The 105,113-nt window shown below is 44.1% G+C and overlaps 3 protein-coding genes and 1 long non-coding RNA gene across 5 annotated transcripts; 2 read left to right on the top strand and 2 right to left on the bottom strand.

The window, feature by feature from the left end:
- The first annotated feature begins 17,072 nt into the window (after nt 1-17,072).
- On the top strand, nt 17,073-17,357 carry SMIM36 (small integral membrane protein 36). The gene has a single exon (XM_054516880.1). It carries the CDS (start codon nt 17,073-17,075, stop codon nt 17,355-17,357), a length of 285 nt encoding a protein of 94 aa, XP_054372855.1.
- Nucleotides 17,353-58,958, top strand: MMD (monocyte to macrophage differentiation associated). Of its 2 annotated transcripts, none has more exons than XM_054516879.1 (7): nt 17,353-17,436; nt 47,341-47,422; nt 53,715-53,875; nt 54,990-55,064; nt 55,462-55,563; nt 55,952-56,021; nt 56,767-58,958. In XM_054516879.1, exons 1-7 carry the CDS (start codon nt 17,396-17,398, stop codon nt 56,965-56,967), a joined length of 732 nt encoding a protein of 243 aa, XP_054372854.1. In that variant the 5' UTR covers nt 17,353-17,395; the 3' UTR covers nt 56,968-58,958. The 2 variants fall into 2 exon arrangements, with proteins under 2 accessions (XP_054372854.1, XP_036250232.1); XM_036394339.2 differs by lacking the exon at nt 17,353-17,436 and adding an exon at nt 41,154-41,309.
- LOC129046883 (uncharacterized) lies at nt 29,208-41,038 on the bottom strand. Its single transcript, XR_008508727.1, has 2 exons — nt 41,008-41,038; nt 29,208-39,545 (listed from the first exon to the last, which is right to left on the bottom strand). It is a non-coding gene; the product is annotated as an uncharacterized LOC129046883 (long non-coding RNA).
- A 9,253-nt stretch (nt 58,959-68,211) lies between the features above and the next one.
- HLF (HLF transcription factor, PAR bZIP family member) lies at nt 68,212-103,815 on the bottom strand. The gene is made up of 4 exons (XM_036394502.2): nt 103,497-103,815; nt 101,947-102,282; nt 74,939-75,159; nt 68,212-72,022 (listed from the first exon to the last, which is right to left on the bottom strand). Exons 1-4 carry the CDS (start codon nt 103,600-103,602, stop codon nt 71,807-71,809), a joined length of 879 nt encoding a protein of 292 aa, XP_036250395.1. The 5' UTR covers nt 103,603-103,815; the 3' UTR covers nt 68,212-71,806.
- Between the last annotated feature and the right edge of the window lie 1,298 nt (nt 103,816-105,113).

Below are 105,113 nucleotides of genomic sequence, written 5' to 3'. Positions count from 1 at the left end.
CATGACAAATCCATACACAGCCAGCACTGACAACACACATCAGTCCTTCCACCCTCCCTGGGTGGAAAAGACATGTGTAGGAAGGCAGGATGTGTGAAAGCTTGGACAGTTCAGGGTCCAGGTGTTTTCTAAGCATGGCTGTGACCCTCAGGGCTGGCCTGGACTGTGGGGCTGAAAGTGAGGTTCAAGAAGTGTCTCTAAAGTAGCTGCTTGCCCACCCTGACACTTTGGTGTGTGATCCCAAGAGCCCAGACAATCTTTTGCCACTCCTGTTGCAACAAATGAGCAAACAAAAAACCCCACAACATAAAGTGTTTGGTGAGTAAGAGAAGTGGAACAATTCATTGCCAGTAAGTAGAAAAACAACCCTCTCCATGCTTCTTCCAGAGAGACACATTGTAGGACACTGTGGCATGTGAGTCCTGCCAGAGCTGGTGTGGGTTGTGTGGCTGTCTCCTGGCTGGCTGGAAAAGTCACTTGCAATATGTCTGTCTGTGAGGACGTGTAAATTTTGGCAGAGAAGACAGCCTGGTCTCATTCTCATCCCTGATTCAAATGAAAATGATGTTATTTCCTACTCTGCTGGAATCCCTCTCATTGCCATGGGTAAAATACTCTTAACTGTTGGTGCTCAGGCTGTATTTTCTGTGTGAATCTGGGAACTCAGAGGAGCCCCTCCACCCACCTTGGGGCTGAGAGAGGCCCTACCTGCTGTTTTTATCAGGTTGCAATTACATAAACATCTTGATGGCTGGATTTAGGATGTCCTGCTAATAAAAGTGTGGTGATGTTAATGGATTCATGATCAGGAGATGGGATCTCATTTACTGTATATTTCCCACTTCTTTCTGCATGTCCTGGAACCAGAACCCCAGGCTGGTGGTGCTGTGGGACAGTCCCTGCTGACATGGGCAGTGCTGCAGGGACATCACATTTTGTCCTGTGCTCCTTGACAGGGCAGGGCTTGTCCTTCATGAGCCTCTCTTCATCCTCTGGCTATACTAGGCAGGAGGAGGATTTGCTTTGCAATAAGATGGGCTGAGAAGCAGATGTGACTTTCAAGAACATAATCAACACTTTAGACTCAACCTACATGTGGATATTGTTTGGGGTTACAGTGAGGGGTGTGCTTGAGGCAGGGCAGCTGCACTGGATTCTATCCTGGGCTCAGGAGAACCCCAGACCCACTTTGGTGAAATCCACTGAACGTTGTTGCAGGATCAATGCCAAAGAGAAACACCAGCAGGTCTGAGGCTGCCATGCTAACAGCCACTGTCGTCTGCTCAGGAACAAATGTTTGGCCACAGAATACATAATTTTTATGTGTGTGCATGGAATTACCAAAAACAAAACCATCATTTTTTTCCTTTTTTGACATTTCCAAATGTTTTTGCTGCCTAATTTGCTGCAAAGTGCTGGTGCTGCAAGTTCAGTCTCTCTGGGGTTAAAAGGAATGAGTGCCTTGCACAGGCTTTTGTACTCTCAGTTTGTGGTTGTTGAGTTCAGCATTTTTGGTGTATGTGTTTGAAAGAGTGATTCACTCATTTTTGCTCAGGGCAAGCTCAGTTTCAGCCAGGAGCAGGCCAAGGAGGATATGGGTTTGGTTTTGCAAAACCTCATCTGTGACTTTCAATTTGCTAATCCAAACCCAGAACTAAAGGGTGGCTGGGGTCCAGCTTGCAATTTATCTAAAAAAATGATTGAAAACCAAAGCTGAGGTTTGGGAATGTGAATCTTCTTTTAACCCTCTCTCACTCCATCATTTTTTCTTCTCTTTGTAATAAGAATAAGCAGGAGACATTCTAAATGACCATCAAACACTAGAAAACTTTTGATGGCATCTTTTTTGATGACATGCCTTTTCCTGATGATTTGCTTCCAGCTGGCTTCAGTCTTGCAGAGCTCAGGGAGGTATAACTTCTGAGGGTCTCAGCCTGGAGCAGATTTGCATCCAGAGCAACACAGGGGTGCTGGGTCTGTGGTGCTGGTACTGTTTTCTTCTTGGCTCTCTCAAGGAAGAGCCTGGGCTGTCCCAGGGGACAGGAGGGAGCACTCCTAATCCAAGCCCTGCAGCCTCTCCCCAGCCCTGCCCCTGATAATAAACACAGGATGTAATTGGGCAAAGGGACATTGTCCTGCTTTATGCCTGGGAAAACAAGGCTGAGAGGCAGGAACAGAGTGCCCAAGGGGACGTGGCAGAGCCAAATCCCCAGTTCAGGCTTTCTGGCTCTTTCTTTTGGTCTCAGGGCCACAGTTTGGAGGGGCTGGAAGGGAAGGCTGTGATTTCATCCCTGTGCAGTGGCAGGGGAGCAGCAGTGTATCCTTTACCCTCCCACACAGGCAGGCAAAGCACAGTGTGATCCTTCTGGCTGTGCTCTCCTCCTCTCCTGGGCACACTCCTGCTGAGCAGAGCCCTCTGTGCAGCCATCCCCGTGGCAGGGAGCAGCTCAAACAAAAGGGTTCGTGTCAGAGGATTTTATTTCAGCTTTCCAAGAGCCTCCCAAACACAGAGCTGCAGTGTCTGCGAGGGAGCAGGAATTGAACATCTGGTAAAGGTTAGGGTCAAACATATAAATGGGGGAAGCACAGCACATTTCATTAAAATACCCAATCTGTGACGTCAATTAAACTGATCAAGCCCTTCTGCCTTGCAGTTAGGGAACCATTAACTTTATCCAGTGAAGAGTGTTTATATGGAAAATATGAAGCCAGGAAGTCTCTCCTGATTGTGATATTGAGGCTATCAAAGGAGCTTGCTCTCCCTTTTTTATTTTTAATCTCTACATGTTGCTTTTCCACCCTGTTACAGTAAGAGCAGCCTCTTGCCTGGCCCCTGTGGGGTGACATTCACCATCCCCTCGCCAGCCAAGCTGTTGCTCCCTTCTGCCTCTCCTGGGCTCAGATGCCACAGGAGCCTGTGGAGCCACTCTCCCTGGTCCCTTTTGCACAGAGCTGTGCCAGGCAGCTTCCTACCACACGTGCACAGCTTGGCCACTGTCCAAAGTACACTTGGAAGTATTAAGACTAGGTTTAGTAGTGTAATAAAAAAAATAGCTTCCATGGGAACAAAATTTCTGTTCTTGCAGTTGTTTAAAATGCAGGATACTCTGTCTGCATGGACATAAAATGTCAGTGATTGATGTATGACACCCCAATGTGCTCATGGACAATTGGAGTTATGGGGTTCATATATAAAATGAAGGAGTTAATGTTTTTCTCTAGTAATTTTGGTTCATTCAAAGCCTGTTCAGTTACTGCCAGGCAAGTAGAAATCTTGATCTCTGTGCCCCAGGAACAAAAAGAAGCTGCCATTGAATTACTTGATGACAGGGTCTGGCTCTTAGAAACCTGACCAAGGGTAAAACTGGCAGTATTTGTTATGTGCCCAGGGAAACCTGCCCCTCTCAGATGCTCAATATTGCCCTGCAGCCCTGCTGTGCTGTGCTTGGGCTGTCCTGGTACCCTGCAGTCAGGCTGGGATTTCACCCTCACAGGGGCTGTGTTCAAATCCAGTCCATGGCTGTGCTGGGAGCTGAGCTTCTCTGTTCTACATCCATCCATCCATGGCTGTGCTGGGAGCTGAGCTTCTCTGCTCTGCATCCATCCATCCATGGCTGTGCTGGGAGCTGAGCTTCTCTGTCCTGAATCCATCCAACCATGGCTGTGCTGGGAGCTGAGCTTCTCTGCTCTGCATCCATCCATCCATGGCTGTGCTGGGAGCTGAGCTTCTCTGTCCTGAATCCATCCATCCATGGCTGTGCTGCGGGCTGAGCTTCTCTGTTCTGCACCCATCCATCCATGGCTGTGCTGGGAGCTGAGCTTCTCTGTTCTGCATCCATGCATCCATGGCTGTGCTGGGAGCTGAGCTTCTCTGTCCTGAATCCATCCATCCATGGCTGTGCTGCGGGCTGAGCTTCTCTGTTCTGCATCCATCCATCCATGGCTGTGCTGCGGGCTGAGCTTCTCTGTTCTACATCCATCCATCCATGGCTGTGCTGGGAGCTGAGCTTCTCTGTTCTACATCCATCCATCCATGGCTGTGCTGGGAGCTGAGCTTCTCTGCTCTGCATCCATCCATCCATGGCTGTGCTGGGAGCTGAGCTTCTCTGCTCTGCATCCATCCATCCAGGGCTGTGCTGGGAGCTGAGCTTCTCTGTTCTACATCCATCCATCCATGGCTGTGCTGGGAGCTGAGCTTCTCTGTTCTGCATCCATCCATCCATGGCTGTGCTGCGGGCTGAGCTTCTCTGTTCTACATCCATCCATCCATGGCTGTGCTGGGAGCTGAGCTTCTCTGCTCTGCATCCATCCATCCAGGGCTGTGCTGGGAGCTGAGCTTCTCTGTTCTACATCCATCCATCCATGGCTGTGCTGGGAGCTGAGCTTCTCTGCTCTGCACCCATCCATCCATGGCTGGGGGCTGAGCTTCTCTGTTCTACATCCATCCATCCATGGCTGGGGACTGAGCTTCTCTGCTCTTCATCCATCTCCATCTGAGGTTTTGATCTTCTACCCTTCTATCCTCCTTGGTTTTTCTGATGGCTGCCTATCAGGAAGGAGATTTTATCACTTGTCTTAAATCCTGGATATGTATTTCTGTTGCTGAAGTCTTTTCACAGAATCTCAGAATTAACTAGGTTGGAAAAGACCTTTAAGACCATCTAGTCCAACCTATGACCTAAAATATTCTGATTTCCTGAAATTCCCTTTCTTTACAGAGATAACCAAATCTCACCCACCTTACACACCTTGGCAGTGCTAGGCATGGGTCAATTTAGCTTTGGTTTTCTTGCAGAAAAGCCTCCAAATCAAACTCCCTCATTGGAGAAGGGGTCTCCCTGCAAGTGGGCTTTTTTTCCTTCTTTCTTCTTAAATTTGAAAGAGCTTTTGTTTAAATTCTGACCAAGCCCTTTGCTTTCTGTGACCTGATCTCAGGCAAACCAGCTGGGAAAACAAAAGAGCTGTAAAAGCTGCAAAACACATAAAGTATGGACAAAACCATGAGGAAAAAATGGGTTTCTTGTCATGCAGCTGGGTGGTCCACATGGAACCCGGGGATTGCACTGAGTCTTGTGAAACTTAACACACCTCTGAGCACAAATATCTTCTGTACAGGATCAGGCACCTCATTCACCTCCTGTTACACCTCCAGATTTTTCTAAAGGCATGTGGTGCTGCTTTAAAACTCTGCCCTTTGTGAAGATGAAGGACAAGTACAGGAGGACAGGTACCAATGTCCACCTGAGCTGTGAGAATTGGTGTCTTCTTAGGAAATTTCAGCATTGGATCTGAAAAACACACTTAGGTGTGAATCCAGCCCAAAAGAATGGCTTTGTTCTGTCAATCCCTGAAGGCAGCACCTGGGAATATTGCCATGGAAGACTCAGAGATGTAACACCCTTTAAATCCTTGCACTGCCAGACACACTCACACAGGTGAGCTGTTCCCTTCCTTCCTGAGGAGCTGTCTGTGTCTGCTGGGGGTTTCTTGCACCTTTGTGGTCCAGGGCCAGGGAGTCAGGACTGGTGTTAGGCCTGGGATAACACACGTGGGTCACTCTAGACCTTGAAACATCTCCCTTGAAACATCACCAAGGGCAGATGGGCAGCTCCCCTCCCCTCACTGCAGCTTGAACATCCATTTAACAGGACAAGGCACAAACCTCATTTTCAAAAACAAGTATGTGAAGTTCTTGAGGTCGTGATCCAGGATGGGTCAGCCAATGTGCTGTGTTTAAAAAGCATTATGGTATTCAAAATGAAATAATTTTTCTCCTTTGAATCATAGCAGTTAAATGAAGTGCTTCCAGACCAGAGCCAACTGTTTGTAATTGGATATTAAATTTGTTTTGTGTAGTTTAGCACTGAGTCTCCATGTTGTCTGAGCAAGAAAAACCAAAATAAATTTTAAAATCTTTCAAAGTCAAAAGGATTTGCCAAGCCTGAGAATATTATTTTGTACTCTAATTAGCTGATTTGTCAGAATAAGAATGGAAACAACTCTTGGCTACACTGAGTTTATTGAGATGTCGCCCAAACCAGGGCAGTGCTGATAGGGGGTTCCCACTGGTGACTATCAGGAGGCTCAGCCTGCCCTGCCCAGATGTGGCCCTGCTGTGAACTGAAGTGTGGGCAGTGAAGGGGAGGTTGGCATGGCCCAGTCTCATATGACACAAAGCTTTCTTTTTTGTGTTGGCTGCAGCTGCTGGGCTCTGGAAAATGTCATTGACTCATGGCCAGAGATGGCACATTGCTGACAGTCTGACCAGAACACCTCTGTTCCAAGGGATTATTGATCATTTGAGCATAGCTGTGACAAGAACTGTTGAACATTAGCCAAAAGACAGGTTTGTTATATTACACTGAGATAGATGTCCCTGTACAGTGAGGCACTCAGCCCAAGAGCATAAATTGTTGTATCACCCTCCCTTTTCACAGGGTGACACAAATGGTGGTTTAAAGCTTAAACTTTTAACATTTCCTCTTTGTCCACTTTTGCTGCATGAGCTTCTAAAAGTGTTGGAACTGTTCTCATAATATCATGAATTTATGTCAATTTTGCTTCTTATTTGTCCCCAGTGAATGACCAAGGTATAGTTAAATGCTTACCAGACAGGTAGCTACTTACCTGGGAGCATGAAGTAATTTTATTCCCACGTGCATCCATCTCCATTTGTGTGGAGATTGGCAAACCAGGTCCTCAGTAGTCACATGGAGACAGGAAACTCGTGATTCTCCAGCAAATCGTGTAAAACTCTAAGCAGTGCCTGCTTTCAGAACAGAACTGTATTTTGGCAGAGTTCACACAGGTCTGTAGAGCATCTCAGGGGTTTTGGCCAGCTGGGCTCAGCTCAGTTCACCTTGTGCTTGTGAACATTTTCATGGGCACCTTCACAGCATCCTGCCTTCCCCTTCAGCTTGGGCCTTTTTGGATACCCTGGACTTGAGTTCAATTTGGATACTCTGGACCAAGATTTCACTCAGAGAGGCTGAAATACATGGAATGCATTGACAAGAGCAGAGAGAAACCAGAATGCTGAGACAAATAATAACAAGATGTCCAATGAATGACATCAAAACTTGACTGAAGCTAAGCCTACAGATACACACAGAGCCAGCAGACAGATGGGAACCACAGAGGAAGCCAGGAGGGAACAGTGAAGAGATGATAAGACAGTGGCCAGGAAAGAACAATGCAAAAATTATTTGGATTAAATTTGCAGCAGAAAACCAAGTCTGGTGCCAGGAAAGAAACCTGAGGAACATGGCAGGACTGACTGCAGTGCAGCTGCTGGGTCTGGACGAGAGGGAGAGCCCGAGTGTCAGAAGGAGGAGATCAGAGGCCTAAATGTCTCCACAGCAGGGGGACATAGCTCCTTCCTGGTCAGAGGGAAAATCTCCCAGGAAAGGCCCTTGCTGCAGCCTGGAGTCCTGCTGCTGTCCAAAGGAACACAAAGTAACCGGTGGGTGTGGAGGGAGCCGAGACAAAACAAAAAATCTGGTGGTAAACAGAGTGGAAGTGGGTGAGGCAGGGGACAGGATTCAGTTTGGAGTGACATCAGTTATTTATGACTGTTTGTATTCCCATATCTTTTATCTCCCAAGGAAGGCAGAGGCTTTGTCCTCAGGGGCCAGCTGTCCCCACCCGAGAGCAGCAGGGCTCCTGTGACAGGGACCACATCCCTGGGATGGAGCTGGACCACAATGACCCTGTGCAGAGATGGGAATGGCAGCTTGGGGTGTTGGAATGGGGACAGTCTGCTGTCACATCCAGCCTTTCCCTGCGGGCAAATGAACCAACTCACAGAAATGTGTGTTGCTGTGAAGGAGGAAAAACAGAGGTGACAGTGAGAATGAGGTTTGAGCACAGTGGGGATGGAGCAGTTCAAGGAGTCCATCTCTACTCAACAAAACACTTTGGGATGTGCCCACTTTGGCATCAAACAAGTCCTGCTGCCTTGACTGAGGTTTAGGTAGAAGCTTTTTCTGTTTTTCTGAATCAAGTCAATGCTGTAAAAACTTTGCGAACTTGAAATCAGGGAGAGCAAAGTCAGTCTTGCTCTATTTTTTATATTTGTTCCCAGAGGCTTGTTGACAAAATCATGATCTGTACTGTTACAAAAGAACTCTGGGGCAGAATTATTTGAATAGAGAGCTATAAGTGATAAAAATCTGTTTATACCACAACATCTCCAGCCAAATGATTGACGTATACATTTCTGTCCTTCCATTGATGTAACTTTTCAATTTCCTGTTGGTGTCCAAGCTTGATTTATTTTTCCATTTATTTGGGTTTTACAAAGAGCATTAAAGAGCTTGGCACTTGGGGCTCTTTTTTTTTCAGTTCAACCCTCTTAGTCCTCGATCACTTCATTGTTTCTGCAAACAATGAAAAAGAGAGATGGAAAGAACAGCTGAGAACAGCTGGGTTGCTCACCAGGTGTCTGACTGGTATTCAAGTATCCTCTTTTGAGGGAGGCCTGTATTCCCTGAAAAAAAACCAAAACACAACAAAACCAAAATTAATTCAGAGTTCACTTTATTTGCTGCCGTCACACATGATGTGATACAGATTTGCAGATCTGAAAGAAGCCTGAAAAAGCAAAACAAACAAGAAAGGCTGCTCCAGGAAAGCTCAGGGTTTTTTCTCTCCAGTTGCACCCCAGCTGAATTGAGCAAAGAGCTCTGCAGGGTCTCTTGAGGCAGATCCTGCCAAGTTACTTTGAGAGACTCCTTTCTCATCATCTAACTCCCCTCTGCCTCCCTCACCCAACATCTTACTCAAAGCAGCAGTCAGGAGCCAGGCCTGGAGACCTCTGGTTTTGAGGAAATGACTCCTATGATTTATTCTGCCAGCAAACCTGCTCACTAGGGCAAAGACCCTCTACCCATCCCCAGCTCACAGAAGTCCCCTGGCCTATAAAAGCAGCTGCATGTTGCCACTCATCCCAAGGGTGCAGGGTCTTGAATGCAAATCAAGAAAAAGCAGACTGAATTCAGGAGCAAAACTGATTTATTACCCACAGATTGGTAACACAGTCACAGCAGCACTCCAGTATGCCCAGGAATAGAGATGTACTCCTGACATCCTGCCCCATGGAGGTTTATTCAAGACAAATAGAGAGAGGCAAACACACCTCTGTCACCCTGAGGGAGGCACACAGATTTAGTGGCAAACAGAACCAGGAACTGTTCAGCAGCTCTGTCTGCAATGGCAAAAATTGGTCAGCAGCACTGCCCAAAGCTGGAGCCTTCAGTTCCCCCCATGCCCCTGTAGCCCCTGACTTTTCTGGGAGGGTGCCAGCACCAATTTTTCCTCTTCCAGGCCACAGTTGTGTTGGTGGGGAGGTCACCAAACTCAGCACACCCCCAGATCTGGGCACAGCAAGTGCCTCTTGCTACCACTCCACCTGAAAAATCCTCATTTACTAGGAATAAGGAGAGAAAGTATATAATCCTTAATCTTCATAGGCAATAAAACAAGAAGCCATAGCTCTCAGTTTGTGATTTCTCAGATTAAATGCTTTACTACCTACAATAATAATTTGATTTCTGACAGTCACAATTAGTTCATAGTCCCTGTTCAGCTAAACACACACACCTGGGCAGAGCACTGTGCACAAACCATTCCCAGCTCAGCAAGGCATCTCAGCATGGACTTCAGGGCCAGAGAAAGAAGGGAAGTTTATCCTTAAAGTTATTTGTGCAGCTCAAGTCAGAGCAATGGAAAGGAGAGGATAGTTTATATGGAGTAATTTTCAGTTTGATACTCAGAGTTTTTACTCAGATGGGGTAAGCAAAAGGAGTTTCATTGAATTTGGTGCAAGCATGTCTACATCATTAATTTTATATCTGTGTTCTCTTGATGAGCTCCTGAGTTATGGGACAGAAGACAAATCAAGCAAACAGCCCAGCTACAGAAAAATTGAAACCCAGTTTGAGTCAGCTTTATCCATTCCAGGACACCTGCATTCAATATCAAGCATTTCGTGTTTTTTCCTCCTGTTTTTAAGTGATTTCACCATTAATAATGAGACGGAATTCACATTTGCACGGACATGGAAAAGCAGACTGACTAAATATCTCAGAGCACATCAAAATAGATTTGCCACAATTTGGGGTAATTGAGCTTTCATTGGAAAGTTATTAGAGATGAAAAATGAGGATATTTCCTTCCTCCAGGTATTAATCTTCTATTACTTTTCAGCCTACAGAATAGCACTGACTAAAGTGCACCCATGATCTGTTGATATCAGCCCAGTTATGTTGATAAAGTTGTAAGGATTTATCTGACATGAAGATTCAGATCACTGTTCTAAAATCAAGTAATGAATTTTCTCTTTCACATCAAATCTGTCTTTCTGGTTAAAAAAAAAAAAAAAGTCAATTAAATGTTAAGCTCTTTTATATGAAAATTCAGCATTATTTTAGTTACATCCTGCTGGAGATTATGGAAGGGATTCCAGTCTGACTGCCATGCCTTGTGACCCAACTGGTCTCGGTCAAACCTCTAACCCATTTATCCCTTTCTCATGCAGCATCCTGGGCTTGTGCACACCTTCTAAATTAAAATTGATTTTTTTTTTTTTGCCTGCAAAATCCCTATCCAAAGCAAAAATGTCACAGCACAAAGTCAGCCCCTTGAGGGTTTTGCTCCTTGTAGCATCAAATAGAGCCAGTTCTGGTGCCAAGAGAGCCCTCCAGAAGGAAGCTGGGATAGAAGCAAACACCAGCACCCCATTTTTGCTTGAACAATCTCAGCTGGGCAGGGGTTTGAGGGCCACATCTCACCTGGAGTCTGAGACAAAGAAAAAGCAATAGGGAAAGAGCTGATCAGCATCTGCTACCTCACAAGCAACTGCTTTAATTTTCTTGAGGACCAGATCCTCTCCAGCTGAGACTTTTCTAGTAAGCTGACTTGCAATAAAGGAAAATGGATATAGGTTAGTATGTTTGCCTGCTGGGTACCAGGGGCTGTAAGTGGGAAGTGTTTTCATGGATGTGGTAGCAGTGGTGTCTGAGTTTATGGGGAGAGGAGTAGAGATCTGTAGGTAAGGTTTGTAAGCTTACTCTGATAAGACCTTAGTCTTTGTTCTGAACTTCTTTTATTCAGCATGATGCAGGATATGCTTAACCTGAGGTGCCAGCTGCCTCTCACAGTCTCAGTCAGACATTATTTAACCCAATAACTGATCCCAAAGAGCCTGCAATGTGGACTTTTCCACCCAGTTACAAAATGCCACCCAAACCCATGAAGAAGAAGCATGAAGAAGAAACCCAGGACGACACCCTGTGCCCTCCATCTTGCTTCCATCCACAACATACTAAAAATCCTAAAATCTGTATTTCTCACCAAGTGATACACCTACACTACTCTCTATAATCCATTTCACACTTTTGTGGATTCCAATCTATTTTGAAGTCAAGGAAACTTTCTCCATTGATGAGGGTCAAAGTCAGTGCTCCCCTGGGGGTCGGGACACCCCAGAGCAGACACAGAAATATTCCCAGTGCCCTGGGTTTCCAGATTTTCACTGCTGTTTTCTGCTGCTGCAGAGATGGAACACAGAGCAGATGCCGCTGTAAAGCAGGAAGGAGTTTAACCAACACTTCCCGGAGCGAGCATGGAGCGAGCGGGCACGGCGGGGCCTGCGCTCCCCCTGCAGGCGCCGGCACAGGCCTGGCACCAGGGAGCAGAGGAGGTGAAAAGCAGAGCGGAATGGTAAAAGCAGAAGATCTTAAAGAGCAGAAGAGGTTAAAAGCAGAGGTTTCTTTCTGGCAGGCGCTGCTGGTTCTCTCCGAGGCGTTCGGCGGCAGTGGACGGGTCCACTGTTGGTGCCCCGGTGCCACCTGCCGGGCCCGGCCGGCTCCGGGAGGCTCCCTCAGGAGAGCAACAGCTCCAACGTGTGGCCGGCCGGGATCAGGGCTGGGGAGCTCTGTGAGCTTAAAAACCCGAGCTGGAAGAGGCCTGCAGGGAAAAGCAGCAAACCCAGCCCTAAAGTCGCGTTGTCACCTTGTTCATTTTGGGTTCTTGTTCAGATCTCTGGTGCTGCTAGCTGCTGTCTCACCTTCTGTATTTTTTGTGCTGCTGGCGAATTCCAGCTTCCTTTCCCCAAAGTTCTCAAATCTATTGCATTATTCTTGCACTAGGGAAATACATAGGCCATAGGAGACATGGGAGAGTAGGATAAGGAGTCAGGTGCTTCTCGACCCTGGCAGGGTTTGTGCATGACCTCAGAATTCCTGGGCTACACACAAGCCCGCATGTATGGCCCCTCTCAAACACCCTGCCCTGCTCAATCTGGCATTTGGGCACCCCAGAGGGGCTCAGTGGCTGTGGCTCTGCCCTTGGTGGCTGCACATGAGTGGGTAACAAATCTGCTTTCCCTGGATTTGCTCTGGGCACTCGGTTTGGACTGTAGGTACTGGAGTAACTGTGGCTCCTGATCACATCAGGTTTCTCCCTGTGGTCCTGGAATCTCTGCAATTTCCCTCTTAAATTATGACTTGTATGAAGAAGGCAATGGGCTGGCACAGCTGCCTGTAACATCTAAGTGTCCACCTTTCCTGTCCTGAGCAGCAGGGACTTGGCAGGACAAGGTGTTATGCTGGTGTTGTCCTTTCTGATGCCCCATCTCAGCCCATTCACTCTTCTGTCAGCATATGCTGCTATTGCTGCCATGCCTATTCCCCTCTTTCTCACTGCAGCTGGATTGAAATGATTTCTTTTTGAAGGGCTGTTTTTAGTGATGACACCATGGTTAAGTCAATCAGGGCAGGCAGTGGTGACTCTCCCCTGGCTGAAATGGGCTCAGCTGTGCCAGTGCTTCCCACAGCGCACGAGGCTCTACTGCCACCTCAGCCTTCAGCTGGGGAGCACAAGGAGGGGAAATGATCTTGGCTTCCATGTGTCTGAGTCCAGCAGAGCCTGAATATTCTGCTCTGGGCATCCTTCTGATGCCTCGTGTGCTGGTCACCCTCCTGAGCTGCTGGCTTCAGTCCTCCAGCCAAAAGTGCCTGTGGAGCAGCCCTGAGCTGCTCTGCAGAGATGGCACAGCAGGGACTTAGTGCTGAACTCCCCTGTGGGGTCCGACAATGGAGTTTCCTGCAGACTGATTTATCTCTTCAGCCATTGCCTGCAATTCCTCTGCAACTTGTGCTGTTGTTGCTCTCCAAACAGAGTTTTTATAGCTCCCTCCTAACAGAACCTTTTTTAAAATCTTTATTTCTTTCTGATTGTAGGGAGGTTCTTTGCTGTTTTACTAACATCTGAACTTTTATACTGTGAAATTCACTGTGCAATGGCTTCAAACAAAAATTACAGAAAGTACCTAGTTCTCTGTTACATGCATCTTTTTCCTTTATCTCTCATCCCAGCTGAGCTGGGTGTGCAGAAGAAAAGATGCTTTCTGTGCAGAAGTGTCTATAAACTGAGATGGACAAAATAAGAGGAAAAAAACTAAAGGAAGGCCTGAGTGTGGAGTTGCACCAATGGCAGCTGCTGGCCTTTGGTCTCCAACCAGGAGTTCTGACTCTTGGGAAGGCTTTTTGTCAAACATGAAATAACAGAATACTGGCATGAATGAATAAATAAGCTCCAGCTAAGCCACTTTGAGAGGTTATAGCAGAGGTTTTGTGCAACCCACCATCCCTGCAGCCCGCACAACTGGTGACTGAGTTGGTGTGGCTTTTGAAGCAACTGTAGCACAGATGATTTTTGGAGATCCAAGGAAAATGTGTTCTCCAGGTGCTGTCTCACAGTCACTGCTCAAGGCAGCACTTTGCCCTGACCATCTCCTGGCTCTGCTTGCCTGGGGGGAGCATACACAATATCCTGAGCTTTGTCCGAGCCCTACAAAGCTCCCAACACTCTGTGTCTTGGGAAATGTGTTCCTGCTCACTGCAGAGCTGGGGCAGCTCTCAGTACTCCATCAGTGCATGTGCAATTTGAGTGACTTTTCTATAGAAAAGGGCGCAGGCATAAACAGCCTGAGGAGGGTGAGATGCCAAAGGCTGGTGGGGGCTGGTCAGTGATGGAGTTGAGGCCCCAGGATGGGTACAAGGGAGCAGTGTCAGGCAGGGGAGGACTCCAGGACACTGATCCTGGGAGCAAGGCCAGCTTGTTGGGGTGAGGCTCCTCTATAAAAAGCTCCAGTGTGCCTGTGGATGAGGTTCCTGAGGTACTGTGGTGCTCCTCTTGCAACACGGCTGCTGGCAGATGGTGTTAGACCCTGGCAATCCTTGGGCACAGGAATAGTGAACAGGAACAGTCAACATCTGGTTTGCCTTGGACATGGGCTGGGAGAAGGAAGCAAATGGTATTGAAGCAAAGTCCCCTCCTAGGCTTCGGTTTTCAGCAAACTGACTTGGACGAAGGCTGCTGGGAGCTGCTCAGGCTGAACAACAGGAATCCTGGGAATACAACAAAAGCATAAATATGAGATTTTGCTGCAAACCAGGCCCTGGGAGGAGGTGTCTTGAAATTATCATCTATTTTCACCCTTAAGAGAATGTTTTGACATGCTGTGGAGATGTAGAAACAAGGAGGCTTTTTTGTCTCCAGGAGACCATTGTCTGCAGCAACATGGGAGGTGCTGTGGCAATGTAGTACCAGATTTTACATTTTGAAAAGTCCCTCTAAAAGCTGGCATGATGCCTAAACTAAACTAAACACTTCAGGCATGTATCTTCCTGCTGCAATGTTAGACAGTAATCTGGAACAAAGCTATTGATGTGAAGGACTTTGGAGGAGACAATTCAGGTTTGGAAATCCCAAAAAATTTTTGTTTGGTTTTTGTTTGTTTGTTTGTTTGTTTGGGGTTTTTTGTTTGGTTTTGTTGTTGTTGTTGTTGTTGTTGTTGTTGTTGTTGTTGTTGTTGTTTGGGTTTTTTGGTTGGTTTTTTTTTTTTTTTGTTAGCAATGTGCTAAATTCCGAACCCAGGCTGCCATTTGAGGAACAGTTTAAAGGACTTAATGTAAAATCCTATCTGTGTCTCAGCATGGAGACTATATAGTATTTATCACTCTGGTACTGATCTTTTGTAGCACAACATGATTGAAATTTAAGGCTGTGAAACCCATTGCCTTCAAATGTGCTGGTGCTTCTGAGAATTTTGGAGGGATTTCCAAAAGAATTTCAGTTTCCCAGTAATCACTGACACCAAATCCCAGCTCCTATCACCATTGCTTTTGGACGGGAAGTGCATAATTAAGAGCCTGTCTTGAAAAAAATCTCAGCCTCATCTAAACCACATCTTGTCGCAGACATCTTTTATGAAATATCCTTTCTTTAGGATTTTTCCTCCTGAGAAGCTGAAAAGCATCAGGAACAAAATGTAAACATTGATTATCTGCTGCTGTGGAATGCAACAAGCAGATCTTTGATTGACCCATGTTAGATGTTTCTAATTAATGGCCAATCACAGCCCAGCTGGCTCGGACAGAGAGTCTGAGACAGAGCCTTTGTTATGATTTCTTTCCTATTCTATTCTTAGCTAGCCTTCTGAGGAAATCCTTTCTTCTATTCTTTTAGTACAGTTTTAATGTAATATATATCATAAAATAATAAATCAAGCCTTCTGAAACATAGAGTCAGATCCTCATCTCTTCCCTCATCCTAAGACCCCTGTGAACACCATCACGACATCTGACAGCCAAATGCTGAGCTTCAGACACAGCATGTGGTGTGTGACAGGCACAGAAGATCAGGGACACACAAATGTGCATCCCAGGTGCCGTGGGGTTCCCTCCCTCTGCCAAAGGTGCCACTGGCAGTGCCAGCCTTGGGATTACTCTGATACAAACTTCTCCTCAGCTAAAGAGCTGTGAGGGCAGATGGTGGGTGGGGGATGCAGCTCTGTTGACCTTAAGGCGAGTGCCATGTGTGAGGCCCAGGCAGCAGATGGCCCCATGACATATTTCTTACAGCTTAGACACGCCAGATCGGATCCTGCTGACACGTAAAGCCCTTTTCCACAGCTCTGGCAGTGCTGAGAGCTGGGACAGCCTAATCTCTTCCTAAAGGCCTCCTGTGCTGTAACCAAAACCTTGGGGTTTTGCACGGAGAGGTGAACGTGCTGATGCAGAGTCTGTGGTGCTCCTTGGCACCATCCCTTTGTGTCTGCCTCCCTGGTGTCCAGGACATCTCTGGCTTCCGGGGTGGTCTCTCTCCAAGCACTGTGTGGGTGACAAGTGGCAGCTCTCTATGTCCCTGCTCCCTTGTCAGCTTCAGAGACATAAATCTGGAAGGTGCAAAAGGCACTTGAAGGGTTTGTGGTCAGGAACCTGGTGCTGCTGCCAGGCACTCACAAACTTCACCCTCTTCTCAGCCGAGGATCCACACAGGAAAAAGAAATTGACAGTCCCCTGGCTGCAGAAATACTGCAGTTTTGTTGGACCTTCTCACATGTGGGAGACTCAAATGAGACAGAGCAACCTGTGGGAAGCAGGATCCTACAGAGGGATTTGTGCAAGGACTGGCTGGGCAGTGTGTGACAGCAGTGTGACGTGTCCTTGTAATACTGACAGTGACCTGGGTAATAAACATCTTTAATTCACTTTAAAACACTGCTGTAGCACAAGCCCAGGGCAGAAAGAATTTAGTCAAAATCAGGATCAGGCGTGTGAGATTTTGAGAAAAGTTACCTTGCAATTAACTTCCTAATTATTTCTGTATTCATTTACTAATTACACAGCTCAGGTTTTTTCAGCCCATGAGTCCAAACCCACCTGAGGAAGGGAGGCTCTGCAAAATGCCCGTAGAGAAAACCCAGTTTGGTACCTGCCCACCAAGGAAAAAGGTGGTCCCTGGGCAAGGGGCATGTTTTCCTATCAATATAGCAATCAAATTTAGCTTCTGCCCTGTAGGCAACGTGGCATTAAAAGAAGGAGCTTAAGTTATTAAACTGAGCTGCTTTAATCGTCCCGTTCGGGGAAATCCATTGCTACAGGAGACCTGAGGATTAGTGTATTTTTACCACAAAGCCAATACATCTATTCTGATCAGTTAGCACTTGCTCATTCGTGCATATGAAACTTCATTCTCCAGGTTTGCCCTCTCTAGTATGGGTCCAAATGGAGTTTTATTTGGAGATTGACCCCGTTACCTTGAATCTCATCATTCTGGTATCTAGCTATGTCATTTTGCTTCTGGTTTTCCTGATCTCCTGCGTGCTCTATGACTGCAGAGGGAAGGATCCCAGCAAGGAATATGCTCCTGAGGTCCCTGCAGACAGCCAGCCCCCGATCCGGCTGGTGGTGATGCAGCAGGGCTCCCCTGGCACTCGCTGGGCAAAGGGGCTCGTCTCTGCCTACGAGAACCCTGCTGATCTGCCTGGGAAAAGGACTACAGTGGTGTGAGGGACCCTGCCTGGAGCTCCAGTCCCTGCCTCTCTGCTATGTTTACTCCCCGTGTGCAGAAGGATCGCGCAATCCCCAGGTATGTTCAGATTTATTTGATGTGGTGCCATTGCTCCGGGGATCATTTGGTGTTGAGCTGTGCTCTGCATCGATATGAGCTCACAGTTCTGCCTGCCAGCCATAAAGAGACTAATTTCCATTTTTGCTGCTGCCTTGCAGCCCACTGGCAGCCAGCAGCAGTGACGCTTGTTATCCTCTCAGGCTCTGATGAGGGGCCTTGGTTTAATCTTGAGTTGTGCCCAGTGCAATTATTTTGGCAGGGACACAGTGTTGTTCAGAGCATCCCACCCTAATGGGCTGAGCTCTGCTGCCCCACAGGCTCGGCACACCTTCCTCAGTCGTGCAAATGACCTTGGAAGGCTGTTCCCACCTCCCCAGGGAGAGCAGAAGCACCGAGGATTTTCAAAGGATAGAGATAGTGCCTTTCCTGTGGAAGCCAGCTGCTGCTCCCATCAGAATTCAATACTTTCCATATTGGCTGTGAGCTCTCCTGAGGGCAGTACCAAGCCTGTCTTGGCACTTATTTTCTGTAGGTAGAACACAAGCTCTGCTCTTAAGGAGCAGAGCACCCCTTGCCCTGCACAGATCCCCTGGCAGGATACAGTGTGCTTCCTGGAAAAGCTGGGTACAATGCCTCCTGCCCAAGGGGAAGTGGGAACTGAGGTGAATTCACCAGTAATGTGAAACGTGTGTCACCACTGTCCACTGGAACAGGAATTTCTGACCCCACATTTCTGATTTTAGTGTCCATCTCCACGTGTCTGACCCTGCTTCCTGCCCTGAGCCTTCCTTCAGCTGTATCAGATTCCTGCTGGGCCACATCAAGGCTGCTATTGTATCTCCAGCAAATTTAATGCTATCTGCATCAGGTCCTGCTATTCCCATAATTTCAGAGCTATAAGCTAAAGGCCCTTTTGGTTAACAAATTTCTTCTGCATCTTGCTGGTTTTCTCCCTCTCAGTGCCCTATGGGATGTTTAACACAAGGTTATTGTGTCCCTCTAAATAGTGCTCAAGTTCCTATATGTGATATTATTTAAGTGGTGGATTTTAGTTGGGTATTAAGGGAAAATTAGCACTGGACTCAGACTGTTGCAGGTGCCTGTCCCAGAGGCTATTTTACATCATGTTAATGTGAAGTTACCACAGAGTCCTACAGAAAGCTTTAGTAAACATAGTGAGATTTATTACCTGTGTCAGGTGTCATGGATGACTCACTGGATGCAGTGGTCCCAATGTCTTCAGGACAGGCATTTTAAATACTTCCAGAAATAAACTGTAGTGAATTTGAACCACAATTGAACAAAGTTGTTGGCTAGATTGCATGGTTTGTACTCCAGCTGGGTAGGAACAGTCTGCCTGTGCTACATCCCCAGACATGCTGGTTTCTGAGTCAGCCACAGAGCATCCTGGCTCTGGCAAGGAAATCTCAAGAGTACCTTTTATTTAACTGGATTTTTAGAAAAGGAGCCAGAATGGTTAGTGGTTTTTCTTTTGGTTTCTATATTCTTGTGTGTGAACCCAGGCTTTGTTTTCAAGCTGTCCTTTGCACCCTGGGAGTCATGGATATGCCTGGTTTGGGAGGGAAGCCTGAATTGGAAGGAAGGTTTCTGATGGGTGGGTTTAAACTGGAGTAAAACCCTTGATGATGAAACTGCTAAATCAGAAGTTGGTGCTAAATCAGTTCTTCCATGTATCATGCTGAAAAAACTATGTTGAATGTCTTCTTTTGGTTATTTAGCACTGAAAAGGTGCAATTTGTTGCAGCTGCTTTGGCAAAATGTGGCAGTGACTGAGCTGCTCATATGCCATGGCTGCTGTCACCCATGCAGGGTGGGTTATCTCTCCCTGGGCTCTCCCATCTGCCTTCCCTTCAGCCTGTAAGTTCTTTAAAGCTTTTTGTGTGTCCATGTATCACTTAACATTCTAGGAGCCTTCTTGGTGATAAGGGATCCCTGGCATTCGAGAACAATTATTTGTTAATAAGACCTTGGGGGATGGACTAAAAAGAGCTCAAAAATATCACAAAGAACATGGCACAGCTCGTGTGACACCAAATGCCACAGTGCCACCAAGAAGCTGTGGTTCTTTGCTGAAGGTCATGCAGATAATGTAATGACACCGTGTCTCCATTTCATTGCCACTGTGTTTGTTTCTGTAGGTAAAACAGACTTGCAAGGCTGTGTTAATAAATACTTTCAGATAGCTGAAATTCTCCAGATATGGAGTTTTGTGTGCTTTAACCACAGATCCCTGGCTCCTGGAAGCTTGATGGCAAAACTGCTGATTTTGGCAGGGTAATTTTTCTGGCTTAAGCTTTAGGAAGTTGTGCCTGGGGAGGCTGCAGGCACAGGAGCAGTTTCCATTGTTCTCCCATGAGGACATTTGCCAGTTGTGATAGTTGGTGGACTCTGATCCAAAACGTGGAGGTAAAAGCAGCAAATGATACTCTCCTTCTGATAGCAGAAAGGTAAACATAGGGCAAATCCCTTTCTGGAAAATGAAAAACTAAAGTGCATCAGGACTTTGTCTTCCCAACAGGAATAAAATGGCTTTCTTATATACTAAACGAATATAGGAGTAATTTGTCTTAGTAGGCCAATATTGGAATATTGTTTTTTACTAGACCAGGATTAGAGTATTATTAGTATGAGAGAGTCCTTGAGTATGTAATGAGAATTCCGAGTAATCAAGTCCCTGTGAGTGAAATTACTGCTTTGGGGAGGTCTCTGCTACCATGCTTTACTTAATGACTGTGTCAAGATTAATGCATGCAAATGGGCTTTTATCAGGCCAAGCTTGCCAGAATCAGCCTTGAAGCTGTGTTCCTTGGAGTGCTTGCAGTCCTCTGCCATGCCATTGGCATCATTGTGAGAAAACAGGGATGAGTACTCCCACAGCAGGGCTGCTGTTTGCATAAGCTGTGTGTAAAATGTGAATCCCTTGCTGGGATTCACAGAGTACAAAACATCCTGAACCAGGCTTTGTTGCTTTCTATCCCAAACTGAGCCTTGCAGAGGAGCTCTGCAGAGACTGAGCTATCCCTTTGGGATACCTGCAGCATCTTCCCAGCCCTGTCCCACATGGGGAAGCACCAGGATGTGGCTGTGGGGATCCATAGAATCAGAGAAAGAGCCCCTGAATCTGACTCTTCCATCCCTGCTCAGTTGAGGATGGGTTTGTGCCTTGCTTAATCCTGCCCGTGCCTATGGAGACGTGCTTTGCCCAGAGGATTAGACAGGATTTTAAGGCCAGGATATCCAGCACAGAAATCCTGTCCTGCAGCAGGTGCCCTTTGCAAATGAGTGAGATGTGGGTAAAATTGTATTAACATTTATTCATCAGCAATATGAGTGACAAGGATTTAGGAAATATGCTCTATTCCCAGTTCTGCCCTTGAATTATGGGGCATCCCTGGGCAGCTCTTGTCCCCTCTGTGCTTTGCTCCATGTGTCTCTGGTTAGTTTTCTCTGCTCTTCTGCCCTCTGCACCTAGATTTCTTTCTTCTTAGTCATTTATGCTGTTCATAAGGGGGTTATCACTACAAAACTGGCACACAGGGGCTGCGCTTGAATTTCAGCCCATGGACCAGGAGAACAAAATAAAACATTCTCCCACAACAATGCAGGTGGATCAGAGAAGTTGCTGAACAAGCCACATGAAATCTGGGCAAACCCTGGGCACAGCCTTACAACACCTGCTTTGGGTGAGCTGTGGTCACCTTGGCACTCTGATTTCTGTAGCTCTGTGATTTGAAGTGAACTCAGGGGTGCTGGGAGGATTTATTGCTGTTCTGCAGGAAGCAGGAATTCAGTCTGCACTGGCTCACTTACAGTTGGCTTAATGTGCTTTTAGAGTCACAAATTACTGCTTCTGTAAAGCCTTTATTAAAGGGTTTTACAGAAACAACAGGAAAAAAGATTTCCAGAGTTCTCCAATATTAATTCAAGTCAAACATGTCATTAAATTCACTGAAAATTCATCTTTCATGTGAGGCTGTTCCACTGTAAACATACTGTCTAAGCCTTTAGATTTCTTTTTAAAATCCCTAATAAGCCACTACATATGAGTAGAGGATTAGTGCAGACAGACTAACCCATATTTGCCAGGGAGAATTCCTTCCCATGCAGTGATTGTTTTGAATTTGAAAATAGGGTTAATCTTGTCTCATTTTTTTTATCAGCACATTTTTTTCATCCTCTGATAGTGCTGAGTGTAGAAGCACAGTGACATGCCCAAGTCAAACCCCTTGGCTGTAAGAACTTAAGAATAATTTTTACTGCCTAGAACTGCATCACCTTGAGTCATCACTCATTCAGCTTGTGTGACGTTGGTGCTTTGGTGGGAATGCCAGGAGGTAAGATTTGGTATTGGGAGTTTAATTGGAAATACTGTTCTTCCAACCATGAGCCAATGCTGCTTTGGGGAGCCCATTTGTCATCTTTTAGAGGTTTCAAACCCCACAGCCCCAAGTCTCTTGAGCTCCCTGTGTACCTTTGCTATGGCAAAGCACTGCCCTCGTGTCCTGGCCCTGCCCCAGCCCAAATGACTTTGTGGCTCTCCCAAGTGCTTGACTCCCTGTGCAGGATCTGTTCTGCCAGGTGGGCTCTGGGTTGGTGGGCTCAGGTTGAACTGAATCCACGTGTCCTGCTGGGGTCCCTGAGGGGCTCCTGCATGAAATGACAGCTGGAGCCTCAGCAAGGATGGGCATGTGAGCTGCATGGGAGGCATGTACATGTGCTGGAGTCTGCTGGTGGCTGCTGCCCCCAAGGAAAGCAGGTGGACTCCTGGGGCAGCTCTCAGGGCTCTGAGGTGAAGGTCTGGCTCTTCATGCTAGAGCTAAATTAATTGTTTATAAATAAATTGCTCTGACATCCACAGCAAAAAGTTATCTGAATTAACTAGAGAAAATTATAGCAGAATGATAAAAACCAGAAAAATCTGAGCAGATGCCTCCTCAAGCTTCTGTTCTGCTCCTGCTTTAGTTTCCTTACTTCTTCCTCCTCACATATGCTGGTTTCCTTGGTTTCCCTGTCTAACACTGACACCGTTTGACATTCATGTTTCAAAGAGGCATTTCCACCCCTATGTGCCAAATCAGGGGCAGTTTTTGGAGGCAGATCCTTGTCACAAGGCATCTGCATTCAGAATCTGATGGTTCAGCCCTGGCTGGGGATGGGTCGGTCTCATCTCAGATCTGCAGCAGATGCTCTGTGTGGGCAATGAAGCTGTGCCCTAGTTTCTCCATCTGTTAATGTCAGTAATAATTGTTACACAAGTGGGGTGTAGGGTTGACTTAATTAATATTTATGAAGGAACATGAGATCCTTTCACGGGTGGTGCTATGGAGAAATTTTAAATTATGAATGATTATATATTTGTGTCTCTTCCTGAATACCTAGAAGACTTGAACATATTGTTTAAACACTCTCATTTTGCACTCCTTCAGTATTTGAAGCTGATTGGGCCCATGGTATAGCTCTTTATTACTCTAAAAATACACTGAATTTAACTGCTATTGACTTCTTCATGAGCAAGGAGTATAGGCTTAGCATCCACCTTTATTTGTAATAATTATATTGCCTGAGTAATCAATATCCTTTTATCACTTCATTATGTAATATTCTTCACATTCTATTTTTATCTCTGCCACTTCTTTCATGTAAAATAAATATATAAATTCAGGTCAATTATAGGGCTAAACTTTCAAGAAAGAGTAGGGCAGGCAGGGATTGGGCATATCCACCTTTGCCTTCTTCAAATGAAAACCCCCTGAATTCCTGAGAGATTATGGGGAGGACAATACTTGATGGAGGCATATTAATAGTGCTTATTACAGGTGATTTCTTTCCCATTCTCTGCATTCCTCCTGTTTCAGGAGCATTTTAAGCAGAGATTTGATGTTACACACTTGTTTCCTCAAAAAGTGGAAACCCACCCTTTTTCCTTCCAAAAGAAGAGCAAACAGCAGCAGCCTGGGCTTTCTGAAGGACGAACACTCCACCTGTCCTGAGCCTGAAGGACATGTCCCTTAGTGAGACAGAATCTTCCCAAATTTCAGCTGTGCCCCGTGGGGAGCAGTGCAGGGCTGTGGTTTGCTCTCTGCAGGGTTCACAGCAATGCTTCCTTTAAATCATTTCTCATCAGCCACCAGCAGTTCTGCAATTTCCAGCCCTCCAGGCAAAGCAGGCAGGTCACCAGGGCAGGGGAGGTGTTATGAGCCCAGGGACACTGGAGGGAAAGAAAAGCTTTTTTACTGAGATGGGAATGGTATTTTTATCACTTTTCAGGGCTTTAGTTTTAGAGCAGGGTTACACTGGAACCAGGGGGATTTAATAATGGGTGGGTGTTTTTGTTACTAGCAAAAACTCTGATGCTGACATGATTACACCAGCAAAAAGTAATTTGACAATAAGCCTTATTTTCCTTGCTGAAGCAATGTGTACTAACTTGGCAGATAATCTCATTAATTAATTGAAGCTCTATTTACAGTTGATGGAGAGAGACAGCTTGTTAGGGGCACGCCATCCAGTCTTTTCTAGTGCAGACAAGGCTCTGTAAAGCTGCATTTTTATTTATATACACATGCTGAATTGAAAATCGGGGCATCGCTTGTAAAGCCAAGTGTTCTATCCCTGGAGAAATGAATAGAAGGCAAATCTTTGGCATCAGGAGGCTCCCTGTTTGTTTTGGGAAGGAAAACTGGCAAGGATCCCAATGCTAACTCTGAACATCTGAGGAAAAGGCTGCTGGAAAGAATTATGTCATGACGCAGACAGGGGGAAAGCCAGGAAATTTGAAGCCAGGATAGAGACTCCTACCTTAACTCATTCTGGCATGGAAAAAATCATTGTGAAGTATTAACCCCACAGCTTTGGGATGTGTATTTACAAAAGGTGCTGGTGTTTGAGTTCCCTGGGAGGAGGGAGCTTTTCAGCAATTCTTGGTGGTAGACATTAGAGAACTGCTGGGACAGGTGGGAGTGTTAAACCAGTGACTGAAGGAGGAGATAGGGATCATCATTGTCACATCCATGTGTTTTTGTAGCTGCCTTGGCAGGGGTTTTTGGCCTGGGAGGGGACATGCTGCTCCCCCATTATTGCCTCTGGAGAGCTGAAGGGACAAAGGACCCTTTTTGTTTCCCCTCCAGCTAACTCTGTAGGCCATGAGATGCCGAGGCTTCTCTCCTCTTGTGAATTTGTGCTTTCAGTATTACAAAAGTCCATTTGTTTGTTAAACTGCCATTAGGAGAGTGTAAGATATTATCATGGGCTGGTTCATGGGAAACTGTTTTGCAGATGGACTTGCTGCTCTTCCCCTTTTGCAAGCAGAAAATGCTTTGCTTTCTTCAGCTGCTGAAGGTGAACTTGTGCTTTTATTTTGTTGCCTGTTTGCTCTTCATGTACAGTGAAAGAGAGGATGCCCCAACCTGGGATAGAGCTCCCAGAGGAGAGGGCAGTCATGTTTGAGGCAAGAAGGTAAAGAAAGGTCCCACCACCAGCTGGGAGGTGGGTGAATGGTGCTGTTAAAACTTCCCCCAAGGTGGCCAAAGCCTGGCCCACAGGGCAGAGCTTCAAAGCACAGTCATGCTGTAGGGCTGCCTTTTCCTGTTCTGTTTAGCAGCTGCTAGGGAGGAGATGACCATGTTTTTTCTGTGCCCTCTCTGCTGGGAAGGATTCAGGGTAATCTGGAGTCACAGATGTTACAGAGGCTGGATCATTTCCATTTTTTTTTGAGCAGAAGAAGCCAAGGCATACTTACTGGATGAAATGGATGAAGGCAAAAGGCTCAAGCCCAGGCTGTGCTCTCATCATATAAGGGTGAAGCACCTCTCTTTATTTCTAGACACAGCAAAATCTTGCCCTTACCTGGACTGGAGCAGGGCCAGCCTTTTGCTATGAGTTCTTTCCAGGCAGGTGTGCAGCAGCACTCACCTGCCTGCAATGAGCAGGGTACCCTTAGATCTCCAGGTATTTCCTGTCCTGTGCAGATGGCTGGAAGTGGAAGCTGGGTCTCAGCAGCTCTCTGCCCATCCTCAGAGGCCAGTTCCCCCAGGATGAGCACCAGGACCTGGCTGGATGGCAGGAATGCCTGTCCTGAACAAGGCCAGGTGGGATGTGTGCCACCAGTGTGTAACAGTGCTGTGAGCATGGGCAGCTCCTGTCACTGCATCCTGTCAGTGCAGAGCTCAAGAGCATCCTCTTGGGTCAGAAGCATTTTACCGCTCTTGTTTGATTGAAGTGCCAGCCAGTCAGATTAGCTCTGCTCCTACAGGGCACAGCTTTTCTGTCTTAGCAGATAAACCTCTGCTGGCCAGATCACAGCGTCTCAAACCCCCAGCACAACCTGCCAGAAGGCACCGAGGGCTCAGAGCAGCCCTGAGTTCAAAGGGGCACTTTGGGCTAAGAACTCCCAGTGAGCCTGATCATGACTTCAACCTGGGAGATGGGGACAGCAAGTGCCCCAGATGACCAGAGCAGGGCAAGGCTGCAGAGAGATAATTGGGTTTGTAGGTGCAGCCCTGGCTGCTTGCACAGCACAGGCTGCTCCTGTGTGTGGTGCAGTCAGAAAACACTTTAATGTTTGGATTTCAAGAAATGGAACCATCATAATGCATGTCTCCTAATAAAAGATAATGCAATACTGTAGCAACCCTATTGGCTTCTGTGGTTGCTAGGCTCATATTAATGTATAATGCATGCACACAGCTCCACATGCTGAGACCTGTCTTTGTGCAGATAATTACAGGTTCTTGCATAAAGAACCTGTAATTGCTGCAGGTGCTTCTATTTTAATCCTGTACTACAGTGTCTTAAATTCAATACTGAAGTCACCCCAGCTCAATTCTCATTCTTCACCTCCTCTTGGGTCACCCCTTTTCTCCAGAAGCTCCAGAGACAGGGCAGGTTATCTGACATTGACATGCAGCTGCTGTCCTAAGCATCAGGTTTCCAAAAAGCACATTCTGGAATGCAGCTACAGCACATGACGTGCACTTGGTGTCTCCCCACAAACCAGTGGTCTTTTCATGCTCCAGTTTTTGGATTTGCAGATGCCAGATTCTGTTGCTCAGGAGTGGGATGTGACCCTGGACAAGTCTGAAGCCCATGTGCTGTGCTCTGTTCTCCCTGTCCCTGCTGCAGGCAGGAGCTTCCTCAAGGCAATTCAACCGGATTTCAGTGGAAATACCTGGGGGTGACACGAGTGCAACTGCAATGCAGGAGTGGGGTCCAAATCTGCACAGGTACAACCATGATTTCTATTTGGCTGTCACACTAGATGTGCTGGCCCAGCTTTCTGCCATTTCACCCTGCTTTCAGATCCAGCTCCTCTCTTACTGTTGGTTTTCACACTCATTTTGTCACACTTTGTACAATGTGACCAGTAATTGGTGCAGCTAATTAACTGTTAAAAGACAGTGTCTTGGTTTTCAGATCCAACCCATGGATCTGAGCAAAGCTTTCCTGAGGGACAAAGGCAGCTACAGGTCTGACCACCCCAAACTCGTTCATTAGAGCTGCACCTGGGAGATTCAGCTCCTCCCTTTGTTTTCCCTTTGAGGGCCTCAAGCAATGTTTTTTGCTTAGCTGGACATCAGGATGCCTTCTAGTGGACAGTTGGCATTTTTCAAGTGAAGATGGGATGAATAAAATAAAATATTTGTTTCAATTTGAACAAAAGTAATTTGTCTAATCAGACTGTCTTCCTCTGGCATCTATCCATGGAAATACAAACCACAAAGCAACAAACAACAGCTCTGGATTTTACACTGGAGTGCCTCCCTAAGAGACTGAGTGTCCTGTTCAGTACAGAGTTTACTGGGTTCCCAGGGCTCGCTTTCTTTATTTGAGGTTTGGTGCAACAGCAAAAAACTGCTCCTTCGTTTCTTTTGAAGACTGTGGAACATTCTTTGAGTCACTCTGAATCTTCAGAACTGGGGTTCTATGAATGTGTCCCCACAAAACCTGCTGTGCAGAGTGTAACACCACTGCTGAACCAGCAGCTCTGGCTGCTCTGTGCCCAGCCAGGACCAGCTGCTGGTAGCCAGACCCCTGTTTTTGTCAGCCCAAGACCCCATTTCAGACAGACCAGTGTACAAGCTATAAATCATCAGGTCTTTTCTTTCACTTCCTTTTGTATAATGGCAGTCCTACTTTCCTTTGACAGTGCAGTAATTTAGAATTTGATGGTGGTTTAATGAAAATCCTGCTGTTCTTCTCCCTGGAATTTGAGAGTTGACATTACAAAGAAGTCCTTCCTTGACCTTTCCCTGTTGGCCACTCCTGGAAATTAAAGTGTCTTCATTTTAATGAGCTCAGAGTATTGGGGAGTTGCAAGAAAAGAAAAATCAACTTCAAAAATACCTAACCTCCTCTTGTGAATATGTCAGGACATGTTTTTAGATGCAGAGCTCTTACCTGAACAGGCTTGTTCTCTCCTCATTCTGTGGCTTCTCCAGCTGAGTTGTTTCCTGGCTCCAGCCTGTGCTTGATGATGCAAGGCCATGTTGACTTTGCATGAGGTTTGATGCAATGTATAGAGCAGATTTGTAAATCTCCCCAGCCTTTGCTCCCCTCTCTGTCACTTCTGCAGTCCAGTCCAGCTGGCAAACCAGGGCTGACCTGCCTCTGTGTGTGTGTGTGTGTCTATAAATTCATATAAGACTGTATATAATACATAAGAATATATCATGATATAATATGCAATACAAAAACATCTTTGCACAGCTTCAGGAGCTGTGTCCAACCTGGCAGGGCTATCCTAGAAGTGAAGTGGAAGAAAATGAACTAAATAGAAATGACTGAGAATGGAATGAGTTCAGGAAATGGTGGGTTTGGGGCTCTCCTCTACTTGACCCTGTGGGTCCCCTTCTTGGCCATGTTGGTCTGAACTGAGCCCAGGGCAGGTTTGAAATTTGGGAGATGTGGGGACAGAGCCCAGCAGCTGCAGCACTCACCCTGGATAGGACAGGACTTCTGCCTTAGAGCCAGAGATGCTGCTCTGGGAGTGGTTTGGGACTATGTACCCACAGGAGTTTGTAAATGAAAATAAAATATTTGTCAGCAGTTGATGAAACTCAGCTGTAATTTTTTTTTTTTTTAACCAAAAAGCTTCAAAACTGTCCAGGCATCTTGTTGCCTTTCAGGGTACTGAAAAGTTTCTTTATGTTACCCTTTTTGTTGGGTGAGATGATTTCTTCCAGAATCAGTGTTATGGGGTCAATCAGATTTCAAGCCCAAGCTCATGGCTATGGAATTGCTCTTCTTTTACCTACCTGAGTGCCTGATTAAAAATTCAGTTTGCTTTCACAGCCTAAGGAGAGGGTTGGGTACCTCCAGAGGAAATTCACCTCTCAGGTGTATTTTGTTTCCCCTGAGGTAAGAAGACATTTCATTTGGGTTCACTGAAAAAACCAAAGGTTTGGTCTCTACTGTGCATTTTGGGTTTCTGGTCCTGTAGGTGGTGTAAGCACAGCTTTGGAAGATCCTCTGCAGCTCCATGCCTTAAAACAAGTTTGCTGTGTGAAAAATTAGAATTTGTATAGGTTTGAAAGCTGTATAAATAATAGTGGTTTTTTTTAGTACTATACCAGGGCTATCTTACATACATATTTATTTAGTAGTAGGACCAAAAGCTTGGAAGAGAACTGTGTTTGCAAAGGGCTGTGATGGCAAAGGTTTCCTTCCCATGTCCATGTGCAGCACAAAATGGAAGCAGATATATAATGGAAAGTATGTGGGAAAGATAATTTATTCTATCAATGTCAAATACCCACACAAACCAGTCTGGCTTGATATTTATATTTGCAGGGTTTATTAGCATAAAATAAAAAAATAAACCATAATGGACATAAAATAAACCCCACCGGCATATGGGAAGAGTGTCACCAAAGCTGTTCTTGCTGCTGCTTCAGTGCATTTATCCAACACTAGATAAATGTGTTTTTATCACTCCCAGACCAGCACTGAACAGTTTGGCTTTGAGGTGAGTCAAGGAGGAAATGACAGGGATTGTTGGTTGGGAAATCAGGGTAAAATCTGGATCAGCCATATGTAAACATGGACATGGTTATGTGAAGGATGAATGTGCAAATACAAAATACCCTCAGGCCTTAAATCATGAGAGTCTTGCAGTGATGCTGCCCCAGGCCAGCATTGCTCTGCAGGGCAGGACCTGCCATCAGCCAAGGGCTTCTTTGATTGAGGATGGCTTTTTTCTTCACTGGTTTTAGCCCATTTTTTAATTAAAAAAAAGAGATGAGCTTCACTGCCTCACCTGCAGGACAGCAGAAGACAGGGCTCACTCCTTCAATGCTGCCTCAAGTCCCAGTGTAAGGAAAGTGACTGCAATTTCCTTGATCCCATAAGAAAAAGTTTGCTATAGCTGATGGTTTCTCCCTGTGGCCTCTCGAGGGAGCTGGGAGGTGTTTTTTCAAGAGGAATGGTTAGTGGATACCAGCTTTGCCACTATAAATGAGGAAAGCAGCTGTAGTTTTTGCAGTCAGGTAAATACTGAGCCTGAGCACGGTCATGCCCGAGTAGGGACCTGGTGCTGTGCTCACCTGGCTGTGGCACAGTACAAATTAGACATGCCCCATCTCCCCAGGGATTTTACAGCTATGGAGCTGAGGCACATTAATCATCCTGCCATCAAAATAAACCTTCCTCCTGCGCTGAGGACAAAGCTGCTGCTCAGAGCTGGACTCAGAGCTGCAATAGCAGGGGCTGTGTGAGGTCAGGGTGGAGGTGAGCTGGCACAGCTCCCTGGGCAGGCATGCAGAGTGGCTGCCCACATTCCCACAGGCTTAGCTCAGGCTGTGGCCCCTGCTAGCATGTCCATTTTTGACAACAAATACGAGCAGCTTTGCCACCTCCTCTGTGCGACTATCAGCAGAAGGATGGGCATTGTCCCATTCCCCTCCAAGCTGGGAACTGTGCAGAAATTCCCAGCTGGAACAGACACATCTTCATGATGCTGTTCTCCAGCCCTCCTCCAGCAAACCCTTGCTACAGTGGGTAAATTGTGACAATAGCAGAGACTCTGAGCTGCTTGGCTTGGGTTTTCACACTTGAGGATAAAAAGCAGGATTTGGGATGTAAAGCTGTGCAGCTAATCAGCTGGAATAAAGGTCCAGAGAGCAGCCGTGCCTGCACTGGAGTCAGAGCTCCCAAGAGAGGCTGAGGATCTGCCCTCCAAGCCAGTCAGAACAGCTGGGTCACTCCTGCCAGGCCATGTTCAGTCTTGAGGTCAGGACTGCTTTTGGAGGCAGCCACATTCATCACCCACAGCAAAATTTAATGAACAGCCAATCTTTTCTGGCAGCTTTTTATTGCAGGGAGGGCAGAGGGTTTATGTGAACTGGATTTGTGAAGGCAGTTGTACAAATATTTGTTCTCTGCTCCTTAGCAGCAAAGGGATGAGTACAAACAACATACCCATTTAAGGTCCCACTCACTTGTTACAAAAGAATTGATCCAATTTTAGTTGTGTTATGGGCCTCCAGCTTGGTCTGCAGGTTGTGTAAGGTGTAGCTCAGCCCCATTCCATAGCCTGGAACAGAGGCAAAGTCATGACAGAGCAATGCTGCAAGGATGGAAATCTTCCTGCACAGGGAAGAGCTTTGGCCTGGGAAGTGGCTGTAAAAAGAGCACTTTTGGGATCTCCAGTCAGTGGAGACAATACCTTCTATACCTCAGGTAATCTCAAGCATCCATCTGCTCCCTGAAAGGCAGGATCAAGCCATGGTTGTTTACTCAGTGAGGCAGCTCCCTCCTGCAGGCACTGCAGTAGGTGATTTGTTCTTACTGTAGGGACAGAAAATTCTAAAGACAAAAAAAATCAGAGGAAAATTTTAACATGTGGATTCAGTGCCCAGATTAGATATGGGCTGGTCTGTAAATGACTAAGGATCAGATCAGATTATCAAGACTTGTGTAAGACCTCTCCCCCCCAGGTTGGATTAAACCCTATGCCACACATTGGAAAATGAAATACCGCGTAGCTACTCCCAAAGTGAACATAGTCCATTCAGTTGTGTGATTCTTCCCACAGAAAAAATACTGTTTGATTATGGCATTAAATAGTGTGCAATATTAGACAGAGACAGGCTAAAACAGACTTGACTTGAATTTTGGTGCTTCCTAATATTAAGGTCTTTGATTTTGCAACTTCAGTGCTGCTCTTTTATAAGTGGAGAGATTTTGTGCTTAAAAGTGTTTAATTTTAAACCCCTCCTTATGCTGAAGAGAATAGGTCTCTGCTGTGACTATAGAAAAACTGTGAGAAAAAGAGCAGTTTGAACAAACTACCTTGGATTATTCCAAAACCATTTAGCCTTGATTCCCTTTAGTGATCTCATACTGGACTTTTATCATCACTGTAATTTGATATTAATATTTTTAAATTAAAGTGCAGGAACATTTCTGGCAGTTGTTTTTGGTAGGTTCCCATTAATATCTCCTTAACTGGAGACAGAAAGAGTTAAGCACACATTTAATTATGGAGATGTCTGCATGACAGTGTAAAATCTCAAATGAAAAAGAAACACTTTTAATATGAATAATCATCAGACTTAAAAATCTCAGTCATCTTTAAATAGCAATATATTGATGACTAAAAGCAGCACTAATGTGTTGCACACTATACAGCCTGGAGTTGAACAACCATTTATTTTAACCTTCCATGTTGCAGGAGCTGCCAGTGGGGGCACAGCTCATTGCTCAGTTTCTGTGGGATAAATGTCAACATCCAAAAGTTGAGCCTTTGCCCCCCTCAGAACTCAAGAAAAAAAGGAAAGAGATTAACTCCTCTAGAGTATCTCTCCTCTGCTAAGGGGCATTTTCCTCAAAGGAAGCATTCTCCTTTTGGTCTCTAAGGGCACTAAGGAGCTTTCAAACGGTTAATGTTAGTGCAAATGTAACCAGTACAGGTCTACTGCCAAAATCTGGGAATTTGGACTTCCACTGAAAAACTGAAAATTTATAAATTTTGGATAGAGACTTTTGTCATTTTGACTAAACCTCCACAGAGGTTTTTCCAGTGCCAGGTTGCTAATAGCTCTGGGGTTGTTTTCTAGAATTAAGTAAAATGCTATTACAAGACTCCTGTAAAGTTCCAAAGAATTGGAGGCAGTTCAGAAACCACAATTCCTATTTCTATCAGATGTGAGGCTGTTTGAAATGAGCCTTGGGCAGTTGGTAGGAGCAGGACAGGGCACAGATGCCACCATGCTGGTTTGTCTGGGACACAAGCAGCCCTGTGCCCTCCCTAGCCCCACTCTCACACCAGGGCTGTATCTTGCCCTGTAATTTATAAAGCTGATCCTGCTGAAACCATAGAGAAAGGAGGAGAGTGCTGTGACCTCAGCCAGGAGGAACAGCCGGAGCACAGCGCAGGAATTCCTGGGCTTTGATCCCCTGCCAGCACCATGGCCCCAGCGCTGGGGAAGCTACTGAGGAAACAGAGATTGAAGGCATGGCCTTCCTCCAAGGCTCTGGGTTCTAGTCCCAAAAATGTGGCCTTGCAATTTAGCACCCACAAGCAACAGATAAGAGGTTGTAACACCCAGTGCAGCAGAATAAGGTTAGGCCCTGGTGAGGATCCCCACTCCCCTCTGTGGGCAACCAGAAGCAGCTCAGAAGTGACAGCCCCAGGGAAGGAACAGTTTCTGGAAAGACATGATCTGTGCCCACAAAAATCTCTATTTCAGCTCTTCATCAGGGGCATTGTCTGTTTATTTCTTCTTCTTCTATTCTTCTTCTGATTTTGTTCAACCAGCCTCCCCTTACAAATATTGCACTGAGCCTCAAGACCCAGGAATCTGGAGGACAGGAATTTACTGTCTGAGGGATTTTAAAACCAAGTTGAGGGACTCCTGCGCCCCCTCTGGATTGTTGTTTACCCAATCACTTTCCAAATGGCTCCTAAAAACTTCCCAAGTATTAGGGACTTTTTTTCCCTTTAGTTCTTCCAGCAATTATGTGAGGGATCAGAGTCTCATTTGTGTGAGTCCAATCCCTCAGTAATATCACTGGAATGCTGTAGACTTTCATCCACCACAGCAGAAAGAGAAGTCAGGTCAGAGTCTGTCTGAAAACTCATCCCTTCCATCGAAGATAACACAATTTATAACTCTGACTCAAGGACAGACAGAGCTAAGTGGATGGTGGATGTAAGGCCTCACAAAGCTTGCTAGCAGCAGTAACACTTGTTTTGCAACCACTGCTGGGAGCAGAGTAGATAAATTTGCACTGAAATCAAACTTCTTGATGTCTCTGTTTCTTGCAAGTCTTCTGACCTCTCAGCAACTTGGCCTGGCCATCAGCAACTAAATGATATATCCCAAGAGTTTCCTGCTGTTCAGAAGGGACGTGGTGAAACAGAACTCCCTTTACTCTTTGTAACACACCATAACCAAGAAACAGAACATTTTGACTTTTGTCCTTAAATAACAGTCTGCAGAAACACTGCAGAAACAGTCTCTAAACTTATCAGGGGAATTTAAACAATCAGATCCTCTTGTCCCTGCCAGGCACTCTGCTCCCTCTTCCCAAGGCTAACAAGCATAATTCAGACTGGGAGATATAGTAGGGACAATGTGTCTGATGTTTGCTAGGCTATATTAAAGAACATGTTCATTTTGCTTCTGAATGATATTTCTAAACATTTGCAAGCAATAGAGAAAAATGGATTCATATTTTATTAAGTCTGTTTACAAAACCTAGAAGACCTGAGACAACACTATGTGTTGGAGTACAGATGTTTTCTCCCTCTCCAAATGCATTTAGGAAACCTAAAATAAATAACACTGAGAGGCTGTCAGCCAGCTGGCAGGAAGGGCAGGGTGAGTTCACAGGCCCTGTGCAGCCCCTGCCAGCAAGGCTGAGCTCCTGTGCAGATGATGCTTCATGACCTGCACAGGGCAGTCAGGCACCTCTTCAGTTTCACTTACACTCCCCTTGATCTTTCTCTCCTACATTTGGGGTTTTTTTTAAATATTGAGAGAACTAAGTATCATTTTAAACTGAGAGACTATCCAACCAGAGTAAAATTTCAACCATTTAACAACTGACAAGAAATCAATGTTTTCTTTTGCTAAATATGTTTAAAATCTCTAAGCAGTCCAAATGGGATGCAGGAATCATTTCCTCTCAGATGACAAATGACAGGCTAAATTCCACCCACTCTCTTCACTCTGGCCTGACCTAGGGCTGATAGGAAACAATGAGTGTCTTTCCGTTAACTTAAATGGATTTTGTGTCAGCCCCATTAGGTAACAGCTTATTTCCCTTCATTAATTGTGAAGTCAAAGATGAGGAATTAAGAGTGATTGGCACATTAAGAGTGGATGGCAAACATTCACAGAGCAAAATCCCAGTGATGGGGAGAAGAAAGGAGGAGAAAAGATTTTGTGTACGGATGTTATAAACATCAGTTAAAGATGCTCCACTCTGGACCAGGATTCAAACACAGAACTGCTTTATTTTGGCTTTGGTACAAGGGTGAACATTTTTCATTTACTTCTGTAAAGGGAAGAATTTGAGGATATATTAAAATATTGGGTCCAAAGAGAAATAATTTAGTTCTGCACGGGTAACACATGCTAAAAAAATCTTCAAAAGCCTACACTTCTGGGTGCTAAAATCCTACATCTGAGAGAGGGCAAAAATGGTCTTTTTTTTCCCCCAAGGATGGGGTACAGCTGGGGCTTTTCTTTGCAGGCCACAATAATGAGACAACTGGAGGATGGGGTGAGAGACCTCATCTCTTAGGATCTAATGACACAGAGAGGATATACTGTTACAATACAGCTGAGTAATTCTTTATTCTCTCTTGTAGACTTCCTAAAGGCAGGCTACAACACAGATCCTCATGACTCTTATCCCTTTGGTTTAAGAAACTGTGATTTTTCAGGTGTTCTCCAGTCTGAAGCTGAAGGCAATGGCAGCTGCTTAGCTCCTAAGTCAGGTTGTCCTGATTTGGCCTTTCATATAAAATTCTCTTTATGAGTGAATTTTACCTTTAATAACTCGCTCTTTGCCTGTCAGCCAAAATTCCATACTGATTTCTGCTACAGAAACTGATAGATGTTCCAAGGGCTGTGGGCCACCATCTTTTTTATGATACAATTATTAAAAGCCAAACCCTTCTCACATTTTTTATTTCTAAAAAAGCCTTGAAATCTGGCACCTTTATGACTAAAGCCTCCCAAAGGAAGCACTACAGAATCAATATCTGAAAGCAGGATGCTTCTGCATTTTTTGAAGTAAAAGTTCTCTGCAGTCATTAACAGACTTGATTCATCTGATGACTCAGAATTTGTGCAGCTGGTCCAAGGCCATTTCAGAGACTGAAAAGTGCTGCTTTTCTCTCCTTCTCTAAAAAAGTGATCTTTTCTCAGTTACATGAAGAAGCACCTCCTGCCCTCGTGTCAACTTCATTTAAGGAGAAGGTTATATTCAGAACATGCAACAATAAAGAATTTGATTAATAAGATGAATTCATATAAAATTTGACCTTCATCGGTTTTCCCAATAAGCATTTTGAAATCTTTGAAATGTCCTTTTGTTTACTGGAAATGCAATACATTGTAGGATTATTGCAATACACAGGCCAAATAGAAGAACAGACTGTGAAGATAGAACAAATAGAACAGACTGCAAAATAATGTTTCTCAATTATTTAACTGTAATTAAATTTCATTAGTCACATAGATAATCATATTATAATTTCATGTTTGTCTCATGTTTTCAGGAGTTTCATGCTTATTGATTTGAAGTTCCTGAATCAGATACATTCTCTTTACATTTTGGTTCAAGTTTTTTAAACAATCAGAGCTTACATTTTCTGTGATGCATTTAGGTTTTATTTTCATTATAAAATTCCAGTCTCACGCCAGATTTTAAATTTTAATAATTCAGCCATTGCTTTTGAAGGGGTTCTATGGCTCCATTCACTGATGATTTAATAGTCAATTAATAGTCAATTTTCAATCATCACTCTCTTTTGAGAGTTTATAGCTGTGCTATTCCCTTCCCATTAAATGCTGTCACAGTAAAGATTCCTATCGACTGGAAGTACTTCGATTTTATTCCCCATGGTAACTGTTTATTATCCTCACAAAATCTTGTGGGTTTGTGGAACATGAAAAATACACTTCCCTCAGAAATAGTGACAAAACCTTCAGCAGAATTTGACATTTCATTATCCAAACTAATGTAATCTAATACAAGGCCCATCCCTCTAAAGTCCCTTGTTTCACTTGCAAGTCTTTCTACAATGTGTGTAACAATGCTGTAATCCCATTTCAGGTTTAGTGCTGGCAGCAAGAGCTGGGACATCAGGTAAATGTTTACATTTCAACATTTCCTGCTGTAAGTGGCTGTCTATGTCAAGGATCGAGCCCTTCTTCGATACCTGTGTCACCCTGGAAAAGTTGTCCAGGCCAGAACTAATTCCATTAGTGCTTGGAAAGCTATTTATAAGCCTGCCTTCAGTGGGATGACCTTATTAATTAGATTGGGGGAAGGCTGAGGGAGGGAGAGACGCTCATTTCACAAGACCATTGACATGCATTTCCAGAAGCGATGCCTCTCCTTCACACTATGCTCAAAAAGACTGTGAAATAAAGCAGAAATCTGGGTCAGTTTGCAGCAAGGAAAAAAAAAAAGCTCTATCCATGCTGTCTGCAGGACACAAAGCATAAACTTTTCACAGGGTAGTTCTGCTGCCATATGTCCTTGAACATGCTAACAAAGTCCAAAGCCTGTATTCTCTAAATCCAAAAACAGGAAAGAGCTTTACCACTAAAGCTTCTGAATCAAACCTTTCTGAAACCATCACCTTCCTCCATTATCATGCACACCCCTAAGACAAGAAGGCTAAATCCTCATATTCTGTTTGTTATGAAGTCAAAAGAAAGCAGAAGGGTACTTTTCTCCCCCTTATTTACCCCACATGCTTGATTTACTCTCCGGTTTAGACTGGGAGTGGAAGAAGTTTCACCTGCCAAACCCATTTCCTGTGCCTCACTAAGGCTGTGCTGCTCTGCTCCCTCCCCACTGCATTTAATTGGCTCCCTGAGCCGTGGTGTCCTGCTCTCTGCCTCGGAAGCCAGCCCATCACCACTGCCAGCTCCAAAAAGTGAGTAGCTGGGAGCATTATCCATGTCTTGTCACTAATACATCCATTTTGGCAACTGAGGAACTGCTGCTCTGTTATCTGTTTAACAAATCAGGGGACTGGTTATTGTGCAGGCTTGTAATAAGAACTCATCTGTGCAAAACAGCCAAAAGAAACTCAGCTTTTGTGCAGGATGTTTACTTTTATCAATATAACCTCCTGACAGAATCTCATTCACCTTTGGCATGCCAGTGGCAATTACATTTTTCATCTTGGGTGGGGAAAAGGAAGCTTTCAGAGCCTGCCTATTCATTTGATGGATTTGTACAACCCAGGACAATTTTGCAATGCAGGGAAAACTACAGACCCTGTTTCTGTGTCCCTCTTTGCATAATCCTATACAGATATTCAGTGTCTCTTTCAGAATTCAGTATGTCTTTATGTGACAGTTTTATGCTCATCAAACTCCTCCACCTCTAGACAAGTAGACAGTGCTTGTGAAGGGCAGGCAGGAGACTGTACATGGGTACAATTTGACCTAAAAATAATAAGGGCAAACCACACAGCTCATGTACTCCTGAGTGTCAAGAATTGTAATTAGTAACAGATTTGCTATGCAAACACCTATGGTACCAAATGGGTGCCTGCTGGGTATCAGACTGGGATTGCCTGGTTCATTTTGGAAACCCATTTTACAAATACCTTACAGAACTAAAGTCTCTTTGTCCCGTGAAAAAAATAATAGGCTAAATGTCTTATTAATCAACCCTTGCCTGTTCATGTTCAGTATGTTGCTCCTTCCAAGCACACTACATGACTGGGCCCCACAACAGGGATGCATTCAGTAAGAAAAGTTCTTTCATCCTTCTTGTAACCCTGAGTCATTTATTAAAATGCATTTCTGGCTGAGTGCACAATGACATATTTCTAGTCTTAAGAATGTTTTTAATCAAAACTACTTAAGGTATTTGAAGGTTCTGGTTTTTCTTACTTTGTAAATATGAGTAACCAAACTAACATGGTTTTTGCTTCCTTAATCTTGTATGGTGAATGCCAATTTTTAGGACTTAGACTTAATGATTCCTTGGTCCATAATTAGAGCTTTATTTTATTGCCATGTTTTTAAGGCACTCTGATTCATTCTATCATCAAAAACAATTACAGAGATGAGTTCAACAAGAGTCACTGGTACTAAAAATATGTTATTGGTCAGGACTGCTCTAACAATACCTGTGCTGAGTAATTTAGTGCTCTCCTTAATAAACACTGACTTCCAGTAAAAAAATCTTCCAGTTTCATCACCACTGTCATGATGGTTGGGGCATTCTTACCCTGGTTCCACTCAGTCAAGCTTCATGATATGAATGTTCTTATTTTCATTCAAAGTAAACAAGTCTGAACAGTATTTTTTTTTACTGTATCTTGAATTTGTATATCTTTGATGCTCCAGCAACAGGAAGTTACACTGGTTTGAGATCTGTGTCTACAGAACAAAGGTGGAAAAACAGGCTTTGAAAAGTGTAAGGAGAAGAACTCTGACACATTTGTGAGTAGAGTCTAGATCAAATATCCAAGGCAGCAGGGAAGGAAATGAAAATGACAGTGGCTTGGGAGAAGGCAGAAGAAAGAGTCAAAGAGGAGCAGAAGGAATGAGAGGAGATAGAGACAAGATGCAACACCTCTATGTGTACCTTTGAAGGTGTCAGTGCACTTATTTTACAGGAGTCAGCCCAGTTTTTTTGCCAGAACCACAAAGCAGCCAGCCTTCCAGTCATGGCGTACACATCACATGTTCCAGAACATTTCTACAACCTGAAAGTGCAAATTACTGGGGAGTTACAGAGGAATGCAAGGATGGGTGTGTGGTACTGAGCAGAAAGGCAGCTGCATCACCACAAGCCCTACCTCAACATAAAGCCAGGATACTGGGATAGTGCTGGCACTTCAGCTGTTGAAATGCAGTTGTGTGCGGGTCTGGGCTCTTCAGCAGCATCCTCAAACTTTGCTCCTTTTGGATTAACAGATAACATAGGCAATACGAAACTTTATTACCAGTGACACTGCAAAATCAGATGACAGATTATACCAATATATTAACAGTGATACCTCACTGAAATTAATGGGAGTATTTATCAGGGAACTAGCCTGGCTCTGCATTTCAGGAGCTCTCCTTTCCAGCATCAAGCTCTGCCCTCCTTTTTCAGAAAAGCTGAGCAGCTGTCTGTGGAAGTCTTCTGGCCCAGCCTCACCTGTCCTAGCACAACCAAGCCCCTGTTGGAGAACAAAATCTGCAATTTGTATCAGAAGAGCTTATTCTTTACTGGAACTACAGACACTGAGGGGCAAGTCTTGCCATGGCAGTTTACAAAACTGTTACCACCTAATCCTTTGCTCACTGCTGGCACCAGGGAACAGCTGGTAAAGGGGGACAGCCATGAACAGTCAGATTGAGCCTGACATGCAGCCAAGCCATGATGCTCACACTTCCCTGTGCTGGAGGTGGTTACCTGGCAGAGGTGCCACGTTTAGCTTGGGAGATGACTTACAAACCATGGCACAGCTGCCAGCAGATCCTGTCTGCATCAGTCCTACCATGAAAGATGTTGACACTGAGTATGGTTTATTTGTCTAAACTCATGCATTGCCTTGGTGCGCATCTACTAATCGCTTTTGTTGAGGGCTGGAACTGTTCAAAATCCCACTGGAAACAAGATATTAGATTAGAAAAATAGCATAAATAGAGTTCTAGTAATAATAATATTAATAATCTCCTAATTCATGCCCTATTTGTACTGTACAAGGCAACGCCACGTTCACCTTACAGAAATAACCTTGACATGGTCCCTTCACTTAGTGAAATAACCTTTGCTTGACAAAGTTAGGTTTGAGTAGGTAAGATCAGGGCATAGAGACGGGAACCCCGCCAGCCAGTTTCTCTCTGCCAAGCAGTCTGGCCACTGTAACCTCGATTTGGAGCGGAGTTAATGATGCCATGTGCAGGTTAATGTGACAGAAAAGCCACGGCGTTTTTCTGTGCTCTCCTGTGCCACGCCGGGATGGAGCTCACGGACGGGTGAGTGAAGTCACCCGGGTCAGTCCGTGCCGAATCCGCCGCAAAAAGTCTCCCACAGCTCCCAGACTGGGAAGAGGAAGCGTGTTGCCACCGCCAAGCCATCCTCTCTGCTGAACGAGCTGAGACAATGGCGGCTAAACCGCTGTCCCCAGCAGCCCCCGGTGCTGCTCCATCCCTTGCGGGGCCGCGGGACGAGCTGCAGCCGGGCCCTGGGCACCGCCAGCCCCGGCCCTCCCGCGGCCGCTGCCACCCACTGCTGGCCGGAGCCCCGGCCCGGCCGGGCCACCCTCGGGAGCCAGGCCGCGGCTCCCGCTCCCAGCCGGGCACTCCCCCAGACCCATTCCCCGCTCCCACCCCGGCGCTCCCCCGGCCCCGTTCCCCGGCGCCCCGATCCCACCTCGCAGCGGCGATGCCGCGGGTGCCGCGCCCGGCCGGCTCCTCCCGCGCTCGGCGGCGGGGCCGGGCCGCGGTGGGCGGGCCGGGGCGGGGGCTGCGCGGAGCCAGGGCCGGTTAAAGCGGCCGCCGCCCGCCCGGCCCCGCGCTCAGCCCGCCCGGTGCCCGCCGTTCTGCGCGCCGCGGCCGCGCGCTCGCCAATGCGGGCCCGGAGCCTGGCCCGAGCCGCCCCCGGAGCCGCCCGCAGCCCCCCGGCCCGAACCCCCGCCCCGGACCCATGCGGCGGCTCCGGGAGCGGTTCCGGAGGTGAGCTCGCCGCGACCCCCGGCGGGGATGGCCCCTCCTTCCTGCCCGAGGCGCTCCCCGCGGGATGGGACCCCTGGGCGGGCTGAGGGGTGGGTGGGGGAGCCGGGGTTTTCTCGCCGGTGCCGGGCGGGGAGGGCAGCCAGGTCTCGGTGGGCGCGAGTGGGCGGGGGTGAGGAGGGTCTTTTGTTTGTGTGTTTGTTTGTTCACCGCCGCCGTTCAGTGGGTGAAGGTTCGCGCATCCGGCCCTGTGTCACAGCCGCGCATCGCGGCGCTCCCGCGGGGCCCGACCTGTGGCTCCTGGGCCGGGCTGGGTCAGCACCCGCCGGCTCCGTGTGGCCCCGCGGGGCCATGGAGCTCCTTGTTCTGCTGCCTCCGAGGGCGCATTGAGTATCATGGAATCGCAGAATGCTCCGGGTCGGAAGCGCCTTAAAGCTCATCTCGTTCCAGCCCTCTGCCATGGGCAGGGATACCTTGCACTAGACCAGGTTCCTCCAAGCCCTGTCCAGCTTGGGCTTGTGTGCTTCCAGGGATGGGACAGCCGCAGCTTCTCTGTGACAGGGCCTCAGCACCCTCACGGGAAAGAATTACTTCTTAGTATCCAATCTAAATCTATGCTTTTTCAGGTTAAAAATCAACCTTCATTCAGCTTTAAGATGCTGCTCATGTTCACGGGGAGGTTGATCGGGTAACTGCAGTCGTGGTTCTTGGATAAGTATCTGTGGGCTTTGGTTCCTCATTGTCCACATGCCAGGCCAGTAACTGTTGATGGACAGCCCATCTCCTGGGTGAGGCCAGTTTCACAAGGCTTCCCTGACCAGGTACCTGCCATAGGCCTGCCTTGCTCTCCTTTCACCAACTTGCTCAAAAAACTGAAACCTAAGTATTAAAAGGGAAATAAAACTGAAAGAGAAAAATATTAATGCGGTCGGACGTGGTTTTTGTGCTAGCCCACACCTCGGCTGGCTGGACCCTTGCCCCTGAGCTCAGATGTGCTGCAGCACCTGGGGTGACTTGGGATTGCTGCCCACTCTTTGCTTCAATTGCTGCCTTTCATACTTGCCAGAAGGCTGGGGAGGCTTTGCAGAGGTCAGTGGGATGCACAGACACTTTTTTCCATGACACAATCTATATATGATAGCAGAGTTGTTTGTGGGTTCTCAGAGTATTGCAGGTTTCCTTTTATCTTTAGTATCGTGCTGTAAGTACATGAACCTTCGCACAGCGTGGGATTTCACTGATATTTCCAAATAAGGGAACTGCTTCTGCACTGATCTGAATTATTTCTGTGCCTCAGATGTTGAGAGATAGTAAAGATTATGTGAACAGTTACAAACCACAGCTAGATACTGTCAAATCCAGGAAGGAAGGTGCCTACTGTGGAGGAAGATGGATCTACTTTTAACTGAATGAATTTGGTCAAAGCCAAATTTGGTACAAGCAGCTTTTAATAAATCCTTTTGTTTCTCTTCAAAATCTAATCTGAATGGTCATCAGATCTGTTCTGACCTGCTTGTATTTTTTCTTTTTTTTTTTTGTTTTCCTCTTGAAAACAAAGAGCTGAGGTAACATCCTAGGTACTGAAGCATATATTTAGATAATGAAGCAATTTTTAACCCCATTTGATGTATGCTACTGCCGGTTTTGTGGAGTTACGCCCACGTTATTGCAGTTTCTCATATGCTGTTATTTGTGGTTTATTAGGTCTAAATGGCTTCTCCTGCTGCTGGAAAGCACAAGGAAAGAAAAGCACAAAAAGAGGGAATGTGTTTTTAAGCTGGTGAAAGGAAGTATGAGGTCTTTTGAGCTGAATAAAGGAAATGTACTTCCTGAAAAGACTAAAAAATCCAGATCTTTGAGGCCATTATCAGTGCTTGCTGTTTTTAATGACATTTTGCTTTATGGTTACAACAATAATTCATTCAGCAGATGGGAATCATCAATAGGACAAGATTTGATTTCTCTTCTGCAGTTTGGGGTCTAAGCTTGTTGTAATGCCAGACAAATGTCATACAGATATGTGCAATGGATTTGGGGTTTTGTAATCTGTTTTTCTAAGCTGGCTTTGCATGCAAAGACAAAGCATTAAGAGCCCTCGGACTTTCCTTCTGCTTTGTCTCTGAGATACTATCTTCTCTTAATTCTGGAATCTCTGGGAAACATACAGCATCTGTTCCTTGGAAATAAATAGCGGCTTGAGATTAGGGTCTGTCACAAAGGATGGATCAGTCTGTATGTTTAGAATTTAAAATATTTAAAGTATTTCAAGATCAAAGATCAAGTAGCATGAAGGGAGGGGTGCGAGTTTCTTCCCTCTTGTTTTAAATTGCTGTCTCTCTCACTCAGTACCTTTTTTCTGCTTATATTGGGAGTATGTCCATCAGAAGTTGTTTGTTTGCTGTGAAATTCTGAGTCTTGAACTTCCTTCGCCTTGAGCAGGTTCTGAGCATTGAGAATTTAAATTGTGAAAAGGAACTCACAGCTCAGTTCAGTGTGAAAACATTCTGCTCTCCTGGCTGGCTACAAGCAGTTCTCAGTCTCTTAATTTCAGAAATTTCTTATTCTGGTATTGAAGGCATTAATATTTTATCTTGAATATCTTGGATTGTCAATATCTTAAATGGAGAAGTGTTTGTGCATCCTTGTGAGATGTGCTGCATATCCTCTGATTAAATGATTCTGGTTTCACTAGATCTGCTAGTAAAAAATACATTAGAGATTTACTAGAGAATCAAAAAGGCTTCAGTTAAAGACATTTCCTGTAAACTGTATCCCAGTTCAGTGGAACTTTGTCAGAATGTCTTGCATTTGATAATAACCTTAATGGCTGTGTTATAGAGAGCCTTTGTTTAGGGGTGAACAGCATCTGAATGCTCTTTACTGAGCTTCCACTTTTAGGAAGGTGAGATTATAATTCCCACAATTATCATTTCGAGAGGAGGCAAATGTGACCTGTAGATAGGAGGAAGAACAATGTCCCTGTGTTGCTGTATTCACAAGGCAGGAAACAAGCATCCATTGTTGGTGGTGGCATGGGGTTTGTTTGCTTATTTATTTATCTTTAAGAAAGAGCAGAGCTGTTTTGCCTCTAGAATGTGAATAAGCAACCACATTCTTCTGCCTTTGTGTTGCAATATCATATGTGTCTATAACTGCAGGAGTATATGACTGACTTTAACTGTGTGTGTCAGAATAATTTCCTGGTTTTGATGAGCACATCAGTAATATCACAGAGCAGCTATTTTCAAAATCCACATCTGTTTCTTAAGACATTAAGCCTAAACTGTCAAGCTGGAAATGAAATGAACTCGTGAGAAGCACTGGCTGGCATTTTGCCCTTCCAGCCACCTCGTTAATGATCCGTCCTCTGAAGTTGTTCCTGATAACATTTATAAATAGTTAATTATCAAAAGGCAAAGAGGAATAACTCAAAGTTTGCTTTACTAAGACTGCTGCCTGTGAGTAGTGACCTGAGCAAATGTTTTCAGCCTGTTGGAGGCAATCCCTCTCAGAAGGGAGAGGTGCAGGTCTGTCAAATGTGCAGCAAAGTTGGTGCTGGGGCATTGTGAGACCCGTTTCTGCAAGGCAGAGGTAAAACTGAACACTTCCCCTCCTGCCAAAACACTGGAGGTGTTGGTGTTACTGGTATAAACACTGAGGTGAAGGGGATGGGTGAGGTGTTGCTAATGCTGGAGCTCTGGTACAGAATATTTGCATCATTCCTGTGCTGCCACAAACAAAACAGGGAAAAAACCCAGCTCTGTGTGTAGGTAACAGAGCAAGGATAGATTTGTTCCTGTCTTTGTGTTCTGTTCTACAGCTAATAGATGTCTTTAAATTAGTGACAGTAAGAGGTCCTAACTTCTGAAGTGTTAGTGCATAATTCTAAAATCTAACATTACCCCTAGATCCAGTGTGATTGCTTTAGAAAGATGCAGTGTATTTCCTACTGAAAAAAAGGAAAAAATTAAAAGTAGGCTAATGTTGGATAATAGAAGATCCCATTGAGAGGCATCAATTATTGATAGATTTGTATATGATAATAGTATCTAACATAGAAATTTGGAACACCAGAAATTATAAAGCTACTGCAGAGTATAAAATTATTCCTTTTGGTTCTTCAGGTTTCAGTTTGACTTTTTAAATTTTTTTTTACTTCTTGTGAGACTTCCAAAGTACCACCACAGAGAAAAGCAATAATATTCTAGATGTGATAAGTGAAAAGTTTCCCATGACTTTGAATTTACGGAGTTGGACAAGGGCAGTCCAAGCCTGGCCACTCACTGAGCCAACAGATGCTTTTATTTTTAAACATCTTCCTGACTTGGAAGCAGAACTGAGCAAACTGAATGTTCCATCTTTAGAGGATGCAGAGATGGTGTTCAGCAGCTGTTGAAGACATACAAGCAGTGGGAATAAAGTAATTTTCCAAATATTCTGCAAGCCTTTGTGATGACGGTGTCATTGTCTTCTTGGAGAGGAGAACAAGGTGCCATTTCTCCCTGACAAAAGAATTGCCATTTTTAACTATACATTAACTCCTTCAGGGTTATTAATGTGCTAACAACCATTTATGTTCTGTGTCTGTGAATTAAATCCACATTTTTCTTAGCCTTTGTATTAGTACCAATGAAACTGTTTCTTGAAATTGCCATGGTTCGGGGAGGGATCATGACACTGTTATTTTCCCAATGCTGCTACATTTTCATCTATTCAGTTTAGAAAAAATGGTTCACAAGTCACTTAATTAATCAGTCAAGAAAACCAAGTGAAATATTCCAGAAATCTGGAACTGCTTATGCCAACTGTAAAATTTGGGTTGGATTTTTTTTTAGTTGTTTGTTTTCCTCTGTTTTGAGGTTGGCCAGTATTTTATAGATGTCATAAAAATAGGAGTCATTTTGATTTTAACCAGGGGGGACATGGGGAAAGACATGTTTGTCTAACAAGCTTTTTGTATAAATCTAGGTAACAAAGCTGCTCTTGGTTCTGAGTATACAAACATGTTCTGTATTTCTTGTGAAGCTGTTTCCTGGCTACTTGAATACCTGACTAATTGTCAGTGCATAGTTTTAGAAAAACCTGGAGTAAACTGGAATTACTTGTGAAAGATAATCACTTTTTTAGGACACTCATCAGTGCTGGGATAACAGACTGGAGCTGGAGAAGTTCACAGCTTTCATTTGACTGTTGCATGTAGGTGTGTGCTGTCTTTTACAGGTGTTCCTACGCAGATTTAAATTGTTGAGTTTCACAGGAAACAGCTCAAGGGTTTGGGTTTTTTAATACACTTAAACGAAACGTTTGCATTGGCAAATTCTTCCAGAACTTTCTAGGGTTTCATCATATTCTGTTCAGCTTGCATGGACTGCATTTGATGTGCTTGTTTGTTTGTTAGAATGTTTGAAAATTCTCAGATAAAAAGATGGAATATCTATGGCAAACCTCTTGAAATGTTTCCTCTTCAGAACTGACCATTAGAGTCTGCTTGTGTCATGCCCATGTAGGAGATGTTTGGATCTCAGTTACAGACGTAGGATTGAAAAAATGAGCTACCTCATGCTCCAGAGATGCAAATACTGTTTGCTATAGGAGTAAAAATCATTGTTCAGTGCTCCAAACTGGAATATTGATGCAGTTTCAAGAACTTCTTAAAATAAGTTATGATGACAGCTATGATGAACTCCATATTTCAAGAATAATTTGAGTTCTTGCCATGTAATTTAAATAGGAAATGTTTCATTCTTTCTCTGACCAAACTGTCAGAAAAGAGGGAGTCTGACTGCTTTATGTGAACTCCTGATTAAAGATAACCATTCCCTGCACCACGCAGTCACAGGAATTTATTTAACATGTGTGTCTGGTAAGAGACTTTACTTGGGAGAACTTGCAATTTAAATTGCAGTTACTTTGAACATGTCTGTACTTACAATTTTCAATACTACCAAGTTGGAAGTATTCCTTCATCTCCTTCATGACACTCAGAGAGATGTTTTAGTAACTTTCCTGAAAGTACTTCTTAATTATTCCACAGGTTCATGAACCACCCAGCTCCAGCCAACAGCCGCTACAAACCCACTTGCTATGAACATGCTGCTAACTGTTACACACATGCAGTAAGTACACTTCTGGCTTCTTTTTCTATTTTTTCTTTAACCAGATGTTTCAATAAATTTTTGTCTGTTGTAAATACTTACCTTTGCCTCACTGTGTTCATATCTACAGCCTCTCTCTGGTTTTGTGCATATAAGCATTAACTTATATGCACAGAAAATTAACAGTAATTTCTGTAACAGTACAGAAAATTAGATGTTTGGTAATGTTCTGAATCTCCTGGAGCTCCAGACACTTCATAAGATTCATTTTCACCAATGTTAGAGGTCTTTAACTTGATATTTTCCCTCTGTTCAGTAAAAGGATGCCTGCAGTAAAGGGGATATAGGCCACTACTAGTTAGCCTGCAAGGTGGATTTCCCAGGTCTGCCCTGACATAATACTGTGCAAATTGTAAACTGGAAGTAAAAGAAAGATTTATCCATGTGAGAAATGGCAAGGCCTCATCAGACTGTCTGTGGATATGAGCAACAAGAGCTGGAATGTTTTAATTCTGATACCTACTGACTCTTCAAGAAATCTGGCTGTTTTGCAAGAGGCCCTGATAATGCTGACAGCCCTGCTGAAATTTCAAGTCTTTCCTTATTTTCGTAATGTAAGGACTTATTCTAGATTTGAATATGTGGTATTCACATAAAAAAGAACAAAAGCAGTCCCCTTTGATTTTTTTTTCTTTTAGTAATTAGGAAGTTTAATTTGCTGTCTGGCACTTTGAAAAGGACTTAAAAATGTGTCTGTTTGCTTTTTAAGATAGCATTTGCCCTTTTATAAAGGCAGCTTGTGCGTCTCCTCAATCCCTCAACTCTAAACATCTGAAGTATGTTTGACTTTGTCCTCAGTCTCTTATCTCCAGTGTGTCTGAGTGAGCTGCAGATATGAAAGCTCAAAGTTGTGCCCAGGACTCTTCAGTTCTCGAAGGAGCTCTGTTCTTAAGGATCCCTTGTGTGTATTTCGTAAATAAGCAACGTACAGCTCTGTGGTGCTGGTAAAAACAGAATCACCTTGGTTTTGCGTGTAGACATAAAGTTGACTGAAACTTCTGTGTTCTTAAGCCAAAGGTCTCATGTACAGCATTATGTAAATATATGCTTATTTGCCTAGGGAATGAAGCAACATTCTGTTAGTTAGCACAAATGCGTAGTTTATCTCATAATCCTTGTGCAAATCTTGTTCGCTCTGGCCAAAAAGTTAGATTTCAAAATATCTGGCAGATGTTGCTGTGCTCCTAAGCAATTTCAGCTTTCACCTAGTTGAAAAACAGGCATGTTTTACTCCCTCCTTTTAGCAGGACATGACAGCCAAGGTGGATCAGTGTTTTCTGGTAGGCTGCAGTTTGTGGTGGAGCTCTCTGATTACTTTCTAAACAGTCAAACTACCTGCTAAAACCTACAATGAACTGTTAAAATAGATGTGCAATAACTTTTCATCAATATTTAAAGTCTCGAAATGGGAGTCTAAGCTGGGAAAGCACAGAAAAGCTAGGGGGGATGTTTTCATCTCCTTTGTGTTGCAGACTTACTAAATGTTAGATGGTCAAGTGGCTGAGTCTTTGCTGCTAGATTACAGTGTGAGTTTTCAATTAGACATTGATGATTCTATAGAACAGAATTCAACAATGGTTCTCCACTATATTTTTATTCCAAACTTTTATTCATAATTCAGGAAGCAATCAGCTTCTACTAAAGTAGCGTGTGGCTGTACTTCTCAGTAGGTATCCCATCTGGTTTTGAACTTAAAAATACACAGGAATCAGTTTATGGCAGCTGCTTAATAAAAAACAAACAAGCAACAAAAAAAAAATAAGGATAAAGGAGGGTATAGAATCCCAGGCACAACCTTTTGGTACAATACTTAAAAGTTAGTTTTGTGTTCCATAGTAAGGTATGTTCGAATTTCTTACTTGTAAGGCTATTTTAAATGTCTTGCTTTTTTTTTTTTTTAGCTTTAAATGAAGCATTGACTTGCCTTCCGACACTGGGAGAGGAAAGGCAGCAAAGTAGTTGAAAACAGACAGAAAAAGCTGTTCTCTGTGTTCAAAGGAACAGGAAGGAAACAGTGCATGAGAAAAGCAGGGGTTGTGAGAATTGGAGGGGAGAGATGACTCTTTCATAATGAAGCTTTCTGGTCTATGTAAGGTTTATCAAACAAAAGGTAGACCTTGTTGTGTTAAAACCTCAGGATTTAGACATGGCTTGCTTTATACTACTTTAAATGTTTCTTCTAACTGCCTTAAAAGGAGTAACTATTCTTAAAATTAGTTATAATCTGTATTCCAGGTTGGGTTAGTGAAGTGCATGGAAGAACAGAAGTAGTATAAATTTTTTAAAAGTGAGACTTGGAGCATTTAGGTGGCCATTTGAGCAGGGAAGAAGGGGTGATCAAAATTTCAGGACTCTTCTGATGAAAATGTCTCCATTCCCACTGACTGGTATAAGCAGTTTTTCTGCTCTCTGTGTGTTGCACAACCCAAGTTGCTTGTGGGCCTCTCACTCTGTTACTGGTCTCCTAAAATTAGGTGAAAATTGAAAAGTTGGGAGAGATGGTAGCAGGAGTGCACTCGTGGAGCAGGCAGCAGGAGGTGGGCACAGCCCTTCACGGGTCCCTCTAATTGTGACATTTTTGGGGGGCAGGGGTGGCGTCTTTGTTGCTGTTTCTGCTGCCTTCCTTTCTAAAAAAAAGCAAGTGCATGGACCATTTTTGTGCCCTCAGTGTTTCCCTCCCAGTGAGAGGCTCATGAGATTGCAGCAGTAACACCAACCACACTGCTGCAGTGGCTCGTGCATCAAAGGGCATTGTTGCTGCCTGCATGATGTGCAAGGTGAATAACTTCATTTTCCAGGAATGTGATATACAAAACCAAAACTTCCAACAGGTTTTTAAAGCTGTCTGTGGCAGAGATTGTCTGGAGAAATATGGAAAGAATGCAGGTAAAATGCTGACCAGTGGAGCAGTATCCTAAGTAACCCCAGACAGGTGAAAGGTACTGGGTATTTTGCTGTAAGTTGGTAACCAGAGAGTGTCATTTCACTGAAGTGACCCTGATCAGGTTCACAGCTTTTTTGTGTCAGCCTCTTCCCTTGTGCCTTAGGGTTTTTACTTGTTGTAACAGCAGGGCTTGTGGTAGTTGGTTTCCCAAAATGCACCACACAAAGGTTGTGCTGAAAACTATTCTGAAAGATTACCACCTGTAGATGTAAATTAACATATTTTTATCCTTCATCTTCCTCCTTATTGCAAAGAGCTTTTAACTTCATTCTCTTATTTTGTTCTGACATTTCTCTAGAAAGCTTAGGAAACTGTTGCCTTCTCTCTTGTTCTGCAGATCTTCCTTCCAGCCCCACTTCTGATGCAGCCAGGATTAATCACGGTGCTAAAATTAGTTTATTTGCACATCACAGTTCTGGGTTTGCTCACAGTACATTAAGTTACTGGGTTTGATGATATTCACTTGGAAGACTTGCACTCCATGATGAAATAAGCAAAGATTTTGTGACTTGTAGCTGGAATTTTGTTCAAGGAATATTGGCAACTAAGAAATGCTTTGTCATGCTCTAAAATGACACAGCACAATCCCACTCATTCTGTTAGTTCTGATTCTCTGACTGCTTTTTTGATAAACTCCCCTCCTCTTGAAGGACTGGTTAATGGCTGTTCCATTCTGAAAACTGGAGATTAAAATGCAATTCTTGTGCTTGTGATTTTTTTCAAATGAACTTGGGAAAATTTGCCTTTTTTTGTGAGCTGAAGTTTTGTATTTCTTTTGTAAGATGGATAAAGCCCATTGTACCATATGTTACCTGTTATGGCATTGCCATCTGAAGAACTTTAATCGAGTTGGCTGGAACAGCAGGGTATCATTTCTGGAATTTGTATTTAATCTAGCTATTTTTGGCCAAAAAAAAAGAGTAATAAAACATCTCTTGTTTCGTCTGACTGTTCCCACGGTGCCTACCGAGCACGGAGAGGAAAAGGTTGCAAAAAGAGCACTTAGGAAAAACAGTCAGTCCTTTTCATGGAATACAGTGCTCTTGCCTGTGAGAGGTAGATTTGTTCTTTAAAGCAGGACAAGGCAAAAAAGGGATTAAAGTCTTCATTCACGTGCTGCACTCTTGATTCTGAAGGTGCAAATAAAGAGGTGATAATAGAATTCCTTCTTTGTTTTAACTGTATCACTTTATACACAATAATTACTGCAAAGAGTGATTGACACTGAACTTTGTTTTGGCCCATTTGAGCATCCCATGTCACAGCTTAGCTTGTGAAATATTTATTTGAGGAGATTAGTAAAAAACTGGGGTCTCTGTGTAAGAAAGGCAGGTTATTCTGTGTAACATCTAAATCTAAAGCCCAAAGAGGTCTCTTTTCCTGTGAAGTGGTCTCTGTCAGAGTCCCTGAGCAGCTCATGCCTAGGCTGTTATAGGGAATTAGTAGGAATTTGCTGTTTTACCTGGTATTTGTAGGTATTTAATCTCTCTGAAACCTTTTAGTTCTCTGTCAAGTTTAGTCAAAACTGGAATTTGCACTGAAAATTGGGAAGGAAACTGAGGATGCAGTGGGATTATACAGCTTAGAGCCATGGCTACACCACCATTTCTGGGGCTAAGTATCCTCCTGTCCCCTGCAAAAACTAAATGAAACAGTTGTCACATCTCATCAGTTCCTGGCTGTGCCAGGGGCTTCAGCCACACTTCACTCAGACTGTGTGTCATGTGTGGAAAACAGGAGTGGCTGATCTCCTGAGGAGTGACACGTTTCAACCTTCCCTGAATTTGGGGGCTATCCAGGATGTGTGCAGGAAACTTAGGGTTGATGATAAATGATAAGCCAGGCTGGCAGACTATTTCTGGCCTTAAAGTGCACCAAGTCAACTTCCATAGTTCCATTACAAAGCTCAGGAAGTGTTTTCACCTCTAGTCCCAATGCTGTGAATGTATCAATGCCATACTTTTAATTTCCATGGCTCTACAGCTTTTGGCACAAATACACTGAATTTTGCAAAACATAAGGAAATTGAGTAGTAATGAAGCTACAGCTAGTATACTTCAAAGTCAGAAGGAAATTGTTATTCTCAGATCCATTCATGTTATTGTTATTCTCAGATCCATTCAGTTTGCTCTGCATCCTCTGCACTGAGCAGAACCTCGATTTCCTCTGGTCTGTAATTAGATAAAGGACAAATAGCTCAGGCTAGATTAGAACTCTGCAGTCTGAGCTATCAAACCTGTAATGCAAAGTGGCCAGATTTGTTTAAACATTGCTTGTTCCTGGCTTTATTGTTTAACATATGAGACTTGGGTTAAATTGCCAGGAATTTAACCCTAAGAAGCTTATTTGCAATTCAAGGGAACAAATTAGCATTTTAGACTTGCTGTAGGGCCTGGAAGAGAATTTGTGCAGTGTTTGTAACTTAGAAGGCTGACTTGATAGTGGATGGAGATAGGTAGAAATAGCTTTGTCAGTAAGCTCTCTTCTTTAAATACTTGGACGTATGGTGTTTTTTAGGGTTTTTGGGGTTATTTCCTTCTTCTCCTGCTTTTCTTTTTGCCTTTCCTGAAGGAGATAGAGGTACATCAGGTATTTTATTCTGGAAGGGAGTGTGGTTTTAAATGTATGCATTTAAAGCCTGCAGTCACTTCTTGGATGCTTCATGCAAATGTGTAATTTTATCATGATGTTTGAACAGGGCCTGTTTTGGATGAAGTGAATTAGAAATGCTTTGAGAGGGAGGTGGGAAGGAAAACAGAGTTGGATATGCTGCATTAGAAGAACACCTTTGTGCATTAAAAATCTATTCATGAGAGAAGTTTGCAGCTAATTTATTTATGGTAGCTTAAACCCAAGTTCTGCAAAACTGTTGCTTAATTCTTGCAGCTGCACTTTGCTAAATGCTTTGTTTTTTCATTTGGGATTTGAGTTTATTTTGGTCTGTCTTGTGCTCTGTGTCTATGTACAAGAGGTGGCTTAAATTCAAGCCTAGAGTAAGATCAATTTGGTTTTAAAACATGAGGCTGAATGTGAAAATAAAACCACTGCTAATACGTACAAAATTAGACAAAAGAATTTGCTGTCGTGGCTAGAGGAGTTGGTTACCTGCCCTGGTACCATGGGGGGAGAAATTTAGCAAAACCAGATGAGACATCGATGCCTGAGACATCGATGAATTTCTGGTGCTGATGTGTCAACTTAAAACCAAAAGACAAAACTCTCTGGCTGGGGCTGGGCTCTCTGCCTGCTGGTGCTGCTCTGTGGGTGGCACCACGGCAGGGACCCGACAATGGCCTTTTGTTTTGGCAGTTCCTGATTGTCCCTGCCATCGTGGGCAGCGCCCTCCTCCATCGGCTCTCCGACGACCGCTGGGAGAAGATCACAGCATGGATGTACGGGGTGGGGCTCTGCGCCCTCTTCATCGTCTCCACCGTGTTCCACATCGTCTCCTGGAAGAAGAGTCACCTAAGGTAGCAGGGGAAAATGCTGCACTTCCTTGGGATGTTTGCCCATTGTGCTTCTCAGTCAAACCAATTTTACGGGAGGTTGGAGTGGTACTTTCTACTGAATCGTGATAAAAACACCTGTGGGATTCACATTCTCTGAACCTGAGAGAAGCAGAGAAAAGAATGATCAAAACAATTCTCATCTCATTTGCTGCTCCTGTGTCGTGCCAAAGTAGAATGCAAGAATGCAATATGGAGATTGTTTACCCAAAGTGAGGGTGTTTTGTTTCCTTGGCCTATCAGGGACAAGTGTGTGTGTGTGTTGGGACTGTCAGCTGATAGCTACAAAATTCTGGGCAGTTGAGTTGAGCTGGGTGCTTGTGCAGATTCAGTTTAATGCAGTGTAATAGCATATAGAATAATACAGTATAATAAAGTAATTAATTAACCTTCCGATATCACTGGGGTCAGATGCATCATTTCTCCCTGCCATGGGGGTTGCCTTGGTTCCTATAAACACCCTTGATTTTTTTAGAAGAAATAGCCAAGCTCATGTACCAGTGAACTTGAATGTCTGCTGCCTTGTCACAAAGAAAATGTGTTTTGGTAGGCCCTAGTGACTCTTAATCCAGAAGCAGAATGAGAAAAACATAATGTAGGTGGTTGATGGATAATATGCCATTGCAGACATGAAGACACTGTCTGGGACTATGGCATGCTCAGGTGCTTTGAAGAACACAGCTTTTGCCAATGCCCAGCTAACCAGCAGGAAACCTCCTTGGGACCAAGGCAGCAATAGCAAAACTGACATGGGATTTATTATTTTAATTTTATTTTATTTATCCATCCCTTGTAAGACTCCCTAAATAATTTTGGGCCATAAATTGGATATAGCCAGTAGTCACTAAATAATAACAGTGTCTGGATTAGGCAGGGATGCAAGGTGGGGGTGGAGAAGGGGAGGGGACGGGAGAAGTGCTCAGCTCTTACGTGTCTCAGTTCCTCCACATGGTTGTAAGAGGGATGGAGGTGATGGTATTTTCCCCAGAGTAATTCCAAAGCATGTCAGGAAAGTGAGGTGATGCAAAAAACTTCCCAAAATGTGTCATGGTGACCTGTTCTGTCTCTCTGTCCCTAGGACAATGGAGCATTGCTTTCACATGTGTGACAGAATGATGATCTATGTCTTCATTGCAGCATCCTACGCACCATGGTAAGAAATGGGGACCACAGCTGCGGAATCAAAGCTTTTCCAAAGTAAAGAGTTCATTGTTGCAGCTTTCCAAAATCTACAGATGGCTTCTTGGATGCAATTGACCACATTGTGTTGTGACAGACATTGTAATGTCATCTCCTGGGCCTTGCTGAACAGAAAGTGATGCTAGAAAGCATCAGAAAGTAGTTTATTTATACTCCACATACCTCAGTTCATGCTTTCCACCCATCAATGCAAACACCTTCTGCCTCTCTGTGGGTAGAACGTCCCAGTGTTTGTTCCCCCTATCATTCTGTAGTTAAAGCTCTGAGTATTTATTTGTTTTTATTAATCCCCACTGCTATTGTGTTAGTTTACTCATCACTTTTGTCTCTTGGAACCTTTATACCTCCAGGTTAAATCTCCGTGAGCTGGGACCTCTGGCATCTCACATGAGATGGTTTATCTGGCTGATGGCTGCTGGAGGAACCCTTTATGTATTTCTCTACCATGAAAAGTAAGAATTATTCTTTGCATTTAACTTTAAACTGAAAATTATCATCAGGGAACAAGACCAAACTTTTTTTGTTTTGGAGATGACCTGCCAAGGTTCTCATCAAACAAGAAAATTTAAGTTGCCTCAGTGTTTTATATTCTCACTGGTACTTACTGCAAGTGAAAGTGTGTGGGCAATATTTAGAGAAGGTATTGCCTGCAACTCTAAAATGCAGAGATAAACACTAGTTTTAATTTTGTCATAAAACACTATAACCTCTATCTGCATGAAAATTTTTTGTATAATGACCCAATACCAACACATAATTTAAAATATTCATTTTTGCTGTTGAAGGAAATGTTCATCCTTTTGTACACCACCTTAAATTGCTCAAATCATTCCTTTTTAGGTATAAGATCGTTGAACTCTTTTTCTATTTAGCGATGGGATTTTCTCCTGCTCTGGTAGTGACATCCATGGTAAGGAATGTGACTATTAACAGTGCAAACAAACAAAACTTGCCTTTTATAACCAGCTTAAATTCCAGTGCAGCTCTTTCCTCTGCAGAGATGTTCATTTTAGTACACTATACTTGTAAATGCTCTTTGCAGAGCAACCAAATACAGCCTGTCATAGTTTGGATTTATAGTTCACATTTCAGTGAAATGCTGCCTTGTTTTGTTCAATCTGGGCTGCATTGTGTAGATGGAGAGAGCCTGGGTTTCTTGGTGCATCTGAAAAGCATCCTACTCCAAACTTTTTTATAGTTGCACATTTTAAATTATGTTGATTAACCATCTCTGCTGCTAATATAAACGTGACACATTTTCAGGTTAATGCCTTAACTGACTGTATCAAAGTCTTGATGGGAGGAGCTCTGCATTAAACTCACACTTCCACAGAGTACTGTGATTTTCTTTGTCTCCATGATTGTCTGCTCTGCTGATGAAGCAAACCATCAATCTTGTTTTAGTTCTTGAGTTGTCCCAGTATAAGTTTTCTAGTGCTATGGGGACATGGTATATAAGGACATTATTGTGCATTTCACAAAGTGTAATATAAATACACTACATTTCTCACTTGTCCATCTGTCCCACCCAACATTTTCAGAGTTGTCACAGCCAGCTCCCTTTGCCTGGGGGAGAAAAGCACTGTGTATTTTGTCCATAAATACTCTTTTCCCCCTTTACACCCTGCCCCTGACCTGTCCTTGTTCCCTGGCAGAGCAACACCGAGGGACTGCAGGAAGTGGCCTGGGGAGGTTTGATCTATTGCCTGGGCGTGGTGTTCTTCAAGAGTGATGGAGTGATCCCCTTTGCCCACGCCATCTGGCACCTCTTCGTGGCCACAGCAGCTGCTGTCCATTACTACGCCATTTGGAAGTACCTTTACAGAAGTCCTGCAGACATCATTCGTCACTTATGAGATCATACAAAACAATAATCTGCACTTGGCCTCTGTAACAGTATTATTTGACTTAAAGAATTGGGGGGAATTGGAAAAATTGCACAGCAAAACTGCACTGACTTTGGTAGTTCTGTGAACACAATTACTGTGAACTGATGTTTGTGTCCTGCCATTTCCCATCACATGGCAAGTGCTGTAAATAACCAAGATACTGTACTGCAGTAACCAAGAGTCCATTCCATGTTAGCAGAACTGGCTACCTGATGTTTACAAACAAATTTTGTATGCTAGTTTAATTTTACAGTTTTTAACTACGTGAATTTTTCTAAATTAGTGATTCAAATGGTGAAGTCAGTGCAATAGTGAAAATGTAATGCTCTTGACATGAAATTGGTTTCTATCACCTTTCCACGAGTCATTTCTTAAACATTAATCAGAGACAACTAATCTACTTTTACCACCCATTATCTTGGTATAATGTGACTTTTATAGAAATTTTTCTGTGTTTTTTGTAAACTTTAAAAGTACATTTATTGAACTGAAGACACACAACTGTCATCTATGCAGTTATTCATGTTGCAAACTCTTGCAAGAAATGGTTACATTCCACACCCTGTTCTGAGGAGCAAACATTGTACCTCTTCTGAAGTTTGTGTTGCAGCTGTAATTGTAATAACCACTTTTACAAACTAAAACCTAAATGTGATTCTGCTCAGTTCTAACATGGCAGCATTCTGCTCATTTACAGTACCACTGAACCAGACCTTAAGTTGGCTTTATTTGTGATGAAGAGCTGTAAAAGGAATAGCTGAGGTGATTTTCTCCTCCAAGTTCCCAGCTGTACCCATACTGCCCAGCGTGGGGGCTCGTGTGGAATATCCCCCATCCAAGCCAGGGCTTTCCCCATTTCCCAACTCATTTCCCCAGCCCCTGCACACGCACGTGGCACTGAGACTTGGGTTTCCAAAGGGGCTTAAACTGACTGGTCCCACCAGCTTTTGGTGGGGTGGTTGTGCTGGGAAACCCAGGTGGGAGCAAGAGGCGGAGCATTGCTGAGCACCTGGAGCTCAGGGTTCTTCACAAGCACAGCCTGGCAGGGAGCAGAGCTTGGAGGATGTGCTAGGGTGTCACTTGTCATCCTGGGGCTTCACACAGAGTCTGACTGGTCTTTGTTACTGTCTGTCTGTACAGGAAATCCAGCTGTGGTAGCAAGTCATGATTGTAGGCTGTGCTCAAATGACCAATGTAGAAGAGTCATTGTAATCCTGTTTCTCCAATAATTGTATCCTGTCCCACTATGTAATGAATGTCTTATATTAAGATTGACTTTATCCTTTTTCTAATTTACTCAGTTTTACATGTCAGTATTTAAAAACAAAACCAAAATGTGTTGCCTTTTTCAGATTTTGTTCTGGATATTGCCTGTCTGCAAACAATAAATAGCAAGATAGGGATGTTTCAAAGGTCCTGTTTCACTCAGATTTGCCAGAGGGCCGCAAGTTTTAGAATATTTACACTTGTATAGGGAATTTACCAGAGGGTCAAACTTTAAATTCAAGACATTGAAGAATTGCTCTGTGGTGGTAGCAGGTGAGCAGAGAAGTGGCAGCACCACAGCAAACTCAAACTGCCCCAAAAGAGAGCAAAGGGAACAGCTGGGCAGGTAATTCTACTACAACAGTCTTGCAGATCTGGATGCCTCAGATTTTTAACATTGTGTCTATTTTAATATTTTCCACTTTTTGTGAGTTCATATATTTTGTTGAAATGCAGTACTGCTAAAACCACTAAAATACATGTAAAGGTTTTCTGTAGTCAAAAGTTAAACTATTGCTTGAATATGTTTGTTTTAATTTTAAGTTAATTTTTCATGGCATTTGCTTTTTGGAGTGTTTGAAATGGTTTTTAAAAAGTTTCAATTCGCCAAAAATATTTTGAATTACTGTATTCTAGTCAATATGATATTGAATGTACTAGACTAACAATAAACATTTGGTGCAATTTGGAAACTCTTGTTTTCTTGGTGGTTGTTTTTTTCCCTCTCCATCATTTAGGCAGGGCAGTCAGAGACTGACACTGTGGCCACTCCTGACAAAAAGGATCCTGAATTGAACCTTAGGAGCCCCATGTCTGCTCAGCCAATGCTTTAAAAACAGTAAGAAAGACTGTAATCAAAAATATTCAATTTTTACTATGGAAAAAATATATTTCTGTCTAAATTTTGGTCAATAGTTAGAACTTGCTTTTCCCTTTTGCTGTTCTGGGATATAAGAATATATTGGGATTTTTTTCCCCCAATTTCAATGTTCTAAATTTCAATTTAGAACATTGAAATACATAATTTTGCTCTTATCCCTGGAGGAGTATCATTGCATAAAATATAGACAAGCTGAACTAAAAATGTATTTCTGTCTGGAAAGCAAGCATATCAATTAGTCTTTTCTTTTTTCCCTCCATCTAATTGGAACTCTCGAGGCTGATTCCTCTCAGGAGTAAGGATAGTGCTTTTTCCAGTAATGCATGCTGCAGTACAGAGATGGGATTTCTTTGTCTTCCCAAGGCAAATGTTTTTAAAAGCACTTGCTTCTGTATTTTCTATGCCTCTAGGTTTTAGAAGTGCAACAAGTAGGCTGAATCTAAATAAAGCAGAGATAGCAAACATTTCAGATGGACCTTTCCAGAAAATGTCTGGGATGCAGCAGGTACTTTGAATACTGCATATATTTTTAGATCATGTTTTTATAACACAATATCCTCTGCATCAAAAAATAATTCTATTAAATGAAGGGCTACCTTTAAGGATTTATATTAGAGTGCTTGTTTGAATTGTATTGGTTTAAAATACAATTAAAGAGTGAGAAAGACAATATTAATTTTTCTTCCTGTTAACAAAAAGAGGTCTAAAGGTAGGTAGGCTCCTGCTCCAATCCTGTCTGCTCCACATTCCTCTTAAATAGTGATTACGATAAGAATCTCCCAGTTCTGGGTAAGGAAGTCCTTTCCAAGGAGGCTTGAGTGGCCTTGTGGGTCCCTTCCAACTCAGGATATTCTATGAAATGCACATTCTTGGGGCTGGAATGAGCAAGTTAAAGGGAAGATAGTACAATTTTTCTTTTTTTTTTTTTTTTCCTGCTTAAATGCCCCTCCTGCTCAGAACCTCTACAAAATTCTTTACTTGGGTCTGGTGTGCTTAGCCACGAGATGTCCCTGAAGGCCAAGGCTGTCATGGTCACATCATGTGCTTGACTGAATCTTTTCTCCATGCTTTGCTATTTTTAAAGAGCACAGGATGTTGGGCTCTGCTGCTGATTGCTTTCACTCATCAATAGGTGCCATAAGGTTAAAGCTAAGAATAGTTGACAAAAGAGTGATCAGGATGGCACAGCAAAGCTGGCTCCAGGGTGTGGGTGCTCCCTGCCTTCCCTTTCTCAGCCTTGCCATTTGACCACTGTGCTCCAACAGCCAGAGCTGCTCCTCCATCCTGCTGCTTGGGAGTGTTTCAGTCATCGTTTGTCTGAATAAATTCACCAACCACTCTCAGAGGGAAGGGAATGGACATAAGACACCTGAGATGTTCTCATGTAGCTCTTGAAAGCGTTGGGATGCCTTTGCTTTGGCATTCCCAGCACTGCCCAAGTGGCACAAGCAGCAGTGGTTTGGTGACACTGTCCTGGGGCTAAACACCCCCAGACTGCTCAGCCTTGGGGTGGGTGTGAGCTTTCCAGGCTGCCTGGGGAATTCAGCACAGAGCCTGTGCCAGGTGCCAGCTGAACACACAAGAGGAGTTCCACTCACAGGTCAAAGCCCCAGGGAGGGCAGGCTCTCTTGATAAAAGCTTTCAGATTCCTGTTCAGGTAGTGTTTGGTGGGTGGTGTTTTGGTTCTGAGCTGGGTGTCTGTCACTGGGTTGTTTCCAGCCCAGGCATCCTCCTCCTGTCTGTGCTGAGCAGGAAGGGTGGCAGTGCTTGTTTCCCTTGCAGAACCAGGGTGCTGACTCCTAAGGATAAGCTGTGGAACCAAAATCCTGTTGCAAAAGGTTGGCAGAGAGGCCAGTTTCATAACATAAGTCACATATTGGCTAATGAAGCTCATGTGCTCTCAGAGGGATCTGTTCAGCTGTCTATGTTGCTTAGCAGCCCCAGCCCTGCTGGCATGGATTTGAGTGCCAAAATCCTCTAGGTGCCTCTGCAAATCTCCCTTAAATTTTCAGAGCTGCAAAGCTGTTGGTAGAGACTGACTGAATGAGTGGCTTTAGCTCCAACAGGCACCTCCTCACTGTCTGGTGGGTGGTGGTGGCTTCCAGGAGAGGCCCAGAGGTGTGACCAGATGTGGCATGTGGCTCCTGTGACACAGCCAGCCAGCACTGAGCCATTCTCCAGCGGGACATTCAGAGCAGCCCAGAGGATGTTTGGATGGAGAGCAGGAGTTATTCTGGATGTTGAAACACTGAAAGCCAACCCACAACACCTAGTGAACATGGGGAACCTGTGGCACTTTTAGATTCAACAAGCAAGGATTTTGTAGCATCTTAAATGTTGGAGGATAGAACATTGTTGCTGTGGGAACTCAGCTGTCTTCTCTAATCAAAACCCATGAATATGGGAAGCTCAGGGTTGGTGCAGTAGGGGAATATTGATTTAATTTTATTTCTTAATACGTGTCTTAATATATGAATATGTTTGAATGGAAATGGCTTTTGTCTTGAAGCCGATGGTGGTGCTGAGCAGCTTAATCTGCCTTCTGCTCAAACACTGAAAATAAAGATTGAAGGGACTGTGAGATATTTTTAGCCCCTCCTCTGCCTGCAGGCAGGATGGACTCTGCCTGTCAGTCCTGACAGGCTTGTTCTAAATGCCTCTAATAATGGGGATTTCACAATCCTCCCAGGCAGTTTATTTCAATGTTTCACTCGTTGCCCTCTTGATTTTTGGGTTTTTTCTGGCTGCCCGAGCACCGTTTTCTTTGCTGTACTTTAAGCTTGTTACTCCTTGTCCTGTCTGCAGCAGCTCAGAGAAGAGCCCTTCCAGGCAGGTTTTCTGTAGCTGGAGACTCACTTCTTCCCTTGCTTTCCTCTGCCCTAGACTTAAACAAACTCAGACCCTTCAATCTTGCTTCCCTGCCACCTTGTTTGACAGAGCCAGCAGGATGTTCCAGGCTCCAGACACTTTTCCCAGCTGATGTTGTGACACAGGGACATGAGAAATTAGTGACAGTGCAGAAGGAGGGAGAGGTGGAAGCAGGAGCTGTAATTCCATCTTTTGGGAGAGGGTCATCAAGGGAAAAAATTACCCAAAACCAGCACACACAGCATCCCAAGAAAGCAGCTTTTCCTTCTTTGTAGCAATAAGGAACAAAGACACATGGACCTACTTCTTGCTTGCTCCAGGGGAACACTTTATTGCAAAAAACCTAATTTTTATGCTCTAAACTCAAGCAAAACAAGCCAATAAGCAAATTGGCTGCCTGCCTCTATGGTGTTGCTGTTCTTGTGTCCTTTTACCCAACCATCTTTTCTGATCTCTGGGTGTCTCCCCAGCCAACCACTGCCCCCCACATGAGGTGACCACTCACCAGTCACACAATTTGTTCTCTGTTTACATGATCTATTTTTTACCTTGCTGTTAGCTGAACCTTTCCCAGAGGGCTTTCTGGTGAGCAAGAGGAAACAGAAGTGAAGAGTATTCCTTATCTCCCACATCTCCCCTTTGTTTAATCAATAAAATCACACCAAAGACAATTATGCCATATACTACTAAATGTTTAAACCATACCCTGAAGCAGAGGTCATCTACAAGATTAGAAAAACCTGAGCAGATCCTGAAACATTTTCAGATGTAATATGACTGAGCAAGGCAGAAGGGGAGTAACCCAGTAACAACCCTTCTAAAACAGCAACATATGCCTTGACATGAACAATGTGCACATGGTATCAGTAGGGGTCATCATTCATTTGCTCTGTCCATCTTAGGGGGTAAGACATGGGCAGTGCCTTTGCCAGCCAGGACAGCACAAGTGGCTGCACACACCACAAAGGAACTCACTTCATGTTGTGACCTGTGGAGACACGAGCACAACCCCTGCCCCATGCCAATAGATCTAAGGGTCCTTTCCCTTGCCCTGTTAACAGGTCCTTTACCTTTACCATCACCAGAGGCCTGGCATGAGCCTTTGTATTGAAAGAATATTGTCTTTCACATGTTGTTTGGCCAACCTCAGCTCAATTCAGAAAAATGAGAACACACAAGGCTTTTGCTGATCTGTCATGTGGGCACCCTGACTCCCCCTTGTTTTGTTTTTCAAGCATGGTTTTCAATGTCCTGTGGGCACCATCAACAATAGCCTGCCCAGTGGGAGAGTAGGGATAACCTGTGCTGTGAGAGACACCCCACTGCTGTAAGAATTGGCCAGTCTGGTCAGAAGTGTAGGCAGGCCATTGTCTGTTTTAATGGTGGCCAGGAGGCCTGAAGTGGCAAAGCAGGTGAGCCAGTGCCCAGTGACATCACAGGCCTTCTCTCCAGTGGGGGCAGTTGCCATCAAGAAACGAGACTAAGAGTCAACAGATGTGTGTGTCGTATTTCAAATGACCAGATTCTGGAATATGAGTGACATGAGTTGGCCAAATAGAGTTTGGAATGGCTGATCGATGGCCCCTATGAAAAAGATCCTTCAGTGAAGCTGAATCTATCTGCACAGTAGTTCCAAATTGTCCTAAAACATCCCTTCCCCATAATATACATGGTATAGCAGCAATAAATGGTGTAATCCAGGCATTTTGCCCATCAGGGCCAAGAACAAGCCAGAGATGAGTGCTCTGTCTAGGGCACTGCATTCCTTCCATCCCAGTCAGGGTTTAGGTGGGCTTAGTCATGGGACAATCAGTGAGCCATTCACTGCTTTTGATGATGGAGACATCAGCTCTGGTATTGACAAGCCCTTTAAATTTTCTGCCATCTATGCTGCATACCAGGGTTGGCTGAGCTTGTCCAAAAAAGGTGTGGCTGACCTGTGCTGCCAAAGCCACCCATGCAACATTTACCCCTCCCACCAGGGGTTTTGTTGGAAAATGGAACAAGCTGTGCTGAATGCTGACCTGCAGGTATAAAGCAACGTGGCACTGGGATCCAGAGCATAATTTGTATTTCACCCTCATAATCTGAGTCACTAACAGCAGGTAACACAAAAAGCCCCAGCTTAGTGGTGGAAGAGCATCCAATTAACAAGCCATGTTTCCTCCAGGGCCACTGGGACCTCAGAACGGGGCAACCAGTTCATCTGCAAGGTGGGCCCAGGGCTGAGACACAGCTGAGCAAGGCACTGTGTCCTTTCCCAGGGGTGATGTTTCTGTCTGGAGGCTGCAGAGGTGGACAGGAAAGCAGGGAACAAAATACAGGTTAGAGGAATCAGGTTGCTGGGCCAAAGTCCTGGTTACAATAAATTCCCTCTGACTGTTTTCATCCATCCCAGGTGGAAGCTGGCTGTTGGGTGCTGTCTGCAGGTGGGGCTAATTTTCACATTTCAATGAAAATTGGCCTGCGAATGTGCAAAATGATTGAGCACCATCGTGTTAAGGCCGAGTGTGTTCGGCACTTCCAGCCAGCAGCCGGCGCCCCTGGGGCAGAGCTCCCAGCCCCCGATGTGTGCCAGGGGCTCGGGCAGGGCAGCGGCTCTGCTGAGGTGACAGTGACACTGCGTTTGTCCCACCGGCGACTCAGACCTTCCCAGGGTCCCACCTGCAGCGGCCGCACCGAGGCACAAACACCCGAGGGAGGACGAGGGGATGTTGAAGAGGAAAAGCGGGCGGCGCTTTGGAGCGGATCCCAGCGCTCGGGAGCCGCTGGCGGCTCTTGTGTGACCTCTTGTGTTGGCTCGGAGGGGCCCTCAGCGTTCCCACCATGGATCTCTCCCATTTCCCCACCCACATTTGCATCTAGGCAGTGATTACATATTAAAGAAAAAAACCCAATACGCTGCGGAAATGCACCGGTGACAGTCACAGTGACAAATCCTATTTATTCCTCTTAAATGCAATACCAAAGGTTCGTTTTTTGCCGTCCAGACTTGCCATGGGTATGGCTGTGTCTTTATTTGGCTCTGGATTAATTTATTTTAAACAGCTGGGCAAGGGTGATAGCGGATTTAAAGCATCTCAAAGATTCTTAAGTTCTCACAGGTTTCATGAAAACTGGAATTGGTTAAAAGGAGTTAAAAAGAAACAGCAAACCCAGCCCTAAGGGTGGGGCTGTGCCTGGCCAAGGGAACACCTCAGGACTTTTCCCGTTTGTTTTGTTTTGTTTTTTTTTTCTTTTGTTTGTTTTTTGTTGGTTTTTTTTTTTAATCATGGATTTTCTGGGATAGTTATCCATTCTGCATAATAAATCCATGAATGACCCCAGAAATGTTAAATCCGCCAAATTCACCCAGAAGTCAAAGCAGGTGGGTTAAAATGAAAGCGCTAGGACCCCAAAGTGGCAAAAGCTCTGGAAAACTACTCCAAAATAAACCCTTGGCTCCTCATAAAGATGTGTTTGGGATGTGCCTCCTGAGCTTGGGGTGGAGAGGAGATGGTTTATTTTAAATATTTACATATTAAAGTATATTTATGCTACTAACTATGCTGCATTAATAATACCTCTTAAATTTTCTCTGAATATGTAAACGTGTACTTATAAATACCTCATTATATGTGAAAATCCGGTCATATAAAGTAAATAAGAAATAAAACATCTCCAAAAAACATGTTCTATGTATCATCTGTTCTATACTTTATATAAAAATATAATAATAAAAAGGCTACTAAAAGCACACACAGGCAGTCAAGGAAGTCTTGTGTGTTGCTGCATTATAACAACTATATTTTGTACATAATAACATATATAGCAAATATAATCTTTGTAGCAATAAAATGTGGATACAAAAAGCTCTAAATCCATATTAATGAAGAAAATGTTATTGAGTTGGCAGTGTGAAATATAATTATTAAATGTCTCTAGTTGTGTGCATGTAAAGATAAATGTGCACAAACACCTAGACAGGGTGAATGTGTGTATTAGAAGAAACACATGCCATGTCCCATGTAACATTTATTAATCTTCATCATAATAAAATCTACTTCATATATTTTTGAAAAAAATCAAAAATATAAATCTAGCCTTTAAAACAATATGAAAATATGAATTTTAACCTTTAAATCACATCATTTTATACACATGTCTCTGGGTAAAAATAAATCCCTTTTGTTTAAACCTGTGCTGAGTGTGCACATGGAAACCTCTGTGACAGAGACACGTGTGTACAGAGGGGCTGAGCACGAGAGCCACAGGAAGTGTTTCTGGGTTATTAAAACACATCTTGGTGCACAATATATACTATTTATTTATACTCAGATCTTTTCCTGTCAGTGATGACAATTTTTAGATGAATCTTCATGCAAAAAATATTAGAAACCTTATTAATTCTTTTCCATATGCTATACTGAAATAAAATTATTACATTTCTGCCTGACTAGAAAGTGAGAGAAGGGGAGTGCACACGTGTGTGTGTATATATATATATATATATATATATACGTGTGTGTGTGTGTGTGCATAATATAGAATGTGTAGTAAAAACAGGCTTTTACAGTAATAAAATACATAATTCGAAATATAAAAATATTAACCTAGATTATTAAATTCTGCTAAGTATGCTGCATGAAAATATAACAGTTTATATCTGTACAACAGTATATGGACATACTACATATATATATATTTACAGACATATGTAGAGTGTATATATACATACAGATCTATATACATGTATATAAACTCTCTCTTTCTCTCTCTCTATATATCCATACACACAGTTTTTATAGACACCCAGAGATATATGGGCACACTGCTGAGGGTGTACAGATATTAGGACAACTCTTGTGTGTAATTCAGACCTAACAATAAAATATTTTTTGTGTGTATTAAAAAGTTTTATTCAAGTAGTAAATTGTGGTAGCCTAAATGAGATACAGTTACTAAACTTGTAAATATATAAAACATAAAGAGCTACAAGGATGTGTGTGCCCACGCTGTGTGTATTGTAGCAATTACAGTTTGTGCATAACATATATGGCAAAACCATCCTTTTTGACAATAAAATAAATATGTATTTTTAAAAAGTTATAAAGGTTTATTAATAAAATAAGTGCTGTTAAATGTTCTCTATGAAAGTATAATTAGCCAATGTATAGCTCTATGGATGCACGGAGATGAATGTGCTTGTGCAGGTGCATGTATGTGTGTGGCTATTAGATCAAATACACTCTCTGTCTTCATTAAAAACTTTTGTATTAATAAAGCTATTGATATATTTATAAGGGTGTATAAAAGTAGGAAGCTAAAAGGAATTATTATAAACATGGCATATGAAAATGAAATTTTAATTTATATATTTATAAATTTATACACACACATATCTTTAATGCGTGTATTAAAATATATTAATTTATATTACAGCTATGTATTTAAAACTAATAAAAGCATGCACACAGAAGGGAGATTGAGTCAGTGTTTTATTAAAACATACATTTTGTGCATAATAGGTACTGTGTATTTAAAATGCAGACTTTTATAGGTAGTCTGACCTATTTATCATGCTCTATACCCTGCTATAAATATACAGATACATATGTACACATGTTTAATAACCTGTATACAGGAAGGGTTAGTCCTGAATCATAGTTTTTCTCTCTCAGGCTGTATCTTTATATAAACTAGATATCTAAAAGACTGTAGCATGTATTATCTGTCATGTGGACCATATAAAATATTAGCTATAATGGAGAGTAAAATTAATGTTATGTTGCATGCTACAATAAAAAGTACTCCTTGATATCCAGCATTTTTATGAATTTACTGTATGAATTTACAGTGAATTAAAACATGATCACATCTCATAATATATAAAGTGTATAATGTATATATGGAAATGGTGCTTCCACTGTACCACTTCATTACTTTTATATGTATGCGTATATATATATATATATGATATATCTTTCTTAAAAAAGTAAATAGTACTAATTATAGTATAGTTTGAATTATTTCATCTCATGTAAATGCACATTTGCTGTGGTTATACCCAACCCTGGTGGCAGCTGGGAAGGTTGGGGAATATTTGCCGCCCCCAGATTAGCTGGGATCCATCCCCTGGTGGGACAGACCAGAGGATGGGGGAGATAAATTCCCTCCCAAAAGTCCCATGCCCTGATACACCAAAACAAGCACACAGCTGAGAGAAGAAAAATTTAAAAGTTTATTAAACATTAAGAATAACAGACAAAAAAAAAAAGATTTGGGCTGAACAGCATACAGGATGCAAACCATTTCTTGTCATACAGATAATTTGATCTATTTGTTAAACTTGTATTTAATTCTGTCTTGTGGTGTTGCCAGAAATACGATGGTTGATCACATATAAGTTTTAATATAATTTTTTTTTCTTCACATAAAAAAGTCAACAAAATAAAAATAAGCTGCACATCTGTATTGTAAAATTACCTGCAAAAATAATTTTAAAGCAATAATTGGGGGTATTACAAACCCACAGAGGCAAGATATTCAAATGAGAGGGGTCTGAACTGATCCCATCCCTGGTGCTTGCTCCAGCTCCTCCCCTGCATTCTCAATTTCTTGCTTTTGTGGATTCAAGTCAGAACTTATTTCCATGGTGCTTGGCTTAGTGACTTCAGCACCACTCGAAACAGAAGAAATACCCCCCCTCCTCTGCCACGGGCTTTCCACAGAGAGCCCCAAGGTGCTCAGATGCACAAATCCATCTCCAGTCCCACTGATTTCTAGAGGGCATTCTTTTGTAAAAAGAAAAAATCCACTTCTAAGGTTCAGCAAAAAATGAAAGACAAGCATTTTACCAATGCTTATAGTGTAATAGAGGTCAGTGAATTATTTAGATAAGCTATTAATTATTCTGCAAATATATATATTTCTATTTTTATAAAATTACAATTTCTTATACCTAAAAGCTCCTTCATGAGCAACAAAGCCATCAGAGGTGTGATGAGCCCAGCTGAGCTGTCCTTGGGAACTGAAAAATGAGCTGAACTTCCATTTATTTATTTTCATTGTTATTTCAGGGAGACAACCTGGATAGTGAACTTGGGGATTTTCCAAATTTTAAGCCCACACATTCTGCCCTTTTTTTTTTTTTCCCCAGGTGAGCTTTTCAGAGCAGCCAGAGTGCCTAAGTCCCACAGGAACTGGGGAGTGCCCAAGTCCCACAGACCCCTCAGAAGTCCCCAAACCAGAAGAAAGGCTGTGACAGCTGGGACATTCCCAGGGCTGGGATGGGACAATTAGGCACCAAAGTGGCTCTGGGACTGCTGGGCAAGGCCAGAGACCCCAACTGTGCCTGCCAGACCCTCCTGACCCCTGCAGTGCCTTCTGCTGACCTTCAGGGAATAACTCACTGCACTTCAGACCTTCTGTAGCACATGGAAACTCGATTTGCTGCACAAATGGTCCACGGGCAAGCACTGCACCTTACAGGACACCGAGAAGCCAGGTATGGCTGTGAAAAAATACTGGAGAAATGCCATCCATGCAAGGGTGCTTTTAATGCTGACCAAAAGACTGAGTTCTTTGCAGCCATCTCCTGAAGCATGAATAATGATTTAATGGAATGAACAACGTTTTTATTTGAAAATAATGTCAGAACGCTTAGAAAATTGTGAGCAAGATGTAGCACCGTATTTTCCTCACGTTACTAACTGTATGCAGTACACAGAGCTGTGTATAGGATCTGAGCTGTTTATAACAAAAAAATTCAGCTGGAAACAGATTCTAGCAGCAGCAGATTGGAAATTACAATGAGTGGTTTTGTATTATATATTATTTTTCTGCCATTACAAAATGTTGTAATGTCTAATCAATAGTTGACTAAAATCCATGTTGTGCTTTGTCCCTGTTAAACAGTTTCTTTATGTGTTTCTGATGAAAAATAAAAACAGTCTCTCTTTTTCAGTAATATGGAAAATCCTGGAAAGCCATATTACTTCCATAAAAATTTAATTTAAAGCACAGAACATGCCAGTGTGCCAGGCTTAAAATTACGGATTTAAAAAAAAAATAAAACGACAACCAACAAACCCCTAAGCATTTCCTTTCTATACAATAATGGAGAATATATATCTTTGCTATATATTTTAAACATGGAATAGCTTTTTCTTTTTGCTATATATATGTCTTTCAAAATACATTGTCAGTATTTGTACTTGAAAAATACTGTACAAAACGAACATACTATAATTATTCTGTATAAACTTTATACATTTTATAATATCTATCCTTTTGGTCTAGAGTAAACACTTAGATTGATCGGATTAACCACAGTATATGACAACACCATCCCCCTCTGAAATACACCAGTGTCTCTTACATTCATTTTTCAGAAGTCCACTTTATATTAGAACATACATGTTCAAAAGCAGTTTAAAACAATAACGTTCGGAACCATCAGTTCATGTCACACTCAAAATAACAATCACTAAGAAAAAATGGGCTTTGCAAACCAGTGACTTCTTCTAACTGAATAAAAGTGATTTTTTTTAAAACAGCAAGATATAATCCACAGAAAATATATTACAAAACATGGGAAAAAAACAGCTGAATTTAGGTATTTATTCAACTTTTAATCACAAAATGGAGTAACTAACTGAAAACAGAAAAGCCCCTCTGATTTCAACATCAGATCTGATTTGAAGCTATTTAATTTTGTTCTCATTTTCAACTAACAATCCTGCTCCTTACACATGCGCTCCCCCACGGCAGGGACACAGCCAGCATGCTCATGGGAACGTGTCTGGGACTTTTTGGAACTCCTTGTTAAAGACATCGAGACTGCTGTTGGGTAGGGAACCATCCCACGTCCACTGGGAACATCCGGGCAGCATGCACGCAGGATTATTGCTTCAGGTACAGGCAGTGCAAGGAACACACTCTGTGCTCTACCAACAACTCCTACCTACCTACCTGGGGTCCGTGGAGAGAAAAGGAACCTTAGTAGCTATAGAGAAGCCATTATGGGATTTATCATGAGTATAGCTAAACTCAGTCTAACAGCACTTTTTAAATCTGAAGACAATTATTACCAAAACTTAAAAATACAACAAAAGCGATCTATAAATTAATAGTTCTGCAGTGTAGTACTAAATTATTATTTGTGCACTTTATTAGCATGTTAACTTTTCTGATTAGACAGACTTAAAACGATAGCTTGTTACTCTCGAAAAAAACTGAGATCTACCTTTTTTTTCTTTTTTCTTTTTTTTTTTTTCTTTTTTTTTGTAATTTATGCTGGGATCTTTCCAAGTAAATCAGGAGGATGGAACTGATTACGAGAACATAAAACCCCTACTCTGAAGCAGCACTGAAGGAAAAAAAAAAAATATATATATATAATAAAAAGCTTACTATGGCGGTTCTCAACAGTCCAGGTAAAAATGTGGCACCCTTTGAAGAGGGCTGATAAAAATGGGAAGTGCTGAGATGCGCACGCACACGCACAGCCACGCACATGCACACCCACAGACACAGACCTGGGCACACACGTGTGCACACACACACGCAGGGACATGTACACGCAAACAAAAAGAAAAAAAAAAAAACAACAAAAAACCAACGTTAAGTCAGTTTTGTTTCTGCTTCTGGTAAAGTGCTGAAGACAGAAAGGTTGGTTTGGGTGTGGTGCTATCAAACAGGAAACACATTGTCCATCTAGTCAAATACCAACCCACAACAAAGAAAAAAAAAGAAAAAAAGAAAAGAAAAAAGAAAAAAAACCCAAAACACCCCACCTCCCCCACCTGGGATTTACAGGGGGCCGTGCCGAGCTTCGTACTTGGCCAGGACGTTCTTGCACTTGCCCAGCTCTTTCCGCAGGTCGGCCACCTCCTGGCGCAGGGCCGAGTTCTCCTTCTCCAGGAAGGAGGCGCGGATGGCGATCTGGTTCTCCTTCAGCCGCCGCGCATCCCGCGAGCGCTTCGCTGCCATGTTGTTCTTTCTGCGCCTGGCCCAGTATTTGTCGTCCTGCTCGTGAGACACACAGAGAGGCAAACAAAGGTGTTACATTTTGGTAGAAGCAGAGCTGCCCACCAGGAGCCGCTCCCAGCGGTGCCTCTGGACCGCGGGTGGCCGCGGTGTCACCCATGGCACGGCGGGACCGGAGTTACAGCTTTGTGTGGCACAATCTGCCCTGGCAGCACAGATGCCCTCACATGTTTCTGTCAAAATGTTTACACTAACCCCCTCATTCTCCTGACAGGGAATTCCTCCAAGGAAAAGTGAAGCAATGTTCCGGAGGTACAATCCATCTCCCATCTAGGCTGACCTAGTTAGTCATGTGCCATGAGTCACCCTGAACAGTGGCTGCAGCAGCACTCGTTACCTCTGGCCCTGCTCAGCACTGCCAGCCAACACCTGGTTCACTCTCTGTCTTGCTATCACCCATTTTATCTACTGCTCTGCTCTTTTTTAATGTTCAAAGCACTCTACAGAGCCCCAAAATGTTCCTGTCTGCACCACTGTCACTACAAGAGGATTCCTTGGCACAGTGATCATGACTGTTCTGGGACCAACCACAAAGATTAGTGCAATAGGCTTTGGCTGTGGAAAAAAAAAAACATTGGACAGAAATAGGTCCACTACTCCCTGAGGTTTCATAAGCTAACACATTCCCAAAGTGTTATCCCTGAAGACTTGCCTCTAGATCACCTTACTGCACTGGTGTATCAAAGACTCAAAGTAAGGACTGAATTTCACCTGATTTTTCCACTCTTCCATTGAAGTGGCCTTCAGCAAAATGGCAGTTTTCATGTTGCTTCATAACTGAATTAAGTTCCAGAACTTTGGAACAACTCAGGAAATACAAAGCAGGTAGAATCTCTTGTGAAAAGTGAAATTCTGTCCCCTGCAGAGTATGAGTGATGCAGCCACTCAACCCTCAAACTCTGCCTTGCCAAGTCACAGAGTTCAAACTCCCTCTTTCTTCATCCTAACATGCTTCCAATTCCCCGTGCAGCTCCCAAGAACCAGCACAGGGCACGAGATCCAGCTGCTCCTATGCTGCACTGAGCAAACATCCACCACTCCTGGGTTCTTCTGGCCAGCCTAATCCTGCTGCTCTACACCTTCTGCTGCTGCACAAGGCAAAGCAGGAGCAAAACAACTGCTGGCAGGAGGGCTCTTGAACTGCTTTCTATCAGTTTGGCTCAACAAAGAGTGCAGGAATGCTGATCTGGAGCCAGCATTATCTCTAAATGGCTCTTCACCTGTACGTAGATGGGCCCCAGCAAAATCCTCTGAAAAAACAAGCACGCAGCAAAAAGCTGTGACCCAAATCTTGTTTATAATTTCCCATCTCAATTCACTCCATAAAAATCAGCTTTAAGCAATTTATTAGTGTGCCACCTAGGCTTCATCCCTCTTTATTTTAACAAATTGCTATGGCAAATCCCTTAATCCAGGCCTGAAAGAGGTAAGGCTGGCATTTCCAAATCACATGCAGCCCAGAGACGATTGACTGGTCTAATCTGCTTACCCTCCCCCAAAACCCAGAGGCTCCACATGCCAGGGCAGGAGCAGCACTCGGGTCAAGCACTCTGAAAGGAGTCAAGGGCAAGTGATGGGATGATCCCGAGGGAATGAGAGACCCTGAGCTCCTGCTTCACTCCTGTGCTGCACTGCTGGGCTCCACCTCTGGCCAACAGGACCTTTGCCAAAAGCTTGCTTTGATGAATAAGGGTACCTGGGAGACGTGACAAACTCCAGCCATTCCTGCAGCAAATACCTCTCCCTGGGCACTGCAACCCAACAGGGCATCACAGGCAGCAGAACTTGCCCAGGTAAGCAACAAAGTGCAGGCAAACCTTTGTAAAGGAAAGCTGAGTGACAGCAACCTGAACATCACTGCAATTGTGATTTCTGTGCTTTTAACTTGCACCACAGCATGCTTAGGGATAAAAATAGTTTCTTTCCCTAATGCTATCAATCTGGTGCAAACACATGGCATCCCAGGCTCCCTGCACATGCAGCCAGGGATTCCCACTGACTCCAACAGGCTCTCAGGCTGTGTCTCTTGGGGGCAGTAGCAACAACAGAATGAAATTCTGCCCTGACTGCCTCTGATAAAAGAGATTCTCTTGGAAAGCACATACCGGGAAAACAACTTTGCAAATAATATTCAGAGTGTTTGATAACCTGGATCAGTTGATCAATTTTCCTGCTATCTTCATGCATTTTGCTCTTCACATCTCAGAAGCAGTGAGTGGCACAGACTCTTTCTTCTAAAATATTGATGTTGTATTGTATTTTACATATTGTATTAAAACACATCTCTCAGCAGAAAAATTCTGTTTTCTTCTGTTTTCCTATCACTTGTCTAGATTCTTTCACCTGGATTAGTGAATATATATTAGTGAAATAGCTTTAACTATAGTGTTCTCATTCATTATTAAACACAGAACTACAGCAATTTCCGAATAAGACACAATATACTTCAGTATGTCATCAGGGTCCTCCATTCTCCTTGAAGGATTCACAGCCTGTGCTGAATAGTCAGAGGATGAAGATAAAGAAAACATGAACAGAGACAGGACGAAGAAAAAGGAAACATGATCAGACGAAGAAAAAGGAAACATGATCAGGCTGTTTCATAAGTGGGAAATATGGGACAAAGCAAGCTTGTCCAAGGTCAAGCAGGAAGTTTCTGGCATACAAAGGAAATGAATACTGAGCTCATGAATTTCAACTGTTGCATAACTAATAAGGGACATCCTCCCTTCAGTCTCATCCAGAACCCTGAACAGTTTTATTCTACAGCAAAGTCAGATTTACATGGAAAGATTTACCTTACATGACAAAACAGATTCATGCTCCAAATCTGTACCTCAGTGAGCAACTGTCAGAGACCCTGTAGGAATCACCTCGTCACCAGTTCCAAATTACCTTCAGGTCATCTGGGATGAAGACTTTGCGAGCTTTCTTAATCATGGGCTGGGGTTTCAGCTCCTCTTCGGAGAACTTGCGCTTGCGAGGATCGAACATCTCCTGGCCAGGAATGCTGGACAGAGCGAGATCTGCAGGGTCAGGTTCGTAGCCCACAGGAACTTGGATAGTCTCAGGATCAATGGGGCTTGGTGTGTTCCGGTTTGCTGGCAAGATCTGACCTACAGAAATACAGGACAAATACAGCTGGGTTAGAAAAACATGTTAATTGTAGCAAAGGTTTTTAGAAGATCTCTACAGATTTTACAAGCAATAATTCTTTCAGCTTTCCCTTCAGATTTGGTATATATGCTTACTAAATATTAGATTGTCCATTCTGCAAGGTGCATATTCTGACCCAGACATGTTCATGGCCTTTATATTCAGAATCTGTTCCTAACTCTGGTTGCTAATCTTGGATTCCAACGTAACATCGCTGAATCCAACACTGGACTGCAGGCAGAAGATATATTGCTCCAACCTGTACCACTTCATTTGGATCCCATCCTCTGGAACAGATCAGAAGTACTGTCATTTACTTCAGATCTATCAGCATGCTATAACCCCTCACAGTTATACCTCTGAGGGTATGTTTATTTTACAATCAAACAATGTACTGTACATGCCATGAATAGCATCTTATGAAAATGTACTTTCAGCTGTGCTGAAGCACTCCAAGGAGACTGCTATTTATTCTTTATGAAATCCGATCAGGGATATTCTAAAAGACAGTGAAGGAAACCAGTGACATGAAAGGCTACAATGATTCCTTAAAGATGCTCTGCAAAAATTAAAAAGACACTCATCGATGCTGCATTTCTCTTTTATGGTATATAAAATTTAATACAAAGGAGCGTATCCCCAGAAAATGAGCACTATACCTCCCATTTTACTCTTTTTGATTTTAGATAAAGCCTTCAAGATCCTACAACACCAATGTGGGCACCATTCCCACTAAAAATCCAATTTAAAATCTCAACCAAAGGCTCCAAAAATAGGATCCTGAAGTCAGCTGCCTAAACATGGACTATCCCTGGGGGCAGAATTTTCAGAAGTTTTCACATGCCTCAGAAGTAGAAGCCTCACAGACTTCAGAGGGAGGCCTTCTGATTGAAGAAGATATTCTTTTATCATTTTAGCTATTTGCTAATTCACTTTAGCAATATGATGGCTTTCATGATAACTACAAAAACATCCTGTGGCTGTGTAATATTTCCTTACTTGTGCCCATGTCTGCAACATTTAGGGTGTAAAACAGTAAACATTACATGCCATTTCTAATTCCAAGGCCAACATTAACAATGTAGTTTTTATTTTAATAATATGGGAACTGCACGGAAAATGCACCGGGGGAATTGCACTGCGCAGGGCTTGCTAAGGGAGAGCTTTTGTAACTCCTATTTTAGAGCTGATAAAATCAGCTTCCAGGAAAGGCTGGTGAGGGCCGGGGAGAGGAGAAAAGGAGGATCAAAGTTATTAAAATATAGATGCGGCTACAGGAGAGGGAGCGCGAGGAAAGGATGCTGCTGCACGCATGGTGCCACTGCGGAGCGCTGCCGCCCCGGCTCGGATGGGGACGCGCTGCTGGGAACGTGGCGCTGCGCTGTCCCTGGTTAGTGCAGCCGGGAACTGGCGGTGCCAGGGCTGCTCCCCGCTCTCGAGGCTAGGAACGCGGCGTTTCCGGCTGGCACCCCGTTAGTACAGCCGGGAACTGGCGGTGCCAGGGCTGCTCCCCGCTCTCGGGGCTAGGAACGCGGCGTTTCCAGCTGGCACCCCGTTAGTACAGCCGGGAACTGGCGGTGCCAGGGCTGCTCCCCGCTCTCGGGGCTAGGAACGCGGCGTTTCCAGCTGGCACCCCGTTAGTACAGCCGGGAACTGGCGCTGCCAGGGCTGCTCCCCGCTCTCGGGGCTAGGAACGCGGCGTTTCTGGCTGGCACCCCGTTAGTACAGCCGGGAAGCGGCGGCGGCCTTTCCCCGGCGGGTGCCGGGCGCGTTCCCGGCGCAGCGCTCCGGGATAACCGGGACAGCCGCGGGGAGGCTCGGCCCGCACGGCTGGGGCCCCGAGCGGCTTCCCACAAGCTTCATCCCTCCTGGAGACGGAGGAGCGCGGGCTTGAGTCACCTCCCCGCCCGGTGTCACCTCCCGTCAAGGGACGCGCACCCGGACGTGGGGGCCGACCCATCGCTGATGGATGGATGGGCTGCCAGGGGCTCCTTTGAAGGAGCCAATTTACAAATTGCCAGTGGCTTTGAAGGACGAAACACAGGAAAAGCTCCTTGGGTGAGTGCCTCTTCCGCAGCAGCCAGGTATTCCTTACTGCAGACAAATACATAGATGAATGCACCTACAAATGGTGCACTTTCTGTAATACTGATAAAAATGAAGTAAGACACGAGCTCTGAGCACTTTTATAATATTTCTGGTGAGCCTGCAGGGTGTTTCTAAAAGTAAAATGGATTGTGAAATCTGGCCCAGCTTTCTAATTGTCCCACGTGAGAGCCTGTATTTAAGTATTGCTGAAGTTCTTGATATACAGGATCAGTTTGCATATTATCATTTATCCACAATGCGCCATATTACACAATTACATGAGCTCTGTAGTCACTGGCCTCAAGAAATTTTACAGTATCACCTTAAAAACAGGGCAAAAATGCTCCTTTTAGACATGGGAAATTGAGGCAATGCATCTTAGCAACACAAGAGCAAAACAAAGAGCGATGCACCTCCACAGCAGTCTGGGAGAAGACACGGCAGTCAAGGTCCTGCCTTGCACCCTCCACACACAGGTTTCCTCTCCCCTGCTTTAGGAAACTCTCACAACTACAGACCTGGCCCTTCAGCAAACACAAGATGTTCCAGTGCCAGTGAGAAGCTCGTTCAAGGGGAATGCTGTTCACCAAAGCCTGAACAAACCATGTGTCTGAACACCGTCATGAGGAGACCCAAGAGTGCTGCCCTGTGAGATATTCTACACCCACATGGCACACACACCTCTGCCAGTCTCTGTTCTGTCATGCTCCTGCAAACGATCAGCAATTCCATCAAGAACAGACTTAACAAGAGTATCTCAAGCCCCAGGCAGAAAAACCAGAAATGCTTTGTCCAGCATTTTACGTTGGGCAACTCCTGGCACCCGGGACCTTTTTATTTATTCTATCAAGTTTTGCCAATACTGCAAGCCAGGAACCTGTCTTCGTTAGTTTGCTGGCCAGTGGCCATGACATCTCTGCGGTGCTGGAACTTGTCATAATCCAAGGGGACAGCGTGGGCTGTGCTGGCCTTGGCTCTGCTGTCGCTGCAGGAGTGCGGAGCGCGGCCTCGCCTTACATCGCTCCCCGGGCTCCTCTCCCCGGGTGTGCTCGGCACTTTCGCTCTGCATCCTCCTGCCAAATTTGTTCGGGGTGTTATTTTTATGCACTGAATTCCTCGCAATCAGAGGTAGGTCAAATAAGCACAGCAATCTGAATGTCATGTGCCCAGCAGCCGACTAATCCTTGCATCAGCAAGTTTCCCAGCTGTCACAACAGCCACAAAAGGGCTGCTCAGAGGCTCTGATGCACAAGGAATCGGCCAAGGAGGAAACCCACTCTGCAAGGTAAGGCCCCTCAGTGCCCAGCACGGGAGCCAGATGCCTCTGCCAGGCTCTGCATTATTTAAACACTCTGTGCTCACAACAGCGGCCAAATTTTCACAACAGTGAAGTGGCTGGACTGTTTAATGTGCTTAAGCTTTGTTCTCAATGGCGGATGATGACTGCCAAGTGTTTTGGAAAGAACTTAGCCCTCTATTTAAGTTGCTGAGATGAGAACTCTTGAGCATTAAGCTCTTTTGGAAATCCAGCTGCAGAGCTCCACGGTGGTGGTGGTGGTGGAAGCAAGCCGGGAACAATTGTTAATGGAAACTTCCCCTCATACCGCCCTAGTGATGTGTCTCAACCATGGCCTGGAGAGACCACAACTGTGTCAACACTGGCCTTTTGTCTGGAGCCTTTCCCACTTATAGAACTCCACTCAGTCAAGAAGGGGTATGCCAGGACAGACACAGCTCCAGGTGTCTCCTGGCAAAGGGACCAGCAGGTTTTGACAACCCCAGCAATTCTGCTGCCCTAACATCTTGCCCTTGCTAACGCTTTTGGTGTTTCTCTGGCAGATATTAGCATAGTGGAAAATTTTCCATAAAAAAGGACTTAAAAGAAAGTTTGCTGTTCTAATCCTTTCAATCAACGTCCTCCTCCTCCCAGCAGAGACTGCCAGTGAGAAGTCCAATGTAATGGCAATATTTTCAGTCTGATTGCTTTTTCAGAGAGAAGTGGACTGAGGCCATTCGCTTGTGTCATCGAGGTGACCAAACTGCTGGTAAAAAAAAATAGAAGCTTTAAATTCCTTGCAATAATTAAAATTCCCCATTCAAAAGTATAGCAGCATTTTTGTACACGTACAAAACCTCAAATGCTGATCTGGTATCATAGGGAGTTCAATCACCACATCCTGACTCTTAATTTCCCCTTTTTGAAACATCCCACCTACCAGCTGTGCCCAGGAGAGTGAAGACAGAAATAACCTCTTCAGCTGCACTACTGCTTGGCAGACTTCTTATCTGTACTGCGAGAGATCCCTGGTAAATAATGTGGAACACAATTCTGAATCATTCAACTCCCATAGAAATGTGTCTGATTTTCAGAAAATCTCCCTTCTCACAGCCCTTCTACACTCCTCATCAGCTCAACAGCTGGCTGGAGAACAGCACCGAGATGAAGAAAAGGGAGTGAAAATGTTCTAATCAAAATATTTTTCCCTATTTTTTACACACATTGGAGGGAAATAAAAGAGGAGTTTCCTACTCAATTTATTAGCAGCCCAGAGATAAAACATGTGTTTGCTAATCATTTTTCTTTATATAAACGGAAGGCACTTTGTGTGTGTCAGTCAGGCTCTGCAGCACAGTGGTTAAACTGCCAGATAATCCTCACCCAGAGCTACTCCAGAGCTGTCCCTGTATGTTTTCCAAGCCATCTATCTCCTTGGCAGCTGGCCAGCTATTTGGGATAGCTCCCTTACTCCAAATCACAGCCTGTCCTGGACTAATCTGTCATCCAACTCTGCATTAACTCCTTCAGCGTCCTGAAGTTCTCTCACTGCAGAACCCACAGCAAGAGTGCGGGAATCAAGACAGGCAAAAATCCCCACAGGAAGCAAAGTAAAAGGGGTATTCTGGAGGTCAGGATTTATCTAAGGGCAGCAGCATGTCATGCAATCATTCCTCACCTACAATATTATAAGCAACCTTTTATCTATCCTATCTTACTCTATGTAATTTCCCTGCTATTAGGATTGTAGTTGTTTTCCAGAAACCAAATCATTTAGGTGGATAGGACTAAAGCCACACACTGGAATCCTCCTGCCCTCAACTGGAAGGACAAACCAAACCACTCTCTGCCTTGGGATGAAGAAAACACTTCACCTCTGGGTGTGTTTATGCAAGCAATTATAGGAGCTTTATTTTCTTTCCAAGCAACAGGAAATCTGTGTATTTTGACCAGGGCTCCAAGCTGGCATGGACATTCCCCTATTCCTTATCTTACACAAACTCGATTCTGCTGAACATGGGGTGACTGCAAACACTTCCTGCAGAAAGAAGGATCTCAACCCAGTGCAACCACAACATAATTCGCTGCTTTTAACACACACTATAGGACTGGTACACAAAAGGGTTTTTAAAATGTGTACTTTTTGAAGATATCAGCATTGTTTACAAACCTTGTGCATTTAATTATGAAAGAATTGTCATCTCCCCTCTCAGCATTGTGTGCCTCCAGCTCCAGGCCTCTACAGTATTATCCCAGGCAGGACTGGTAGTTTTATCAAGACTGTCTAACGCTTCCCATTAGAGGATGCTGTCTTCAGTTCCTTCAGCCTTTGCCAGATTTCAACCATTCTGTTTGGATTTCTTGTGCACCAACTGCTTCTGCCAAAATGGTTCTGCAGTTTCCCGAAGAAGGTTCCACGAAAAATACTTTGTTTTGAACCTGTTAAAAATTTCTGGCAGACTTCTCACTGCAGTGTGCTAGTGGCCTGTGCACTGGAAGAGAGAGGGCAGCTCCTGGGTCAGTGTTACTTCAGAGAGCCACAGAACAGTTTAGATTGGAAAAGCTCTCCAAGATCATCAAGTCCAACCATAAACCCAGCACTGCCAACTCCACCACGAAACTATGACTTCAGTGCCACATCTCTGTGTTTTTTAAAAACCTCCAGAGCTGTGATGCAACCACTTCTCTGGGCAACACGTTCCAGCTGTGGGCATGCTCAGGCTGGAGGAGAAGGGGAGGATTTCATTGAGTGATTAGGACTCAAAGCTGAGAAGGGGGTAAGGAGGTGAGGAAGGTGAGGATGGCAGACTGGCAGCCAAAGATGAGAGGGAGAGAGCCTGGAAGGGGAAGGTTGTTCCAGCAAAGGCTGTGATGAATGCACTCAGTAGAAGAGCACTGTTGAAGGGAACAGGGCAGGATGAGCCTGTGCTGATGGTACAAACACAGCCCCAGATTCCCAAGTGCCACAGATTCTCTTCAACAAACGAAACACTGGCAAACCTCCCTGTCTTCCTTCAGCTCCTTACAGCAAGGGTCAGTTGTCATCCTCTACTCAGTCCCACCAGCAGGACACTGTGGGGTGCTGTCAGATCCATTTCTACTCATTTCCAATGTGCCTGTTGTAAGAGTGGGACATGAGAAAGTCTAGGTTTTCCTTTCAATTTGTTTTTAAAATTAAGTGCAAGAGCTGTGTCAAAAGTACAGTCATGGTTGCAACAATCTTCCAAGTTTCACATACTACCTTTACCTGGATTCTCTCCTCCTTAAGGAGACACTTGTTTCACTCATTTTAATTTACCCAAATAAATCCATATAATATTTGCCATAAATTATTCCAACCTCCTGTAGAGAAACAATTTCAGGAGTTCCCTCCAGCACTGACAACCACTGCATCTGTGTACTTCAGAAACAGCTTCTTCCCCACAAGACTCCCATGAAAGAAGGGGCAATACTTACCCTTGCAGATGAAGCAGTACAGATATTTTAACTCAAATCATCATTCTCTCAGGTTAGCAAATATTGTAGGCATTGGCTGCATTTCAAATAGGACTCTCATGGGCTTCTGCAGCTGTGGGGCACAGGTGAGAGCCACCCAAAGTGTCACACTGGGCTCCTCACAGAAAGGGAAGCAAACACATGGTGTGACACATCCACAAAATCAAATTAATTGCTCATAATTCTGCTGAAACTTCAGCAAAGTCCAGTCTCTCCAGACAAAATCCTTTGGTCCTTCCTGCCAGATTTTCCCTTCTTCTCTTGCTGTTCCCTGCATCCTCTCACATCTGCAGTAAATGAGGTCAAGATCCAAGATCCTACAGACAACCACTTCCTTCCTGAAATGGCCCAGATTCAGACCAGAGCTGCTCTGAGCTCTGCAGGCAAAATGGGAAAAGGGGGAAGAAGAGGATATAATATAATTAAAGCCTGCATTTCCAAGGGACAGAGTTTGCTATCCAAGGCTGCACACGTGGCCTTCAGTTGTGTGCTTGCAGATCTTCGAGGGACTCACTGGCAAGCCCTGCCTGTGGTTACCATGGAGTGCCTGCAATACACTTTGCCTGCTGGCCCAGCAATGTTCTGCCCTTCAAAACAATAAACAAACAAATAGAAGGCACCAGCAGGTAAAATATTCCACTAACATCTCCTGGAGTTCAGACTCATCTCTTCTGTAAGACCCATACTCTGAAAGCCTCCTTGGATTTAGCCGGCGTGAAGGCAGCACTTATGAGCTCAACGAGGCCCCATCTCTGAAAACAACCAGGAAATCCAATTTTTATTCCCTTCCAATCTACCCCTGCAAGATGCCTGACAGGAGTTGCTCCTGCTCTGAACAATTCCCTTGCAGAATGGCTACGTGGAGGAACAGAGGGTTTGATTCTGCTCCAAGGACACCGAACAGGGATTTTAAAATTCTTGAAATCATGAATTGATAAAATCTTGAAAGTGTGAAATCCACAGTGCTCCTAAATGCCTTTCTGATTTTTCTGTAGGATGCAGCCTTCCTTACAAAGATCAGCCAAGATGGAATTCAGTGGGGACAGGGCCTGAAGAAGAGCTGCAGGGAAGAATGTTCACACCGGTATTTAATTTTAATTTACACTGGGCTTAGAAGCATGTCTCAGCTCAAGATGCTTATGTTCTCTGGTATCTTGGAGCTTCTTGACATCCTTTGGCATATTTTTGTTACCTGGTAATTCACATATAGCAAGATTCCTCAAGAACTACAGTAATTCTTTTCTTAAAGGGAAGATTCCAGAGAAGCAGCAGAATTGTCAGCCTCCTCTGAAGGAGACAAAAACATCCATTTTCCTTTCCTTGGACAATTATGTACCCAACTTTAATAAACCAGTAGATTTAGACAGAGCCCCTGGTTTAGGTAACAGCCTCATATAGCACAGAGTCACAGAATCACAGAGGTTGGAAAAGATCTCCAAGATCATCGAGTCAAACCTGTGCCAAATCCCCACCTTGTCAGCAGTGCAGAGCACTGAGTGCCATGTCCAGGCCTTCCTTGGACACTTCCAGGGTCTTGGACTCCAAGCGTCCCTGGGCAGCCCCTTCCAATGCTAAACCACCCTTTCAAAGGAGAAATTCTTCTGGAATCCAGCAAGAACCTCCCCTGGTGCAGCTTGAGGCTGTTTGCTCTTGCCTTGTCCCTTGTTCCCTGGGAGACCCTCACCTTGCCACAACCTCACCATCCACAAATGTGCCCTCATGAGGAATTCTGCTCAAAACAAAGACAACACTTGTCCCCAGGATGTGTCTGTGCCACTGCCAATGTGCTTTTAGACGCTCCAGACCAAGTCAGTCCCTCTCCCATTGTTCTGTTTATTTGTCTATCTAGGACAGCACTCTCTCAGTAAACAGGTCTTGCAAAGAGCCCTCCTGTAGTTCTGACAGCACATGCCACCCATGACTCATGGACCTATTACCCAGTTCTGGTATCCAAGCCCTGCTTGCCTGGGTGTGTTATCAAAACACAGCCAAGGGAGATTTCAGCTGGCATGGAAAAGCCACGTGAAACAGGTACATTTCCTCTGCCTCCCAATCAGCAGCTAATGGGGAGCCCGAGAGACAGACAACAGATGCTATCAGCAGCACTGGAATACATCCCTGAGGAAAAGAGGTCACTGGGCAGAGTTACAGAACTTGAAAATCTCCTCTTCTCTTTTGATCTGCTCCGTGCACACAAATCTGAACTATGTGTTGCAGTCACTTCTTACTTTTTTTACATTTTACATTTCACTAAAACAAAGCACACTTTTTATGTGACAATTTATTGAGGGTGATTTGTATAAAATAATCACGTTTTAAGAATTGGAGCTGCCAGAATGGGAACACACTGTTCCCATAATCTAAGGAAGGCAGAGTACATTTTATTTTCTCTCTGCCTTAAATTAGGATCCCCTAATATGTTTTGGGAGAAAAAAATTCCAAACAAACAGCAAAACCCAAAAAATTATACTTGGGTTGTTACAGCCCAGTAACTGCAGAGGTCTAACTTGCTTTTATAAACTAGCTTTATTGCCAAGGAGCACACATAATGTCTGTGTGGTTGTAGATTTTTCTCTATTGATGCATTTATCTCCATTTATAAACCATACAGATGCATCAGGCCTGGGTAGCCTGAAAAAGGGGAGCAGAGGAAGGAAGGCAACATGTAGCCACTTAGGGAAAATTCCAGGAAAACAGGCTGTTGAATACTGACACTACCCCTGTGTCTGCAACTACTTTACTGCAGCTGCATAAAACAGGTTTTGGTGCACTTCAGACACAGGAAAATCAGGTAACTTCAAAAAGCAAGCCTAATTAAAAGATATTACAGCACTGAACACCAGGCACTGATAAATTCACTTCTAAATGTGAGGGAGTCACTGAGCACCAGAAAATGGCAAGAAATGCTTTGCTGAGGAGCCTCCAATCCCAAACTAATGCCTGCAGAGACTTCTGTGCCCCATAACAGCTCTCACATGGACGAGTCAGAGCAACATGCACCAAAACCTTCCCAGAGGCAGTGAAAAAGGCTGGTGATGGAATATCTCTTGAAGAAATCCTGGAATTCTAATACTTACATTCCTTCTTGTTTGCAGACCTCCTCTGCAAACTGCCCACAGCCCTGAACTAAGCCTCTGAACACACTACTATGCATGTTCTCAATGCAACAGGCATGTTGAACCTATGAAGATGGTGATCGATGTCAAAAATTAAATTAAAATGCCCCAAGACACAAAAATCAAAGCTCCCTTCATTTATTGTGCAGTGCATTTACTCTGATGCCTTCAGGAGGCATGTCAGCAAACGGGATCCATATGAGATTGCCATTTTTTCTAAACACTCTTCCCCCAGTCCACAAGTAATACAGATTTTACTCCTGCTATCACACACAGCATAGCTCTCCACTGCCAATTAATGACAAAAAAAAACCCCATTAATATGTTAAGTGAATATATTTTTAAAATTTCAATATATTAAAAATAATACATTTTAATGTAACCTTAAGGCCAGTATGCACTGGCAAATCATTGATCAACTCTCTGCATACAGGAGCTTTAAAACATGGGAGTTGGCATGTTAGAAACACAGAGGTATGGAGAACCACTATTTTAAGCTTATTTGGGAAAGGGAAGTGTCCTTATTCCTGAGACTTTCTATGTCTAAAACACTTAAAAATTCACATTAAACACACCAGTGCTTTACAAGCTGAGGTGCACAGAAGAAAATTGACTGCTTGGCTTCCTTTTTACACTGGGGGTTGTCCCATTCTCTGCAGAGACAGCACAGGCCTTACAGTATTCTGTTATCTGGGGCTTTTGGGAGGATTTGGGGGGAGGACAAAATCCTTCATGGTCTTTCCCTCCTATTTCCAGGTCACCTGCAGAATTCCCACAGTGTGCCCCTGTTCAACACAGGATGGGGTCTGCAGGAGTTGGCCATGTGGAAAAGGTGATTATTCTGTGTCAACATGGAAGGAGAAGCACTGGACAGCTGGAAAGCACTGCAGGCTGAGGGCAGCAGCAATTCATAGGCTTGGAAAATTATGTGGGCTTTACCTTTTACACTCCTGTTAACTCTGATTTTCATGAAGTAGGTGGTGTTGCTACAGCAACTGTCGTATCACATCATTTCTGCTGTCTCTGTCACAAGGATCATCTTATTTTATCTTAAACTCAGATATGCAGCTTTTCTTCAGCTATTCTAAAGCCCTATGTATTTTGGATATGAAAAAATTATACAAAATAGAGCTGTGTCATATAAATGTGGTTTTTTGGTTTATTTAATGTAGCAAAGGTTATGGAACATTTTTATTTGTTCTCCTTTTACAAATGCATAAGGAATAAAGAAAATGGCATTGTCAGATTTATGGTGCTTCAGATTTTCAGAAATAAATTAAAAGAAGATCTCACAATGAAGATGTTTCATGCCACCTTTAATGTTCTCTCTACAGAAGCTAACCCTGTGCTCCTGTGCACCTCAGCAGAAGTAACTCATCTATTCACAGGTGAAAACATTTTGCTTCCTCATGCCCAGGCTATTTATGCACCTGCATTCCACAGAACTCACACCCAGCTCAGATGCTGCTGCCCACCCACAACACAACCCCAGCCCTCACCTGCTTGACCTGGAAGAAGCACCTCCTGAAGCAAAAGTCCCAACCCACCCTTACCTGGTTCAGAGGGTTTGTGCAAGCTGCTGGGACGAGGTGGTCACCCAGCTTTGCCTTGCTCAAAAACCCCAGAATGTGGCTCTACCTCTTTGGCCTCCATTTTCCTGCCTGGAAAATGTCTTTTGAGGTTCAATGCACAAGCAAAGCGTCTTTTCCATTTTTGTTATTAACATGCATTCCAATGTGTGCAGTCACAGATCTTATTTTTAAAAATATAAAAAGCAATGTGGAACAGTAGTAAATATTCAGTTACACTCTTGGAATACTCGGGAAACAAAAGAAAAGCCCTACCTATAGTCAAAGGTTATTTCACAGACCTCTCAGCCAGTACAGCTCAGACATCCAGATCAATCTCTGCCACAGCCTAAGACAAGGAGTATTTAGATCTGCTTCCTCCTGAGCATTTCCAGCCACCTCCAAAACCATCAGTGCAGCCACCAAATTACACTCCAGTGCTCCAGACAGGTCCTGGGCAGACAGAAATCTGCCAGTGTGGATCCTACCTGTGGGCAAGGACTGTATCTAGTGCACCTGGTTAATGGCCACGTACAGAATGAAGATATCAAACAGCCTTCAGTTCCTTCAATTGCTTTGCAAACTTCATTTCAGTGCCCCTGGTACTTGACAACTGTTCTTGAGCTGATTTCAGAGAAATGAGTTTGCTGCAGTCCTGCTGTGCACGTCTGTCCAGCCCCCTCCCAAAAGCTTGGGAAACTGTTGGCAATTTCCAGCAAATTTGGCAGCAAGGCATCCATCCCCAAGTGCTACCAACAATCTTTGTGAAAACAATGTCAATGAAAGAAGCTCTTCCCTCCCTGGCTGCAGGAGCCTCATTACACATCAGAGGACCCACGGAGGTTGTGCTGCTCATGGAGCCAATTCCTTGGGCAGCAGGTAGGAAGGAAAAAAAACGAAAAATATTCACCAAGTCACTGTTTGTTAATGGCAGTCATGAAAGCCATTTCAACCTCTTGTTCTCTACTGGAATTGAGAATATCTCTTCACTTTATCCTAGGCACTCATTTACTATTTTCAGTAATTAAGAGCAAAATTATTTGTTTCACAACTGCACTGTCACTTGACAATCCCTCTGAATTCCAAGTAGACACATCTGGTATTGATAGCCAGCAAGCAGCCATGCACATGGTCTGTCTTAAAAATCAATGCAGAAGACAGTCAGATGTGGACAGCCCAGCTGTCTGCTATCATCTGAGCATTTATTTATTCTTATAATATGTACTGAAAACCAGAACTCTACTAGAAAGAGCTTTTTTATATTATCCCCAGCACTTATTATGCAAGCAGTTTAAGCCTTCCAACCAAGACACAGTAGGAGTGTTTGGGAATCAACAAATTTGCTCTGGCAGCAATGTAACATTCATTACTGGCTTTGAAGTAAGGAGGGGTTTGGTTGGAGAGGGGAGTTTCTTGTATTTTCCTAAGAGTATGTTAAAATGTGGACAAAACGCTGATTGAGGGAGGCTGGGTAGGACACAGCTAAGAATCAGAATGCTGTAGATTTATGCTGGAAGCTGCCTGTCTGTCCCAGCTGAGGGATGCAATCCTGGTGTGTTTTTAGTCTGTAAGAGAACCCCTCTGCCCCTCTCCCCTGGACTCTCCCTGCTGCTATTGCCACGTTACACACCCACAACTACTCAGGTCTGGGGAAGAACAGGTTAAACTTAGTGAAGAAAAATACCACAAACAAGAGAAACACCTTTCCTCTTTCTGCTTAACTGGATAATTGGTGAGCAGGAACCTGCTTGATGAGTTTCAGCAGCTCCTCCAGATCAGCCAGGGCTGTTTCTGAGAGGGGCTCAAGCTGCCAACTGGATAAACACCAACAGGGCACCCCTTGCTAAGGCTTCTGATAAATAAAAATTTCCAGAAGGCAATGAAGCAGTTTGTATTCCAAAGATCCATCCAAACCCAGTAAGAGCAGGGAGTTGAAAAGGCAGAGTATTTTATAGATGTTATATACATCAAGCTGTCTTACAGTCAGAATAAATAGATGAGTTTAAAAGCAAAAAGAGGGGATTAAATAATTTTTACTGCAGTGGAGAGAGCGCAGCAGTAAAATTCAAATTACTAAATTAACAGGTTCTGTCCTAAGAATTTAAGGGGCCAAGAAAATTCTAGTCCTGCTCTGTACAATCCTCTGGGCTTATTATTTGATACCATTTATCTATGATGCAAAGATTTTATTTAAGTACTTAGTGATTTTTGAGTCCAGCTGGCTGAAATAAAAGCATGCAAGGATTGATTTTCACATAAGGATTATCTTGTCCTACCTGTATCAGATGTGTGTGCAAGCACGTGAGTTAAGAAAACTAAAAACAAACAGAACCAAACCCTGGTAAAATCTTGCTGTAATTTCAAACCAGTCCCAGCTGTACAATCACCAAAGCAGCCCCTATGGCAATCACTGTCCATATTATCATCTTCATTTCTATTTATTCACATCAGTGTTTCAATTAACTCAACACTACAACTGGCAAATAAGCATTTAGACATGCTGGGTTTTAAGATCAAGACTCAAAGCTCTCCCTTGCTGAGGCTCTGCCAGTTGACTCCAGATGAGAGCCTCATCACTGGGCTTTCTCCCAGGTTCTCTCCTCTCTGAGGATGCAGAAGAGACTAAGAGGAAGCAAAAATATATTTATATTCTAAACAACAACATACAGATTTGGTGAAAAGTATTTCAGCTTTGCCAGTGTTGATCTGTTCAGACACAGCTCAAAGTTTCTGATAAAGTAACCAAAACCCCACAATTCAAGAAGGCTCAATACCACCCATCTAAACCAAACCAACCAAACCCCTCCACAAACACTGGAGGAGAGGTGTCCCTTTGGAAGATGACAGGAACTGCCCTTCAAACACTGCCCCTTGCCCTCATGTTTTTATCCCTTTCCCAAGCATTATGTCTTTTTGTACTGCTTTTTCATACAAGGGTGCCCTTGGAGATGTTGGGGTTTCAAACCCAGAGCCAACTTTCCAAAACACACTGCATTTTGAAAAGCCCATTTTTGTTTCACAGAGAAATAAAGGAGCTTGCATCATAGGGCCTTTATCCCCCCACCAAACTCAAAGCTTCCCATACAGTTAAAAATCAAATCCAGCTTTATTTTCCTACATGAGTCAGGCTGCATGCAAACAGCTTCTGAGGAAGGCAGCTTGGGGGGGAGAACCGAAGGAAGAAATCCAGAGAAAAGAAATTCTTCTAACAGCACACTCCTATTTTCCCAGGACATTTGCGAATATTTTCATTTTAAAGCTAGAGGAAAGCCACCCCCTTCCACCCCAAAAGAAGTTTTAAATATTATAAAGACACACAAGGACACACTTTATTATTTTAACAATTACTGCTATTTTCAGGGCTCCAGCACAGTTACTTCCTTCCATAATTGGACTTCAATCAAACCCCAGTGAAGCTTTTGATCTTGGAAAGAGTAACAACACAGCTCTGTTATCAGCACAGAGGGGGAAAAGAGTAGGACATCCAGCATTTTTCAATAAAAGAAAGTTAATTGCTTTGACTTATATTTATCAAAGGTCACAGCTACAAGTTCTGAGTGCACACATAACAGTGCACACTGACAAATCTCATACAGACTGGGCAAAGTGTTGGGATTATACTATCTGTGTGCATTAAAAAAAAAAAAAAAAAAAAGAAAATAAAAGAAAGAAGAAAAAAGCAGCAAAACAATGCTAGATTACTATCCAAATATACCCCAGTGGATGTCCTGCCAAAGAGCAAATATGTGGCTGTAAGCTCCAAACTGAAATAAAAGCTTGGCCAGCAGCCCAGAGCTTCACTGTATTTTGCTCAGCCAGCCATAATCTGGCAGAACAGAGTGAACACATTTGCAGCCACGTGATGGAGAAGCCCGTCGGGCCAAGCTGATTTCCTTGTGTTGGTTAAATGTGATCTTCAGACTGTACACACCAGCAGCTTGGGGAAACGTGAGAAAGTGGAAAACAACCAGCCACGGGCTGCAAACTGAAGGGCAGCAGAAAAAATTACTTGAGTTTGCTTAAAGGTTTGGGCTGCCAGTGGTGGATTTTAATGAGGTGCTAACTGGGCTCCCAGGGCTGAGCACCCGGTTCAGCTGGATCTCCACTGGAGTTACACACCACCAGCTCCTGCAAGGATGATAGAACCCGGTTTGGAAAAGGCACTGGAAATTCATTGTTGGGACAGGACTGAGAGCTACGCATCAGTGTTTCAAAAATGCAAAATGCTGGGTGGCTTTGAGGTTCACACTGAGGAGACTCAAAGGTGCTCAGGCCAGGATGTGGCCCAGGATGGTCGGATGGTGCACATCCCCCAGAGCTCAGACTGTGCAGACACCCCTTGATCAGCCACTCCTGAACACAGAGAAACAGCCATGAAGTGAGACACAACCTGGCCAAAGGATTCAACCTGAAAAACATATGGGATAACAGCTGCCCCCATGATCAGGTACTGTATTTTGATACTAGTGATAATAATGTTTTTAAATAAAGGAGTTAGGGAGAGAAAAACAGCATCCCTGGCCAGTGTCAGAGCTGCACGTGACCCCTGAGAGCAGATTACATGTGGATGCAGAAAGAAAAGCCCCCAGATACAAGACCTCAGAAGTACATCCCTGCTGCAGATAAGAGCAACTTGGCTGAAGCAGCCACCAGAGTACGTAAGAAAAGTGAGATTTGTTTACTTTCTAACAGAAATAAATTGATAAACCAGACACGTGCAGCACCTGGTGAAATCAGAGACGCACACGAGTTGACAATTACACTTCCAGCTCTTTCCTTCTCCTTGGCTAATGACTCCTTTTCACGTGTTCAGATCTGCTTCCAGACAGAGACTACCACAGTTTTCAACAATGACATCAACCGTATCGCACTGAGAAAATTGAGCAGATAAGAGACTCTGGAAAAGTGCTTCTTAAACCTGGTGATGAGCATGGTCCAACTGAAAAATCAGCCTTTCTGAGAGCAGCCACGTGATTATGGATGGATCAACATCAGGCCTTGCAGCCTGGACAATCCATGCCCTGATTTTTTAAGTGCCAAGGCACCCACAGGCAAGGTGTTTCAAGCAGATACCCAAACCACAGCTGTCCCACATGTGTTTACTGAAGGCTTGTGGTTTAACCTCCTCAGAAGGCAGATATGCAGGTTAACTTTAAATATGCTGCACTCTTCCCTAAGTAGAGAGTTGAGTGACGCAGGTGTTCACAAGGTCAGCTTCCTGCTCCCTTTTACTCAGTCGGTGTTGCTCTCAAAAAATGCTCTATCACTCCAGAAACAATTCAAAGAATGTTCTACCACTCCAGAAACACCTTCACCTGATGAGCAAGGCCCTGTGGCTTTTTTGCCTTTGTGAGTTAGTAGAGTAACACACATTAACAACACATGGCTGAGGAGCATGACACAATCTAGATATGTGATATATTAACCTGATCTGTTATTTACGCTCTTCTCTTCCCAGAGAATCAATCTTCACTATGGGCAGAGACATAACTCCTCTTGATACAGAGGGCAGGCCCCTACTGGTGACAAAGGCCATGCTATGGTCAGTCCCTCATGACTGACCTGCTTGGGTGGCTCAAGTTCCAGGAAAAGTCTGGAAAACCAGAGTAGGAATTAAACAACAGTGCCCCAAGGCATGCTGTATGTGTAGTTTCACTTCCCAAAGTCTTCACATTCTTTATTAATCAGAGCAGTGATCACCCAGTTGGAAAGGGTTGTGATTCTGTCCACCCTTTTTTAGTACTCCACCCTCACCCAGCAATAAGCAGAGAGAATTGGGCCGTCTCACAGGGCAAGCCCAGTGTATAAAAAAAGATACACCAGATCAAATTACCTCAGGATGAATGCAGCACCAAAAATTAAACAAAAACAAAAAACCAAAACCATTGAGCAAACATATACTAGTGTGAAAATTTTACTTTGACATTGATGTGCTGCTGTGGTATACTTCAACAACAGTGAGCTCATCACCTGCAGTTATTTCAGATCTGTATCTGCTTTTTCACTCTTCAAAAAAAAAGGCAGACAAAAAATTTGCAGCATTTCCCAATAAACTTTCTCCAACTTAATCCTGAGGAAGCAGGAAGAAACCCTTTAGTGTATTTTTAAACAGTTTTTTTTCTTTTTTAGAGACATTTAATATTGCATGTGCCACAGCCAGACCAAACAGATTCTTAGAACTCAGGTAAATGTTACCTTACCAGAAATGGTACTAAAATGTCTTCATGCTGTGCTGGAAACAGAACGCAGGGACACAGAGAGGTTCTCTCAGGTTTGTAAATGCCCTGCCAAGGATGTATTGGGGCAGAAAGAGCAGGGAAGTCCAGCCAGCAGTGCTGCATTACACCGAGAGCAGCTTGTGTCACTACAGCTCCATCCTGACACACCCATATTTTACAGCACAAAATGTACTGTACAATTCACAATACCAAGAAACTCAACATATCTAATCTGGCAAAAAAACAAAGTCATATCAGGTTAATCCAATTCTTAAATTGCACAACTTTGAAAAGCCAATAGCAAAACAAATCTTCCTCCTCACTTGTGCTCCCCCAGCCCTCCTCCCAGTGCACATACCCTGCCACGACCTACTTTTCCTCTTTGATCCCTCAACATTTTTAGCCCACTCTCACTCTCCTCTGTTCCTCTCTGACTCCTGACCTCGCTGCAGCCCAGACCCCGGTGGCAGGGTGGAAAATTTCCCAGATCAGAGCCAGCTGCCTGTGCCACAGCTCCGTGTGCAGTGCGGGATGAGCGGCGGGATGCGCGCACAAGGTCACTTGGACGCCCACCCGCATGTGACACTGTAATAATTGTGATAAGAGCCATCAAATCTGAACTTGGATCACTGCAAGGGAGTTTCAAACGAGGCAGCAGAGCTGGGGTGACTCTGCTGCACAAGAGGAAAAGGATACAGCAAGGATGCATAGAGCTGAGAAATTTTTTCAGTAAAATAACTGTGCTTGGCTTTGGAGAGGATCAAGACCATTTCATTGCATGGGATCAGAATTTTCAAGATCTTGCTTACAAACCTTACAGCTCGTTTTCTAAATTTTCTTTATAAATGAAATAATAGAGTCTCATCTGATCACAAAACCTGAGAAGCTGAGGAGTTCCAAGGAAGAAGAATGGCAGAAAAAGTTTGACTCCCCTCCCTCCAACACACACTAAACCAATTAAATTTGGTTTCTTGCAGATTCTTTTCTCAAAGTGAATTGACATTTCATGGTGTCTAAAAGGGTGTCAGCTTTTCTAAAAGCATTTCACACAGATCAGGCATTTTAAAGGTCCTATTTACCTTTTCTGATGTCGAAAATGCACATTTGCATTACTCTTCATACTCAGCAACACATTCCCATCCTATATGCCATCATACATCCACTCATTTATTTTCATAAAATTTTAGGACTGTAATCAATTCTTCAAAATCCCAACTTTCTTAATACATTTGGTTAAAATCTGACAATATAATAAAAAATCAGCAAGCAGGAACAGGCAAGAGGCCATACACTCCCAGCATGACCAGTTTTGGTTTGTTTTCATAGAAAAATGATAACAAAAAAATACCCCAATGCTCATCTCTCACAGCAAGCAAATGCTGCAGGAGTTATGTGCCTAGAAGGGCCAGTGCCCCACCAAAGGGCCACAGCTGCAGGGACTGCAGACGTCACCAAAATCCATATTTCCACTATGCAGCACAAAGAGAGGCAGCAGTTGAGGGCTGATTGCTGCAGGGCCCGTCAAATTCAGTTTAACCCTCTCTGTTGCAATGAGGAGGAGGATTTGGGTTTGAGTGCTTGGTTTCCTACTACTTAATAAGCATTACTACGGCAAAAACACAGCTGGATTTTTTAAACAGATTTATTGGTGGAATAAGACAAATTTCCAAATGTTGCAATGGTGAGTTGGTAAAAATGACTGAATTGTTTTAAGCCATCTCTGCTTCAGCACAAGCCATGAGCCTGTGCTTTATGTTCTGCAGCCTTGGTCTTCTACAAGAAGGTTTGGTGCTGTTATTTCAATAATCTTGCTGTCCTAAAAATATTGATTGCTCCATTAAACACATTTCTGCAGTATTTTGTGTTTTGAAGTTTCACATTACTGTTCCTCCATTTTTTCCACATGCAATTTACAGTTTCCTTCCTCTCCACATTTAATTTCTGTTGGAGTGCTTTCACCTGTGCCATGAGTGCAGCATCACCAGCTCACCTCAAAGACACCAGTAGTCACATAGACATTAAGTAAGCAGGAAGGTTTTATTGCAAGTGCTTAAAATAAAACTTAAGATCCAATCATTGCCATACAAATTAATTGATCTAGCTGTAGACAGAGAACCCTGTTCATTCATTTGTTTATTAAATTCAGGAGAACCAACCAGTTCTGTAATGAATTACTTAATCTTTGACCTATTGTCCATAGCCATGTTCCAGAACAAAGAATTTACAGCAAGCTGAGCTCCCTAAGGCTAATTGGAAAAGAATGCTTTTTTTAAACCATTCTTTCTCCATCTTCAACAAATCTTTGCCAAACTCTGTATTTTTGCCTTTCTGCTTTATAACTACATATTTAAGGATGACATTTGGTTACAGGTGAGTTATTGCACCAGTTCACTGTAGCTTTTGCTTGTAGGAAACACATACTAATGAACCCAGCTGTGGGTTCCTGTTTTGAGTAGTAATCTACATTTGTGTTCCAGTTAACAAGGAGCTGAGTTTTCTAGAACCCTAATGCAATTTGATTTTTTTTTTATTTCCTCCTACAATAGCCATACACCAAAACAAAGAGCTCCAAGATGCTCAGTGCCTGTTTTCATTAAATTGCAAGTAAAATGAACAAGAGAATAATGCCAGTGGGATGAAGAGCTAGAGCTGTTTCTCTCCATGTTGAGCAGAGAACCCTAAAGCAAGAGCTTGCCACATCAGAGGAGCTAAGCAATGGTTTTGGAGGGTGCACAACAAAAATCTGGCCCAAATTTAGCCCTGGCAAAACTTAATTGAGAGAATGGGACAGGGAAGCAGAACTGTGCCACAGCTTCAAGTGTGTTAGAAATGTGAGAGGCTGAACAATATTTTGCATTTGTTTAAAACTTGATGGATAGCAACTCAGTCATGCAAAGCTGAAGTGCTATGAAGAGCACCAGAATAAAAGAAAAAAAAAAGAAAAGAAATGTTGCAACACATGCTGCCTTACACACCTGTGTTAGCTCTCCGCACTGCAACTCTCGAGCTCTCAGGACCAAATTCAGCTTTGTGATAAACACAGAGCTTCTTTGTAACCATTTGTTCATTTTTAAAAAAAGATTACACACGCTGCAAAAAACCATTTGCCATAAATTCATTTTGACACAGTTGTGCATTTGACACTCATTTTCTATACCAAATGATTATGTATAACTTAGTCCATTAAGTGGAACAGATTTGAGGTTTAAGCAAATGTTTTTTTACAGAGCTTTCATTATCTACTTAAGATCAACCCACAGTTTTTCTTGAAAATAACTTAGCTGAAATATTCTTTTCTGATCATCAGTCTTCTGTGAAATTCAGACAAAATATTGAAAATATATTTTATTTGTTATGAAAGAAAGACTAAACAAAAGGAAAAAAAAAGAAACCTATGCTCAAGTTTTGTGTGATATAAATACTAAACACCTCCATAGTGTACTGCCAGGCAACCAAATGATTTCATAATGCATGCAGTCCTTTTTACTGATGGTGACTAAATCCTTTCATCCTGTGAAAACTCCACTGGCCACTGAGAGCTGTTACCCCCTTAAAAAAATTCCAGAAAGATGAATGACAAGAGAGTGAATGGTGACATTTTGCTGCTCCACCTGGGAGGTGACAGAGAGCAGTCAACAAGCTGCCTACCTGCTGAGCAACAGAGAAATCAGGGAGACCACATGAGGAGCAAAGTACTTATTGCTGAGATTAATTGGCAGAATCTGGCCACTGCAGCTTCCACAATTGCCAATTTGCTGTCATAAAAATATGTAGAGCTTGAACAATTTAATGTGTTTCCTAGTAGCTTCATCTAATCAGATAATAGTGGTGTCTTTGTATACATCTCCTGATGAGGTCTTCTCTCTTGACTATAATATATTGTTTTATGAAAGACTTCAGGGTGTACTCGCTCCTTAAAAAAAATCGAATCACTGCACTGAGAACCAATCACTCTGCAATGCACTTTGAGATGAGAAGCAAAGTTCTGAAAAATACATTGTACTTTTCTAATACAAGCTTGACACTCAAGACATCCTTGAAATATCTTTAAGGGGACCAAAAAAACCCCCAATCCTAGGTGTTCCCTGTGCTTTCTTCCTAAGTCTGGATAGCCCTTCCTTGCACAAGGCCTCTCCCTGTACAGCCTAACACCCAAGATTGTTTCATGCTGTTTACTGTTTGAACTCCGAACTAACTTCAAGTTCTTTCACGCAGTCAAGCAATTATTTAACCAATAATCAACATTTAACTGTGAATATTAAAATTAGCTCTCTTCAAGGAGACACAGTGTTCTTGCTTCCAGCATTAACAAGCCTGTGCGTTCAGCACTTTTTTCCCCCCCTTATCATGTGACAGGCTATTTTTAATATTTGCCTGAATATATTTTGCATCCTCCTTTGATCCAGAGAGCAGTTTAGCGAGGCTTGCCCGCGGATCGCACTCCCTTGGCAGTGGCAGCAGCGGTGCAGGGCGCAGCTTTCCCATCTCGCTGCAGTTTGGGCCCGCGCTGGCGGCGGCAGGAGCGGAGCTGAGCCGAGCTGGGCTGCACAGGGCAGGGACACGTGCCTGGAGCACATGGTCCTGCAGGCAGCCCCAGCCTCACGTGAGGCTCAATGTGAAGAGCGGCTCCTGCACCAGCCTGCCCACGGTGGAGCTGCTCATTCCCATCCTCACGTGGGAGGCCAAAGGTCAGGAAATTCCCGCCGAGAGCCCTTGGCCTCTGGGAGAGAAGGGGTTCCTGCAGCGCCCGGGGACGGCTTGTAAACAATGATTAAAGCTTAGGAGAGGATTCCACGCACAGGCTGGCAGCTGGGAATGCTGCCCTTCGCTCTGCCAAGCTGTGCTGGAGGAGGAGATCACGTTAAGAAAGGCAGGGGAAGGAAGGCTGCAATCCAGGGAGTGCTGCACACACACCCTTCGGGGTGCCCCGGCAGCACCTCGCCCCGCAGTGAGCTGCGTGGAGCAAGAACAGCCTCTCCCAGCAAGATCACTGAAACCCACCCAGTGGTGCCTGCTCTCAGTCACTGCAGCTCCGTGCCTGCGCAAGAAGCCAGAGGCAATGGATACTGTGCTCTAGACAGAATATCAGGACTGAGCAAATACACCACAGCGTTTCATAAAAATCTTTGAGGGGTGGGAGGTCTAAGTGCACTTCATATGGAAACAATTCTCAGCTTTTTGTTTAATGTGCCTCTAATTTTACTTTTTTGAGTGAAGACTTGCAGATATTGCACATAGGTATATTTCTGCAGTGGATTACAAAGCTTGTTTTTATTTTTTTTTCTTTCCTTAAATAATCTTTGGCAAATAATCTAAGGCACCCAGCCATGCAGCCAGAAAACCATCATCAGAGAACACAAAGAGGGAGCTCTCTCAGAGCCCCCAACAGCCCTGTTCTCCTTTGGAGCAAGGCAGAAACAACACCTGGTTATCACTGTGCCAGCAGCATCCCTGTGACACAGCCCCACATCCAAGGCTTTTTGGTGGCAAACAGAAAATTCATATCTAAACCACAAAATCCCAGAAACCTTCTAGTTAGTATTCTTCGCCAGATCTAGCTGATGCTTCTCTAATTCACACCTTTCAAACCCTTTATAGTACCTGCCCCAACCACCTCCATCAGGGCTACACGGGAAAGAGCCAGGTGAAAAGCAACAACCAACTAGTTACTTGCAAAATATACACCCTCCCTTTACATACAAACAGCTAAAAATTACTCCAAATTTCCTTAAGGACTCTGCATTTAAAAATGGTGATTGACGTTCCACTGAAAGACTACATAAGGTGTACAACATGAAGAACCACAAAAGTGTGTTTGCAGTAATGGGTTACTCTGAAAGCTTCATAAAAATCTGGAAACCTTTTTCTGAGGAGACCACAGATTTCAACCAACCTACCAGCATCCAATACCAACACAAGCCAGAAGTTTTAAATGCATCTACGCATGACAATGAATGTTGGTCTGCAATGCTAAAAATAAATCAAAATACTATTATTTATTAACAAAATGAGCACTGTGAAAGATAAATACATGGTTTCACTCTTGCAAGTCATTATTCTGCATCCCTCATCAAAACAAAGCCAGAAATTTCTGTAACTACATTCCCTGAACAGAAATGTATGGGAAGTAGGTGGTCGCTTTGTTCTTTGCGGATGATAAACTGGTGAGCCTAAACATCCTTCCATCGACCAGACAATCTGAGCTGAAAATACAGAATCCTTTTTGTTGCCATTACGTTTTTTAGCAGGGAGAAAGAAAATCTGTGAGGATTTTGGTAATGTCACGTCCACAGTCAGGGTCAGCACAGCTTTGCTGAGCCTGATGACACTCAGGGAATGCCAGTGCAGATCTCCTGATCTCTTCCAGACACAGCACAAAACACGTTTGGGCAACACCACTCACTCCTACAGACAGATGAGGCTTGTGCTGGAACACATGCACAAAATTAAATCTCCTCCTGCTGCTCTCCCATGGACCATCCCTGGCCCAGGCGTGTCCCTGAGCCCCAGAGTCACAGCCGGGGCTCCACGTGCAGGGGGATGTCCCCCCCATGGATGTCCCCCCCGACAGGGCACAGCCGGGCTGGCAGCTGTGACCACCTGCACGTGACCCCGGGGCCAAACCCCAGAGCCACTGAAAGAGGGACAGGAGCAGCACAGGACTGGACCCTTCCTCTAGCCCCACACGCTCAAACAGGCGCCCATTGCAATGCAGAATTCAGAAAACACACCAGTGAAATATTTTAGAATTACTATCACCTAAAACATTCCGTTTTCCTGGAAGTAGTAGGATCACATGGAATTAATCTGTATTGAAATGGTATACTTCCTACAACTTGTTCTTTGCTTTATTACAGTAACACAAATCACAACACTATTCTGGAATGATAGCTCACACCAACTAAAAACCTTTCTTCATGTGAAAATTTAAAAAATCTATTTTAAATGTTCTAAGATATATTAAGCAACAGGCTCCATTACAATGATTTTAACATTTACCTCCCTATTTCAAAGCAGCATATTTGCCTTGGCCCTTTTATGATAACTCTTAAATGTTCATTTTTACTTTTACTAAATTGTAAAAAAAAAATAAGCTCCTATATTCTCAAACTTGCTCGAATGCTAAACTGTGAGATGGTCTTCGCTTCAGTACTGATTGTCAAAGAAAGGTTTTCACATGACAGCACATAAAAATTTCAACAACCTGATGATAAACCAGACTACTGTTAATTAAGCTGCACTTCCTATCTGTAATGGGGGACAAGAAAATATTATTTAAGAAGACAAGTGAGCTCCCTTAAAAAAAAAAAATCCACAACATTTAACGAAAAAATCTATTCTTGTTAAGGCAAGATGGTGTTGGGAAAAATACCAGCAAATTTAGATGTTTTGTCCTACCCCAAGAGACATAATGTCCTTTACAACAGTAAAAAAGTGCACTGTGAGATAAGTTTGCAACCCCGAGCTGCAAAGGGCTCAGGATAAACTGAAAAAAATCAATGAGTTGAAAAGTCACACAGATAGCTGATTACAAATAAATTCTGACAGGTGATCATTAAAAGCCTGGCTCACTACTAGGCTCCTCTGAAAAAAGAGAGAATGGGGACAGATTATCTGCTTTTAATTTTGTATGTGCACAAGTGACAGAAAACGATGTAGCACATATGCACTATTTTTAAAGCTGGATCAGAAAAAGCAATGGGTTTCATGTTCTGCTCTTGCCTACTCCAAATATATTTTAACTTTGGACACCCTTATAAGTTATTAGTTAACCATGAAAAGCCTTGAACTGAAACACAAAGCAAAGTCAAATCCACACAAAGTAAAAGTAAGTAAATGAAATCCATGACTAAACACACAGTCCTGATGGGGGGGGGGCAAGGAGTATGTTGACAGGTTTGGGGAGCTTTGGGGGATATTTTATTTCTTTTTAACGAGACAGGAACGTGGCAGACTTATAAGACATTTCTATTTCATCCTGCTCCACAACTTTTGCCTCTCTATTTATTTATTTTGCCTCGTTATCAGATGATTCTGACAATGACTTCGCACACTGAGCATGGCAAACGATCAAGCAGAAGGGAGAGGAGTGGTTTCCTGCTGCCAAGAGCACACTTTGCTCCAGCACACCACCTCATGTGAGCAGAGGAGCACAATAAATAAGTCACTCTCTGTATTTATTATTTTTTAAGGAAAAAGGCAAAGCTCCATGTTTCCCAAACTTCAATGTTGACACTCTTCCACTGCCCATGATCTCAGCCATGCTGGTGTCAAGCCAGAGGAGTTACTCTGGATTCGAACTGGTGTCTCTAAAGGGATGATCTCAAGTGCTAATAAAATAATAAAAGACTTCCACTGACATCAGGCAGGCTGGAATTGTGCATTACAACCAGGCCTTGGACTCCATGGGGTTTTCTTAAGCGTAAGGTGACTACAGATGCTAGTTATGAACTCAGGTCAGAGTTACACTCAGTTGATGCCAATTTAAGCAATATTATAATGTTGTTCCAAAACTCAGTTCCTGTGGCAAATTTTACTTTGCTCAGTAGAGAGTAAGATTATGGCCAAAATTTCAAGTAAGAAGCATTAACCTTTAACTCCAGAATAACTGCCCACTCCTGTGTCTCACATCAAATATTGGCTTTAGGAATATTCTCTTTCACAGTCCTTTTCCCTGCTCTTTTAAGACTGTGGCATCTATGCCATTCTGTCTGTGGTCTTTTTACTTGCTAACAGCTAAGACACCGACTAAGATAGCCAAGTTTCCATGGAATTCCCAGAGCTTTCCTTCAATAATTTAAACAAAAATCCTGGTGGAGCAGCTTAGTGATAACTGGAGCTATTGTTTTTATTTGCTGGAGTGTGAGTGACAGGAATCCTCTGGGCTCTAAGCTGCCTGTCAGCTGCACAGGGAGAAGCAGTGATTTACAGTGGGGAGGAGGGGTTCACGCCAAATTCCACAGGGGAGTTCTGAGGGCTGATTTACCTGGTCTGACTGGGCTCTGCATGCAGTTCTGCGACACCATGCCTGGATGGACTGAAGTAGAAGCCCTGCTGCTGAGGTCCATGACAGAAGGTGATGCTGAGGTAGCTTGCTGGAGACCTGACTGGTGTGGGCTAGGCTCGTGCTGGTTTGGGCTGGGTGGAATGCCATTTTCTGAGAGGAATTCTTCCAGGTCCATGTATTCCAACTGGAAAGTGTCTCCATCATATGGCAGTGTCTTGTCCCATAATGTTGGACCCAAGAAAGCTGACTGAGGGACTGTGGTACCGGTGCTGTCATCATCTAACTTCTTCTCTTTGTCTTTTTCTTTACCGAATGCTTAAACAAAAACACATAACAAACATGTAAGAATTCAGTAATTAAATCATTAACTACTATTACTTCCGTTATTTCTGCTCTACTCTCAGGTGTAAGAAAGGAGTATTCCCTTCAAAAAAGTAACCCCTTTGACTCACACTAATTGGAAGAGAATTGAGGGGTCATGTCAATGAGCACCTTTGTGGGAACCAACCACATTTTTGAAATTGCCCTTTGTTTTTAGTTAACAGCTCCACTCCATGCATAGCTTTGAATGTTAGCATCAAAAAGTACTCAACAGACTTAAAAGTGAACATTTAAGTATTCCAGCAAACTGGAAGCTATTGATATATTCTGTTGAAAAGAACAGTCTTAGCCTGAAATCCCTGGGATCCCTTAGTTTCTTCTAAACTAAGATCTCAATCTTGTTAGTCCTTGGCACAAGCAAAATAGTCCTCAAATTCTGCACTTCTAAATGTTACTAACATACAGTGGCAAAGGCTGACAGAACAGAGCTTTGATGTGCAGAAGACACAACAAAATATTCAAAGGTAGAAGCAAAAAAAAAAAACTTAACTGAGGCTTCCTCATTTCTACAGCCCCCAGTGATTTCAATGCACGTTTTGTAAGGGAAACGCCTGATTTCTCTGCAAGATCTGCAAGAATCTGAACTCCTAGAGCTTCCTGTCAGCTACCAAGCCTTCGCAGTATTTTATTTTTAACCTCATACAACAGCCCCGGTGAAATCCTGCGAGTCGCTTGGCAGTGGAACTCGGAAAGACGAGGAGACAGGAACTGCGAGACCTTCCCTCGGTTTCTGCTTTTCGTGCGCGCTCGATCCGTTCGCCATACGTGTTACGGGTATTCCCGAGCTGCCTCCCTTCCCGGGGAAACCACAACTTTCTCCCGATGAACCGGGGGACGCGGGGCAGGGAGCAGTTTGTTGTGGGGCCTGGGATGGGGATGCCGGCCCCCTTTACCCGAGGCACCGAGCGCCCTTGGCGTCCATCCACCGGGGCCGGAGATGGGAGCACCGAGCGCGTCCCGTTAGATCGAGCCGGGGCGGCCGCCACTCCCGCAGAGCGCCCCGAGCGAGGCGTCCCGGGGCTCAATCGCCGGGGGAGCACCCGGGGCGGGGGGGCCGCAGAGGGACGGGGGAAAGGGAAAGCCATGCCACGGCCCCCGAGTGACAGCGGGACCGGGGCGCACTGCGAGGGGTCCCGGGGAAGCCTCACCGTCTTCGTGAGAGAGCGGCAGCTTGAGCGGATTTTCCAGCAGGGACTTCAGCACGCCGTAGGTGGGCGGCAGGAACGGGGGGTTCAGCGGGAGCGGCCGCGACATGGTCGGTGGGGGCTGCCCGCGGCGGCGGGGAGGGGGCAGCTGCGCGGCGAGCGGTTCCTTCCCCCTTGCTGTAGCCGCTGTCGCGGCGCGGGTGAGCCGGGCGTGGGGCCGGGCCGAGCGCCGGTGGCGAGGGGCGCTGGGGCCGCGGGACAGGGCGCGGACCGGGCGCGGGTCAGGCCCCTCCGCCGCGCAGCTGCTCCGCCGCCGCCGCCGCCGCCGCTCCCGCCGCCCGCTCTGCGCCGCTCTGCGCCCGCCCGCCCCGCGCCCACGTGCAGCCGCCGCCGCCGCTGACGTCACGCCCGATAGCGGCCCCGCCATTGGCGCGCCGGCCACGCCCCTCCCCGGTAGCGGCCACGCCCCCCGTACGCCCCGCCCCGGCACGCGTGCGGCCGGTCCCGGGGGGGCACCCCGGGACACCCGCTCCGAACCCCCCCGCGGGGCCGCAGCGCCTCCCCGGTAACCGGGAGGAATGTGTTAATGAGATGTTAATGAGCCTGAACGTTTGACCCCGCTCGGGGCATCCGAGCGAGGCGGCTCCCCCGGGGCAGCGGGACCCGGCGCTGCCGCGGCGTGAGGGGTCCGGGCTGCGGGGCACGGCGGGCGGGGATTCCCAGCCGTGTCTAAGGGAACCGGTCGTGGGCTCTGCGAGCGTTTCCCACCGAGCTCCCCCTGCCTCTCTGCCGGGTGTAACCCTGGGGTGACAGCACTGTCACCAGCATGAGCAGGGCTCTCACCACCTCACAGAAACCTTCGGGCTGGAAGGGACCTCTGGAGATCACCCAGTCCCACTCCCCTGCCCAGGCAGGGTCACCCGGGGCAGGTGGCACAGGAACGTGTCCAGGTAGGTTTGGAACATCTCCAGAGAGGGAGACTCCACAGCCTCCCTAAGCAGCTGTTCCAGGGCTCTGCCACCCTCAATGGAAAGAAGCTTTTCCTCACATTGAGGTGGAACATTTTGTGGTTTAGTTTATGGCTATTTTTCCTCATCCTGTTACTGGGCACCACCAAGAAGCGTCTGGACCCATCCTCCTGGCGCCTGCCTTGGAGATACTTATATGCATTAATGAGATCCCCTCTCAGTCTTCTCCAGACCAAAGAGGCCCAGCTCCCTTCAGACTCTTCTTGTAAGAGATGCTCCAAATCAACTTTGGGCCTCTGCTGGACCCTCTCCAGCAGCTCCTTGTCTCTCTTGTCCTAAGCAACCCAGGATGAGAACCAACATTGCAGATGTGCCTATCAGGGTCGAGTAGAAGGAGAGGTCACACTCTTCCTAATGCACCCCAGGATCCCACTGCCCCCCAGGGCACATTGCCAGCTCATGGTCAACGTCTCATCCACTAAGACTCCCAGGCCCCATTTTTGCTCAAATGAGACTTTCCTCCCCACTCACCATGATCCTCATTCAAGCACGGATGACTTTCCATCTGCTCTGGCTTCAGCCCATGCAGGCTGTGCAAGAACTGCATTAGGCCCAGAGTAACTTCACCCTTCAGGTGCATGTGGGCATCTGT

Source organism: Molothrus ater, chromosome 19 (assembly GCF_012460135.2).
Source record: "Molothrus ater isolate BHLD 08-10-18 breed brown headed cowbird chromosome 19, BPBGC_Mater_1.1, whole genome shotgun sequence".
Classification (NCBI taxonomy): domain Eukaryota; kingdom Metazoa; phylum Chordata; class Aves; order Passeriformes; family Icteridae; genus Molothrus; species Molothrus ater.
This window is presented reverse-complemented; position numbering and strand designations above follow the sequence as displayed.

Excerpts from the sequence above, each read along its gene's own strand:
- SMIM36 (XM_054516880.1), top strand. The coding sequence starts at position 17,073 with ATGGAGTTTTATTTGGAGATTGACCCCGTTACCTTGAATCTCATCATT.
- MMD (XM_054516879.1), top strand. The coding sequence starts at position 17,396 with ATGTTTACTCCCCGTGTGCAGAAGGATCGCGCAATCCCCAG. Across the intron at positions 55,065-55,461 it reads GCAGCATCCTACGCACCATG|GTTAAATCTCCGTGAGCTGG; the intron begins GTAAGAAATGGG and ends TTATACCTCCAG. Across the intron at positions 55,564-55,951 it reads GTATTTCTCTACCATGAAAA|GTATAAGATCGTTGAACTCT; the intron begins GTAAGAATTATT and ends ATTCCTTTTTAG.
- HLF (XM_036394502.2), bottom strand. The coding sequence starts at position 103,602 with ATGTCGCGGCCGCTCCCGCTGAACCCCCCGTTCCTGCCGCCCACCTAC. Across the intron at positions 102,283-103,496 it reads GCCGCTCTCTCACGAAGACG|CATTCGGTAAAGAAAAAGAC; the intron begins GTGAGGCTTCCC and ends TTTTTGTTTAAG. Across the intron at positions 75,160-101,946 it reads GCAGAGCCCAGTCAGACCAG|GTCAGATCTTGCCAGCAAAC; the intron begins GTAAATCAGCCC and ends GTATTTCTGTAG.